The 144,179-nt window shown below is 34.9% G+C and overlaps 2 protein-coding genes and 2 pseudogenes across 3 annotated transcripts; 1 reads left to right on the forward strand and 3 right to left on the reverse strand.

Annotated features, from left to right (window-relative positions):
• Positions 1-7,535: 7,535 nt before the first annotated feature.
• PHF3 (PHD finger protein 3) lies at positions 7,536-76,499 on the reverse strand. The gene is given in 17 exon segments (XM_039853173.1): positions 7,536-10,517; positions 10,735-10,930; positions 13,020-13,109; positions 15,072-15,219; positions 15,727-15,922; positions 18,706-18,841; positions 19,422-19,553; positions 21,213-21,329; positions 22,500-22,656; positions 22,737-22,884; positions 25,994-26,177; positions 28,453-28,762; positions 34,554-34,947; positions 34,950-36,341; positions 40,363-40,524; positions 67,770-68,038; positions 76,367-76,499. Coding segments are annotated over 16 exon segments (6,183 nt in total). The 5' UTR covers positions 68,014-68,038; positions 76,367-76,499; the 3' UTR covers positions 7,536-8,340.
• On the reverse strand, positions 25,709-25,831 carry LOC120595241 (uncharacterized; annotated as a pseudogene).
• On the forward strand, positions 33,085-33,203 carry LOC120595285 (uncharacterized; annotated as a pseudogene).
• A 50,870-nt stretch (positions 76,500-127,369) lies between the features above and the next one.
• On the reverse strand, positions 127,370-136,622 carry PTP4A1 (protein tyrosine phosphatase 4A1). 2 transcript variants are annotated; one of them, XM_039852859.1, is made up of 6 exons: positions 135,918-136,622; positions 132,042-132,588; positions 130,875-130,967; positions 130,442-130,572; positions 129,401-129,475; positions 127,370-128,790 (listed from the first exon to the last, which is right to left on the reverse strand). In XM_039852859.1, exons 2-6 carry the CDS (start codon positions 132,144-132,146, stop codon positions 128,673-128,675), a joined length of 522 nt encoding a protein of 173 aa, XP_039708793.1. In that variant the 5' UTR covers positions 132,147-132,588; positions 135,918-136,622; the 3' UTR covers positions 127,370-128,672. The 2 variants fall into 2 exon arrangements, with proteins under 2 accessions (XP_039708793.1, XP_039708794.1); XM_039852860.1 differs by having other exon boundaries at positions 132,042-132,585; positions 135,918-136,057.
• Positions 136,623-144,179: the final 7,557 nt, after the last annotated feature.

Genomic DNA, 144,179 nt, shown 5'->3' on the forward strand with positions numbered 1-144,179 from the left:
GATGGGATAAATGTAACAGAAAAAGCCAACAACGTTAAAATGAGCTTCCTGGACACAAATACTGACTTCTATATTGGAGGAGTGTCATCCTTAAATCTTGTAAATCCCATGGCAATTGCAAATGAACCTGTAGGTTTTCAAGGCTGTGTCCGAGAAGTTATAATTAATAATCATGAATTACAATTAACTGAACTAGGAGCAAAAGGTGGCTCAAATGTAGGTGACTGTGATGGGACAGCCTGTGGGTACAATGTGTGCAGAAATGGGGGTGAATGTATAGTAAATGGCACAACTTTTACTTGCAGATGTTTGCCACACTGGATTGGAAATACATGTGACCAGTCCATGTACTGTTTGAATAACCGTTGTCTCCATCAATCTCTATGTATACCTGACCAATCATTCTCTTACACTTGTTTGTGTACTTTGGGTTGGGTGGGAAGGTATTGTGAGAACAAAATTTCATTTTCAACTGCAAAATTTATGGGTAATTCGTATATTAAATACATTGATCCAAATTACAGAATAAGAAATCTTCAGTTCACTACCATATCCTTAAATTTCAGTACTACTGAAAGAGAAGGCTTACTTGTATGGATAGGAAAAGCTCAAAATGAAGATGATGATTTTCTGGCTATTGGTCTCCATAATCAGACCTTGAAAATAGCAGTTAACTTAGGAGAAAGCATCTCTGTAAGTATGATTTATAGCAATGGCACATTCTGTTGTAATAAATGGTACCACATAATTATAATTCAAAATCAGACTCTTATTAAGGCCTACCTAGATGACAGTCTAATTCTCTCTGAGGATATTGATCCATGCAAAAAATTTGTTGCTCTAAACTATTATGGTATTAGTTATCTAGGAGGCTTTGAATATGGTCGAAAGATAAATATTGTTACTCAAGAGATTTTTAAAAGAAATTTTGTTGGTAAAATTAAGGATGTATTTTTCCAGGACTCAAACAAAGTTGAGTTAATTAAATCAGAAGGGTACAATGTTTATAATGGAGATGAGCAAAATTAGGTTACACAAACTAATACCAGAGATTTTAATATACAAAATAGATATGTAACTGTAGTTATTTTGGTAGTTATTCTTTGGCATTGTTTACTGAAAATCAACTGTTGACTATTACCTGAAATAGTCTAAATGTTAACCTATCTTTTTAAATAAGTTTTAAATATAACCAAAGAAAGATTTTGGTCATTTTTCCTACATTTGATTTATCTGTAAATATGCTGATAACTAAGTTTTCATTCCATTAGTTCGTCCATGAATTGTTTTTAAATGAAATTTAGGTGGAAATGTATTAGTGGTACAAAGAAACATAATAAAAGTTACTAACCAAAGGAAAACTTAAAATTTTGTAAGGAAATATAACCATATTCTATTACATGGATCAGCTATGACGATTTACATGATTGCAATGTGAAATTTGAATATGGACTTAAACCCAAAATTATTGTGTGGATGTAGGAAGGCAGAAGATGGGGGAAAGGAGAGTTGGCTGGTGCAAGTTAAGTCCTTACCTTCCACAGCAAGTCATCAAGATATTAGATTTTTTTGTAACCTTTTTTTTTTAAAATAGCATATACACATCACTTACAGTTATGAAGGCAAATATCTTAGGAAATGTCTAAAAGAATTGAAAGTAGTTTCTTTTGGAGAGAAGAGTAGTACAGATACTGTTTTTTGTTGTTGTTTATAAATCTTATAGAATTATTTGACTTTTCAAATCATGTACTTATCAAACTGATAAAATTTAAAAATTAAACTTCATTTATGTTTTTGAAGTCTACAGGTCTCAAAATTCAGCTTAAAACAGGTTCTAAATAATGCCGTTGTAAATTATTGTCCTGATAACATCTGTACCATTAAAAAGTTGAGTGTCCATTTTGCCCAAACACTAATTATTGACATAATTGTGAATATTTTCACCCTCTACCCCCACTCCACCATTGCACATCGAGAGGTAGTTATTGCTGTTGTTACTTAGCATTTTCAGTTTGATATTCATGTCAATTTGCCACCAAGAAAGCAACTGACAACACATGACTGATACAAAGCACTAATAAGTAGAACTAAGAGGGAAAAAAATCTTGGCAATAAGCAGCACGCAAAGTTTAAAAGGAAAGACATATAATTATCTATTAAATGGAGAAAAGACTACAAAAAGACTGGTGCAGAGTTAACTTCTCAATGCTATTAATAAGCAAAATCTACCTGTGCAGATACCACTCTATACAAAGAAACTAGGTAAACAATTCATCATTTGAAAAACTTTACAGATTTTTTCGCCTTATTTTTGCCACTCCATTGCAATCAAAAAACTGTAGACATTCTTGGAAGGCAGAGAACCAAAGAACTTTGGCGCCATTCGATAGGACACAAATTGCTCCCAGACGTCCTATTCCTATTAACATTAGAAAGCATTACAAAATAGTCACGGGGATGTGAAGTACAGCATAAGGAATATAGTCAATAATGTCATCATACTAGGTATGGTGTCAGATAGGTACTAGATTTGTTGGTGTGATCTCTGTAAATTATATAAATGTCTAATCATTTATATAATGTACTTCTGAAACTAATATATCATATGCTATCTGTAATCGAAAAATTAAAAATTAAAAAGTGCGAGCAAAATGTAAAGTAGAATTACAGAATGTCTGTTCCTTGATTCGAGGTTTTTTTTCTTGTTTGACAGAAACCACAACTCCAGTATTTCTTGAAAAGTTTGACCTAAATTATTTTGGTCTATACCATTTCATTTAGCTTTGGGGATATAGAGATCATAAGGGTAACTGCTTTAAAAATTTCCTTTTGGTAGCTAATAATGAAATCTAACTTTTAAAGATACACCTTTCACAGATAAAGGCAAGAAAGCTGTTCTGTGGAAAGTTACAAAAACTTCAAGGAAACTGCCTGAACCACGCCATCACATTAGGCCACACATTCTCTCGTAACATAGTGTGCCTTTCTTTAAAACAGTGCTTCCCAAAGTGTAGTCCAAGGATCTTGACAGGAGATCCAGAGTATTTCCTTCCCCAACAACAAATCCATGTGAAGCCAGATTTTCTTTATATATTTCAAACAAATGATAAAATTGCAAAACATCGAATGCAGAGACATAAAAAAATCCAGCTGTCTTAAGTCAAACACTGGAGATGTGCAAAAAAATAAAAACAATGACACTCTTCTTACTGAACAGATTTAGGAGTTATTTTTCATAAAAAGTTATATTAACATGATGGGACTGTCAAGTAAATTAAATATTTAAATTTCTAATATGCTAAATGAGATATAATCCATTAAAAAAAAAAAGCTCTGTAGAGTTCTCTATTTTTATGTAAAGGGTCATGAAACTAAAATCTTTGAGAATTGTTTTAAAGTGGCTTCTCACAGCTGCAAATTTGCAGAGATTACTTGTCTTCCACACTACACTGCGAGCTCCAAGAGTTAGAGGTTAATGGTATTGCCCACCATTGAATTCCAAGAACCCTGCAGAATAGGCACAAAATACTGAAAACTGCTACCTAGAGATTTTCCGATAAGTGAAAATGACTTGAAGTTTTTTTAATCTTAAAACTCCAAATTTCGTGCATTCATTTCTGCTATCCTAGTGATAATGGTGTTGAAAATGTCCTATGTGATATGCTTTTCCAGCACAAAATAACAATTTATAAAGACCTTTTAGGTACTTTTACTATGAATGTCATGTTTCTGAAAGTGTTGAATGTGAACATGAAAACTTTTTAATTTTTAAAATTGTCAAAATATCTAAGCTGGGAGATGGCAGTATTTACCTTTTAAAGAATAAGTTCCTGGGGGGTGGGGGAAGTATTTGAAGATATTGGGAGTTACGAGGATTCATTGTACATGTGCTGGGGTTTCCTCCAATAACTTTGTTCTGCAGCTTTAAGATGAACAGTGGACTCATGTTTTCAAAACATTTCTAGCTATGGACCTAGTATTTTTCAACTCATCCATTTACATACCCTCTTGCTCCATACATGAATTACCGAAATTCTTTATGAAACCGGAATCGAAGAATTAGGATGTTTGGCACCTTTTTAAAAGAAGTAACCACTTTTGTTCATGATTTGCTTTGGGAGACAAAAGTTGAGATGATTTTGTATGTTGCCCTTCAGAGTCATTAGTCAATGGTGAGCTGACCAGCATTTTAGAGGTATCTGAGGAGCTGGTAAATAGTTCAACTGGTATACTCAAACGTTAAAATTATTTGTTTTCATCAGACCTGGTTCATTAGCAAGCTCCTATAATGCATTTAAACTTGATTCATATCCTTTAAAAAAACTACTATATTAAATATTAAGGGCACCTGAGTATAAATTTACCAATTAACAAGTACTTTTATAGGTCAACACATACAAATACGTTAATATCCAAGGTTACTTTCCACTCTATTTTCTTCTCTATTGAAATTTTTCTTAACTTTTGAATATTTACTATAGCCTTAGGTGTTTAACTCCAAAAACGTAAGATTAGTTCACCCACGGCTAAGCTACAATTAGGGAGTCAAGAGCTGTAGCGTAGAATGCCCCCACCCTAGATTGCTCACATCCTAAACCCTGGAACCTGTAAATACATCAGGTTACATGGCAGTGGAAATTAAGGTCACAGATGGTATTCAGGTGCTAATCAGTTGCCCTTAAAATAAGGAGATTATTTTGGATTATCTGGGTGGGCCCAAGTAATCACAAGGGCCCTTAAATATGGAAGAGGGAGGCAGAAGGCAGGGTCAGAGATGGCAGCATGAGATTCAGCCTTGAAGGGAATCGAAGTTCTGCCACCCTGAAGCTGCCTTTTGGGATACTGATTTCAAGCTGGTTATTAAGAAACAAGACTCAGAACCTACCTTTGACCCCTCTGACCCTCCCTTCCTTTCCTGCCCGAGATTCAGGCAGAAAAACCTGCTTCGGGATGGAAATTTTAGGACGTGTGTCTTAGCCTGAATAGCCCAATTTTAATTAAGCAAGGTAAACAACACGGCTTCAGAAAGGGGCCTGTTAGCTGGATATCCCATGTCTCATAGCTGCCTAGCAAAAATTTGCCTGTCATTTGTGTTTCACTCTTTCTCACTACCTGTAAATAGCTCATTCTCACTTCTGAAGTCTAAGATCCCATTTCCCTCCACCCCCACCTGTTTTTCCCTGTCCAAAATGCCTTATATACCTATGTTGCCAATCTTTGGAATTTTCATGTTTTTCATGTTTATGTGAATTCTCCATGTGCATGTATTAAAAATTTGATTTTATCCTGTTCTTCTGTTAATAGCCCAACTAGAACTTTGAAGGTGGGAGAAAAGGTATTATTTCTTTTTAGCCCTCACAGACCCGTGCTGTTGATTTTGAAGATGAAGAAAGGGTCCATGAGGCAAGGAAAGTGTGTGGCCTCTACAAGCTGAAAAAGGCAAGGAAAAATCCTCCCCTGAAGCCTCCAGAAAAAGGAATGCACCCTTCTGACAGGCTGATCTCAACCCACGGAGATCCGTATCAGACTTCTACAGAGCGTAAGGTAGTAAGTTTGTGCGGTTTTAAGCCACTAAATTTATAATTTGTCACAGCAACAATAGAAAATAAAACTGAATACGAATTTGAAATGAACACAAACTTTGCAAGTCTGTACACAGGTCTTTGGCTGTTTCATCCTGCTTGCTTTGAGGACCTGGGCTGCTATGTAAAAGGGTTTCAGACAGGTTGGTGGAATGGAGAGAAAGAGGGCTGTGAAAGGTATATACAATAATCAAGCTTTTGTCTCCCTCTTCTGTTCTCAATTCTCAGAGCACAACTGCCACACATATTGACTTTGAAAAAAAACAGAATTGAGCTAGGATTCCAGCTGACAAAAGCAGTTTAACCTGGGGTAAGTTTTCAACTTTCCTAAAAACCAGTTTCCTCAGCTCTAAGATAAGTCTTCACTTTTCAAGCAGACCAAAGCTTATATAAAGTGCTCTACATGACACAAGGTTTGCAATACAGAGGGCTGGTGAAGGCTTTCTCACAACGGCAAGGATTAAAAGGGGTGAACTAAAGGTACTGAGACACCTTGGTATGTTTTATTTAAAACAGGTATGTATAAACTGTATTAAGATGGTTCTAAATTTTAAAAAACATCAATTTTTTAAAGAGCAAGTTTTCCTTAAAACAGGAAAAACAAAGAGGAACTTCATGTAACTCACTAGTTTGTACGAGGCTGGCTGGAGGAAAGATTTAAGACTGAGAATGGCTTTGGGTCTACTACTCACTGAAAATTTTTCTCATTTTCCTTTCTTTCCTCCCAAGTTAAAACCTCGAACAATAAATATGCTCATACTTTCCCTCGCCACAATATTTCAGTCAACCAAGAATTAAGAGACCTGGTTCTAATACTTTGTAGCCTGTAATCCCAGGAGATAGTCATCACTATTAGAGGTCTATATGGGATATATCAAGATCCAATGAGATATGAAGAATTTTAAAGTAAGCATCACAAAAATATGTGTAAGAAACTATTGGCTAAGAGGCAATCAAAACCTGACTTTCAGGTGTTCTCCAACTGGTTAACCCAAGCAGATAAAATCAGTGAAAGTAGATTTACTGACAACATATGTATTTGAAATCAAAATGCTAATTTTGGCATTTTTGGGGGGAGGGAGTGGGGAGAAAAATTTACAACTGTATCTTTATAATGGTGCATCAGATAGTGACTGACCTTAAGCTTTGTTTGTAGACTGACTTGTTTTCTAATAAGTTAGTTTCCAAAAGAAAAGATCAAAATTAAATTTTATTTAAACACAAGTCCTCTAAGAACTTTTATGATGATAAACTTCAGAGGAAAATGGCAAAGAAGGTGCTAGTTGTTGAAATTAGAGAAAATGTTTGGGTAATCTCCACTCCTTTCTTCAGTGAGTACAGCAAACTGATTCTATTTCAAAACCTATTTTTAATTCTAATCTTCAGGCTTTTTAGGAAATTTAATTTTGTAAGGCCATTTATATTTTTCTGCAACATAGATAAATAAAAATATGGGGGTTTTTTTTGGTCTCTAGTGTATCATTTTGGTAGCTACTGCTTTAAATTATAGCAATCAATACAATATGTAGTTTAAGAAGTAAATAAATTTAGATTTGGATTAACAATCAATCGCCTCCATGTGCTTTCTATTTCAAGCAAAACTAGCATATGAAACTGCAGTTACCCCTCCCCCCCAAAAAAATTAGGGATAATTACACATTTTACAAGAAGATTCACAACACATTTCTCATAAACAAAGTTCTTAACAATGATTAGTCAGTGTACCAAATTTTGATGGTATCAAGTTTTCAGAAACATACCTATAAAGTGGTTGATAGCTGCAGTTTTCTCACTGGCAGTTCTAAATTCTAGTCTCTTCAAAACTACACGATTTACACCTCAATAGCCAATAATCTAAGATGAAGAAATTGTTTTTCCCCTCATCTAATGACTGACATAGATATCTATGTCTGTATGTTCTTGGCTGAGTAAAAGAACAATGTCTGAAGGTAATTAAAGCTTTTAAGAAATTCTTTTACTACTGAATTTCAAATCACACACACAAAATAGGTGAGAAATTCTTTTATCATATTTAGAATCAAAATATCCCTTAAAATATTTACATTTTACAGTAAAAAGGATAGCAAAACACAAGATCATGTACAAGCTTAAGTATTCAAGTTTCTGAAAGAAACCAAAAAAAAAAAAAAAAAAAAAAAAGGAAAATAATGGCCTACCACAAAGCTATAGTGTATATGGTAATAAATGCCTTCAATGAGTGCAGATTAAAGCAGTAAATGTCCTCCTTGGGCTTCCGATTCTTGGTCAAAAACTGCTCAACTAACTGATTAATATAATCTGATTATGAAGTTGCTTGCCTTTTTGTTGCTTCTCTACAGTTTCTTTAAAAACAGTGCAATTTAAAACAAACTTACAGAGCACACATTACTCTCAAATTAGTCATATAAAGAACATTCACTAGAGGCAGTAAATATATTCCATAGTTAACCATATTTACCAATTAAGGAATAAAACTAAAATTTCTAAGCCTTTATTGCATATTAATAAAACAAATCTTTGAATATACAGCAATGTAAAACTTTTAAAAATATCAAATTCCTATAGCTAGAGACAGTTGGTATGAAGGGATGATGAGCACTGGTACAGAGCACTCTGCACCAACACACAGGATTTATTGTTCTGCAAACCACCAATATTAAAAATTTAAAAGATGGCACAATCTTAGCAGGCAATCAAAGTTTTTAAGATACAATATTTAACAGTTACTTAAATGTAATCCTGAAGCAGCCTGCAAATTTTACCTTTTGCTTTTAGCTCTGTCAGTGTGGTCCCTATCTTTGTGGTACCTGTCTCTGTCCTTTTCTCCTTCTCTATGTTTACTTTTCTCTCGCTCTTTGTCTTTTTCATGGTCTTCACTTTTAGGTTTATCTGGTTTCTTGTCTACATTCCTACTATCTCTGCTTGCTTTTCCATCTGCTCCTCGATCACTGTGTGATAACCGTGCCCTCTCTTTATCTTTGTGCCCTTCCTCCCTGCTTTTTCTGTCTCTGTCCTTCTCTTGGGTTCTGTCTCTGCGTCTATGCCTTTCAGATTCTTGTTCCCATTCCTTTTCATGTCGCTCTCTTTTCAAGTGGTGCGAATCACTATAAAATCTCTGGCGATCTCCTTTGCCCCTATTAAACTGCCTATCCAGTTGCTGTTGGTCTTGCCTACCCCAAGGGTCACTATGACGCCTTTCTGGTCTTCGAATGTCTTTAACCTGGTAAAAATTTTGTGGGCCTATATACCTTGCTGTTTGTGAAAGGGGACCCATCATACGTTGAGGTTGGCCTGTCAAATGAACAACAGGTGGCCAGGGAACCATGGGATTTTGAGGAAAGCCAAAGCCTGGAGGGGGAAGTAATGGAGGTGGCAAATGTGGTGGAAATCCAAACATGCTTTGTGAGGGGAAGTTAGGAGGCCCTGGAAATGGAAATCCAGGGGGGTTAGACTTGAGATGCTGAAGGTTGGATTGCTGTGGCCTCATTGGTGTAAAGTTTGTACTCGTTCTGGGGCTGGTGCTTCTGGAAGTAAAGCTGATGCTTTTAGAAGAAAATTCTGATTGATTTGTGTTTCCGACTTCAAAATGAGATGATGTTGCTGCTGCTCCTCTTCGAAATGGGTGCACAGTTTCAATATTTTGCATTAAAATATCCTCCTGTAAAGGTTTTACTTGTTCTGTTTGAGAAGTATGTATGTTTTCTACTGATGCTGAGTTTTGTGCAACCCCTGAATTATCACTCTGCTGAACACATGAGTTTTTCTCTGCAGAAGGCAACTTTTCCTCTACATTGATTTGTTCTGTTAGGTGCTCCTTGTGTGACAGACCAGGCAGGCTGAGTTTTTCTCCATTCCGGCAACTATCTCCATCTTTGCTTTCTGGAGCAGTTATCTGCTGACTTCGTCCTGCTGCTTGCCTAGGATCCCTTTTCAAGTTGATAAACTGTGGGGACCTTGCCGAACTAGCAACCAGATTTTCATTACAACTCACACTGCCATCTACATTTCCTTTTCCTACATTAGACCTGCACGGAGAACTAGTATTTGAAGTCTGATTATCTTGCAAATTATTCTCTTGATCTTGCGGCAGCTGTCTTTTTAATGTTCTCTCTTTATTCTCCACAGTTTCCTCTTGTTTTGACTGAATTGATAAATTCGTTAAGAATACTTCTGTAGAAACATCTGGTGGTTTACCTCTGAGACTAAGACTCGGCAAAGGTCCGGGAGAAATGGAAGAGGACCCCGTTACTGAAGTTTCTTCTACTAGTACCGAGTTACCTGTAGATTCTGAAAGATTATCTATCTTAACCTTTACCTCCTTGGCTTCACCATCAGTTACTTCCACTTTATCTATTATCTCAGCTTTGGAATTGGCTTGCTCATTTATAAATGGAATTTCTTTAAGGGTATTTTGTTCTACCATTGACTGAGACTGTTCATATACTTGACCAGTAGTACCCAAAAGGCTCTGAAGTATATCATCCACAGGAAGAGGTTTATTTGCTAATTCCAGAGTAGAAGGCTGATTTTCCCAACCAATCAATACCCCAGGAAGGAATCTTAAAGGTTTTGGTGGCTCCTGTTTGGCGACTTCCACTAAAGGTTCCAGTACTGTTGGAAGGTCTTCCTGAAGAGTCTGCTGAGGCTTATTTCTCTGCTTGTGTAACACAGTTGTAAAAGAATTAAAAAAGTCATTTTCTTCCTCTGCTGCTTCCTCTGTGGAAACGTCTATTTTAGTTTTTTTATCAGGTGGCAATGCCATTGGTACACTTTCAGGAGTCTCAACAGTATGACTAGTACTAACACTAGCACTAGCACTAGCACTGGCACTAGTACTAGCACTAGCACTAGCACTAGCACTAGCGCTGTGTTGTCGCTTCAGTTTTTGACGAATAATTAAGCCCAACAACAGATTAGGTCTGTGTAGTTCAAGCCCTGTATAAAATCAAAAACATCAATTAAGTTACTTTCAGTTATTATAACCAAGGGTAAGTTTCTGCATCTAATTTATTATAGGCTATTAAATGGGTGCCTTTCCCTGTCAAGTCAGCTCCAGAGGCCTGGATCCCAAGAAAGAAAGCAGAGTCAATTTTTTGACTCTGGTCCCACCTCCCACTTTTATTCACACACTGTTATTAAAATATATACCTACCGGGTCCATCAAAAGGCACAAGAGGGTGTGGAATTTTATCTGTGGCACCCAAAGGAATAAGGTACATATCTTTAACCTGCTTCATGTTGTTAGCAGCTACTCCATAGCGCTTTCTACTACTGAAGTATGCAAACAGCAAAGTATAAGAAATTTGATCTTCTTCAGTTACAGGTGTGAAGCGAACCACACAAATTTCCTATTCAAGAAAATAAATGGTTGTTTAAAATAATAACCTAAACAACAATTCGGTTTTGAACATCATTTCTCAACTAGTAATAATCTACTGAATTTTATAATGATGGTTACAAAATAACAAGATTTACCAACTTAAATGTAGATAAGAATTCTAAAAGTAAACAACTCTTAGGAAAAGATCTTTGCTCACCTACTGATGGATTTATCTGAAAGTATCCCATAAGAAATTGAGTCTCAAGGTAATTAATGTGTTCCAGGTGACACACTTCTCAGTGGCAGAGAAGATATTTAAACTCAAAAGTCTTTTGATATCTATCTATATTATATCCTTATTTCTAATGTTATTATCTCCACACAGGGCTGCCTGTGTTCTCAGTGTACTGCAAATTAATAGCTTCTACCATTACCACCCTACAATGTACACATATACACAAACAAACACATCCACCAATAAATCAATCTATAAGAATTGATTTTAGGAATAAACGGGCTGGGTGAAAAGACCTCAAAAACACATAGGCCATATATTTTGTAAAATCATTTGGTTTACTCAGGAACTAATCTGCTTGCCTTTAGGTTCTTGGCTTTGTTTCAGATAACAGAGAGAGTCCCAATTTGATATTAATTTGGTAATGTAAAAAAAAAATAAATGCTTTTTCATGAAGGTACATAGTCAAAATATGGAGAGCCAGCATCTGTTGCAAAGTTTAAACTGATGCAAGATCCTACAGGAAACACGTGAATGAGTTGAACTACGGCTCTACCTCTTATAAAAAAATCTGTCATCTTAACTGTCCTATTTTAGAGGTAACAACTATTATAATGTTTCAGTCAGTTCAACATGGAGGAATAAAATAAAGTGTTGAGCAGTAATACATGGATAGATCAAGACTGATTCCCAAAATATCCAAGAGTAAAACTTCTAATACTTCCCCATGACTTTTGCTATCATGAGAAAGTGACAGAAAATAAATACAGCAAATTTTGTATAGTGCTTCAAAGTTTATATGTATTCTAACACTATCAGTTTAAATTCTAAAATCTATTTTGGAAAAAAATATTCTTTTCAGTTTAAGATTATGTATTTTGGATTACTTCTAATCTTACTAGTGACTTCTAATAATCTTAAAGAGATAAAAAATAAATCATTCAAGATTTATTTTTTAAATGTCTCTAATATGCTAGGTATTATCATCCTTGGAGGGGAAAACGATTTCTTCTAACGATTAATTTTTCCTGTGTAGTAGTGTTCTATTAGTTAAGAAATGACAGAAAGTAGAGAGAGAGAGAAATATTATTGTGATAGAGGCTATTAATTATCTCCCAGTAGCTACTCTCCTTCTTTCCTCCTATTACAAAGAGAAGCCCTTAAAACTTTTAGCTGGGCACATGGCCATCCAATAGATTACATTTCCTGAGATTATACTTCCCAGCCTTCTTAGAGGCTATGTAAGGCTATGAGACTAAACTCTTACCAATGGAAGTTAGAAGAAGTGAAATGATAACTGCAATTTCTAGGTCTTGCTTTAAAAACAATTGTACAGACATTCTTTATATTTTCCCTTTTGGTGTTAAGTTAGCTTTGACCATGTCTGACTGGCAAAGACACTTAGAACCAGCAAAATAACAAGACAGAAGAAGGCTGGTCCCTGAATGATCTTGTAGAACCAGAGCCACCGAACCACCCTGAATGAATGACCTACCTAACAAAAAAACAAACCATATTTTTTGAGACATTATATTTTAGGACTTCTTTGTTGCAGTGGCTTAGCCTATGCCCTAACTAAAACAAATGTCTATAATCAAAGCAAGGCAAAATTCCAGGATGAATCTCAATATTTACTCTAAAATATTTCTTCCAAAACACTGACTGAAGTCACTGAGAAAGCACACCAGAAAGTGGAGGGGGACCCAGAAATGCTGGGCTGTTTTGAGCCTTAGCAAATGGCTTTAGCTCAGTTTTGTTAGGCATATTATTTAGATTTAGAATTTGTACTGGCTCCCTCCCAGGAGACTTTGCATAAGAACTCTTATTGGTTTACTTTTCAAATATTCTCTCAGCCTTGTATAATGAAAAAAGTTTTCCTTACCTTTGTTCCTGATGCTTTAATTTTTTCCACATAATCCCAAACTGTCTGAGGTGATATCCTGCCACCTACTTGAATACTATCTGGTAGATCCTGTGGTAAAAAATGGTGGTCAATGTATACAGAATACATTTATTATAATATTCATAATTCATACAAATTTAGCTCTATGACTAATTTAAAATGGTAATAAAAAATAAGTAAATAAAAAGATTATGAAATGTATGAGAAAACATAAGAATGCAGAGAGACAGTAATTAGGCTTTACCTCAAATGTCAATTCCAAATGACTGAGATGAAAGCCCAAAATAAAGAAACAATCTGAGGTCATGTCAGTTCTCAGCAAGAAAGGCAGGCACAGGAAAGAAAAGTAGTGGCAAGCATACCACACTGACAATCCAGCAAGAATACAACAGCTTCAAGAATATCAGGGGAGATTGTCTTTCCCCTCCCACCACCCACCTTTTTTTTTTGTTCCGGTGTTAGTGGGCAGGGATATTCCTTAATCATTAACAGCTGATTTCAGAAGTTAAGTTTGATAACAGGGTATATTTTTGCACAGAAAAGGAAAACATTGTAATAACATAAGTTTCATTTTTTTTTTAACAGACACAATTTTCCTGAAAACAGATGATTACATATGAAATCAATTAAGAACTGTGCCATTAGGAATATTTCAAACTTTAATCAGTATACTTCCATTTTTTCATGAAGACTTAGAAAAATTACAAAAAATATAATTAATTGATATTAAATTCAGTTAAGTTTATTTAAATTATTAACTGCTTTAAATATTTTATTTGGGGTTATCTCAAGCAAACTAAAATACATAGAAAGTGGAAGTGGAGTTCTGGAAAACGATCACATAGAAATTGACTCAGAAAGGGGAATAATAATTATGTTTAAAATCAAAAGGGTTCCAAAGTTCAGGACTTAATTCTTCATTTTAAAAAAGAGTTATCTTCACCATGGACTGATGAAAGAGTGAACTTCTAAACAGATTTGTTCAAAAAGAAGAGTATCACCCATTTATAAAATTGACATTTCTAAAAAATTATTTGCCAAGAAAAACTATAAGTAATAATTAAGTTGTTTATTAATCAAAAACACAACTGCTAAACAAATCGATGAACATTAGATAAGCAACATTACACTGAGTTAAACTAATTTCAGCCTAATTCAAATGAATTCTTATGGTAATCTTAAAAAAAAAAACAATCATATATATGATTTAGGCTTTCTGAAATATTAAAAAAAAAATTTAATTTTTGCCTTTATGGACTGAGAATGGAAAAGGTTAATGTTATAGATATGGACATAATTAATAGCAAAATATCTCAACAAAAATACAGTACATTGAGTATGGACTTATTTTTCTTCTGTATAAACACAAAAATACAAACTTTCTCAAAAATAGTTCAAATAATGTAATGTCATACTTATTTATCATAATACTATTAATACTATAGCTGCTTATTTTCCATAAATATTGCATAATTAGTTCCTTCCCATTCCCTCAGATATAAAACCAACCAAGGGTACCAGTGCAGCAACTATGGTCATTGGTCTCATGCGACTGTCAACTAGGTATGAAGTTTCAACTACAGTCTAGATTTTGTTCACAGAAATAGGCAGGGAAGAAATATAATCATGAACCTGGGGAAGCATAAGTAGTAGGGAAATTAGAAGGCCTGTTAATAATGAAAAATCTTCTTGAAGGCAATAGTATGTATTTAAAGAAAAACTTAGATATCCATGCAGACTCTCATTAATTTTAATTCTCTGATATAGTGAAATAATAAGTACATCTTGGAAAGAGTAGGACAAGTGGATTTAACACTTTCAGAGCACAGTTCTAAAACTCCATTTGGGAACTCATAATTCCATTAATTGACTGGTTTAAGGATCACTGTCAATAAATACTTTTATTATGAATGAAAATAAAATATTTTTATTATTTAATATTTTTATTATTTTATTATGTTGTTGCCTTGTCTACTGCTTTCAGAAACACACATGTCGATCTAGACACAAGGGCAGAAAAGTTAACAGTACCTCTGTCAAGTATTCAGGGGAACCAGACACTGGGTAGGCTTTGGTAACAAATTTTGCCACAGAAGGCATGTTGATAAAACCTTTCCAGATGAAGTTCAATCGAGCCAGGAATGTAGACTCAACTTCAACAGTTCCAGGCATCTCTGGACTAAAAAATGACATTAAAAAGGTTTCAGCCTAAAGATATAATCATAAATAAATGCACTGTCTACTTAGTCACCAATTATTTCTATTTTAGCACATCGAGAAAGCTAAATAAAGGCTACTGATTCAAGAGTTTACAGTTTCACTTTATAAAATTATACTCATATCTCTACAGTCATATTTTACGAAGTCATCCTTCTTGGTTGGCTTAGGTGAACTAATGTCCAGAAGTGCAAACAATTTTTCTTCAATGGCCTTTCTCTTGCCTCCTAAGACTAACATAAATTCAGGGAGTCTTAAAATCAAGTCCCCACACATTCAAATCTCTACACTAACTTTCACAGTCTTGTTATTTTATCTCAATTAGTTTAGAGTATAAGAAGGTACAATTACTTTGTCAAAAGAAAGGTTCCTAAGAAACACATCGCTTTTCATTTTTGAAGACCTCCAAGTATAAGCTGGCAAATATCTGTAGTGATTACTGGAGAAATTATGACTAAGAGAAAATTACCGTGGAGCAGGAGAGAATGTTGACTTCGGAGATTCTTGTTTCTCCTCCTCAAAGAATTCAGAAGCCAAAATATTTGAGGTTGAAGACAATGCATCTGCTATACTTTCTGCCTCATTGTCTGAATGTTTTCGAGATACTCCAACAACAACTTTCACTTTTTTTGGAGAAAGATCATCTACAGGTGGTGCCATTCGACCTAAAGCCAGAAGACACCAAAATAGACTATTTTTGAGGGTGGTTCCATAAAGTAGTGGTTAACACGTCTGCTTTACATGCAGAAGGTCCTGGGTTCGAGCCCCAGCAGAGCCATGGCCCATACCCTTGGGCATGCCAGGCCCTGGGTGTGCGCCATGAGCGCACGGGAGGAGACACCCCGCCTTTAGAAATCCAGTTTTTAAGGGGAGAGGGCAGTATCTGTAGGTCAGGGGTAGAAGTGTGTGTGTGCGTGGGGGCAGGGGGGGGGTTGGTTAAAAAAATAATAACAAAAATTTAAAAATTAACTATTTTTGTGAACTGAAATTTCTATAACTTAGTTTACCTTCATTTCTAAAGTTATTCCATTTCCCTCATTGAATTGTCGTATAACCATACACTTCCTGAGGTAATTTTTAACCATCATCATTTCTGAGTTACATTACACCTTTCATTGATGTGAAAAATTAGAAAAAGAGGATGCTAAGCAACTCAGACAAGCTGAAATGGAAACATTATAACCAGAACCTAAAATAGGTTTCTTGACTCCCTAGAAATTTTTTTAACTAAATTACACCAAATTCCAACAGTCTTGATAAATAACTTGAAGAAATGAATAAAACAAATCTGTATCCTATTTTGTGTTACATAACAGCAGCAGTTGATGACATATATGCATAGTGCAGCGCTACTTAGTTACTAAACATGAAAAATATTAGTAAAGTTTAGAAAATGACATTGGCTTTCGTCTACAGCAACAAGAAGGATAAAAATCGCTCAAACATTCTGAAAACAGGTCAGGTCTAGGAATATTTAAGCAATGTTTTTGTGCGCTACTATTAAATTTACTGAAATATTCCCATGGAGATTATTAAAATTAATAGAAATAACTATGAGTATTTTTTATTAAGATTTTTCCCATATATAACAACTAAATGGGTATACTTAAAAATGCTATTACTCCATGGATAGGTTTCTTTAGAGTTAACAATGTCTAAAAACACTCTGCCCTTTTAGTCTTTGCCATTGTACAGAATGCAAAATGTGTGAATATACTTAATTTTGAGAAGATATAATTATTTTTATTACAGAAAAATTACTTATAATACATTTCATCTAGTCTCTCATACAATGATAGAGAGCAGCCTATCAACTAACCTAAAGAATTTTTCATGTTACTGAACAAGGTATGTATCATTCTTTCAGCATACTACAAGAAAAAAATTAAAAGTGAAAGCCACATCTCTAGAGTCTTAAAAACTCTTGATCCTCTATCTTTACCAATAAACTGAATATAAATTTAAACTTCCTAAACACGTCCCCATTTCTTAGGCCCTAATCTAGTCAATCTCCAACATCTGTCAATATTATCTAACTGGATTTTCTCAAAGCTCCTACTGATTTCCATCTCCAATGCTACCACAATTAAAATATCATCATCTCCCACTTGGACTAGTGTAAAAGCTTCCTCTTAGCCAGCCTCCCTCTTTTCTCTACTGGCTTCTTCCACTGTAATCTCTACTCAAAGTCAGAGATATCCTCATAAAATTCCAATGTTATCATGTTCTCCTGCTAAAAATGCTTTAGTCACTCACTATCCATTGCTTTTAGATAAAAGACCAAAATCCTTAATGTGGCCTATGAAAGTAGCTTTTTAGCATTTTTGAACATGATCTCTAAAGTAATATATCATGATCCATTACTTGTATTACTTAGAAGAGTGTGTGTGCATCTGCATATACACTTATGTATACGTGTGTATATATATGCATGTATGTGAGAACTTTCTGTTATGAATAACTGGAACTAAAGTTTCAAAAAACCGTACTTATCTTTCTAAGTACAGTTCACCATATTTACTATTCTGTTTTTGTTTGTTCTTGAAATAAACAAAATTAGCTAGTCACTAAATAGATTTCACTACTAGTAGTATTAAGTTACAACCTGAAGTCTAAAAGGCAATAGCTATAAGATACTATGAAATCTGATTTCTAAATACCTCTTCAAACAAAGCATGTGCGTCTTTCCTCCCTGAATTCAGTTCAAACACATGCCATTCCCAGTATCTAGACTAGTCTCTCTCTCTGCAGGCACACTATTCAACCTTCAAATCTCAGCTTAAATGTCAATTCCTCAGCCAAACCTTCCCTAACACCCCCACCCCACCCCCTCAGTCTAGGCTAGGTCTTCCTGCTACCCAAAGACATTTATAACAACTATACTTTTGTAACTAAAATCATCACCTGCCTTTCTTTCTCATTAACCATATAGTTTCTCTTAAAGCCTAGATAACATCTGACTTTTTTCACCACTATATTCCCTGCACCAGAAAAGTACATGGGGCAAGGAATAAGAACTTTATAAACATTTAGTGAATGAATGACTGAAGATAAGAATACTAGAAAAAAGGTAATTTGATTTGTTTCGTTATATATAATAATAATATAATGTTATTTCACCCCTTCACTTAGTAAATGACAGTACCATCACCACTGCCTACAATTTCTGATGTCTATCTAATGATTAAATTTTAGTCATCTGACTCTGAGTTGGTAAGTTCAGATCTTATAAAACACAATTAATTCTAGATAGGAAATACACCATAGTATCAAACTGTACACCAATCCTGAAGAACATTCACACAAAAAATGTGCTAGTCATCAAAGGGAGTGGGTGGTTGCTTCACTATCAATACTGGGAAAACAAAAACCTACTTAAATTATGAATACAAGTAGCCCCCTCTCCAAATGAAAGCAACATTTTAGGAAGAAAAAAATTTCCATTTACCTATGCAAATTTTGCAGTTAAGATCAAAAAGATGCTGTCTGTGCTGACTAGTAGTATCTTTGGACATGGAGTCAATCTCTTCTTTTTGTTTCTCAGATCCTTCTATCTTCTCCAATGACTTATTAGCTGTAGGTTCCTAACAAAAGTGAGAGTAAAAATTAGTTTGAGCAGATAAAATTTGGCCTCAATTATTAAAATCAAGTTATATTTCATACTGATATTTTCCCAAAATGAAACTGTTCCATTCATAGGTTGTTTTTCACCATTTCTTTAAAAAATAAATGTAGGTAATAATTGACTTAAAATAAAGCAAAACTTAATCTTCATTCTTCATGGCATCTAACAAGATTTCATATTATTTTCTCACTGATATTTGAAAATAAGAAGCTGCACAAACTCTCAAACTACAGTCCACCTACAAAGCACCTACAGATTTCAAGGCCTACTAAGAAATTCGCTAAGTCATAGAGACCCCAGGAATCTACATTTCAACAAGTGCTTAACAGATGCCTGTGGACCACATAGTCTGCATACTAGATAGAGAAATAATACTTTAAACACTCTCAAAAAACCATTAAACAAATAAAATAGGCTACTTTAAAATATATACATTTTTTAAAATTCTCCTTTCTACTTTAAGAACATTAGGCAAATAAACCTTTTCTGAATCTTCATGCGCTGAGCACTATAAAACATGACATTTTTATTATCTTTACCTGAATCTCCATGGCAGCTTCCTGTTCTTTCATTGGAGCATCACTTTCAATTTCTATTTCACCTTTATGAGTTATTTTTGTGATTGGCCGTCTTTCTACTTCTCTCTGCTCTTTCTCAATCATCTCTATGGTCTAATAGGAAATATTTTAAAGGAATACTTCACAATTAAAAAATATATTGCCAAATGTACAGTTTTACATAATGATAAGAGCTTATCTAAAAATAGAAAGCATCATCATAGATGATTTTTAATCTTTAGGTGGTCTCTCAAACAACTATACTGAGTACTTACATATACCAGAGATGATTTGGAGTGCTGGGGTTATAAGAATTGGACCCCATGTTTCAGCTTTGAGAAGTTCACATGTACATTAACTAGAGGCAACTGAAGTATGATATAATTTGCTAAATGATGAAACATGATATTTAAAATCTGCTTTCCAATTTAGTATTTTAGCAGCTGTCACAGGGACCTGAAAACTAACTTCCATTTAGATTCCTAACTTGATGTTCTAACATTCCATACAACCGCATAAAGTTTACTTACTCAAAACATCAAAAATTATCAGGTAGTCCACTATCAGCTGTCTCCTGACTGAGTATACTTTATCGCAATGATAATTCACAATTGAACAACCTCAGCAACAGAACATAGTAATTAAGCAAGTGTAGCAAGAACTAGTAAAAGGTAGCTGAGAGTGGAATGGGTTAAGGAAGGTAAAGATGGGTCTGGTCATTTATCTCATCTTAAGTGGAAACCATCCTTTAAAGAAAGAAATGGCCTAAAGAAAAAACAAGCTAGTCTCCAATGCAGATGATACCCGCAGCCAGTTTCAAAGCAGAAGAGAGGGATACTGAGGGGAAAAATAAAAGAGGACATGATACTATTTTCAAAATCAAAGAACAGGAGAAATCACTCAGGGTGAAATTGAAGAAATATGTGAAGCGGTATAATACATCAAATCAATGCCTCAGATGCTTTAAACTAGATTTGCGGCTTAATACCTAAGATGCAAGTAAATATTATGGAGGAAAAAATCAGGTAAATCACATCGTTAATATAAACTCTAACCAGTGTTTTCTACAATAAAAGCCTAATATTCTGAGGCCACTGTAATAAAAACAGTGGATGATGTGGCTAATCTCACTGTCACAATAACTCTAAGTCACAGATTCACTTAATCTTTAAAGGTATTCCAAGTTACAACTCCCAAATGAAAACTCCTGGCATCGGTGACTTTCAAAATTGTTTAGTTTTAAAAATGCGATCTGATACACACATTATATATGTTATAAAACACTCCAGTTAGGTCTGGAACAGTGATACTTAATTAAATGCACACTATTTCTGTGAATATAAACATTCAGACATGACAATTCAGGCCAGGTTTCATCAATAAATTTATTATAGAAAAAAACCTATTTTTCAGAGTTTTTGGCATTGAAATTCTGATTAATAAGAGATTATAAAGCTGCAAAATTCTCATTCTGACTTAATCTGGCTCTACAAATTATCGATATTCATAATACCTTCAAATTGGGCTCCTGAAAAATATAGATGTGATTAAGGAAAGATGTGATTTTCTCATCCTTCTGATTTACAAATTATATAACAAACCACAAAGTATTTATATAACCTGATAATTTGAGAAAATGACAAAAAAGCAGCAGAGATCAAGAAAAACGAAAGACAGAATTTAAGAACCAGGTTAATGAAGGATAAGTAACTAGAAGGCTGAAAAAAATATAGGCTTTGATATAGTCAAACACATATTCATAGCCAATCTTACATGTCTGTTTTCTCTTCGTCTCCAAGCAGCTAACTCTTTAGAAGCTAGTTCTTCTGGACTCATCCTTATAAGATGATCAGGAGTTACTTCTCCTTTCAGTACCTTTTTAAACAATATCTGGAAGTATTTAAAAATGGGAAGGAAAAGGGAAAAAAATCATTTTAAAAAGAAAGAGAAGTTACTGTACAGAAACCTGTAATAAATAAAGATGCAATTTTGAAATTTGATTTAGATGTTTTATGATTTACATATTGCCTACTACCAAGAGAATAAAATGACAGCCTTGTAGCCTAGGAACCTATCATATAAGGCAGAAAAATATACACTTCATATAAAAATCAAAACATAAAGAAGCATGTACAATGGGATCATTACAATGCCTATGCAAAAGTTGTATGAAGTCTTCCCAAGGACAAACTCTGTCATAATAGCCAACCAATAGTATAGCAAGGTACTGCATAAAAGAACTTTACTAAACATGATGTCTTTTATATTTTAAAAAGTTCATATGTTTACAATCTAACAGGCTTGGAGGGAACTCCAAAGCAAAGAACCAACTACAAGAAAGAAATCTAAAGGAAATATTTACTAATTGAAATAAAGTGTCCAGATAATATAATTCAAGAAGTAACCTAACCCCTGGACCATAGTGGCATATTGTACAACGTAGAATTCTCTTAAGTAGCTGTTAGTATACTTCAAGAAAATACCTATAATCACATATTATAGCAAATATCATTATACAAATTGACAAACTGCTATCACTTATGTGAAAACTTTGTAGAAGTTAAGCAAATATGCAAGTAGTTTGCATCTATACACACAGCTTTTAGATTCCAAGTCCCAAATAAGAAATCCTAGGAAAAGATTAAGGGTTCAATTAATGTTTACTCCATTGCTAATTTATGTAATTTACTTTCTTAAAGAGTATAGCTTTATTTTCAGATTTAAATCAGAAGTATTACTACAGGGTTATCAATTTTAGTTTAACAGCTTTTGAAAAATACATGAGTTTTTTTTTTTTTTAATAAACTGGATTAAACTAGGGACAAGAAAATTCACATAAATTAAAGATAGTATTTTACATTTTAATAGATTCATTATATAACCCTAGTCACTATCATGCAGAATTCATAACTCAGTTTGGTAACAAAAGACTTTATTAAAATTACATGATCTTACTCCAAGAAATAAATTACAGATCTACTGTATTACAATCTTAAATCCCTATATATTCAGGAAAGTTGGAAGCATTAATTTCTATGAACATGAACAAAACATACTTACATTGTTTTTAGGATCTTTCAGATTGAACATCAAACTTCTATATTTGTTCTTATATTTAGCATCTGTGTCCCGAAAAAAAGAGAAAAGCTCTTTTTCAATTTTTGTGGCAACTTTTGCGGCCTTTTCCTCTGGTACCTTCAGATTTGAGTCTGTAAGTCTTAAAAGTAGAATAATTCAATTATTTTTCAACTACATGAAACTTATTATTCGATTTTTTACAACAAGAATGTGTGTTACCTTTTCATAAGAATATCTTTGAGAGAATGTCTGACACTTTGTCTGATCTGGTCTGCAGAGGGCTTACAAGCAGAAGCAGCAGGAAGATGCACATTAGATACTCCTTTTTCAATTTTCTTCTTTTTTATCTCTTGCTTCTCATGAGCACCTGATTTAAATAAACATCAAAACACATTAAATTGTTCCTAAGAACATATTTTTCTTAATGCATAATGTAAGTTTATAAACAAAATTGATTAAACACCACTATTTCTAAATATTCCATATTGAAATATTCCTGACATTCTAAATCTATACAGTGATGGATGTTAACTAGACTTACTGTGGTGATCATTTCACAATATATATAAACATCAAGTCATTATGTTGTAGACCTGATACTAATATAATGTTATATGTCAATTATACCTCAATTAAAAAAAAATTCTAAGTTAAATAAATTTTAATTAGAAATTGAGTGATTAAAAAGTGGCCCTAAAGCTATAAAATATATATATACTTTTTCCATTTTAGACAAGTTTTCAGAGCTAGTTACGTTTCACATATATACATTAATTAAGTTTTTAAAAACTAGGTAATTTGATCTGAATTTATTTAATGAACAGACAATTTAATGATCTTACTAGTACCACAAAAATGATGATGAATCTCCTCTGGTTTTAAAACAACTGTGCTTGACACTGGTAAATTGAATGTTAAGCTTTCAAATGATTTTTCATTCAATCACTACTTCATGCACATCTCTAAAATCTAATGTGAAACATTCCTCTACTCTGACCTCCTATTATACCAGTTTATTTATTCTAGAATCTTTCAAACAATTCTTAAATCTATCATTTTTACCATTCATGCCCTCACTTTCCCACATAACGCAATTCTGATTGGATAGTCCAACAAAATTACCTTGCATACTTATTCTCTCTCTTTTAAATTATCTGCAATGGCAAAACCACAACCCTGGTGAAAGCCAACTTTTATCCTTCCTCCAAATGGCCTACAAACAGCTGAAGGTAACTGAAGAAAAACAAGCACTGTGCTGACAGATCTAATTTTAAATTTATAACCACAAATCTCAAGTAGATAACTCAATCTGCTGCCCTAATCCTATTAAATTTTTATAGTAAATTTACTCTCTCACTTTCCAAAACCTCTATTTTTATACATTTTCTCCTCTCAAACCAACAATACCGCCTTCCCCAACTTCAATCTCATTTGATTTTCTCACTTCATATTTTTACTCTAAGAAAACAGAAAATGTCAGTTATCACATCATCCCATAATCAAATCTACTAACCCTACGTGCATCTGTCCTCCTCCTACCACATACAATCTTCCTTTTCTAAGACCAAACCCCTCTATGTGGATCCCACTCCTCTTGTCTCCTTCAGGGATTTTGAATCTCAACTATCATATAATCTTTCCTATATCACCAGATTTTCTCTCTCCACTGGGTCATTCCCATTAGCCTTACAAACATGCTCTAATTCCTTTTAAAAAGTCCTTGATCCCACATCCATCTCTAGCTACCATATCATTTTTGTTCCCTTTAACAGCAAAATTCCTTGAAAAAGTCATCTGTAATCAGTATGTTGTTTCTCACTTTCCATTCTTCCATAAGCCAATAAAATTGGCCTTTGTCCCCACTGCTCTACCAAAATCATTCTAACCAAGGTCACTAATTATCTCTATTTCCCTAAATCACATATTTAGTAATCTGTGTTCATCTTATTAGATGTCCAGACGAGACAGCATTTTGTGAAACAGCGGATCATTCCCTGCTTCTTAAAACTTCATCTGGTTTCCAAGCCACTACTATGGTCTCTTACCTCACACAGGCCATCTCTATCTTCTTCCTAATATCTAAACGCTGATGCACCTTAAGGGCTCTGCTTCTGACTCTTCATTATTAAACTCTCTCTGTAGCTGCTAAGTTCATGATTTTAAATAACTTCGTACTAATAAATCCCAAATTTAAATACCACCCCCCAAAATCTTCTCTAAGCTTGACTCATCAGCCAAAAGTTTATTCAAAAATCTCCACCTGGATGTCTAACAGGCATCTCAAAGTTAAAATGCCCAAAACATCATTTTTCAGTATCCCTCCCCAAATTTACTTCTATCTTTCTAATCTCGGCAAACAACACCAACACTTATCTAATCTACTAAGACTCTTTCCTTCAACTATCTACATCTAATTCATCACCAAGTTGTGCCAACTCTAGCATAAAATACATCTGAATCTGACTACTTTTCACTACCTCCACTGTATCTCTGTTCCAAGCTACCGTTCTTTTTCTTAGATACTGCTATAGACTCCTAAATGATCTACCCTCCCTCTCTCCGAACCTAAAGTTCAATCCCCACAGAAAAAAAAAAAAACAGAGCAATCCATCATTTCCTTTATAAAATCTTCTAAAGCTTTCCCATTATATTCAGAATATAAACTCTCGGCCTCAAAGTTGCAATATAATTTTCTCTAAATTTATCTTCTACCACCATTTGATCTCTCATGTAATACCTTCCACTCACTTCACAGTAGTTTTCTTGTTCCTCAAATGTCAAGTTTATTTCTACCTCAAAGCCTTTTGGCTGTGCCACCTACCTAGTCCTTCCTCCAAACAATTTCACAATCCCTTCAAATCCCACTTCGCAAGTTACCTCCTCTATTCTAAAACAAACTCCCACCACTCTCAACTGTGACTCTTTATCCCATCACTCTACTTGTTCTTCACAGTGCCTAAATTCTGTAAAACAGCATGCCAATTTCTTATTTGTCTACTTATTGTCTTCTCCCATTAGTTTTTAAGTGCCACGAGGGCAGGAGCCTTATCTTATTAAGTTCATTAGTACTTCCCCAGAATTTAGAGCAATAGATTTTTGTTTGTTTGTTTGTTTTGCGAGGCAACCTTTGGTTGATCTCACATATTGCAAGGACCTTGTCATCTTACAATCCCTTATTTTTTATTTTTTTACTCCTACAGCACCTGATCTTCCTAGGTGGTCTCCCATCCAAGTACCCACCAGGCCCAACCCTGCTTAGCTTCCGAGATGTCTCAGACGAGATCAGGCTTGTTGAGGGTGGCACGGCTGTAGACTAGAACAACAGTTTTTAATTAAAAGTAAGGTCAATCACCTAAACCATTTTTATTGCCATTAAAATGTTAAAAAATTTTAATTTCCCTTAATATACTAATTGATAGTATATGAAATAAAATAAAAATACAATCGTATATAATATTTTCTATTAATCTCACTACCTGGTTTTGAAGCTTTGTCCCCTGTGCATGTAACAGTTGTAGACTCTTTTGGTATTTTTTCACTTTTTTCTTCTGAGGATCTCCGAGGTAAAACTGGTTGTCCCATCTTTCGAAGAGGAGCTAGCTGCCATTTTTTTACTTCACTATCTCTACAGTCTGATGAGTTTTTGCCTTCGCCAGATTCCTAGGGGAAAAAAAGTACTTAATTCATTAGAATGAAAACTATTAAACTATTTTTAAATATAAAGTAAACTTCAAGAGTATATAAATTTAAAAAATTAAACTTAATTAGTACTACAACTTATTGTAATATCAAACATATTCTATTCTGTAGTCAGTAACTGTTTAGAGGGTTTTTCACAGATTCAAAAAAATAATTAGCAAAAAGGAAATTCACCTTTTCATTCAAAATCCATTTATTAAGCATCTATTTTCTGCAGAATACATAATAGCCTATTTAGTTCTCCTATAGAGGAGAACTAAAAAATTGAGATAATGGTCTCAATAACAATACTAGAAACAAATAAGATATAATAAGAGTTCTCTTAGTTGACTGTGGCTTTGAAAAAAGAGAAGTTGTGGAGAAACAAGTATCTATATTTTTCACTTTATTCTAAAACAAATGAAGTTATAATCACCTATAATAAATATATCAGTTAACTTCTCAGTATACCTATATGGGCAATTTTAACTCTCATAATATAGAACGAACCATAAGGATGCTTGCTACTCTTGTCCTAACATAATCGACAAAGGACTTCTAGTGAAACCAGAATTCTGTCACATCACACTAGTATTTGAAAGACAGGGAGAACACTGTATCTATATACATATAATCACAGGTTTTAAGGAAGAGTATATACAAAAACTGATTTTCTCTAGACTAGGAATCTTCTAATTATTTACTTATTTATTTATTCCTACCTCTCCAACCAGATTTACTTGAGAGCAAGAACATTTCAAATCAGTGTTATCTACCCGTATAAAAGTCTGGTACCATCCTAGGCACACAAAAGGAACTCAGTAATTGGTTCAACACAAAATCTAGGGATAACAAGTGATATTTAAAAAGCAGATTCGATTCCATAAACTAAAATCAGGTATGTCCAGATAAGATTCAGCAGTTTAACATCAAAAAGAAAAGGAAGCAATAACCACTTGGACAGCACATGCATTTACAAAACCATTTACAAAATCCAAATAACCTCGGTTATTTTTTGGATAGAGACTAGATAGAGGGTTTTCCCAATATTAATGTTTTTATGCCTTTTTAGACCAGTAGGGACAACTTAGCTAAATGACAAAACAATGAGCTATATTTCCAAAAGGCCAAGAAATTATACCCAAGAAGTGATGATTAATAGTTGACAAACAGAAGTTTTGCAAAAGTGTGCTATAAACTTCTCAATGAAGCTTTCAGTTCATCATTAATTACTCTGGTGCTAATTAAATCAACAGACAAAGCAACAGCATGTTAGAAGGATATTATCTGATTCTCAAAAAGTCTTGGCAGACAGGAAAAGTGGATGCCACAAGGATTTGGCGAACTGAAACTTAATCCAGATTTGTCATGTAAGAAGCATCTGAAAAAAAATGAGTTTGTAAATAATAGGGATTTTGGAGAAAACATGCTTATGGCTCTTAAATTTGAATGGTTGGACTAAAAGATTTCCAAGTTCCCTCAAACTCTGCAATTCATATTATTATCTTTTGGATTATCACAGTCAACTATCCATGCACATTTGCTGCCACTGTGTTTCTTCTCTAGCACTATCTTAAGAATAACAAATCAATGATTAGAAAAAACAAAGGTAATAAAAAGGTAAACAGTGAAAATAAAAATTTAATCATATAAAGTGCTGTGTCCTTTATGCACTTCTCCTATGACTAAATATCCTGAAATTTCTATTTAGAAAATACTTTTAGAAGGTAGTTAAAAATATGAAGGAAAATTGACAACTTTTAGAGAGTCCACATTTTAAGAGAAAAATTATGAGGTAAGGGTTCCAAGCAAACACTGGGACAAAGGTCAAAAGAATTAAGATTACTTTCCCTCAGAGAAAAAGTAACTCTTCCACTTGAAAATAAAAATGCCAAATGTGGTTTAAAGACCAGTAGATATTTATGATCTGAAAACTTTTTTAAAAAATTAATCAACAAGCACAATTTACACTTACTTAACACTAGAAGATCATATACACGTCCTACCTCAGAAATCCAAGTATCACATTAGGGAGAGAAATAGCACAAAAGATGCTAAGAAATAAGATCTCAATGTTCTGAAGATGTCACTACCTGATTTCACCAAAACTGCCAAAAAACTTTTAATAAAAATCCATTTTTATAGTTAAATAAGTTTGATATTATACACTAGAACAAATCCTAAGAAGAAACTTCAAATTCTCATGGTCTATACAAATTCCTTAAATAACAAAAGAATGCATTCTTGAGCTGCTCACCCGTTTTAAAATTTTGACCTTGTGCTTCACTGTGTCATCTATGTATTTGGTTTTGTCATTTGTTGGTGTGTGCTTTGATAATCCAAGCTTTTCATACTCCATTGTTTTATCTTCACTCAGGCCTTCAACTTTAGCTTGGTTTTCCAAAATATCTGAATCCACTATTTCAGTCTTTTTATCTTCTTCAGCACAACATTTCACACACACGTATTCTTTGTCCTCCTCTCCCATTTGCTGTGCTTGAGAAAGACTTAACCCAACACAATCACCATGAAACCAGTCATCGCATCTCCCACAGCCAACCATAAACCTGGAAAATAAATAAACAAAAACTTTTATTTGATGCATTTTCTTAAACCAATGTCAAAAGACCAAATTAAAATTTTAATATTTGACTTTTCGATATTTTGCATGTTTTCCATCCTTACTCATTCTATCAATTCAACATGGAGCAAGTTTTCAAAGAAAAGAATATTCTATGAAAATGGAACTTTTAATAAGTCAACTATTTTCCCTCTATGAGAAAATACTGGGGAAAAAAACCATTAGGATGAAAATAATGGGCAACTGAACTTTGTCAGTATACTCCATAAAATAACAAAGTGCAGAATAACAAAGTATAGAATAACAATATTTCTCCACCAAGAAGAGTGGAAAGATTTGTGATAGATTGATCGCAGATAATCATTTGCGATTTTTACATTTACCACAGACCTGAGCATAAAATTGGAAAAAAAATCATTTATCCAATGAATCATTTTAAGTGACAAAGAAAAACAGCAACAAAAATACAACTAAAAAACTATCATAATGGAGTCTCTCAAATTGTTTATTAACCATCTTAACTATATAACTATTCTTTGAGCTCAAAATATTCTGGTTCACGGTGTCACATTGATTTGGCTAGAAAATCTTTTTATATAGTCTTGACTATGGACTTCCTTACTACTGATCATGTGCTTTAAATAAACCTTTTTCACAAATAAAGATCACTGTCTTAACATGAAAATATTAATATTCACGATGATTTAAAATTTCCAATCTCCTTATAAAAGTTTTCCCTTTACTGCATTTTATCTAAAATAACTTCACTAACCAATGAAAAAGTCCAGAGACATGAGATTTACGACTCTAAAAAGCTTGTTTTTCTAACCTAGAAAGAAAATCTGGAATTACTTTGGAATAAAATGGCAAATCGAATGTACAAACAGCAGTTAGATAGTGAAATTTTTTACATACTTTCAATCCATTGTTAGGAAAACTACAAAGCTCACTTAATCATGTTTAACGTTTTCCTATCTTCTTCAGGTTAGTAATTCACTATATGTTTAGAAGATAGATGGATTTAGGTATATTCTTTAATGACTTAAAGGCTTTGTCCTTTTTGATAATAGTGGCACCATAATTGGTGTCAAAACACTTTTAAAAACCTGTGATCCAACAGGAAGATGTTAAAGGCAATAGGGTGATATAGCCAACCAGCCCTAAATACACCAGAGGTTCTTTTTTAATGTTGGAACTATAAAGATCAGAACAGTTTCAATCTTTACAGGGTATCTTACATCAAGCCAAATGCCTTACTCCTTAACGGCAGCACTGTTTTTCCTCACGTGCCTTTCTATTGTGCACCAAGATATTGCTGTGCATTAAGGAACCTTGATTTCTTCATCTGTTTCACCATTCTTTACCCTAACTGGTAATTCCTGTGCTAGCTTTACCAGATAAGTCATTATTTCCCCCAACAATTCATTTGGTTTAGGGAAAAGGCAAAAAAAAAAAAAAAAAAAAAAATCATGCTGTATGTAAAAAACAGACCAACCAGAATGTTTTGGAGTCATAAGCCTAGTAAGAAAACCTTCAAACCATGTGGTATGTTTGCAAAACAGAAATGCTTTCTCTAGCTTTGGGGGTATTTTAGATGGGTCCATGTCTCAATGATATAGATCTTCCAGCTAACAGAAAATTAAGTTTCAAGTTGCAAAGTTGTAAGAACTGCTATTTCTTGAAGGCAACTAACTTGTCTTTGAAATATTGAAGGAAAGCAGTGATTCCCCTTTATTTCCACTATTAGAGCTATGATTTCTTTAAAGCAAGTCTCGAATACTTTCAATAAAACATTACTTAAAAACCTACACCATGATCATGGCCACGTTTTGCTGCAAATCCAAATCTAAATAGCAATTTATAAAGCATATGTTAAAGTTTCAAATTTTATTTAGCGAAGAACAGCTTTATAATCATGAAATTTATTATTTCACCATGCCTTTCAAGTTTATTTTGGAAATGTCTCTTCAACTTAAGAGGCTCTGAAAAGCAAATCTTTAGTGCCATCTATAAATGTATCTTTATAGTTTAGATCTTACTTAAAAAAATAATGCAGTTAAATAAAATTCTGAGTAATCAAGAAAAAAACTTACACTGAAAAAATTATTCACATTTCCAGGGGGAAACCTAAATAACTTGAAAACTGAATACCCCAAAATGTAAATATATATCACTTTTAGATTTAAAACTCAGAAGTATTATGAACTTTACGAACCATATTTTTTAAGATGACTTATTACAAGAGATTATACATTTCCTTTTCATGTTATTCCTCATGGCTTACGAGGGAGGACAGTATGGGTCACACAACTAGAATTACTTTCCCATTTTCTGCTATCCTTGAATTTCTGATTACCAACAGGCAAAATCACTTCAGAAAAAGACTACGATCTGTATATTAAATCTTTCATTAAGAAAAAAACAAATCAATATTGGATGTTTAGCTCTGGAACAAGTAGACGGTCAGCATAAATCAGTTAAATGTGAGAGTTTGAAAATAGCTGTTTTATGTTCATACACAAAATTTTTAAAAAGAACTAGATCTACTCTAAGATAAAAACATTTAAAATTCTAATCTTTCTGGCATAAGCTAAAATATATTCTTAGAAAATTTTCAAGTTTCTTCAAAATAAACCAGAGGCAACATTGTAAACTCCTATTCTTAGCAAATTCATGTCATTAGTTCACTAACAATGCAACTGTTACAAGATGGGCCTTCAGTTCTGATGAGCATTTCCTTTCGGTGACAAATCTAAACCACATTACTGTGAATGTGTATATACTACTTTCTAGGAAAGGATTCAATTCCACATAAATATTAAATAAGTGTTTTTGTCACTGACAACCTAATCTGCGGGGGGCGGGGAATGGTTATCTATCAAACACTTAAAAGTCCTGAGGAAAACCAGAAATCATTTATTCTAGCAGAAAACTTCCTTCTCAGAAAAAGTTGAGTATAAAGCTATGAACCCATTCTGCTAAGATTTTTTAAAATTTCATCCAATATACTAATCTTCCATGACTGAGCAAGAAAGTGTAATATAAAATGTAAATCTGTCTTCTGGAGAACTAGAAACTACAAGGTAGAAAAATATGAAAAGACTAAAACTTCCTTCCAAAATACCAACTGGCTTATGTTTAAAAGTAGTTCAAAGACAACATTAAAAAGAAAAATGTTAAATAGTTTGGTTTTTTAAATAAGATGTATACTTTTCTTGTAAGGCTAAATCAGGAAAATAAAAAAAAAAAACCCAGCATGATGTATAAAATTGTTATAAAATCGATACAAGTCAATACCTACTGTCTGTAGGATACAGTTGTTTATGGTCAAATATTACATTTGGCCATGCCAGGAACAAATCTATATTAAAAAATATAATCTCCAACTGGAGACATATATAAGAAGCTAACTTCAGTTGTAATCCATGTAAAATACTGGTTAAAAGTCTTTACAGAAGCAAAGCTGTCAGTGCTAGAAAATGTCAGATTAACAAACAGCTTTCAATGTGGTGTGTATGATAAAAAAGATGAGTGAAAATTATTTCCAGATGTCCTTCCTAATAAATTCATATTATTATCCATGAATTAAAATAATAAAATTACATGCTGCATGACAGGTGCATTTTTTTGAGTAACCTGTGTTTACGAGCAGAATGTGTCAAAGTAATAAAGGCTAGTTAATATGTAAAGAAAAAAACGATCAATTATTTAGGGTTTTTTATTCACAAAATTGAAGTAATGTGTAATGGTACTTCCAAAATTGACTATTTTCCAATATTATTATATATTATTCATGTCAATTACATAAAATGCACTTAAAACCCCTACACATCTAATATTCTAAGTCATTTTCCAGACTGGAACAAAGACTCTAGGTTTTATAGAGTAGATCCAAAAGGTAGCATTAGGTTAAAAAGAAAAACAAACAAAAAAAAATACATCATATTAGGAAAATAACTGTTGATGTTGAAGTGACAATCATCATTAAAAAGTATGGGCAAACTCCTGAGGACCAGGCCATCATAACATAAGTTTATTCTACATATGAGCTACATTTTTAACATACTTAACATGGCTTTCAACTTTAGGCCAAAGTCTCCTTTTAGAAACTCATCCACTTTAACGCTCCTATTCCATTACTCTGACCATATGTAATGATTTTTAAATGAAATTCTGGTCGAGAGAAAGGACTGGCTTTAAAAAGCACATAAATGTACTGTCCCCTCCCTAATTATTTTAGACCTGAAAATTTAGCAAGCCCACTTCAGAATATTTGAATAAAGTGTTTAAAATAAAAAACCATAAAGAGTCTACAGCCATGCTACCTTGAACAAGCCCCATCCCATCTGATCTCAGAAGCTAAGCAGGGTCGGGCCTGGTTAGTACTTGGATGGGAGACCACCTAGGAAGACCAGGTGCTGTAGGCATAAAAAATTTAAAAATAAGGGACTGTAAGCTGACAAGGTCCTTGAAATCTGTGAGGTCAACCAAAGGTTGCCTCACCTAAAAAAAATTAAAAAATAAAAAAAATAAGCCATAAAGAACACATAAGTGATGGCAAATGTAGCACTATATTCAAATAAGTCTCAATTTTTAAAACCTAGACTATGTTGTTGTTAAGTAACCATTGATGCTAAAAATAAGCTACAGGCCAAATCACAAATGAGGAAATCCTTTGATATAAACTTATTTTTTTATCAAAAAGCCCCAATATCTCCCACCCACTCCCCAAACACTACTGCCCAAAAGCAAAATAATGTATTATAAAACACTTTACTAAACTGTCCCTCCCTAAAGAGTTTCATTTTTATGTAATCTGAAAGTGCTGAGAAAAGTCATTTTAACATTTACTTTCATGAGTAAGGACAAGAGTACAAAGTGCAAGTTATAATGTTCTTTTATCATATCAATGTTGATAGAAGTTCCAGCAGCAATCTGAACACTTGAACAGGATAATCTTGCAGCTGCAAACTCCACTTCATGTTTCCTTTCTTAAAAAGCTAGCAAATAAAATACAGGGCAGGAAGCAGTGTCATAAAAGTAGGAAATATTGAATCCTAAGGAAAGAATGTCAAAGGACAGTGCTAAAATCACTTCTTAAAAGATCAGAATTCACAAGAAAGAAATCCTTCAAAACGCTGAACATTCAAAAATAAATACATGTTTTTATGCCATTCCATGTTACATACAAAATTCACCCAGGTAATTTAACAGTTACGTTAGCTATCAAATTTCCTTCCAAGGTCAAGTTTGATAGTTACGAAGTCGTGGTATTGTTAGAGTGTGTGCCATTTTACCAAAAAAAAAAAAAAGTCTTCAAAAGAAAAATAAAATTTGCATTATGACCTTCACACTTTATTACTAGGTTCTTCTCAAGCCAAATAAAATATGTAACTTACAGACCCAAGACTGAGTAACAATTTTCTGATTAGCAGAAAGTTTTTTTCCCCAGATGTCATCACTAAATTATATTCTCTAACTGGTTACAATGACAAAACATTTCCATATATATACTAGCTGTTGGTCAGGCTATGTTTTTAGAAATATTCTAGGATGAAGTATTTGTAATTCAGTGGCTCCATGTTTCTATCATTTATCCAGGATTGATGTTTTATTTTTGTAAAAGTCTTTGTATGTTAAATAATTCTTTTATAGAAATTCTTTCTATAAAAAAAGTTCTCACATTAATCTCACCCTAAAAAAAGCAATTTCTCTTCAATGTACACATCACACATACACACACACACACACAAACACACACACACACACACACACACCTGTTGCCATGTGGTTTTTTGCAAAACCCACACTGCTTGCTGGGAGTCCACATATATTTGCTTTCAAATGAAGAGCTATGATCTGAGCCTTCTCTTTTTATGGTAGCTATGTTATCTGGAATGAACAATGGTGGCTCATCCAAAGAAAAACTTTTGCTGCTTCTTCTTTGGCGAGGTTGTAGGTTCTTCTCAGGTTTTTTTAGTTTCAGTTTATCCTCCTCCTTAAAATGTTCTATACCACCAGCATGTTCAAGTACTTCCTTTACATGACTATTGGTTTTCACTGCTAGAGCCAGCTGCTGGGGTTTATGGCACTGTTTCTGGCAGGCATGTAATAAATGTCCAGTTTGTGTAGGAGGATGATGTTCTTTAGAGCAACCAGGATGACCATGAAGTCTTCACTCAAAGAATGAGTTACAGGTTTAGAAATTTGTACTAAATTTTGATCTTGTTTTTTTTTAGATATAGAATGAGCTTGATTTTTCAAAGATTTAACCCCAGAATTGAAACTCTGAATCTTTAAATCCTTATCAACTTGTTTTTTTCTCACTTTGACTGGCCTATGAAAATTTTGCTGAGATTCTGGTTCATCTGCATTTCGTTTCACACTTTTGACATTAACTTTAGCTTTGTTATGCATTAATTCATGCTTTGTTGCAACAATTTTTTTCAGAGTATCTGTGGTCATATTTTGCTTAGAATGAATTACAAGTTTTGTGTGTTTGGATTTTATGTTTTTTGACTCTAAGCAAGAAACACTACTTGAAGGGCTGTTTCTGTCATCTTGAAGGTTTGCTGTTTCATGAGAATCCATTTTAATACTTTCAACAATATTCAACTGTTCTGAATTTTGGTCAGGTGCATTGCAAATAGCATTTTCTAAAATATTACTTTCTGGTTCAAAAGCACTTGTATCAACCACCTCTAAGTTTGAATTATCAAATTCAGTGTTCTCCAACTGCTTATGATTAGACTCTATGTCTTTACAATAACTCAATGATTCTACTTCATTTCTATGAAGGGAGTTCTTAGCTTTATCAGAAGTTTCCATGGTATTCTTCAATTCCAAATTACATTCATTTACTTCATCCACAGAACTGGATAAACCTACAAGGTTTTTTTCAGTCTTATTTGGATTTGTATAAGCAGCATCACCAGAGAGAGCAGCAGAAGATGCAGGTTCCTCAACAATTTGGTCACCTTCATGGGATAATTTTACTGTTTCCTTTGATTCTTCTTCAACTTTTCCTTTTGCCCTCTTTTCTTCAACAACAGTCTCATCCATTTTATCTGAAGTAGAATCATTCTGTTCAGGTTCTTCTTTATCTGAAAACTTAAATAATGGGCTACTAACAGTCTTGATTTTACATTCCATCATAGCTTCAGTTTTCTTTTCTTCAATACTATCACAAGTCTCTGAAAGGAGTGGACAATTTAATTCATGAGATGGCACATTTGCCTTTCCTTGATTATTACACTTCTGCTTAGAATCTAATCCAGTTTCCTCCTCCATTTCAAGACAAGATGGCACTGAAGAATGACTTAAAGACACAGATACTTCTGGTACCGCTTCAATTTGTCCAATATGTCGGCTGCTTCTTCTGCTCTCTTTATGGTACTCAGATTTCGGTGATGTACAAGCTTCTTCTTTACTCTGACCCCTTTCTGGTTGTTTCACCCCTGCTTTAGGAGCAGATACAGTCTTCACAGATGCTTTTTTTGTGCTATTTAAAGGTGCTGTATTTGAACGCTTGGCAATAGTGCTTTGTCGCAAACTTCTTACTTGTTCTATCACAAGGGAAAAAAATAAATAAAAATAACTTAGCTATTTTGCCATGTGTTTTTATTTTAATACAACTTAGAATATACCACTTTTTTATTCTGAGCTACAAAATTCATTTGATCATTTCAATGAAAATGTACTGAAGTTACTCATGATGGTAATTATATATATGTTTGTTTACCACCGTTCTATAAATGCTGGCAGAGGAAAAAAAAAACCTCTATGAAATTTAGACTATCACACCTTACTACAAGACAGAAATGTTTCGTCAAGTCTCTTTTCTATAAGTAAGCTAGGAGTAAAATGAGTTAAAGGAATTTACATTAATACCCATCTTAAAAACAAAAAATAAGTCTACATTAATACCCATCTTAAAGCAAGACTATCATAGAGTTTTAAACATTAAATATTTTTAAATATATAAAACCAAATAAATTCAGGTGCCAATGAAATGTGAACTAAACCACCTATTACAAACTGCATCTATGAGTTTCAAAGCATAGGCTCAAAAGAACTCTAATTCCTTTCTGAATATGCTTAGCTTATATCATAATTTTTGTATTTGAGTAATTCAAAATATGAAGTATGCACTGGAGTATTAGACGTAGGTCAACAAAAAGAAAAATTATAATTAAAAAAGTTTAAACTAAGAAACTGTATCACAAGAGAAAAATGAAAAAATATGAAAATAATTTACAAAAGCTTCCCAACTTTTAACAATATTTCTAACAAAGAATCTTAATTTGAGCTTTTCTTCCTTTCCCTATCCAGATGCATTTTCCAGGGGATGGAGAAACATAAAATAAAAAGAAACTAGAAAGAAATCTAAACAATTCACTAAGTAGAAAAACAATCCACAAACTTAAATACAAAATAAAAAGCTATTTCCAAACCTGTACATATCTGTATAAAAACTAAACAATATCATTTTTTTAAGTCTCCTTTTTAATGCAAACCCTTACTATGCACCAATATTTACAACATTTCCCTAATTTGTCATACATCACTAAACTGTGAGACTCTAAGGTATCATATGTCCCATTTGTCTGTAACAGTCCTAGGTGATTCACACTTTCACTCTCAAGTGTTCCAGTTTGGACAAAAAATCATATGGCCATCCTAATTTTTAGAGACTCTTCCTAAATCCCCCAGCACCTGGCACATTATTTAATCATTAGGTTAAGTATTCAACAACTTTTAAAAATTACTTAGTAGATTATGAACTGTTTATCACATGTTCAGCTATATAAAATTTTAATGGCTTATTATCAATATTTAGATGATTTTAAAGCTCTGAAGACAGCTTGTAGTAATTTACAGCTCTACTTTATTCATCTGTCCTGATATAAATGAACTTTTAACACCCATTACCTAAGTGATCGCTAAAAATGACAAATGAATAGCATATTCAACTGTGAAGGTATTCAGATAAAAAAATTAGTTTGCAATAGTAACTGATTTATTGAGCAAAGGAAAAGTCACTTTTTCTCCTCTAATTATCAAATGCCTTAGTTGGAAGCCTGGCTATATAGGCCACAAATTATTTCTCTACGATGGTCATTTTATTTTTTTCATTTCTCAAAATCACAAGTATAGGCCAAATAACTGATTAAAAATATAAACTGAGAAAAAAACAATAAACTAAATATATGCATCTAAGTCAATCCACTTCTCAAAATCCCATTAAAGCAATAGAAAAGTAATGTATCTAAAAAGGAAAGAAAAAACAGGAGAAAACTGTGATAATTGTGGAAGCCTAATAGATGATTAAGAAGTAACTAATATAGGAGATCCCAAAAAAAGACAAATACTAAACTGACAAAGCTGACAAGAACCAGTACACTAACACCTCAAAAGGCTTAGGAACTGGTAACCCCAGATGATTCTAAAGTAGGGATAAAAGCAGGTGGTTAACCTGAGGATGGGCTGAAAGCTATTTAAGAAGCAGTTAGATCCTTACCTCCCTCTCCCCAACTCCATCTGTGGGGCAACTTCCCTTCCCTGGTCCTAATCCAAGACTGAAAGCTTATTCTCTAGAGAGTATAAAACAGAGTTTCTAGACTAAGGAATATCAGTTATAGATCAGAATGGAAGTAAAATACACTAAAATTTGTGAGATGAAGCAAATGTGTATATAGTAAAAACAGATATATCCTAGTTAACTTCTCTCACGGGCTCCCATAATATGCTAGCAATCTAATGAGCCGAAGGGGGAATAATCTAAATTCTAACAACAGAGATTCCCCCCAAAAAACAACACAGCCAGATCACCATAGAGTGATGATGCTCAGGGTTAACAAAACCCAATCTACACATTGAAACGTTCCTTAGAGTTTTAGTTCCTACTCCTTAACATGAGCAGACAATCAAGGATCAGACATTTTGGGAGTCTCTTAATACAAAAAAGTCAAAAAAAAAAAAAATTACATCACAGAAAAAAAAGAAACTATATGAAAGACAACAAAAAACTTTTTAAAACACTGTAAGTACCTTACAAAACACAACAAAAGTATGTGAACAAGACTAGAATGCTACAAAAAGGGATGTTCCCAAAACAAAAAAGATGATTTAGAAATTAGAAATGCAAAACTTGATGAAAAAGTTGGAGGATAAACATGAGAAAATTTCAACAAATAGAGGAAAAAGAGTTGGAAAGTAGGCAAGATAAAAAAAAAAAGGCTAGTCCATGCTATCAAACACTTGAATAGGAGTTCCAGAAACCAAGAGCTGAGAAAAAAGGGAATTACCAATGAAAGAATTCAAGAAATTTCCTCAACAACAGTTTTCAGACTAAAAGGACCTACTGAAATATGCAGATCAATACCTAAAACACACCTACACCAAGATACATTATCAGAAATGTCAAAACACTAGAGCTGAAGAGAGGAAGAGATTCCACAACCTTCCACAAGAAAGTAGCTAACATAAGGGGCCCGGGGTGGGGGAGTGAACCTCTCAACAACACTAAAGTTGGAAAACCATAGAACAACACTTTCAAATATCTGAAGGAAAATGATTTCTAACCCTGAATTCTATGTTCAACTGGACGTGATCCCAATTTGAGAGCAGATTAAATACATCTGCAAACACACAAGATTTAAAAATATATATCGTTGTGTTCCATTTTCTCATGAAACTACTAGAAGAGGTATGTCCCCAAAATGAAGGAGTTAAACCAAAATATTGAACATAAGAATTGCAACACAGAACAGAATCCTCAGAATGGTAAAAGGATAAATAACAGCTATGCCATTAGGCTTAGAGGGCTAACACACTAGTCCAACAGGAGCAGACATAAGGCTCCAAGATATTTCTTCAATAAAGTGAAAATGACAGAATACCTGATATGCACAAAAATCTTTAAGAAAGATTAAGACAACTGGCAAAGGAGTTGGGCTATAATTACTGATATGTATGCAGAAAACTGTGTACAAATAAATGTATAAAACTATAGGCAAATGAACAAAACCTTATTAAATTAGAAAGATAAAAAGTTGTAGAAAAAAATAGATGATTTATTAAATAAATCATCTCTGATAGGATATAGAATCACAGTAACATTAAAAAATTACTAATGCTCTGACAAAATTATATAGTAGATAGATGACAAAATGTACTTTTGTGTGATAGGGACAAAAGGAGAAAAGAATACCAAATTTTCATCAACCAGAGAGGGAAGTCAATAAATACTTACATCAGAAAATCAAGAAGTAGCAATATACGTGTCACTTAGACACATGGAAATAAGTATCAAAAAAATTAATAAAACCAGCTAAAGGAGTTAATAGTTTCCTCTGGGGAAACCAAAAATAAGTAGTGGGGTGGCAAGTACTCGAAACTTATAGAACTAGTCAACTCTTTTAATTATGTGAATGTATAATTTCAATAAAAATTTTTAAAAATTATACCAACAAATTCACATAATCTCAAAATTGATTTTATCAAAATGCTCAGCAAGTTGACAATTTATCACATCTGTCCCTACCTAAACCTTTGATGTTTCTAGGTAATCTTTGGAAGGATTACCTTGTGCCATTAAACGAGGTGATTTTCTTGGTGATCTCACTGAATTGTCTTCTACTTTGTCCCTCAAATTTCTGTTAGGTAAAATCAGTTCTTCTTCATCAATCGTATCATTGCCACTTTCTTTAACAACTCCTTCGTCCATAATATCGTCAAGACCAACAACTAGAAAAAAACAAAAACAATAAAAAAAATTACTTCTAAAAATATTGGGGACATTAAATACTTAACCGCAGTACAGAAAACACTGTGAGACAGTTTAATGGACTACTATGTAGTCCTGAAAATCTAGGTCTATTCCTAATATATGATATTGCAACTAATAAACTCCCAATTCAGTTTTACAAACTTCTACCTTATGAGGTAACTAGTCAAAGAGAAGATCAGCTATAATCTTTCTTGATTTAACCGCCAATATCGCTCTCACTGTACCTTTATAAACATCATAAGCAACTATACCTGAGTACTCAATTATCCCAATTTTGGTTAAAGTAGTATGAGATTTTAATACCTTGAAAAGCCTGTAATATACGTTCATGCTAAAACCAAAAATTCTAGTTCTAACTGGAATTCTATTACTTAAAGACTTTATGCTACATGTGTGAAAGTATCGTAGATATACTTTTTAAATAATTTTTTTATTTTTCAACTGCATTTAGCATACGATATTAGTTTCAGATATACTTCTGAGTGGTAGTAAACACACACATGGTTGGGAGAAGGCGGGGGAGGTAGTCAGGGAGAGGGGGAGAGGGAGAGAAATGGAAAACACCATGTAACTTCCCCCTCCCCCAAATGTTAGAGAAAATGGTTAGGTTTAATATAGCTATATAATTACGTTCTCCTAGTCAAAAGAGAGGTTCATTTAATGAGATGGGAAGATATGCAAAAGGAATGGGAAATACTGAAGAAAATATAACACTGAAACACTCTACATTTTCATATAATTTATTTCTTTATATAACAAATGTACCTTAACGGACATACAGCAAATCTAAACGTGCAGTTGTATAAAATCTTATTAACAAAATGTGTTTAGATCAGAAGACCTGAATTCAAATCCCTGCTAAAATACTTAAATAAAACTTGATCAAGTCACTTAACCTATCAATTTCTTTATCTCTAAAATGAGAATAACAATACCTGTCCTACCTACCTCACAGGGCTGTTGTGAGGATCAAGTAAGATGATGTATGAGAACTCACTTTGTAAACTTTAGAGCACTATACAAATGTTAGTTATTATCTTCATCCTAGGGGTTAGAAGGAACCTCAAGAAGTTATCTAGTCCTCATCTTTGTATCCAAGTAGAACTTCATTTAAAAGAGCTCAACAAGATAGTGGTCTATCCTAAAATTTAAAGAGAACAAAATTCCTTATAAATACACTTTCAAATGATACAATCTTTTTGAAGAACAATTTGACAACAAACAGAATCACAAAACTGCTAATACACTTTGACTACAAAATTATAAAAAATAGAAGACAGAATGAATTATGAAAAAAAAAATACTGGCTAGAACACATACTATAATCCTTGTAACGAACAAATGAAATGCATGTGTATGTACATTTAGACACACAGAAAAAAAGATCAGCAGAAAAACAGATGAAAATTAAAACAGTCTATAAAAGTATACTTTTTTTTACTATTTTCTCATTTCCTGCCATATGCATGCATTACTCTCAAAAACAGAGTATCACTATGCTATGCACTAAAAGCTTAGAGAAGAATACATTTTGATGGGAAAATTCATCAGGACTCATTTAAGATATAATTAGGGAAAAAACAGGTGGCGAGTTGTTCAGTTAAAAAGCTATTGCACCATGATGGAATACTTATGTTGCCACACATTCACATACATTCTCAAAGAATTTTTAACATTATATTAATAGTTCCACCATGTTTACTTAAAGCAAAATTTAAAACTACTTTTCATCGCAATTTTATAGAAAAGCATATATACAATATATGCATTACAAATATTAACAGATAGAAATGAACAGAGTAGGGACAAAAGCACCATAGCCTTCAGTCACTATCTCCGGTGGCAAGGTGGATAAGGAATTTGGGGCTTTTTTTATTATTGTTATATTGTCTGTGTTTTCCACATTTTTTACAATGAGCATGTATTTTGTATTATAATTAAGAGAGAAAGGAACAATTCAAAAGAGGAAAATAGTCCAGGAGAAAAGTGATTAAAGCCTGATTAATAACAGAGTTTGTTGGCAGGGAGTGAAAAGATATGTTATGAATTTTAGAGCTATAGGATTTAGTAAGCCAGATCCAAAGATCAATTGTTAGGTATTATCTTACTCCATTTTCTATCAGCTTCTGACATAGCTGATACTTCTCCCCTTCTTGAATCCCTTTCTCCTCACTTAGCTCCTGGACATCACATCCTCCTCGCTAGCCACTTCTCAATATCCTTTGATAGACTTCTTCGTGTACATGTCTACATGCTGGAGACATTAAAGTTTCAGTATTCCCATTTGTCTTCTTTATCTCTACTAACTCCTCCCTAAGTGATCTCATCCACTCCCATCTATACTTGGATAACTCCCAAAGTTATTTCCAGCCCCAACTCATAGCTGATCTCCAGAAAAATATAATATGACATCTCCACTAGGTTGTATAACAGGTATCTCGAGCTTAACATACTGAAAATAAATACTGATTCCACCAATTTTCCCTCCCCTCAATAAAACTGCCCTTCCAGGGGTATTCCCAGTTATGGAAAATCCATTCACTCACCCACCCAGTTGTTCAAGCCTAAAACTAAACTATCCTTGGCTCCTCTCTCCTCATATTCTACACCCAACAAATATCCTGCCAGCTCTATCTACAAAATATACCATTCATCTGACCATTTACAACCTCCACAGCTAATGTTCTACTTCAAATCGCCATCATCTCTCATCAAGACTATAATAGTCTCCTAGTGTCCTAGGTTCCTCTAGTGCCATCACCCCCCACCCGCGCCCCACAAATAGTTTATTCTCCCAGTCATCACTGTGATCCTTCTATTAAGTCATCATGTTACCATTCTTCTGTTTAAGACCCTCCAAACCCTTACCAATATCCCAAAGGGTCCTAAGAAGATCCTCCTCAAACAACTTCTCTGACATATCTCCTCTCTATGACTCAATCAGTACCAATCACACTGGCCTTTCCTGCATACAGGAAAGCATAAGGCTATTTCAGAGTCTTTGTACTTGATATTCCCTCTAACTGGAGCATTTTTCTCCCAGATATGCATATGGTTAACTTTCCTGTTTCATTCGTTTCACTCAAACATCACCTTCTCAGAAAAACCTTTCCTAATGATTTTATCCAAAATAGCACACACTCTCATCATTGCCCACTAATCCTTAGCATACGTACTTTATCCCCTAAGACAGCAGTCCCCAACCTTTATGGCACCAGGAACTGGTGCTCCTATGAGAATCTAATGCCTGATGATCTGAGGTAGAACTAAGGCGGTGATGCTAACACTGGGGAGCAGGGGCACAGGTGAAGTCAGCTCACTCTGCCCACCGCCTCCACTCACCTCCTGCTGTGTGCAGCCCGGTTCCTAACAAGCCATAGACCAGTACCAGTCTGCCACCTGGGGGTTAGAGACCTATGCTTTAAGACATGTTTTGTCATACAATCAAATATTTGTTCATTAACTGTCTTCTCCACTAGAATGTAAGCTCTACAAGTCAGGGACTTTATCTCTTATTTGCTGTTGAAACTTCGAAACCTAGAAAAACCACCTGGTATATAGAAAGACACTCCAGAAATATCTGAATGAAACATTTAAGGGAATGAAAGCACCAGGAAAATGGAAACGTTTATGAGAAAAAAATGTCTCCATTAACCAAAATATAAATTGGAAATTTAGGAATAAGGTCATGACTGCACTTTTTTGGATATATTTGGATATACTGACGTTTCTTTTGAAACATCAAGATAATGTAACATGACAAAAGAAGAGTAAGGAGAATTTCAAGGAATTAGGATCAGGAAAGTTAACTGCTACAGAAAGAAAAAAGGGAGAAAAATACACTAATTGACACAGAAGCAGAGGGTCAAACAACAAGAGGTTAAAAAAGCAAATAAATGAAGAATGGCAACTAGTCTCTTTAGTTTTAAAAAGTGTAATTGCAAAAGACAGAAAAGATCAGTTAAAGGGATAAAAGATGGTTTTTCTATATAGGTGACAGAAATGGGGAAAAAGGTGAAATAGGCAGAATCACCCTCACAAATAGTGAGATGAGGGAATAGGAATGGAGAGAAAATGGGGCAAAAGAGGGAAATGGAGAGAGGGAAGGAGAAGAGGAGGAGAAAATCGATAGAGATCTGAGCATGTTTGTGTGTACTGGGAAATAAGTTATAAAGTAAGTGATGCCTTGAGGGCCCATCATTAGGCAAAATAAATCAACAACCTACAACTGGAATAATACTTAAGACTGCATTTGAAAAGTTTCTCAGAGGTGTTTCCAAGAATACAGCCTTTTGTGTACTCCTACTTCTCCAGGCAAACTATTTCCTTCATCTCAAAAAAGGCCATCTCTACATTAAACCAAGCTCTAGACTGTCTCCAACATTTCCAGGGCTCTCATGCTGACCAAGGCCTGCTCTCCCGCCAACAACTAAAGGACATAATTAACTTCTCAGTGCCTCAAATTCTTTTATAAAATGGAGATACAAGTGGTCACAGGTTTGCTGATGATCAATTAATTTGTATAAAGGCGGTTGGAACAGTATCTGGTACTTAAAAAGCCTCATATTAACAGTTAACTTTTGTTTCAGAGTCTCCCTGCCTGTTCTCAGGGACCTCCCACACCTCCCCCTTCAAGGATTATAAGGCAAACTAAGATTCAGTATCTGATCCAACTTTTATAAAAAGTGGCCAGTCTTATTCAAAACACCCACTAAAATGGGAACTTTGGGTTACGGGAAAAATAAAAGGCAATGTCTTGAATTGTTTAGGAGGTAAGTGTATAGCCAGTTGGGCCATGCAGGAAAAAAACATGTTTCTTTTACTCCCTCCCACATTCCAGAATTAGGTATTATTCTCATTTGGAAGTTTGGGCATAAAATCTATAATCATACTCAGAAATCTTCTTGAGCCTGAATTTAAATCACTTTAAAATTTCTCCAGTCCCCATTCCCAAACGGCCCTAATTAAATGTGCTGAGCTCTGATGCCAGTCAAGTCTACATGAAGTCCTCCTAACACTGACTGATACTACTTTATTTCAGACTATTTCATTCCAATCTATCCTTTTGGCAAAAGGGATAAATGAGATAAAAAGAAAATAAAACTAAACCATTTCAAGTTAAATTTCCTAAATTTCTCAACAACTGAGATTCATTTAAATCACTTTAATACACAAAAAGGAGAACCACCGTACAGTACGGAATTCTTCACATTTGACATCCCTTAATTTATGCTGGCAGTACAAAGGCCAAACTCAACTCAACTACTTCTAAGATAGTTATTTCCTCTATTATAAAAGTTGGCATTAAGTATCAGATTTGAGAAAAAAAGCTAAACATGGTATCTTTGCAGAGTCAATAAAGGTTAGATATCTATTTTATAGGGCTTGTGTTTTGAAATTGACAAAGAAAATACATGAATGCATCTTCTTAAGAGAGATCCACAGCTTTCTCCCATAACACTGCAGAAGACCACCCAGCCTCTGCTTCCTCCCTTCGAGTTCTTTCCTTCATGGATGAGTCATAAGTTATTCCAAGAGGAGTCTGTGACATGATATACACCATCAAGTTATATGTTACGATTAATCACTTGGGGGTAAATTTTAGATATAAGCATGTTCGTAATCTGAAAAATATAAATAATACCACTATACACATATTTTTTCTTCAATGCCTTCTTTACAGTAAACTTTAAAACATAGGTTTACTGAGTCAAAGAAAGTAAATATATATATTTTACATATATTTAAAATGTACTTTACCATTTTATATATGATGATTTTCCATAAAGAACTTCATATTAAGTCTCGATTAAGAACTCACTGGCACCAGCTTCAGATTTTTAAAGAAACATGGTTACTAAAAAAGCTTGAACATTTCAGATGTGTATACTGTACTGCCTTCTTGTATTTGTTTAGCTTTGTCTACTCTCCTATTCATCTTAATGTGTTTTTCTCTCAGTAATTTACATGAATTTTTTGTCATATCTGTTACCTATTTAATGCAAGTATTTTCCCTTGTTTACCTTATTTTAGTATTTTCTGTTGTCAACCAAAATTAATTTTTCTTCAGAATGCTGTCTTAAATTACTCCAACACTATTAAATTATCCAATCTTTCTGCTGTAATCTGTATTTAACACATTCTAAAGTCATATTTAAATGTGCACAAATATTTCAACTTTTGCCAAACTCAACTTTATACTTTGGAAAAAACTGGCCACTATTTCACGGAAAGGGATTTTTCTACCAAACGAGTCTAAAAGAAAAACAATGGTTTAAAACGAAGTAAAAGTTTCTTTACTGCAGATTTTCAGTCTTCAATATGCTAAAGGGCATTATATGAGAGAAAGAACTGCATGTGGTACAGTGTGACTGTTTCTCAAGCTCTATATCCTCTCTTCCCCACAGCCCCACACCCCAAAAACAAATACACCAAAATGATATTACTTCTGAGTAGCTCTGTCCCTTTCTTATTTGCATTTTCTAATGTCTCACCTTAAAAATATTTTGTTTAAAAAAATGTGTAATGTATGTATTGAATGCCTAGAAAAAGCAGCTAAAAAGATATACACTAAACAAAGTTTTTCTATGCAGAGGGTAGTAGTATTCTTGGTGTCACGTTTTTTAAATTTTTCTTTTTTTATCAGGTATACATGCATATGGTTTTAGCCATCTCTAGTTCCATAAAGTTTGTTAAGAAAGACATTAATGACAAGCACCCACTTCTCCACTTCCCCATTGAATCTCAATTACTTCACTGGGAAAATGTAGATTTTACACCCTTCATTGAAAGGTTACTATGAAAATTGAAGAAATTAATGTAGCTTCTAACACAGTGCTTAATATGCAGACAATAATATCTTAAATAAACAGTGGCCATCATCAGTATGTCTTGGCAGATCTTTTCAAATACCTTTCTATAGTCCTAAATGTCCTTCATCTGACCCTGTTCAACTGTCTAAATAATTGCTCTTATTGCCAAGATTATTCTATCAAGCTAATATAAAAGTGAAAAGATTTCCTAAAAATTTAACATTTTAATTCTATCCTAAAATACTATAAATCATTTACCTTTACTGAGCACCTACTATGTGTCACATGTAGGCCTCGATTATTCTAGATACAAATGATACACAATTCTTATAACAAATAACCCAGTTTCTTCAACAAGTAAATATCAAGGTAGGGAAAATTAATATAGACTGAAATACAAACTAGCATTAATTTACACATCAACCAGTTAAATATATTGACCTTATTTAAATTCTGCTTCAAACTGTGAAAAAATAATAATGTTAAAGAAACTGAAAGCTGACTACATATCTGAAATTATTCTTTAAGTGTTTTAGGCAGGATATTAATGTAGTTTTTTTTTTAATAAAGAATTCTTTAATTTAGGGATACATGCTAGTAACTGAAAGGTTCTGCAACTTTAAGCAAAACCACAAGTAACAAAACCAGTTTACCAACAGGCTAATTGATATAAACAAGAGTTAGGTTCCTATGGCATCTCATCAATGTTATAACAAAATGACATTATATTAAATGACATTATTCGAGGACATACTATATATGATTTCTGGGCTATGCTTCAAAATAATCTTGGGCAGAAAATGAGAGGAGGGAAAATGAGTGGAGTATAAATGAAACAAGACTAATTATTAACTGTTTAAGCTAAGTAACAGGTACATAGAGGTTCATTTACTATTCTCACTACTTTGATGTTTTCCATAAAATACATTTTTTTTAAAAAAGTTTCCATGAACCTTTAGTTTAATGAAGGTGAGACAAATAATATAGTGTTAGATAAATCATATGAATAAATTAAAAGAGTAATAGGGAGACCAGAGAGGTGAACAAAGGATAGTTTGTAATTTGAACTAAAATGGTCAGAAAAAGCCAGGGGTAATTGTCCTGGTTGTTCATTACACAATGGCTGCTGGCCCAGTAGAAAAGTAAAGACTGAAATCAAGACCTCTGTCTGCTCTTCAAGCTGTGCACAGGAGAAAGGGTGCCTTTCCTATTTCCTAAAAGGTACTGTATAGGTTAGGAGAAGCCTGGCGATGACATTGCTGAGGTGACTTTTCAGCAAAAGCCTCAACAAGTTAAGGGAACAGCTTTCTAGTTAGAAGGCACATCAAGTATCTAGACCTCAAAGCAGGAGCATGCTTAGGCTATTAAAAGGAATAGAATGGGGGCAGGTCTGTGAGGCTAGATTAGGGAAAGAGACAGGGAGAACAGCAGGTAAAATTAGAGAGGTATCCAGGCAAACTGTGGATGATCTTGTAGGCCAGAAGGACATTAGCTTTTTTCCTTTATGCGAAATGGAAAGTTCCCAGAGCACCATGAAAATAAGAGGATGGGACCTAACTTTTTAAAGGATCACTCTAGGTGCTCTTTTGAGAATACACTGTAAGAAACCCCAAGGGCAGAAACAGGGAAGCCCCTTACAGGCTAATGCAATGATCCAGGTGAGAGATGGTAATGGCCAAGACCACACTGGCAGTGAAGAAAGTGAGAAGTGCAAATGGCTAGATTCTTGGTGTATTCTGAAAATAAAGCCAACAGGATATGCTGACCAATTAAATATGAAATGTGAAGCAAAGAATGACTGTAAAGTTTTTTGCTAAGCAATTCAAAGGGAGTTGTCATTTATAGAGATGGAGAAGATTACAGGAAGCGAGCTGGGGAAGTAGGTACCAAGAGTTCAATTTTCAACATTAAGCTTAAGATCCCAAATAAACATCAAAGAAGTAAAAAGAGGAGTCTGGAGTTTAGGCAAGAAGACTAAGGACACACACACACACACACACACACACACACACACTCTGTCTCTCTGTCTCTCTGTCTCTGTCTCTCTCTTGGGTGTTAAATTATAGTTTCTTAAGTTACAAATTGGATAATATCACCACAAAAGTGAGTAGATAGAGATTTCTAAAATGATGCCTAAAATCTGAACCTTGAGATACTCCAGTGATTAGCAGTCAGGAAGATAAAGAGGAACAGCAAAAGAAAACTGAGAGGAAGAAGACAGGAAGGTAAGAGAATAACAAAGAGAGCTGTAAAGCAAAGATCAACTGAATAAACAAAACATCTCAAAGGCAGAAATCAACTGAGTTAAATGACACTAATAGGTAGAATAAAAGAGAAATGGTCTTTGGATCTGGTAGCCATGATAGTAATGGGTAAGGGAGAAATCTGAATTTGAAGGAGAGATTTTGTGATAGAGAGCACAGAAAATTCTTTCCAGATTTTTTTTTTTTTTTTTGAGTGGGGGGGTTGTTTTTGTTTTTGGTAAATGGAGCAGAACAGGGCAATATAAATATACTAATGAATAAATATAAAAGATGATGTGGACACACTGAAATTAAATTGTAAGGACAATAGAGTATACACTTTCTTCTTTTCATTTCTACCAAGCAAAGATAAAACAAAAGGTAGAGCTGGATATCCTCATCATGTTAACTACAAACCATACCTATGAAAAACAGAGAATAGAAACTTCAGTTCAAAACATGAAAACCTAATTTCATAAATCTAAATATGTATCTAAACATAAGATTATCAAGGCTATAAATGTACTAAATGTTTTTTTTTAACTATCAGACAACGAAGGTTATGAAATTAAGGAAAATACTGAAATATACATGCCAATTTTTCCCCCTCTTTAGTTACTCCCCCCCCACTCCACTTCCACCCCTGACCTATGATGTTGCCATTTCCCCTTAAGAACTGGATCTCTGAAGGCAGGGCATCTCCTCCCACACGCTCACAGCGTGCACCTGGGGCCTGGCGCACCTGGGGTATGGTCCGTGGCTCCACCTGGAGCGCAAACCCAGGACCTTCTGTGTGTAAAGCAGACGTGCTAACCACTACACTATGGAGCCACCGCTACATACCAAATTTTTAATTGGATTAGCTTGTTTCTAAAAACAAGCACAGAGAAAAGGCACCTGTACACAAACTGGCCAGTTCTGGAAAACCTACAGTGACCAGGTCAACACTTGCTAATACAAACTTGTGTGTTTGGGGAGTATCTGGGAGTACTTAGTTGCTTAAGGATTTGCTTCTTGTTTAACTTTTATTTTTATTTCTTAGGTTTTTCTTTCTTGTGGGCCAGCACATAGGGAAATCATTGTCCCGCAATTCATTTCCACAGTCCACTAAATTACAGACTCACTTGGGTGAAAAACTAAATATGAATGTAATCAAGTAAACACAACCCAAGGAGATACTAGAACTATTTAGTAACAGTGGACTACTTTAATTTGACAAAAAGGATTGACTAATTGCCAAATAATATATACTTTTCATTTGCTAAAATGTTCTTCACTTCCCAATATATTCAAAAGGCTGGCCATTACATATCTCTAAGGATGCTGATACTCTTAAAAGTCAGCTATACAGAGAGGCCTCCTGCCCTAACCAGCCCAATTCAAATAAAACATGGCCTCCACCATCAATCAAACAACCAAACATCCTCTTTCGCCTTCCACTTTACTTGGAAGGTCCGTGAGGACAGGTAATTTTGTCTCAACCACCACTATATTCTCCAGCACTGGAGACACGCTAACACATAATGGGAATGCGATAAATATTTGTTAAATGAACAAGCAGTACCAACCATTTTTATGCCAAAGCAAATCATTATATCTTATAATTGTGGAACCATGCTATAAGTGGCCGATACCTGTAGTGCTATTAATAAGATTATTACCATAAAAAGAAATCAGTTGGAAAAAAATGCGATTCAGCCCTCTTATAATATAGATCTTAACCAGTATTTATTGTGTTTTGCATTTCAAAGACTCAAATCCCAACTAGGCACTTTGTTTTATAACACTTTGTTTTTACTCAAATACAAGAGAAAACCAGAAACAACGAAAAGTTAGAGGCTTAACAAAACGTTTAGAGAATTACATATTTATCAGTACGTAAGACTCAAATACTTAACATCCCTAATCCATAGCAGCCCAAGAAAAACTTTAATGGTATATGCAACAAACATTAAATAGAATGTAAACTCCATGAGGACAGGAATTTGTCATTTTGCTTTCTAATATACCTTTAATTCTTAGAACAGCAGCTGAAAACATACAGTGTCCAGCCTTTAGCACAACTTGAATGAAAAATGCACAAATATATACAAACATTTCATGGTTTCCAAGTTTCTATCTCAGATTAGAACCTATACATTAAATGAGACTCTAAGCAGGAAGTTACCCGTAGCAAGCAAAAGAATCAGAATAAAATCCCTCTACTTCCATCACAGTACTGTTTATTGACTCCTTGCAGAATTCAAAGAATGCTAATAGTTTATAAAGCAGAAGTTAGAAGGACACATCCCAACATGGAGCAATCAAACAACAAAAAGCTATTCAGAAAGACAGCATTTTTCTGGGTATGTACATTGCCACCAAAGACTCTTTAGGAATATAACTAACAAAGTCTGTATCTAAAATAAACTTTGATCAAGTATATTAAATAGAGCTTAAAGACATAATCTCCTATTTACAACTGTATCAAAAAGAATAAAATAACTAGGAATAAATTTACCAAGGAAGCGAAAGATCTGTACACTCTAAGACTATGATGAAAAAGTTGAAGACACAAAAAAGGAGAAAGATCTTTCATGGTCATGGGTTGGAAGAATATTGTTAAAATGTCCATACTACCTAAAATAAAACATACTCTATGCAATCCCTATAAAAATTTAATGGCATTTATCAAAGAAATAAAAAAAAAAAATCCTAAAATTTATATGGAACCACAAAAGACTCCAAAAGTAGCAAAGTAATATTAAGAAAGAACAAAGCTGGAGGGCATCACATTTCCTGATTTCAAGCTGTATTAGAAAGCTATAGTAATCAAAACAGTATGGTACTGGCATAAAAACAGACACAGATTGACAGATAAGAACAGAGTGCCCAGAAATAAACTCATGCATACATGGTCAATTAATTTATGACAAAGGAACCAAGAATATACAATGGGGAAAGGAAAGTTTCTTCAATAAACAATGCTGGGGAAACTAGACAGCCACATGCAAAAGAATGAAACTGGACATCTACCTTATCTTACAACATACACAAAAATCAACTAAAAATGAATTAAAGACTTGAACATAAAACATGAAACTATAAAAACTCTAGAAGAAAATACAGAATAGCTACTTGACATCGCTCTTTGGCAATAATTTTTTGACTCTGACATCAAAAGTAAAGGTAACAAAAGCAAAAGTAAAAAAACAAGTGGAGCTACATCAAACCAAAAAGCTTCTTCTATACAGCATAGGAAACCATCAACGAAATAAAAAGGCAATTTATAGAATGGGAAAAAATATGTGCAAATCATATATGCGATAAGCAGTTAATAAAATATATAAAGAACTCATACAATTCAATAGCAAAAAATATACGAAATATTTAAAACCTAATACAATTTTAAAAAATTAAATTAAAAAAATGGGCAGATGAACAGAATAGAAATTTTTCCAAAGACATACAAATAACCAAAAGGAACATGAAAAGATTCTCATCACTAATCATCAGGGAAATGCAAATCAAAACCACAATGAGATATCAACTCACACCTGTTAGAATGGCTATCACACAAAAAAAGAGATAACAAGTGTTAGTGAGGATGTGGAGAAAAGGGAACCTTTGTGCACTGTTGGCGGAAATGTAAATTGGTGCAATCACTACAGAAAACAGTACAGAAGTTTCTCAAAATATTAAAAATGGAACTGCTATATGATCTAGCAATCCACAACTGAGTATATACCCAAAGTAAATGAAAAAAAGGATATTGAAGAGATATCTGCACTCCCATGTTCACTGCAGCATTATTCACAACAGCCAAGATATGGAAACAACTCAAGTGTCTATCAACAGATGAAGGGATAAAGAAGACCTGGTATATATATACAGAATGAAATATTATTCAGACATGAGAAAGAAGGAAATCCTGCCATTTGGAATAACAAAGGTGGACCTTGAGGGCATTATGGTAAGTAGGTAAGACAGAGAGAGAAAGACAAATACTGCACGATATTATTTATATGTAGAATCAAAAAAAAAAAAGTCAAACTTATAGAAATAAAGGATTAAAAAAGTCATTACCAGGGATGGGGGCATGGGAGAAATAGAGGTTGAAGGTGGTAAAAGCATACTAACCTTAAACTATATGATAAATAAGGTCTGAGAATCTAACGGAACATGGTGACTACTTGTTAATACCACTGTGCTATATAACTGAGATGGCTAGGAGAATAAAACTTCAATGTTTTCACACACAAAAATAAAATGTGTGAGGTGATTGATATATTAACTAAATGGGGGAATCCTTCCACAATGCACATGTATATCAAATCACCACAATGTACACTTTAAATATCTTACAATTTTATATGTCAATTATTCCTCAATAAAGCTGAAAATGTTTAAAAAGATAGAACCTTGATTTTAAAAAAGTGGCAACCCTGAAATAATTTTAGAACACATTAAGAGAATTATTAGAACTTGGAACACAAGAAGAGAATTCTAATAAACATAAATATACCCAATAAACTTAAATATATCTAAATAAGGGTCTTTTCAAACTGCAAAGGGGTATAAGAGGCTTCAGAAATATAACTAAATACTAGTTTCTTGATTACAACTTGAACAAAGCAAATAAAAATGATATTGTGGGGACATATGGCAAATTTGAATATGGACAGGATATTAGATTTTTGAAAACTTTATTTTGTAAGTGTGATTATAGTTGTTATTATGCTGAAATCATTTGGAGGGATGCATGATGAAGTTCAATTAGATGGAAAGATTAGATGAATGAACTGGTAAACTATAAATAGATGCAGCAAATACAGCAAAACATTAATAGTTGAATCTTGGTGATGGGTAAATGTGTGTATACTATACTGTTCTTTCTGTTTCACTATGTTTTAAATTTTCAAAATACAAAGTTAAATCTTTAGGAAAAAATTAACACTGAAGATAAAATATGTCCTTAATCAGGTATCTAAACAAAATATATCTGATTTACGGTCCACTTTGTTATAAAATATTTAAAGTGACAAGAAAAAGTAAGCAAAAGAAAAATATTGTTAAGAAACTAGTAAGATGAAGTACAAGATGACCTTAGTACTCAGAATGAGTTAGAAATATTTACATGTTATTAGGCATTCCGATTTCATGAAGCTTTAAAGTCAAAGTTTGTAAGGTTTAGCAAAACTCTTCAGGAGAAAACTATGGTCAGTATACATGTAAAAAGGACTATCTCTAAATAAAATACTTTACCATTTCAGTAGACATCTTTATAGCAGCTTTTATTAGCCCTGAAGTATACATTAAGCAGGGAGTCTCTCCTAAAGAGTACATTTGAAATCAGTGTCCAGGAAGAAAATATTATTATGTATATTAACTGTTACCAAAAAACAAAAATGAAATTAAACTTTACCAATATTAAATCAGACTGACACTAGTATCCTTGTTGGATACTCTCTTTAAACTGTCAGTCACAATATATCTAGACAGAGAGATCCAGAAAGAAGAGTGAGAATTCCATAAAGCGGAGCTGACACCCTTAATGTATTTGTTTGCCTTCAACAGTTTGCATTTTTACAGATGTCTGTCATCATAGTTCTTTTTTATATTAAAAAAAGACTTACGAACATACTGTTTATAGTAACTTTAATGAAATGGTAAACAACTATTAAAATCTTTATACCACACAGAGGTTCTCCATTAATTCACAGAATAAACCTTAAGAATTGTTATACTTAAGGGTGAGTTATACATTTTTTAATAAAATGAGACAAATGTTTTACAAACAAGACAATGCCTTTTCTATTATAAGCAGCTGTGATATGTCATATTGAAAACTAAGCACCCTTAATCTGTCTGAATAAAGGCGACATTTTAATAATAAAATTGCTTTTCTAAAAGAAACAGGCAAAGGAAGTTGATATTTAACAATGCTTCCATCATTCTGTGATTTATGACTAAAAATGAAATGTGCCACTTATCTATAAAAATTCTTACTGGACACTTTAAAATTTTTCCAAATAAAACCTTCAGTGTTTGAGCTCAAATGGTAAATATTTTAAAATTTAAGAACTCCCTATTGGCTTAAAAGAACAAAAGACACACTGAAGATTACAGAAAAGTTCCAATTTAGCTGCAAATAAAAATCTTTGTATACTTGACAGGAACAAAAAACTAGGATTGTGACTTGATACTAGAGTGAATTTCTTCCATTTAAATATATGTATCTTTCTTGAGTTATCTTTTTCATCCATGACAGCTATTAAAATCAAGTATCAAAATAAACCCAACTTAGAACCAGATGTATACATTGTATCAGAATGACAAGATAAAATTTTCAAAAACGAGTATATTTAATCATACTGTACTCCGAAACAGTTCTTGTACAATTGATGTTAATAATTTTTATAATGTAAATATCACTTATGTTATCGATAGCTCATCTTTTTAAAATATCTATTGCATGTGTTATACAACCAACATAATGTTTTAGCATAGTAAGACAAGTATTTTAAAAAAATACAAGAATTGATGAGTACTCAAAAATGTCTTACTGATAAACATGAACAGTCAAAAAAGTTTGGATATCATTATCTTCATGAAATGAAGCCTCAGATACACAAGCAGCAATTATGACACACACCCCTTCAGGGTGAAACAATACAAGAATCTAATCCTCCTCTAAAATTTCTGATATGAGATGATCATCATCTATGAATAGAGACCTGAATTTGTGAACTTAGATCCAAGCAAGTTCCACTAGTTAGGGGTAAAAAATAGATATGCAGTGTAGAAAAGTCTTTGACAAGTGAAACAGGATCAGATCTGAAAACAAGCGCAGTATTCAAACCTCACAGGATGATCTGTGAGCTAGGGACAGCTTACCAATAAAACTTCTGATCTTAGTCTCCTCACAGAGTGAACAAAAGCCATGCCTGAGATGACTAGCTATTGCCCAATATTCGTTCAGTGATCCTTCTTCATTCATTAGAATTCCTGTTTTTTAGCTGGACATACCGTCACCTAAAAATAAAGACTATACTTTTCAATCTACCTTACTGCCAGATGTGGTCACAAGTTATGGCCAATGGAATGTAAGATAAAATGGTACATGCGACTTTGAAGATATGATCGTAAAGGAAGGGGGTGTACCTCTCCCTCTTCCCCCCTTTCCTCTTTTACTGACTAGAATCCAACTTGATAGCTGAAGGAGCCACCTCAAACTATGAGGTAGGTGAACCTGGAAACAGGGATCATACAAGTTAGTTCAAGTAGAGGAGCTCAGGTCACTGACACTGTGGAACTCCATACCAGCTATCTGTTACCTCTTTCTGAGCTAATACATGACAAATTTCTTTACATCACTGTTATTTAGAGTTTTCTGTCACTTCCAGCTTAACCTAATCCTAAACCAAAATGTTAAAATTTTTGATCAAGATGACCCAGGGAGTTACAAATCTATGACAGACTAGGAAAAGAACAGAGAGCCTGGAATAAGGAAGGCATTTCTGAGGTCAGCCAGGAGGATGAGGATGCCTAGATCTATGATTTGAAGAAATCCAAGCAACTAGCTTTCCTAATTCTCAAATAACAGGGATCAGCCACGGCCAAGGAATAACGAAATTCAACTCTGGCTAAAAGGTACACCTGTCTGTAGGATAGGGAGGGTAGGCCAGGGACAGGGCCCTAAACAAGCTAATCTCCCTTTTGGGCCACTAAATCAAATAGTCTTATCTTAGAGATCCCACAAGAAAAATCAGATACAGCGCTCTATCTTTTATCGGAATTCATTTTTAATCAACATCCTCAAAACATAGCAAAGTAAACTGCTTAGAGATTTATTATTCATTTTTTTTCATGATAGAAAAAAGGTAAGTAAAATTATGGCGTTAATTAGACAAGGGAATAGAAGATCAAAACGAAGGTCAAGAAAGTTTTTGGTCAAGGATCCTTCATTTTCTTTATACCAAAATTGTTTTTAAATTTTAAAGCAGAATAATTCCCTATTTTAAAGATTAAAAAACCACCTATTCAAAAACATAAACCATCTCATGTTAATAAGTTAAATATCAGCTTTTATACATTTAATAATATTCTGATTATGAAAATAAGTACATTTGATCAAGTTAGTATCACATTAATGAATTAATCAAATTAAGAACCCTAGTCTTTCAAACTGCAAAATCATAGAATGTTAGTCTTTTTGCCCAAAGAATACTACCCATTATCCACACAGAGTGCCATAAAACTTTTTTTATTCCACTAAGTTAAAATGTACTAACATTCAACAACTGCAAGGTCATCTGCATTAGAAAACATCTTTTAATAATGCAAATAGTTCTGGAAATGTTAAAGAGCTATCAATCACCTTTAAATTAGGTGATTCTAATGATAAGCTTACTTGCTTAAATGCTGAGCAGAGATCACAGGTAATGTATAAAAACAAATTCTGATTATAGATAAAGTAAGCAGTTAATTCTAGAGGGGGAAAAAAATTTTTTTTCAGATAAAGAATGAAGCTGAAAGAAATTCAGCTGGGAAGAAAGGAAGAGGTAGAAAGGTGAGAGAATTCAGAAAATAAAATATGAGCTGGTCAACAACAAGCATATTACATACTTCGAAAGGTTCCAGGATATGGTGTTTAAAAACACTTTTCTTTCATGCTTCTGCACAAAACCAGGACTCAGAGGTCAGACTCATTCTATTATTCTAAATCAACAAAGTTATGGGTTTAAAAGACAGATGAAAGCTAATTTGGAAATACGACCGTTCCTAACCTTCTTAATGAGAAAAGTAAATTCAAATTAATACATCTTCGAAATGTATTCATGTCTGTTACGATCCTTTTAACTATACTTTAAAACAATTTAAGGTATCTTTAATATCTGATTCTTGTATTCTTTTCAAAATACTGTGCCAGCTCTATTGTATGGAGTTTAAATTTTTAAATAGCAAAAAATATTTCCTCTGATGAGTTATAAAATTATCAGATTATACTTAGCTCTAGGAAAATACCTTGCATTTCTGACACAAAACACAGATTATCTTTCTATTTTTTTGTAATTAAGTACACCACCACCAATAACCACAAATAGAAGAAATCTTAGACTAGTTCTTCAAAGTTGCACTCTTACAATGAGATTTGTCAAATATGCTGTTTCTCTTATTTAAGAAAATTAAAAACTATTAAAATAACTACAATGTAATCAAGTGATTATCAAACATCATTTTAAATAAAAAATATATAAATATACATTATTCTCTCTTAAACTATAGCAGGCCTTTGTCCACACAACATAAGGGGACATGATTCACACTGTATTCTCAAACTGGTACCTACTAGAGTTGTGCAACCCAACTAGTAAAATGCTCTCATCTTAATCTTAAGATTCTGTTTAAAGGTAAGTAGCTTTACCAGGAAAAGAAGAATTAGATCAATTATGTTATAAAAATGTCGTCATTTTGGATATTCCTCTGCGTTAGTAAATTTCTAGTTAACTTTCCATGACAATTTACCTCTTGTGTTATGTAAGTATATATTTGGTAACTAATTTAGCATTCAAAATGCACTTACAGACATAATAAAAAGTCTATGATAAAAAGATCAAAATTAGGGGAAAACTGTGCTTCATGAAAGACGACAAAGGACAATACCAACAGCAGTAGCTCCATTTTAGAAATCTTTTCAGAACATTCTCTAACTAAGACAAATAGTTATGGAAGGGAGAAAAATACAAAGAATAGAAGTACAAAGTCCAGACCTAAAGCGTTCCAAAGGAATCCAGGTAGTGATCATGGGAAAAGTGGAAGAGAACAGCAAGAACAATCATTTGGAATTAAAAGGGATAATCTATGGATTTTACTCAACAAGTTGCCACTTTAAATATGGCCTTTAAAACAGAAATTATCTAGGCCAAAATGATTTCCATTTATGTCTAAAATTATGAGGCTTCTCCTGGTCCACTTATGCATTATAGAGGATCCCAAAATCATCTTTTGAGGAAAATCTTGGCTCTGTCTTCCTCTGCCCAGGATGGGCAGAACACCCTCCTATTCAAACAAATGTCCCATCATAGCCTTTAAATTTATATACACAGCCCTGGTTATTTATGAAGCTTATGTCTATGCACTTAACTGGCCAAAAAAAACGGGGGTATAACTGCACTTTCCCAAGTTTTCAGACAGTATTATATAATTCACCTCCATATCAATAAATTTAAAAGTTCAGTGTGAGAAATGCTGTCCAAGGCAAGTTGTTTAAAAGATAATCTAAAATCTAACCTGCAATTGTGCCAGACCTTTATATTAATCCCTTTAGTACTATGTATACTGGGATACATATTGAGGGATATTATAAGAAAAAGCCCTATGTGGATGGACAGCACGTTCTTAAGGATTTTATTACACATCACGATAAAACTGTGGATGAAATTTCTAGTTTTAATGTCAAAAATAGTTTTCCTTTTCTTGGGCACTGCATTTATTTTTACTTCAGGGACACTAATTTTTCGCTGCAGAAATGTTTTCCTCTTCCACAATGACTACTAGAAATCTAAGAGCCAAAGTTGTGCCTCACCTGCAGCAAGTAATTTACTATCTTAAATTCTAGTCCTACCACCTGCCCCTACTTTTTTCCTGTCTTTTCCCCAACCCCTCCACCCCCCCTCCACTCCCAGTTAAAATGTACTGAACAAGTACTATGTGCTGGACTAGGTCCTATATGAACAACATATAGAGAATAATTCCTGCCTTCACAGAATTAAATTATTTCGTTTAAACGATTTTTTACCTTAATAATTAAAGTGCTTAGGTAAGTGCCCATGAATCACGTCTAAGCTTTAACACAGTTAATGTCGAGAACTGTGAAGGGTCTAGGATTTTACCCTACTTGCAAACCAACTAGCTGTTACTAATTCATGGTCTTGACAGAAGACATGAGACTACTGGTTCAGAGACAACGAATTCTGTCATTATGGCAGAGCAAGCAGCATGATCATGTTATATCAGTTCCCTTTGCCTCCCTGCCCCCAAGTTCCACAGGGGCAATGAAGGGGGGATCTAGATAGATGCCTGTACATGCAGTAGATTGAGATATAAGAGAAGAACATTGTGGAGGAAAAATTTGTTGCTTTTATAAGTGAACAGTAAAAGCAAGCATGCTTTCTCTGGGGTAAGAGGTAGACGTGAAGGAGCAAATGTTACCTCATTTATTCTTCAAATTCACATACTACAAACACAATCCTAACGAATGGCCCAGTTAAAGAGTAGCCAGGACCTTGCATTCTTGGCATACCCATCAAAGTTCAGGGACACACAAGGCCCATGGCAGGCTATCTCTCCCAAATGTCTATGTTGTTAAATAATGAACTAGTCTTATTAAGTTTCCTCAGAAAAATCAGAAGAAAATTATTTCTATACTAAATTTTAAGCTCCATAAGAAGAGACCAAGTTTTGATTTCCTCAATATTGTGTATCTACTGTCTAGCACAATACCTGATACAAAACAAATATTCAGTAAGTAAATATAGCCAAAAAAAAAAAATTTTTTTAAACAAAATTTCTTTAGATTATTTTTAAGTCTCAATTTCTTCAACTGTAAAATTAGTGGGAAAATTCGATTTTTTTCCTTGTATCTAATTGAATACCATCCTGAATCAATACTTGACCTGATAAAGAAGGCTTTACATAAATTATAGCTCACTTCTACCTGTTGGAACTTAGTAAAGGCACATCCTTAGAGCATCTTTCTAGTATCATGATTAACTAAATCACTACTCAATGTCTATCTCTCCCTAAAATCCCTTGGTTTTTAACACAGACATGAGCCAGTTTGGGGATTCATAAATGTTTGCTACAAATGCACACATTCTTTGGAAGGAATACAGAACTTAAAAAAAAATTTTTTTTAATTTTTTTTAAAAAGTCTTTATCCTAATTTTGCTGATTATGAAGCCAAATAAAATTTGGAGCACAGTTTAGAGCCTTGATATTAACAGCACATGTACTTGAAGGTAGAATGACTGAGAATCTATTCCAGTCTGTGTACTATGACTTAACTTAGTGAACTTGAAAATTACTTAACCACTCTCAAAAATGTTTATTCCATTGTAAAATGGTACTGATAATAGTTACATACAGCTCCTAGGTTTTTGTGAAAAGTAAATGAGGTAATGTGGGCAAAGTACTTTTGTACACTACTTGGTACAATATCATCTACACATACTAGCTATTTTATCAACTTCATTTATAATCTCTGTGAGAGAAAAAAACCTGGGGGCCTATAAGCTGCCTCTGCCCTGCAATCTCCCCATAAAACCACTTTCTCAAAAATTCTGAGATTAAAACTAGTTTCATGACAATATAAATAAACTAACAACAATAATTCAAAGAATAATTTACCATGTTCTAAAGTTTGTTACCTTGCTCTGATGCTTAATATTATGTGTCAACTTAGTTATGCTACAGTACCCAGATATTTGGCGAAATGCCAATCTAAATGTTACTATGAAGGCATTTTTTAGATGAGATTCCCATTTAAACCAGTAGACTTTGAGTGAAGAGATTATCATCCATAATGTGGGTGGGCCTCATCAAATCAGTTGAGGGCCTTAGAGAAAAAAATGGAAGTCCCCCAGCTAAGAGGGAATCCTGTCTCCAGATTGCCTTCAGACTCAAGTGGCAATATTAATTCTTCTCTGGGTCTCCATTCTACCAGCCTACCTTGCAGATTTGGGGTTTACCAGCCTCCACAATCATACATATCAATTTGTTAAAATAAACCCATTTCAATCTCAATCTCTCTCTCTGGATTTTCTGAATTTAGAAAGTGATATTTTAGTGTTTACATTACAGGGCTTGTTTTATCTGAGAGTTCAATTCTGTTTTTTGGTATTAAGGATGACTTATAGTAATGATTAATGAGAAAAACTGACATAATCAATTAAAAATGTCTAATGTGAACAACAGCCTACAACATAGAGAAAGCATAAAAAAATAAAATGACAGGAAACAGTGAATTAGGAGCAATAAAAGCTGCTTACATAAATGTAGTTATCACTGTGCTTTCAAATTTGTTTTAAAGAAGCCATGAAATATAAACCTAGCCTGCAAATAGGATGTAGGATTAAAGTAAACACAGTCTAATTTTTAATAAAGAATAAATAACTGAACAGACCATAAAAGGTCATCTCGTAGAAACAACCGCAGGCGTACCTCAGAGATATTGCAGGTTCAGTTCCAGACCATAATAAAGCAAATATTGAAATAAAGCAAGTCATAATATTTTTCCTGGTGGAGGGTCTTGCCTTCAGTTTGTAAAAACGCAATACCTGTGAAGTGCAAAACGAAGTATGCCTCTATCTGATACTTAAATCCCCAATAAAACATCCCAGTCAAGGGGGTCATGTCCAGCAAAAGAGTAAATCTCATATTCCCAGGGAACCTATTATTCTATTTTTAGGGAACCCCAAGTTCCTTTTAGCCAATCAAACTTTGCCACCCTTTAACTGCTATATTTGAATTTAGCTCTTTCCTGTTATCCATAAAAAAGTCAAATTGCTTGCCAAAGTAACAAGCTTTAAGCATCTATGCCTCCTATTATGTCCAACTCTTTCCACGTTCCAGCATTCTCTCTTTACCACTAGGTTATATCTCTAATTCTACGAGGTGTTTGCCTCTTTTCCGTTTGCTCTCTTCTAAACATACCCCACTTTCACCAAACCCCTTAAAGTATAATTCAAAATGATTATTTAATATCAATCATCACTCTTACAGAAATGAAGTTTTAGTCTTAAAGACTGTGTATGTTCTTAAAAGGCTAATCAATTACTTTTCTCTAATGTTCAATTAAGAGTATATATACTGTCTTAATATTTTCATCTCATTTACATGAATACATGTATTAAATGTGTATTTTCTTGTTCAAATGCAATTCTCAGAAATAAGAACAAAGGCACAAGAGGTTCAATGAAGCACAGCAGTAAAAATAAAAAAATCAACTAATACTACTACTCAGAATAAAAACAGTGAAGGCCCCAGTGCAAATAAGGAATGAATTTATTTGTCCAGTTGGTGCCACATGTGATTGACTTACACAAAGTCTGCTACCCTCACAAATAAAGTACAAATAACAACAATAATTAATAACTGAAAACTGAATTTTATTGAACCAGAGGTCCACTATGCTTAGTTCAATGTACTATCTAATTGGAAATGTTGTCAAAGAGAAGTAGAAAGCCATAAAAACTTGTAAATACTTTTTAAACAAATCTCAGTGATGTACTAGGACACTAATCATTTCCCCAGAATAAGTACAATATAATTTTTCCAATATTACACAGATGAAATCAGCCCCTAATGATAAAGCCCCAAACTACAGAGCTATGATTAAAAGTTAAAAATTTTATGCCAATAAAGGAACCAAATCACACTACTGCTGAGAATTTTGTAGTATTACAATACTTTGCTCAGAAGGAAAGCAGCACAAACTAAACAAGCTAAACATCACTGCTTGATGTCACATGTTATCAATGTCATTCAGGACAAAAAAAGCAACTATTACATATACATTCTAACAGAAATTTTCCTTTACAGTTGAAAAAACAAGTACACAATATGAGTCAACATTTAGCAAATATGCAAAAAAAGGATAAGAATTCAATGACTTTTAGATGTATTAAATCCCCAAAAACCATTCTACAGTAGAGTTTTTTTTTTAATTCAGTGAATGATCATTGTATAAGCCATGATGTAGCCTGGGAAGGACATCCTAGTTTAACTGAAGAATGCAGTACACCTACGAGTACTTCTGAATGAACTGCTGCTTTGAATACCCTTATTATCGTGTGTCTGTCTTCCTGGTCTTAAAGAATAAATCAAATTAAAGCCACTGATCATTTTTCAACATACCATTAAAGAAATGGGTCATTAATGCATTTCACATTTATGAATCATAGCTATCTGTGTAAAAGGGGAACACATCTGTTTGAAAATGAGAGAAATATTTCTTCGTGATACTATAATGCCAGTTTTTCAAACATCATTTCAATGACTATGAATACACTTCTCAAGTAGTATATACAAAATATATTTGCTATCTTGAACTTATCAACAGCCTACAACATAGAGAAAGCATAATTATTTTTAAGGATAATAGAATTTTTTAAGAACACCAATAATCAGTTTGATCATCAAAATCAAACATTTGGAGAGGGGAGGGGAGGAAAAAAATACCAAATATTTCCTCCATACTTAATGATTTTTGTCACTTACTGGAGTTAAAAAAAAATATTACTGGACAAATCTAAAAACCATATGCAAACACTATAATTGTATAAAGAAATACTTTACAGAGTCAATAGCATTCAAACAGAGGATCAGAAATCTACTATTTATCTCTCAAAATAAAATAATTAGCATGCTAACTTTTGTGCATCTTACAGAGCACTCACTAAAAGTAATCCTTTTTTTTTTTTTGCCTATTGTCATAAACTTTAAAGCTACTTCTATGATTTCTGGAGACAGTTAAAATACAATGCAAGCCACTCAACTATGTCAACAAAAAATTGATCTTTAACAACTACAGCAAACCAACCTGTTTCAGCATTATATAACAAGACATCAGTTTTGTATGCTAATTTCAGCACTGTCAAAACCAATGTTAAAAAATAACCATAATCTATAGCTTTCATTGGCCTGAAGGAGGAAAACTGATAGGGTCATTTTTCTAAGCTTCAGTCAAGGCAGTTAGTAAAAACATAGAGCCAAGTACAAACATCTGGGTAAGAAATATGTCATTTTTATTTTATAGCAAAATGCTGAAGTAGTTTCTGACTATCTGAAAGTTATAAAAAGTTGTCCACAAAGGGTTTTCAGCAAATAGTTTACAACAGAAATTCTGCTTTGCAACTCTTACATCAAAAATTATTCCAAAACAAAATTTAAAAGAAAAACTTTTTAATGTTTTCCATTTTGCTACATGGACCTTTTATTGAACCAAATATCCCAAAGGGCAAAAGAAACTTTGAAGCAATCAAGATTAATCCCCTGCCTGATGGCACAATGAAATCTAAACAATCCTAGATAGGAGAGCTTTACTGTTTTGTTTCTCTCACATATTCCCTTACATACCTTTAAAACACATACTACACATATATTAATACAAACAGTTTTGCTTCAGAACCAAGATAAACAATTGTAGCAGACGAATTTAAAAGAAAAAATAGAAAATTCTACTTAAATTCTTAAATAAAAGTTAAAGTTTACAAAATAATAGAATCATAAACAAGTATTAACCATACCTCAAAAAAAGTTTAAGTATTTCAATAAAGATGTTTAAAGACTTTTATTAGCAAAGGAAATGTTCACCAAAACTGAAGACATTTTTCACTTAAATAAAAACTTTTTCGTATCAACAGAACTCAATTAAAAAAAAAAAAAGGGCAGGGTGGGGAGGAGAATACTGCAAGTGAGAATTACCGGTATTACACCAAAGGGCTGGAATTTTACAAATAAACAAGTCTAAAAGGATGCTATATTTGTCCATTCCAGGCCCAGTATAACATCCTTGAGGATAACTATATTCCCAGTAACAAGCACTTAAGTACTGAGTAAATGGTTTTCCTGAATTTGGACTGTGAAATTTTGTGCATACAACCAAACACTGTCAAAAGTGCTTGACAATTATTAAATATACTGTACTGACACAGGAACCAAAGTAAAAAACTTAAACAATGCATACATGAAACAAAATTTTTAAAGCTTTAAAACATTTAGAATACAACAAAAACAATGTAAACCTACGTGATAACACAACACAATGTATATAATTCAGAGATACACCATTAGCAAGCAATTCAAAAGACTCAGTTAAGTCATTGGTAATATTAAACGATTCCTAGTAGCCAGTATTGAGGTCTACAGGCAGAGTAACCTGACAAATTTAGGGATGAATAGCAAGCCACCTAATCCAAACCTTAAGTGTTATTATATTAAAATATTAAATAGAAAATGTTAAAAGAAAACAAAAAATATACTGAAAAACTGTACTGCAGAAGTATAGAGTCATTGAAAAACAGACCAACACCACCTAAATCTGTGAACTACTCTAGGGACTGTGAGAGAAAGCCTAACTTCTCCATATGAAGCTGATTTTCCTTTATCTAATTTTAGCTTAGAATCAATTAATTGCTACAAAGTTTGTTGTAATATTTTCTTCACATTATAAAAGAAAATCTAGATATTTTTTCCATATATTAATATATCCCTGAAATAATTTCTTATTAAGAATTAGTTTAGCCCTACAGAAAGTTACTTTCCTCGATCTTTCATTGACTTCAACTACAGATCCTAGAGCAATGCTACGAGAAATATAATGCAAGCCACATATGTAATTTTAAATTCTCAAGTAGGCACTTTTTAAAAAAAAAAGTAAAAAGAGGTGAAATTAATTTGATATATGTTTTATTTAACCAAAAATATCACCTCAACATGTAATCAACATTAAAAAAATTTCGATGCACTATTTTACTTTGTTTTTTATAGATTGAGCCCTTAAAATCTAATATGTATTTTACAACACATCTCAATTAGGATCAGATTTATTTCAAGTGATTAATAGTTACATGTGGCTAGTAGTTACTATGTTGGACAGCACAAGTCTAAAGTTCTTCCCTTGGTCAGTTACATATAAAAATACCAAAAGATCTGAAATGGAAGCACGCAATATGCTAAATCTGAAGGGCTGCAAGAGGCACCAAGAAAGGTCAATTCAGCTGTTCCCCTTGATTCTAGCAGGTCTAGGGTGCCATCATGTCCGAATTTGCTAAGCAATCGCTACTTGCTACGGAGAGTCCCAATTTATACCTGTTGCCATAATGAAATTATTAACAGCACCCCTTGTAATTCTCAAAAAGTGTCCCACTTAGGATGATATGTGGTTGCCCTCTCTATATCCATAATATCCTTGAAGATAATTCCACACTCCTCAGAAGAAAATTTATTTTAAATTCTAATTCTAAAGCCTAGAATAGCTCTAAATTCAAAGGAAAGAATCCTAAATTCACTACCCTCGTCAAAAAAAAAGAAAAAAAAGATGCTGCTAAAAATTCTTTTTATTTTAAATAGCAGACTAAAAAAAAAAAAAAAAGTAAGAATTACCTGTTGAACAAGGCATCTGGAAATTGGGATCATTGCTATCCAAAACAGGCAAACAGAACTGGTTACTTGCAGATCCTAGCATAGGATCCTTATCGCTGAGCATGTTCTTCAGCGAGTCCTCTAAGACATTTTGACTTGTACTAAAATCCTCACAGACTTCATTCTCCAGGTTGGATCCTAGAAATAGGGCATCATCTAAGTGTTCAGTAGGAATTAAATGATTAAATGTATCAACTATATCCATGAAGACTTCTGTGTGTCTTTCAGCCCTATAGAAAGACAAAAAAAATACCATAAGAAATAAAGCTACCAATTGATAATCACCTAAAACCAAATTATTTTAATAGTTCTGAGTCTAAGAACATACTTAGGTATTTCTGATTGTTTAAAAAAAATCCTCATTGTTTTCGAATATACATTTGGACATGTAGAACGAACCTTTACTAAATGATGTTTCTTCATCATGCATGTAGAATATCATTTTACCAGAAATCCTATTAAATGTTTACTCAATTCACTATTTTCGGGGAGGGGGGGGAACTATGTATATACAGTCCATTAATTTGACACATTTCAAAGATATACAAGGCTTAAACCATAAACACCCATGTTTTTAACCATCATCTCTTCATAAATTAAGAATCAGATACTGCTTTTACAGTAAGTCCATATAAAAGACCTAAAGTCAAATCATTTATTGTCTCATACTTATTAAAACTGTAAAATAGCTTTGTTTTATTTACAAAGCCTTTAAATAAAGATAATAAAGTTTTTTGTGTGGTGGGGGAAAAATGGAAAGAAACTATTAACTAAAACCTAATATATCTACTCAAAAAATCACACACACACATACACACACACACAGGCATAGATTTGCACATACACACATGGGGGGGTGCTTTTAAGATAAAATGAGATAAATGACAAAAAACAATGTATCAGAGATTTAAATTTATTTTAGTAATTTATGTGGGCAATACAGATATCAAGCTAGTCTCATATTTGCACTGTACCTACATACTACATATCTCTTACCAAGGCCATCTTGTACTCTAGAGGAGCCTCAATTATAAAAAGTTGAATTATTTTCAATATTAGTTTCAGAGAAAACTGAAGCAAAGTATTTTGGGGGAAGTCAACAAAAACAAATCTAATAATATTCAGTTAGCTAAAAAATTCCACTAATTAAGCAAAATTCCAAGGTTTATTATATTAGCCTCAAATCTACCAAAATTTCCTCCAATTGTCCTTGAATTCTCTCCTCTATAAAAATGAAGAAAGAGGAAATTTAAAGACACTCTACAATTTACTAAGCATATATTATATGCTGTTAAACATTTTATCTACAATTCATTTATTCTCAATAGTGGACTCTATTATTACAATTGTTTTAAGAACAAAATGCATTTAAATAATTTAAATGTCTTTCCCAAAGTCACAAAACAGAGCCAAGATTCAAACACAGGTTTCAAGGATCCACAGCCCATGGCCATAACTCAGAACCTTTATACACTGAACTATGGAGCTAAAAATTGACTAGATTTTAAAAAAGCACATCAGATAAAAGGCTTCCATGGTCAAATGTCGAGAAAGACTGATATAACAAAGTTACATTTCTTTGATAATACCTTTAATTTATTCAACAAACATTAAGCAACTATGACTGTGTGAAGAAATACCTTTAATAGACCAATGAGACTGGGAATCTTCCAAGACGGAATAGAGTATAAAGCAACTCAAACCTATGAGTGCAAAGAAGACATTTTCTACGGGACGCATTGCAAGACTAGTATTTTGTGAAACTGTTATAAATTAGTAAGACTGATTTTTCATAAGCAGTTCCAACTGGCTCTGGGGGTAATTCCAAAAGAATACCAAAATGATAGTATACAGCCAATCCACAAGACTATCATAAAAGTAACATTTAAAGGAGGCATAAAGTAATTTATTTTAAAAAATCAGTTTCAGATATCAAGTGCTCAGTATCAAAAATAAAAACTCTCCATGCTAAATTGAAAAACAAACGTTAGCCAACTGTAGAGATACTAACTTAACATGAACAAACTAATCAATATGATCTCCTGGATTGGATGATCACAGAATAGAAAAAAGACAGTAGTCGGAAAACTGGTGAAATCAGAATAAAGTCTGAAATTTAGTTAATAGTAATGTACCAATGTTAATCTTTAGTTCTGATAAAGGCACTAGCATTACATCTGAATAAATAATCAGCGAAAGTGGATAAAGGATATATAGGAACTCTGTACTATGTAACTTTTCTATAAATCTAAAACTATTCCAAAATAAAGTATTTTTTTAAAAATGAACCCTAATATAAAATACAATGATCTGAGATAACTAGTAATGAAAACAGAAAAAGCTAATCAGATTTAATTAAGAAGAAAAATTGAGTTGATTCAGAATCTCTGCTCGATTTAAACAAATTCCTATTTCTTACATTGAAATTTTGCTTAAATGCTTCCTTACACTTGAAGTTATAAATTTAAAAAGCAAAACAAAAATTTATCTAGGGTGTATTTTAACTGGCTAATGACATGTATCTCTCCAATTAAATCAATACTAATAAACTAGGAGTACATATATGCTAAAATTGGAAATTATTTCTGGGTTCACAAGTCTCATTTCATACTTACAAACAATAGAATGTATCCAGCTAAGTCAGAAAATCAGATAATCTGCTTAATTCAAAATTACTCATTTATTCATATATTTATTAAGCATCTACCATAAAGTATTATCATTGGGACCAGTGAAACAAACCAGTCTCAAACTCGAGGAACTCGCAATCCAAAACAGAGTACAGACATGTCAACAAATAGAACATGTAAACATCACAATAAAATAAGAAAGTGTCATACTGAAGGGCTGCAGATAGTATCACAGAGGAAGGTGAAAATCATGAGGCCAAGAAAGGCTAAACAGTTGATGGAGTAAGCTGGATCCTAAAAGTCTGCAGGGAACAGCATGTGCTAATTATTAATGGCAAAGTTTGATCCTAATGGACCATTTAGATATACTCAGAGTACAATTAAAAGCAGGTATTAGTACTAACATTCTGAATAAAATTTAATCTGAGTCTGAAGATAATTCCCACTTTAAAATGTTTGTTTCATCCGAACCCTCAGAAAATTATACTGCAGCCAAATTTAGTTTACACTGATAAAACTAGCATACAGTTTCATGTAGGCAAAAATGCAAAAAAAAAAGATTTAGAAAGCACCAACAATGAAAAAATTACACTTCTATAAAGATCTCTTTTAAATTAAGAGTACATTTAAATTGAGCAGCTCAACTTTTCAAAACATCTTCAAAATAAAACTGTATTTTATAATATTATTTCCTTCAAAATAGTACATTTAAGCCTAAAACTAAATCACTAAAGCTGTTAAAGGCCCTATTAGGTTATCCTATGATTAAACTGTCTCATATAGTCTATATTCTTGTGGGGGGGCGGGGATTTGGGGGAGTGGACAAATATGTATTAGGAGATTATAAAATTAAGAAAAACTAAACAGTGATAATGATGGGGAGATGAGGAGGGCATTCTGTGCATGATGGAAAATGAAAGCCTTGCTAATAGGGCAACATGTAAGCTGTAACTTGAAATGAAGTGATCCATGTATAAATGAGGAAGAGCAACCCAGGCAAAGATCTAAATGCAAAAGCCCTGGGAATGGAACAACAATTTGGTGGCTTCCAGCTCCTACATCATAGTTTAAAATTTAGCCATCAATTAATCAGGCATGCTTACAAGGAACAAATTTATAACAGGTAGTAGTAATAGTAGTAGAAGTAGTAGTCGTAGTTGTAGTAGTAGTAGTAGTGGTGGTAATGGTGGTGGCGGCGGCGGCGGCTGCGGCGGTGGTGGTGGTGGTGGTAGTAAAAGTACCACCACTACCAATGATGATAAAACGTAAAACTTAATGTTCTCTAATTTCATGCCGCTCACTATTCTACACGCTTTATAACAGTAGTTTTCAGTCAGAAGTGATTATGCCCCTCCAGAACGCATTTGGCCATGTATGGAGACATTTTTCATCATCACAATTAGAGGGCATGCTACTGACATCTAGTAAATATACCTCAATGCACTAAGGAAGCTCCATAACAAAGAATTATCCAGACAAAAAATAGTGCTGAAATTAAGAAACTCTGCTCTATATTTATTAATGTAATCCTTGCAACAATGCTATAGCCCCAATAATATGAAAAAATGAAATTAGGATCAGAGATTGAATTACTTGATATAGTAAGTGGTGAAGATGAAATGTGAACACAGAAATTTCATTCAAGAGTCAGTGCACTTACCACTACCCTATATTATCTCTTTATAAAGTTAAATTCAATGAATGTTTATTACATGCCAGGCACTGTGCTAAACTTAAATGCTTAATGTCATTTAATCTTCACAACCACACAATTAAGCAGGTACTACTGTCAATTTATGAGAATGTGGCCGAAGCTTAGCAACCCAGTATTACTAAATAAATAAGTGACAGAGCTCGGACTCGAATCCACTCTGACGAAAAGGTCAAGTTCTTAACCATGATATGACAATATTTAAGATGAATAATAGGTTATCCTTCCAAGATAGAGTCAAGGAAAATCACTAAATAGTAAAGCCATGTAGTTATGACACAAGTCTACAAAGCAATGCAACCTAATTACCTGCTCTACACACCCATTTTAAATTCTGGTCCAGTTTCATTGTTTAGAACCTACTGACAAGACTTCATAAGAAAAAGCAAAAATCATAACTTCTTTTCTGAATTTATCAAGTAAAAAGAACATATATAAGAATCCAAGGTGTTGGTATTACTAAGACCAAAGCAGACCTAAGAACCTAGAAAAAGAACTGTAAAGTACAAGTTGAAAATGGCAAAAGCAGAATTATACTAGCCAACAACAGTAAGAAAAAGTTAACTTCAAAGTTTATAACTATATCCTATTGCCATTATGAGAAGCATTAGCAGTTTAGACCAACCACAGAAATAGTGGAAGTAGCTCATCATTAAAACTATGGCCTAGGTAGTAAGTAACAGCCCAAGCTAACATGTATTTAGCATGTACTATATGCCAGGCCCTATAGTAAGTGTATTGTGTGCATTATCTCATTAGTTCCTCACAACAACCCTGTGAGGTAGGTGCAATTATTATTTCTACTTTACAAATGAGCAAACCAACTCCCAGACTATTATTTAATGTGCCTAAGGTCATATACCCAGTATACCCAAATCAGAACCCAGGCACTGATTACTGAGTGTACTTTTATACTACTATACTTTCTTTATGCACTCTACTTGCATAACACATATTAATTTTTATATTCTTAATATACCATTAATCTTTTAAAAACACTGGAAACAAAGTGGCATACCCTTCTTTCAAAATAAATTAGGAAATACCCACTTAGCCACTCCCTACACATAAAAAATGGCCATCCTCAATGTATGTAAACATCATTTTAGAAATTATCAGCTACAAACTTTTCATGTGGCCAGCTCACACAAATTATAAATGAATTAAAACTATTAAATTTAGCCTTTCTGTACAATCTACTATGCCATTTAAAACTAAAGTTAGAATGTGCCAAGAGATTAAAACTTCTGGATAATATTTTGAAGTTTTTACTTAACTATTTCTCTTCATTCCCTCTTCATTGTACAAATGATCATAAAAATTTAAATCCCTGACCATTAAATGATCTAAATTAAATACATAATGCATGGCAGTAACTGTCCAGTCTACACATTCAGCAATTTCTCACCAATGCCTTTTGCAGCTCTTGAAATATCCTCCACTTTTAAGTCTAATACAATGATTTAACATCCCAGTCTTTGAATCTTGTTTCTCTTCCTAGATTATGTTCCTGGGTCTCAAATATTTTGAATGAAATCAATACTCTCAATATTTTTCCCTCTGTAATCAAAGGGCAACAATTAAAGAATTTTTTTTTTACTATTATCAAAAATGGAACAGTATCATAAATGTGTAACAATTTGCCAAGCCGTTTTTGTAGTTAAAAAAGATATCTTCACTTTTGAAAAGATACTCCAGGATTCTGAGGGTGCTCCAAGAAGAAATGAGAGAAACAGTGCCCAAAGAAAGAAATCCAGCAGCCACATGTCAGATAGAATTCTTGAAATGCAGATGAATGAAAATATTAAGAAATCAGCACTCCAGGAACCTTGAACTCCCTGACACTGTATAGTGAAGTAGTTATGAGTTATCCCCAAACCTAAGATGCCAATAAATAAAACTCTATCTCATATAAATAAATAGAAAAGATCTTATCTCCAGACAAATATTATGTAAAAAGAATTTGAGAAATCTTGCTAAAGAAAAAAAAAAGTGCATATTTAAGAAAGCAAAATGTACCAAAAACACAAACACTATATTATCACGTCAAGGAAGATAACCATTATCTATATTTAGTCCTCCCCCTATCCCCCAACAAAACTCTGCATAATTTACATTCACCAGCTTTTTCCTTTTCTTTTTTAAATTTTTTTAATGGTGACTGGTTAATGAAATCCAGTAGTTTTTCAAGTATAATCCATCCTACTTAAAAATCTGAACTCTTAAAGATAATTTTGCATTAATCCATATTGTCACTTGTTGCCTTCCAACTTTAATAGTTTTATTAATAAGCTATTACATAAGTCAAGGATTAGCTACCTTTCCTGATTCCAATACTAAATACAAATTAAATTTTAGTAATGATTCTAAATGAGTAACATAAAAACAATTTCCTTTCAATTTTTCTATCTTAAAATTTGCATTTGACCAAAGCTATTTTTCACCTACATTTACACAGACCATTTCTCTTAGATTTGACGTCTCTGAATACGCAACAGGTGAGTGATATCACAGAATCAGCGAGATAAAGTTACCCGAGGTCTATCTCAACGGCAATGGAAGGCATAACTCATTCAGCGTGATAGGTAATGAAGTTCACTATCCTCCCAAAGGATGCAAAAGTAGTACAAGAAATTACATTCTCATGCTCTTCAATAATTGGACCTATAAAGCATGCAAAGAATGGGAAAACTGGTCCCATCACTAACTCATTTGTTACTCTTTTGACAAATCACCAACTGGTCCCATCACTAACTCATTTGTTACTCTTTTGACAAATCACCAGAACAGCTATCAGATAAAGCTTAAAATCTAAGGTTGGAATTCCGCACACTTAAAAAGCGGCCCCCTTCAGCTGAACAGAAGTCTTTCTGTTGCAAAGGAATCGACTGAACTGTGTGTGGCTTAATCAGAGCAAGGATAGCACAGTCTCCCTTAAATTCTGTTACTATCAAGGGGAAATGGAGTACTTAAAAACAGTAACAGTGATGATTATGATGACTGTGGTGGAGGGAAAAAATGCATTATCATAACATATGGCCAGTAAACAGAACAAATGGGGAGAAAAAATAATAAAGAAAAGATCTACGTGGCAATGAATGTTTCAAATTACTATTTTAAGTAATTATCGTTACACACCTTTTGTGCTCTGGAATGAAACTATAAATTCAAAAATAAAAGAATGATGTAAAGATTTCCCAGTTCTTTGGCTTATATCTCTTTCTTACCACAAAAACCCACCTACAAACATTTTTCACAATCAAAAAAATCAAAAGAATCAAACATTTTCACAATCAAAGAATCAAAAAATGGTAAATGAATGAGTGAGGCGTAGTAGTTTTGGAAGACCTCGAACAATCAGTTTGGAAAATGAAGACAAGTTCGATCTCCAAATAGTAACTAAACAGAACAATGTACTACTTAAGTACTCTCTTAGTTTACTGTATCTTTCCTTTTAGCTTAAAATAAGGTGGTAAAGTTCTCTAGGCAAAGCTAGATTACCTATGTTTCATTTTAAATTATTTCTTTACGTAATGGAAGATTAGGTCCAGGTAGATATTAAAGCGTTGTTGCCACTTATATTAATGACTATCTATGATCGAATTCTGAGAATCGTTCCTGAATAGCACCCAAAATCACACACTCAAATTACCTCGAATCACAAGTCTCTAGGAAATGGCATTTAAAAACCACAGAATGGGAAAGGGCCATTGGAACTGCCAATACATTGCTTTGGGGGAAGAATGGACACTGGACTGTGCGCGGTACCAACATTCATTCTCTCCCTTTCTCCCTCCTCCCCGCCCCCTCTCTGTGTCAGGTGATCGGTTATTTAGCACCATTAACACGCACGTATCGACAAGTGGTTCAGTAAATTACACGTATTATCAGAAGGCCAGATTCTAGCCTCCTTTCAAACTAAGCAAAAGGCGTCGACAGTTTGGGTCCCGAGCACAAAAGCGCGCGGTAGGAGAAGGATGGATGGAGCACCAACTCCCCCTCTCCAAAAGCGGGAACCAGACTCAACCTCTCAGTGACGGCCAGTCCCGGCTTCCAGGACCCAAGGCCCCAAAGCTCGATGCCAAAGCTCCCTGGGAGGCAAGACGCCCGAAGGGCCGGGCCGGGGGCCTGCGGGCCGGGCCCTCCAGGAAGCGCCCGCCATGCCTCCCAGCCTGCGCGCCCGCGCGGCGGCGGCGGCGGCGGTGGGGCACACTCACCCCCGAGGGCCCGGGAGCAGGACGGGGAGGCCGCGGTCCTGACCCTCCGGCTGGCGACCTCGCCGCCGTGGCTCCCTCCCCAGCCCACAGTCCAAACGGTCCCGGGCGGCAGAGGCGCGGCCCGGACAGGCCGGGGACGTTGCGCAAGAGACTAGAAAGGAGATTTCGCCGCCGCGCGGGAGAACGGCGCGGAGTGTCCGCCACGGGAGGGGCGGGGAGGCCCGCCGAGGCGCCGTGTGTGTGGAAAGGGATGGGGGAGGGGAAAATTGCCCGTCTCCCTGGCCGCGGCCAGAGCCGCAACTCACCCAGCTCCGCCAGACGAGCGCTACCACTGGCAGCAAGAGGAAGATGGTGGCCGCTGCTGCCGCCGCCGCCGCCGCCGCCGCGGAGGAGGAGGAGGAGGAGGAGGAGGAGGAGGGGGCCCGGTGGGTACCGCGGAGAGGGGGTACGCGCAGGACGTCGGCGTCGCTGCCACAGCCTCTTTTCCTCACGGGGCCGAACGGCTGCTGCTGACTACACTGTCCTGGTTTCTGCGCCGCCCTTCTTTTCCTCGTTGCAGCCGCCGCCGCCCAAGGCCCGAGGGTCGCTCGCCTCGTGGGGACCGTGCGGCGGCGCGAGACCCTACAGCCATCGGCGTGCGGCGGCGGCGCGGGGGTAGAAGCGGGCCTGCGTCACGTGACCCCACTGTTTACCGTTCCGGGGCCGCGGCCTGCGCCGCCGTCGCGCCTGCGCATTGTGTCCTCCCCACCATTCCCCACCATTCCCCCCCCCCACACCCAACCCCCGCGCCGCGCCTCCGTGGGCCTCGGGGCAGCCTCGCTTCAGCGCTCTTCCGCACCATTCCCAATCTTCTGAGAACGCGGCACCGCCCGCAGGTTTCTCCTTTCACTTTACTGGGAGCCCAAAGGGGAAAGGCAAATAGATGGTCGCTTTTCTCTGTTATAATAAGCACTAAGTCTTCATAGTTAAGGTAAAATCGATGGTCATATCTGCTCCTCCAGATACTTTTCATCAATTGAGTGTGTGCTCAAGAATGGTAGAGGAGGGTGGAATAGTTAAGACCCTTGCCCAAGAAACTCTGCTGGCTCCGCACTGGAGCTTCATCATTAACCACCTACACTCTCTTGCCCCTGAAATAGCTGGTCTACTTCAGGACTCAAGAGCCTCCAAGAAACATTCCAGGCCTAAGCAATTCTCAAAAGTGTGGCCAGAGGATCCCCTGAGGGGTCCCCAAGACTTTTCAGAAGATCTTCAATTATTTTGCAGTTATGTATTTATAAGGCCAAATTTTCTTCATCTTCAACCAAACCAATATATAGCAACCGATCAAATGCAGAAGCAGACATGAGAATTAAGCCATCTTCCATTAATACAGACATTGAAGAAATTTGCAAAAATTTAAAACGACGTCACTTCATTAAATTTTGTTGGGAAAATGTATTTTTCATAATAAATATTTGTGATAAAATGAATTTTGTTATAAATTTTTTTGTTATTCTTAGGTTTAATTTCTAACAGGTTAAATATAACTAATCCATATAAACAAAAGCTCTTGGAAGTCCCTCGGTAATTTTTAAGAGTATATAATGGTCCTGAGACTAAAGAGTTGAAAAACTGCTGGTCTAGGTTATGAGCTTCCAACAGCAGCTTGGACTGACTCTTATCTCAGCTCTTAATAAGCACTGTGATGTAATAGTCGTTAGTCATCACCCTGACCAAAATGAGCTTCTCAAGGACAGGAATTATGTCTGCTATCTGCAAGAACCATGACAGTACCCACTAAAGAATGATAACCAGCACCTGCTGTGCTCTTCTAAAACCTTCATTTGTTGATTTAAGCCACAGGCCAACCACAGGCCACATTTTAAGATTTGTGCAGGGTAGAGTAATAGCTCACAGGCATGTTGTGAAGATCTCTTCTGTACTCTTTCCAGTATTCTGGTATTTCAAGCACTCCCAATACCAAATGCTCTTCCACCAAGGAGTTTTAGACTGTCCTAATTCTACTGGAACCCTAGAATTCCATTGCCAACCTTGACTCATCAATCCCTCAAAACTTTGTTTTACAATCTTTTTTTTTATGTTTTTTAAAAAAGGGAAATAGACATGAGTAATTGTAAATGTTTTTCACTTGGAATGTCTGAGATAAATTGCAAAAATAAATCTAATTTTATCTTTACTCTTCTGGACCTCAATGTGAAATTGGAAAAGGGCATTAAGGAAGAATAGTATTATTATAAACAAAATCCAACCCCAAAGGAATTCAGTAGAATAGAGCTAGAATGGAAAACTGTTAGATGGAAAATACCCTTAGACAAGCTGGGGAAAAAATTACCTTGTTAGAGAAATTTTAGTAAATTTGTGAAAAATAAAAAATGTAGGTTTAAAAATGTAGGAACCATAAGCCTGTCATATTTACAAAACAAAGATTTCTAATCCTGAAAAAGCCAACGAGCTTGCCGCAAATCATGTTTGGATTCTATTATTTTGAACCAGCCAAGCACCCAAATTCACATTTGTCCATTAACAATCTTCGCTTTTTGCTTCCAGATGTAAACACAAGCTGTCTTTTACCCAATCCTTAGGTTACTAAAAGAACCAGCAATATAACACTGAGAATGGTTCTAACTGCATGTAGGACACTTTTAGTTAAAAGACTTTTGGGAAAATTAGATTGTATTGGTAACACTGAAAATTCCAAATTAACTCAGAAAAAATAAATTTGGTAGAAAACAAGACAACTAATAGTGCTGAAACTAACATATTCATAATTGCCTAAAAAATTATGAAAGAATAAAAACTGACAAAATTTGGATCTTGCAAACTTACCCAGGAAAAATGAGGCTGGAGTAGAGTAAGCCATATAAGACAGCTCGCAATGATGCAGGACAGGGCAAATTACGCTGGGTAGGGGGAACTCAAGCCCTGCACCAAGAGTTCTATGCTGAGTGCAAGAAAGAATTCAAATGCACGCCAGGGTTAGAGTCAAAGGAAATTTTATTAGGGAAGGGTAAAAGCAAAGACAAGAAAAAAAATTCACGTCAGGGAATCCAGTTTATATATCATTCTTAGTTTCTGTGAATAACAGCTTAAAGACTTCGTTTACCCATTTTCCTTTGATATGGGCATACTATGAGAAAGGATAAGCGTATGTAGTGTGAAAAGGTACAAATATATAGCGTGAAAGGCCTGCTGGCAATTCCCAGCCTTTGATCCATAGGTACTCCATGATTTTAGCCATAGGAAATGAATGATTTTATTTTGTGTAGGGCACCACTTAAAGACTCTGTTTTCCATTCATGTTGTAGAGAAGTGGTTTGTTAAAAATCCCAGCAGAAATCTTCCTTTGTTCTATAGGTTGCCTCATGGTCTGGCTGCAGGGTTGATCAGCATATTGCAGTCTCCGAATATAGCTTGATTTAACATTTGGTTCTCTTGCCTCCTCCCTACATTAACAATGCAGATACAAAAGTTAATTTCAATATGAAAAATGTGTGCCATCACTGAAATATTGGTCCTGACAGTATCAATTGTCAAAAAATGGGGGGCGGGGAATGAAAGTTAACTTCAGCGAACAGAAAAATCAATAAAAATAATAATTTTTAATGGGTTTTTCTCCAGAAAATATTTTCTGTACACACAGATACACTTTCATGTGAGTTTAGGATGGATGTAAATGTTTTTTTATTCTTAAACATGCGATCAAAACACTGGGGTCAAAATATTTTGAACTTATTTTACTAAGATCATCATGGAACTTTGAGGCTTAATTCAGAAAACTTTGTTCCTCATGTCAGCTTGCTTCCTTCCCACACATTTCTTTACCTGCTTTCTCCCAAAAGATGGCTCCCAGCCACTCAAGCTTTCAGAGGAAAACAATGGGTGAAAAGGAAATGCATGCCCCATCCCAGGGTGAATAATTTGCACTGCATACCAGAGTTCAGGGGAGCCTACAGAGGCTGAGACAAACAAGGCCAAATAATCAAATAAAACTTGTTCATCCACCAAGACTGTACAAGGCATGAAATCACCTTTGCAGAGTTCAACAATTCTGAGGTACAGGGAAGGAGCAAAGTGAGACCTGAGGCACCATTTTTCGAACCAATTCTATAATTACCTATCCACATGACCTACCTCCCTTAACCCTTTTGCGTTACTCTCCCTGCCAACCCACAACTATTTATACCTTTATTTATCCTTTGTATTAAAGACCCCAATAGGTTTCAGAAATAAAGGTATTGTTCCTGGCCTTAAGAAACTCAGAATAGTGAGAAAGATAAGCCATTGGACAATTACAAGGCAAATGCTTTGACAGCAATTGGTACACAGAACATGTATATCATATATATACATGTATATACAAGGCAAATGCTTTGACAGCAATTGGTAAATGCTTTGACAGCAATTGGTACACAGAACATGTATATCATGCTTTTACCTGACCTGAAGTGGGAAGAGGGCATTTCTGACGGAGGGGATGCCTTCAAGAGCAAGAAAATACCAGAGAACCAGGTGTGTTTCAGGAACTACAAATGATTCATAACCTGGTTCAATATATTGCATCTATTAAAAATATATTTTTTTTAACAAAGAAAGTGTTTATAATAATCTTCCTCATTGACAATGTTTCTGTGGTTCCCTAAATCTTTCTAAGATTCCCTAAAATAAAAAGAATAAAATCCGAATTTCTTAATATGGCCATCAAGACCTTTTAGGATTGGTCCTTGCTCAACTCTTCAGCCTCTTATCTCCCTATTCCCTGATTTTGTAATTTATGATACAGCAACATCTAACTTCTTACTGTGTCCTACACCTATCCATATTGTCTCTTAACCTAAAGTCTTTGTTCATCTGTTACTCCTGACCAATGTCTTCCTCCCAACTGACCCTAAACACCACCACAATCCTTCCCATCACTTTATCTGGATTGTTCCTGCATCCTTTAAAGATGCAGGTCAATGATAACTGTCCAAATCCATCACACCTCATGGTGCAACATTAGAAGCATCCCCACTCAAGCTCAGGATGAGCTAGCCCACTACTATGACCGCCATTATCCTATATTAGCCAATACGTACAAGCGAGGTAAGAAATAATACATATAGAAGCAGAAATATAATGACTATTATTTGCATATGAGACGTGCCTACCAAAGAAAATCAACTAAACAACTACTAGCATTAAGAAGTTGCCTGCGTATGAGGTCATTTTTTTTTAATTAATTAAAAAAAAAAAACAAAAAACCTTTCCTATAAACAGCAAATGCCAATTACAATACAGTTGGAATAATAAGTTCCAAAAAACATATAGACTACATAAACTATCTATTACTCTATCCTTCTAGGTTTTGTCTGACTGGTCGAATCATCAAATCTCTCATGGGACAGATTATTGAGAGAAAATAACTCAATTTAATTACATACACATGTATAGGAACCCCACATATATGAGAGAGTAAGAGACCTTACATACATGAGAGATTCAGAGATAGGAAGTTAAAATGAGGTGTATATGGCATTCTGAGCTCACAGTGAGGTAAAGCACCTTGGGGCTTCAGAGGGGGAAAAAAGTCATTCACAGGATGATAAGAGTAGGTGTTGAAGAATAGATGTTCGGTAAATTATAAATTTGCCCTGCCCTATAGATAGATCATAAACAATTATTTCTGCTGATAACTTTTATTATGGGCAAGGCCCCAAATTTAAATTTTTTAAGGAAGAGGTGAAAGATTCTTATAAGCCCACAGGGTCTCATTGCTTTTAGCTCGAAATAATTCACATGCCAAAGTGGCACATTTTGGGAAGGCTTGTTCTGAACCCCTTCACTAACAAGAAAAAAAAAGTGCATTTTTCATGTATACAGGAAAAGAAAAACTGTACTTAAAAGGAATCTTGAAACAGAATAGCCAAAACAAACTTGAAAAAGAAAAAGAAAATTAGAAGGCACACACTTCTGAATTTTAAAACTTACTATAAAGCGACTGTAATCAATATAGTGCGATACTGACATAAAGATAGACAATTTAATTAGTGGAACAGAATTGAGGATCCAGAAATAAACCCATGTGTCATGGTCAACTGATTTTGAACAAAGATCTCAGTATTATTCACTGGGAAAAAAAATTGTCTTTTCAACAAATGGTACTTGAACAACTGGATAGAAACACATGCAAAAGAATGAAATTGGACCCTTACCTCAAACTATATATAAAAATTAACTCAAAATGGATCAAAGACTTAATTGTGAGAGCTAAAATTATAAAACCCTTAGAAGAAACTTTGACAAATCCTCATGACCTCAGATTCGGCAAAGGATTCCTAGATCTAACACCAAAAGGAAAAAAATTGATAAATTAGATATCATCAAAATTAAAAACATTTGTGCTTCAAAGGGCACTATCCAGAAAGTGAAAAGACAACTCAGAGAATGGGAGAAAATATTTGCAATCATATATTTGATGAGGGACTTGTATCCAGAATATATAAAGAATCCATACAACTCAACAATAAAAGATAAATAATTTTAAATGGGCAAAGAATACACACACACACACACACACACACACACACACACAAATATGCAGTAAACACCTGAAAAGATGCTCAACATTAATCATTAAGGAAATTAAAATTAAAACCACAGTAGATTTTACTTCACACTCAGTAAGATGTCTATAATCAAAAATTATTGGTGAGGATTTGGAAAATCACAACACTCATAGACTGTTGGTGCAAATATAAAAAGAAAAAGTCTGGCTGTTGCTCAAACTGTTAAACATCAAATTATCATATGACCCAGTAGTTTTATTCCTAGGTATATACTAAGAGATATGAAATCATATGTCCATGCAAAACCTTGTACTTGAATGTTCGTAGCAGCATTTTTCATAATAGCAAAAGGTAGAAGCAAAGTAAATGTACATCAAGTGATGAATAAATAAGCAAAAGAATTTCCAGATATATTCAAGACTCAAGAAGAAAACAAGTGTTTAATAAATGTATCAAAATATCATCAACTTCATGTCAAATATCATTTGGCAGATAGGTAAAATCTAAAAAATGTCACCTGGTATCGATGAGGGCATGGATAAACTGTCGTATACTGAATACAGAATGCAACTTTATAATTTTCTAGTGAGATATTTGGCAAGTGTATCAAAAGCCTTTAAATATACACACTTTTGGATGCAGAATTTCCACTTTTAGGACTGTATTTAAAGAAATAATAAGAAAGAAAGCTAAAGGTTTTATGTGCAAGGACACTTATAATACCATAAAATTGAAAACAACCTACAGGTCCTATAATTGCATTAGTATAAACCTTACAGACTTGTTCTACTTGCACACGTATTCTGTCTACATCATATATTTTTAAACTTTTAATCCTATGATGCTGGAATTCAACTTTCAGAAATTTAAGAAAATAAAAGGTTGACATCAAAATTTAAACTAAACTACAGGACAACCATTGTTTGGAGTCATCTGAATTCTAGCTGAAAAGAAGTTCTACAAAGAGGACAAACATAAGAGGCCACCTTGAGATTGGTAGGAGCGGAGATGCCAAACAGGCTAGTCCCATACCCACATGTGGAGGTTGAGAACTAGGAGGGATATCTCTGCTACAGAGATTCCTCCAGAGGAGCGAGGGGTCTTGGCCCCACATCAGGCTCCCTAGCTCAGGGGCCCAGTACCAAGAAGAGAAGTTCTCTCAACTTCTGGCTGTGAAAGCCAGTGGAGACGGTGGCTAAGTGAAATGCAAGGTGGCTGGAGTTGCAGATATTTCTCTTAAGGGGCTGTGCACAAATTTGGTCTCTGAGGGACTCACTTGCTATAAGCTCCAGTACTGGGGCAGCAGCTTGAAAAGGCACCAAGGTCATTAGGGGAGGAATTGAATTGTCTGGCTTCAGGGGAAGGCCTGGGGGGTACAGCTTCTTCAAACAAAAGTACTGCAGAGTCCATGGTTTCTTTGTTGAGTGAAAGCTCAATATTCAGACACAGGGGGCCACCATATCTGAGTCTCCATCAACCTCAATAACACTGGTCTGGTGACTAGTCCCCTGCTCTGGTGACTCCCTGAGACCCCATCCCACCCAACTTATGGGCCCACCTGAGCCCCTTCCAATAGCTTTTCCATACATGTAGCTTGCCTTGACTTATGCTGTGGACTTTCCTAAAACCTCTCAAAGATTCACAAAACTCAAACAAGCACCATTTGGCCTCAGCATGCCCCATACCTCTTGCAAAGCAGCCCCAAGCCCTGCACCGCTGGCAGCTAACCTTGGCTTGTGGCTTGGCTTCTTGAGGCATTCTCAAGCCCAGCACAGGTAGTGGTCATCTGCGGATTGCTTGGTGACTCTTGACAGGTGGCCCCAGGCAGGGCACAGGCTGTGGATGAATTTTGACTGCGGCAGGGTCCCTCACAGGATACCTGGTGGCTGGCTTTCAAAAGAGCCAGAGTACCACCCGAGGCTGCATCCAAAGATGACACTCACAGGGTAGGCTGAGCAGGCATCAAAGCCTGTCACTGGCCAGTCCTCACAACCAATCAGCCTGAGGGTTAATCCCTCCCATCGATGTGCAAACAGAACCAAGGCTCAACAACAACAGGAACACACTCAAATCATGCAAGGAACACACCTGGAGCATCCAGATCAGGTGACCAGGGAGACTGTGCCATTAGACCCACAGAACACCTACTAGATAGGACCACTCTACTGAGATACATAGCAGCTCTACCTAATACATAGAAACAAACACAGAGAGGAAGCCAAATTGGGGAAACAAAGAAACATGTCCTAAATGAAAGAACAGAACAAAGCTCCAGAAAAAGAACTAAACAAAATGAAGACAAGCAATCTACCAGGTGCAGACTTCAAAACACTGGTTATATACATGTTCAATGAACTTAAGGGAAGAGGAGGTAAAATCAGTGAGAACTTTAATGAAGAGATAGAAAACATAAAAATGAAAATATAATATTTTTTATAAAAAAGAACCAGTCAGAAATGAAGAATACAATAACTGAAATTAGGAATACATTATAACCATAGATTAGACAAAGCAGAGGATTGAATCAGTGATTTAGAAGATAAAGTAGCAGAAAACATTCAATCAGAACAGCAACAACAACAACAACAAAAATCCAAAAAGATGAGGATAATTTAAGAAGCCTCTGGGACGATATCAAGTGTATCAACATTCACATCATAGGATACCAGAAAGAGAAGAGAGAGAGCAAGGTGTTGAAGACCTACTTGAAGAAATAATGAAAAACATCCCAACCTTCCCTCTAAAATCAGGAGCAAGGCAAGGCTGTCCATTATAGCCATTGTTATTCAATAAAACATTGGAGGTCCTAGCAAATGCAATCAGATAAGATAAAGATATAAAAGGCACCCTGACGGGAAATGAAGAAGTCAAACTGTCACTATTTGTGGATGACATGATTCTCTACATAGAAAATCCTAAAGACTCTACAAGAATTCTACTAGAAACAATAAGCAAATACAGTAAAGTCTCTGGATACAAAATCAATATTAAAAAATCCATAGCATTCCTATGCTCTAATAATGAAGCATCAGAAAAAGAAGTGGAAAAAAAATAACTCCTTTGCAATTGCAACAAAAAGAATAAAATACCTAGGAATAAATTTAACAAAACAAGCGAAGGACCTATATAATGAAAACTATAAGACCCTATTAAAAGAAATCAAAGGAGATACAAAGAAATGGAAAGATATTCCATGTTCTTAGATTGGAAGAATCAACATAGTTAAAATGACCTTATTACCTAAAGCAATATACAGATTTAATACAATCCTCATCAAAATCTCATTGGCATTTTTTAAAGAAATAGAACAAAAAGTCATCAGATTTGTATGGAAACACAAAAGACCCCGAATTTCCAAAGCCATCCTGAGAAAAAAGAACGAGGCTGGAGGCATCACTCTGCTCGACTTCAAATTGTACTACAAAGCGACAGTAATCAAAATGGTATAGTAATGGCAGCAAAACAGACACATGGACCACTGGAACAGAATCAAGAGTCCAGAAGTAAACCCATACTTATGTGGGCAAATAATTTTCAATAAAAAAGCCAAAAACATAGTGGAGAAAGGAATGCCTCTTAATAAATAGTGCTGGGAAAACTGGAAAGCCACCTGCAAAAGAATGAAACTAGACTGTTGTCTATCACCGCACACCAAAATTAACTGAATATAAGACCTGAAACAATAAAATGCATAGAAGAAAACATAGGAACTAAACTCAAGAACTGTGGACTTAAAGAGGATTTTATGAATTTGACCTCAAAAGCAAGAGAAGTAAAAGCTAAAACAAATGAATGGGACTACATCAAACTAAAAAGCTTCTGCTCAGCAAAAGAAACCGTCAACAAAGTAAAGAGATAACCATCCGAATGGGAAAATATATTTGCAAGCAACACCTCCGATAAGGGCCTAATATCCAAAATATACAAAGAATTCATACAACTCAATAACAACAACAAAAAAACAAATGATCCAATCAAAAAATGGGCAGAGGACCTGAACAGACACTTCTCCCCAGAGGACATACAAATGGCCAACAAATATATGAAAAGATGATCAATGTCGCTAGCTATTAGGGAAATGCAAATCAAAACCACAATGAGATACCATCTCACACCTGTTAGAATAGCTATGATCAACAGGACAAGTAATTACAAATGTTAGAGAGGATGCAGAGAAAAAAGAACCCTTATACGTTGCTGGTGGGACTGCAAATTGGTACAGCCACTATGGAAAACAGTATGGAGGTTCCTCAAACTACTAAGAATTGATCTACCATATGATCCAGCAATCCCACTACTGGGTATTTACCCCAAAGACTTGAAAACTCATATCTGAAAAAATATTTGCTCACTGATGTTCATAGCAGCACTATTCACAGTGGCCAGGACATGGAAGCAACTGAAGTGTCCTATGATAGATGATTGGCTAAAGAAGCTGTGGCACATATATACAATGGAATATTACTCAGCCATAAGAAGAGATGAAATACTGCCATTTGCAACAGCATGGATAGACCTCAAGATAATCATGCTAAGCGAAATAAGCAAGACAGAAAAAGTTGAAAATCACATGATATCACTTACATGTGTGATATAAACCTAAAAGCAACAAATGAGCAAGACAAACAAACAGAGACTAATGGACATGGACTATAGACTAGTGGTTACCAGAGGACTATAGACTAGTGGTTACTAGTGGGATGGGAGAGGAGGAGGGAGGTAGACAGAGTAAAGGGGGTCAAATATAGGGGAGTAGGGAGAGGGTAAAGTGGATTAAGGGGATCAAATATATGGTAGCTGGAAGGAAACTGTACTTTGGGTCATAAGCACACAATAGAATAGACAGATGTCAAATGATAATGTACAACTGAAAATTATATAGTTGTATTAACCAATGGTACCCCAATAAACTTAATTAAAAAAAATTTTTAAAAGAAAATAAAAGTAAATACTCAAGAACACACACAAAAAGAACAAACCAAACAAACAAACGAACAAAATTAAAAAGTCTCTAACCTGGTGAAGGAAATAGACACACAAGTCCTCCAGGAAGTGCACAGTCTCAAACAGGATGAACCCAAAGAGGCCCACACCAAGATACTTTATAATTAAAATGTCAAAGGTTAAAGACAAAGAGAGCTCCCAAACAGTTGTCGGCTGATTTCTCAATAGAAACTTTGCAGACCAGAAGGGATTGGCAGGAAATATTCCAAATGATAAAAAGTAAGGAACTGCAACTAAGACTACTCTACCCAGCAAAGCTATCATTTAGAATCGCAGGACAGATAAAGAGCTTCCCAGACCAAAAAAAAAAAAAAAAGCTAAAGGAGTTCACCATCATCAAGTTAGTATTACAGGAAATGTTGGAGGACATCTTTAAGAAGCAGGAGAAAACAGCAAAAAACAGATCAAAGATACAATAAAATGGCAATAACTATATACCTATCAACAATTACTTTAAATGTAAATTGATTAAATGCTCCAATCAAATGATAGGGTGGCTGAATGGATAAGAAGACCCTTACATATGCTGCCTAATAGAACTTATTAGGCTGTTGTCTTTCCCTTTAGAATTTGAGCTCTTGGAGGACCAGGATGTCATTTCATTTCTGTGTCCTTAGCAAGTAAGCACATTGTCTGGCTTATTTGGTTAATGTTGCTCCACATAGCACCAACTTTTTTACAATGTTATTTGGTTCTGAAACATTTTTATTTAAAACTATGTATATTTAAAGGAGCCCATTACAGTAGTCATTGATATATTTTGTATTTATGTATGTTCTGAGTGCTACTGAACCCTCTAAGACACTGAAAGGTAACTCTGGGTAGACTGAGCTGTAAACTTTCAGTCCATGTGCATTAGCACAAATCATGCTGAATACCCTCTAGTGCATTGTAAGTTTTGCTGCTCTTTTCATAATTATGTTCTGCAAAAGGTGTGCTTTGCTTTGCTGGGATTTTTCTTCTGTAATTCATTTTAGGTTATTGAGAACAGTTTTTCACTCATTGTTTCTAACAAAGATATGCAATTCATAGTGATGGTTTTGCAACACAAGAAACTAAGGAATACTATAAAGCTTGATTTTAAAAAACAAGCTGATTTGTAGCTAACCTCCATGGAAACAGAAGAAAAAACAGTAGGTAATGACCACTAAAGAGATATGGAAGCAGAGATAACGCTATATAGCAGCTGTTTTGATAAGTGTTGTTATTAAGGAAAGCATAGAAATAGAGCAACAGCAGGAGGTAACAGAAGTCTGCTTAAAGAGAACGTGTGTGTTTATGAGTGTTTAGTTTGTTAGTTCGAGTGCTAACAATAAACTTTGGAGGCTTATTATACCTTACATAGGTATAAGGATACTCTCACCATTTCAGCAAGAGGGAAAAGCAGGTAAAACTAGAGTTAAAACCATTCATTTCTTGTGAGATAATGAGGAAGTTCTTTCTTAATGACTGGGAGTAAGCAAATAAGGTATATGGGAATATTTGAGGAGAGAGAAGAAGAAGTGAAGTTGACGTCTATAAGAGTGGAAAAGCAAGCTCACCAAGGAAAATGGAGGCAACATTTGGGTAGTGTTGGGTGCCTCTTTATGGTTTGTGTTGATGAAATGAAGTCAGTTAGCCTGGTTGCTTGATTTCCCCCAGCAACAGTCCACTGATCAGTCAGAGGTATTGAGAATGTGGATAGTTGAATTCAAGTAGAGTTGAGATTTTGCCAGACAAGTGCAGTGGAAGAAAAGAGAAGCAATAAGTTGAAGATAATTTTCAGAGAACAATAATAGTGATGGAACTTGGAGTATAAACTGAGTAACACAAGAGGTAAAGACAATAAAGAGATGATAGATAATGAGAAGGTGGTGGGGTTAAATTGTTTGGCATCTGAACGAAGTAGAAAAATTTTAAAACTGTGGAGAGTAAAGCAAGTATGGTGGGAGGCCTGGCTGGTGACTAGATTGTAGGATTTCTGAAATCAAGACTATTGGAGGTAATATAATACCAGGTGATGGCAAGTTCTCAGATATGACTATGGGAGTGACTGAGGTGAAGTGGAGATGAGTGTCAAGGATCTGAGAGATCTGTTGTTAAATGGGAAAATTGACATCACTTGAGCATGATGGTAGACCAAGAATGCAGAAGAAGGCTGAGCTAGAAGCTAAAATCATCATGGTTGGAGTGGAGGGACTAGGAAGAGGTAGAGGATGACAGTGAGGAGGGGTACAGAGTGGTGAATTTGAAGAGCAAGAATTTCAAAGGAGCAGTTTAAAAATTTTTTCTTTTAGGAGGAAGAGAGATAAGTGGTCTAGAATTAGCTGCAAAGGAGAAATGTAAAGCCTAGGTAAGACGGGTGTGAAAAATATCTAGTCTCTACTTGAGAGCACTGCAGAGCAAATAAGGTCCTCTAGGGAACAACCAGATTTCAGTTAAGTCAAGGAGATGAATGTCATCTGCTGAGAGGCAGTTAAATATAACTTGTGACTGGTTAAATACTCATCTCCCAGCTTCAAGAGTAGCTATTTGTATTCTGAGCACATAGAGAAACAGATTAAGATAAAAGCAAGTTCTACACTGTCTTCACTTAGTCCCAGGCACAATGGGAAGGCAAAAGGGTAGATCTCTAGCCCAAAGGCGTGGGAAGAGTTTCAGGTCTCCCTCTCCCCAAAGGCAGAAGATAACCAAATGGGTGGCTGGTATCCTTGAAACTTACAGTTTCCCATGATGCACTCAGTCTGTGTCACCCAGTCCAGAGTTGGGGAAGCAACTTCAACAGGAAGCTCAGCAAGTTACAGCAATAGCAGAACCAGGTCCATTAGGCAAGTCTGTCTTGGAAAGAAGAGTTAAGGGACTTCTTTTTTATGGCTTTTCTCAAAAGTGATGGATCCCTAGCATTCCTGGGCTAGGTTGCCTACTCATAATTCTTTCAAAGTATATCACTCGAAGCTAGTAACTTGTTTATAATTTGTGTTTGAGTCAAACTATTGCTGAAGAAAAAAGTTATAAATTCTCATGTTCAGCTTAATATCTACGGAGAGAACCTTAAGAAAATGTAGCATTTTCTAGGAGGGCCCAGGCCCTTGGAGAAAAGTTCTCTCATGTAGTCCTATCAATAGAAGTATGTAGGCAACTTTGCTGATTACAAACTGGAAATCAGAGCACAAAATGGAAAGGCTAGATGGGAGGACCAGGGAAGAGGATTTCATCAGGCTGGAGGAAAGACTGGGAAGTAAGGGGACGAGACTGTGGTTATTTACTAATAACCAAGGAAGTCATGGAAGGAGAGTACTCTAGGGGAAGAAAAAGCTAATTCTAAGATTCTATGGTAGTAACAAATATGGGATGTTCTAGAAAAATAAAAGCTGAATTATAGAGTGTGAGACAGAAGGCTGAGAGATTGGCAAGAATCTGGTAAAGTAAAGCAAGAAATTTAGAATCTGTTGCAAACAAAATTGGAAGACATGGGGGCATTTTTTAAGAAAGGAGTGACATGATCTGTTTTTGTTTTTGTTTTTCTGGTAACAGCTTTGTTGAGACATAATTCACATATTATAAAATTCACTCATTTGAATTGTACGCATTTGAATGATTTTTAGTACATTCACAAAGTTGCACCCCACCACCACAATCAATATTAGAAAATTTTCATCATTCCAAAAAGAAATCTAACCTTTTAGCCATTACCACCCAACCCTCATCCTTCCACCAACCCTAAGCAACCAGTTATTACTTTTCACTATAGTTATTACTTGTCTCTATAGATTTGCCTATTCTGAACATTTTATATAAATGGAATCATAAAACTATCTAATTTTTTAGTTTCAGTTCAAACATCACTTGGAACATATTCCTTAATTCCCTACACCATAGAGCCCCCATTATACTTTCCTGGGTACTCCTCAACTTTTTCCTAACTCTGCTCACTTGTAATTATTTAATTAAGCATGTATAAATTAATTGTTTAATGTTCCTCCTCTCTCCTAGATTGCATACTTCAAAAGAGCAAAGACTATATACTGCTTAAACCTTTTCTCACACTGAGCACAACGTTTGGCTCATACTAGAAATTCAATAAATATTCCTTGGCTTGATGACCTAAATCTTCCAAGAATGGATTCGCATGAGGACTTTAATCTCTAAGGAAAGATTTTTGTTGTGTCTCATCATCATCCCTTAATCTGTCCTTACCACCGATTCCCCAATAACCCCACTCCAACACCACCCAGGCCAAGGGTCAAAGGGAGTGGAGACTGAACAGTATAGAATATTGGTTCATGACCCAGGTCCAGTGTAATGTTGTCTCAATGCTTCTGCAGGCAGAAGCCAAAGGAGTGTTGTATTCAACGGAAGGAGTCCATGAAATGTGAAGAAGCAATGCACCACTCCTTTAGTATTCAGAAGATCAAGTGTAATGTAGAAGGGGGAGGAAGTATTTCTTCCATTTATGCGATAGAACATAGACAGCCTTGGCACCTACCAGACCTCAGGGAATGTGGTGCTTCGTTGGTACCTTAAGGGTTCACAGTTTTGATAGCTGTGAGAGACATGACCTTCATCCTAGCCGTAACCATTGACGCAATGCAACCCCATCCCCAAACACAGTAGTGGCGATTTAGTAGGCAATGAACATCTGGAAAGCTTGGACAAAATAATAGAAGATTCTGAGCTACTGCAAAGCACAGCAATCTTCATATTAAGACAAATATATATAAACTGAAATCTTAGCCTGAAATCTTAAACTGAAATCTTCATATTCTTTATGGAATCACTAGACTCTTGTCTCCCCACCTCCACCCCAATGAAGGAGGTAGGAAGAATGTTTGGTTCAAATATATTATCACTAACTAGAGGATGAGGAGATCAAATTCCGGTACATTAAAGATGGACTGGAGCACTCCAGCTCCAGATAGAAGGAGGTGGGGGTAGAAGGAGGTAGGGATCTCTTTCACATTACAATAAAATGAAATAAGTATTTAGTCCTGAAGAGATTAGCATTTTAGGCAAATGACAAAAGGGTGAATGGTAAAGTTAATATTCAGCAAAAAACTGACACCAAACCAAGTGGAACTTAAAAGAATAAACTTCTAGAAAACGATAATCCAAAACTTAATAAATTTTAGTAATTACAAGTTTATTATAAAAAGTATTAGTAGTTCAATTTTAACAGTTTGATCTTACAGTGTAGGAAAAATCATTGTTTAACACAAAGCAACTATGTTGCCCTTATGGTCATTATATGTGCTTTTGTAATACTAAATATCAAATTGGAGTTTTTGGGATTTATTTTCAATTGAGGCCCTTATAGGAGCTACATATTTTATGGCTAGTTCTGTCAGCATGGGTACTGCTGATGGTGATGTCGCTACTAAAGGGATTAAGCTTTCCCTCTCGTGTAGTAGTAATTGACTAAAGATTTATTTTTACTTCTGGACTTGAAGATAAGGTTGATGCTTTTGATATATATATATATGAATGACAGTCCTATAATATAAAGCTTTGTGTACTACCTCAAAAAGATGCTTCTAATAGTTCTCATCACAAGGAGAAATTTATTTTTTTTCTTTCCTTTTTTATTTATATGATGTGATGGATGTTCACTAAACCTATTGTGGTAGTTATTTCATAATATATATAAAGCAAACCATCACACCTTAAACTTAGATAGTGATGTATGTCAATTATATCTTAATAAAAATAGAAAAAAAAGATGTTTCTGATTATTTCTGGAAGTGGTCTTAAAATTGTTGTTCTCTTCACTGTGAAGATACAAGGCAAATCTAGAATGTGGGAATTTTGATAAATCAAATTATCCAATTTCTTCACTAAGTTAACAACATTAAGAAAAGGAACTAAAATTAAGGGAGAGATATTATTGAGAAAAGAAACTTAAAAGACACATGAAACAAATATAATGCTTGGATTTTATCTGGATTCTGATTTGAAGAAACTAATAAACAATTGAACAAACTAATAACTAAACCATAAAAAGACTTTCAAGGCAATTGGGGGAAATTGAACACAGACTGGGTATTAAAGCATTTAAAAAACTTTGTTAAGATGAAAATGGTATTTTTAAAGAATCCTTATTCTTTAGATATACATGTGAAGATTCATGTGGGTGAAACCATATGATATCTAAAATTTTCTTTTAAAGACTCCAGAAAATATAAATACAACTTAAAATTAATGAATGGAAATTAGATAAAAGAAGAATGACAAAATGCTGGTAATAGTAGATGCTAGCTGACAGGAAAGATGGTACGAGTGTATCATACTGTTCTCTCTTATGAATATTTGAAAAGTTTCACAATAAAAAGTGAATTTAAAAATTTTGCTTTTACATTTATACATTTATTTTAATATATTTTCATAAATTGCTTCCTTTACACGAACATTTTTGTCTTTAAGCTTTAGATCTAAAAATGTGGCAATGGAACATGGATTTGGCTTTAAGGAAATAGAATCATTGCTGCATTTCTATCTCTTTCTCAGTATTTACTACATGCATACTGATTCCAGAATCTTTCTTGGAGTTAACTGATGGGAGGATCTTTATGCCAGGTATTATGTGAGAAATGATGCCTTCTCCAGACATATCAGTTTACTTCTACAGTAGCAAATGAAGTTTTACAGGCAACCACTGGTTGTTAGTAAATCCTGTTATGCTAGTATTATAATCTGCAAAGTATAGTAAAAAGGCTTTCTTTTACTCCAGCAGGCTTCCGTGCTATTACATATAACAGCAAATATTCCATCTTGCTTGAACCATTTGTTAAAAAGCAACTGTAAAATCTGAGTTGACAAAATTAATACTCTTTTTAATTCTTTCTCATTGAAGTAAAAATTTCCAAAAGGAAAAGGAATATTTTTTCTTCAAAGACTTTATAATATAAATGAAATTAAATAGTTAAAAATAAAATATAATTCTTGAAGATTCTTTCGTTTGATGATATAAATTTTAGTACATCAAATGGTTCTACAAAAATTTGCAGAGATTATAATTATGTTGATTATAAAATTTAATTTCTATTATTATTTAAATTTTTATAAACATCTGTTGGAGCAAATGGATGTAACATTCTTCTTAAAGCAATCTAGCAAATATTTTCTTTTAATATTGTATTAAGTTGATGTGGCTGGCCATCCTGCCCCAGTCCCTCTTGCACTGCATGCCTCGGGAACTTCAGCAGCTATATGGTGTGTAGTTCCACAGATAAGAATCCCAAGAAAAAAGTCAGATGACATCCAGGGATTTCTGCTCACCTGGAGAAAGGATGGAAACACTTCAACAAGTGTGCAGCAAACAGCTTTCTCCTTGTAACCTGAGTGAAGAGGACCTGTTACTTCAGCAAACAGAACCCACACTTCAGCAAACTGCTGCTGAATCTCTCACAACGCATGGACAACAGTGGCTCAAGCCAAAGGAATAGGCTCAGGCATGGAAGGAAGTTGGACTGCATAAGACAGCATGGCTGAAGTCTGAGACTTTACAGAGAGTCATTCAGGAGCTGCTTGTGGACCTCTATGTGAAGAAATAAGATACAAATTTAACTTCTGAGGACAAAACTTTCATGAGACCCTTGAATGGCAGCTACTCGTGACTGAACTGACATAGCTTTCAGGTCTGACTAAACCCAAGAGGGGAGATTAGTACAAATAGCAGCTGGTCTGGAGGCTCACAGATAAAAATGAAGTAAACAAAACAATGATCTAGCTATTGTAGTAATCAAAAGGATTATTAAGCAGCATCTTAGACAACAGAAATCGGGGGGCATCTGACTCAGGTGGCTTCCTGGTATATTAGGGAGCCATGCCTCAGTAGTAAGATAATGGGCTTGCCTCTGATTTACCAGATGATAGAGAAAATAGTGGGCAGCCTCTCCTGGGCACCATGAGTTGGGACTGCTGTCTGAGTAAGTTCTTCCAGGAAAAGTGGTGCTGAGTCCAGGTCCCCCTTTATCCCTAAGTGAACCAACACCCTTTAGCCAAAAGAAATTCTGAAATGTTAGATTTGGCTGAATTCGACAATTGCTACCTCTGGATCACAAGCTTCTGAAATCTTCTATTTCCTAATATATTAAGAGCACATATCTCTCCATTTCCAATCCTGGCTTTACCAGTTACGCAAATCACATTATGCTGTGTAAACAAAGGGAAGCTGCTTACTGTCCCTGTGTGTTGGTTTTCTCCTCTGAAAAAATGGAGATAATAAGAACACTCATCTCCTAGAAACATTGTGAAGATTAAATAATGTAAGGCTTTTAGAACATCGCTTAGTGTTATGGACTGAATTGTGTCCCCTACAAAATTCATTTGTGACAGCCCTAACTTCCAATGTGACTGCACTTGAAGATAAGGTCTTTAAAGAGATGATTAAGGTTAAATGAGTTGATAAAGATAGGGCCCTAATCCAGTATGACTGATGTACTTATAAGAAGAGAAAGAGACACAGGGATGCACATGCATAAAAAAAAAAAAGGCCACATAAGAACAAAGAGAGAAGGCAGAGACATCTGCAAGCCAAGCTTAGAAGCCTAAGGAGAAACCAACCTAGCTGGCACCTTGATCTTGGACTTTTATGCTCCAGAACTGTGAGAAAAGAAATTTCTGTTTTTAAGCCACCCAATCTGTGGTATTTTGTTATGGCAGCACTAGCAGACTAAAATATTTGATATATAGTAAATGTTCAGATTCTGTCAGCTCTCGTTATTACCTATTACTTTCCAAGTCCTTGAGGAGCCGAACACCTCTCTTGTTAAGTTCTTAAGATTAAAAAGTTGTTCCATCTTCCCCCACTTACTTACTTGCAGGTATTATTTTTTTATAGTTTCCTATTTTGAAGATATAGTCAGTCCTGTCTTTCATTTCTTTAAATGGAGAATGTTTTTAATAAGGCTGTCTCAATATATAAAGTCTCTGATGATCTGATTCTTGCTTATGGAGAATAGTTTGGGGTGTGCCTGATTGTCTATGGTCGTCAGGCATTGTGTTTGCAAATAAAATACTTTGCAGTTACTTTCCTCCAGGAAAATTAGCATTTCTGTCTGGGTATAAATTCCAGACCATAGAAAACCAAGTTCATATTTAAAAATTTTTTTGGACGTTCCAGGAGATTGGACTGAGCTGTAATTTTCATGAGTTCTTTCTTAGTTTGAAAGTACAGCCCCTGTTTATTGCAGCGATGATTCTTAGAGGCCTCTACCTTCCTAACCCTTGTTCAAGACCTGGGTGGATTTATCTCCTTTGTAATCTATAAAGATGTCAAATTCTACTCTCACCCTTGACCTTGAGAAAATGTGGTTGGCCAGAAGCAGTTTCCCTGTTAGAATAACTCTCTCAATTATTGCTTTTTCCTTCAAATCTGGCCTAAAAGTTTCTTAATGTCTCAATGTTTATTTATACTCTTAAGAACACGTGGAAACCAGACTGGAAGGGGTAAGAGAAAGGCAAAATCATCTAAGGGAAAAGTGGGAGAGGGAGTTTGGTTTTGAGTTTAGTCAGAGAGTTAATCAGCTCCATCCAGTTTTCCTTCAGTGGAGCTGTGATTAGAGGGTAGGCTTTGGGGCCCTTTATGTCTCACACATACGAAATAAGAAAAATGACCCTCTGGCAATAGGAAACTCTACAGCCCAAGAAAACAATCTCATGTTAACACTGATACATGATATGCACTCAGTACATATTTATAAAACAAATAAAGCTAATAGCTTGAGTACACTTATTTAATACTCCTTGCTCCCCAAATTTTCATTGAAATGACAGTAAAAAATGCAAATAGGAAACAACCTACAGCAGTAATGTTGATTCGTTAACCAGAGTTTTCAATGAATTTCTGGAAGACGGAAAGTGGACGGCAAATAACATAAAGCAGAAAGCAGAAGCTTGAAATATGAGGAAGAGAAAGCTATAGTGAGATAAGATTTTCACTTTCCAGAGCAACCTAGAGAGGCTATAGCTGTAGAATTGGAATGTTCTAACAGGGTAGTTAGTAAGTTTACTTCTTGAACAGCTATTCAGTTGGTCTTTCTGACTTCTTCTCCTTACAGGAGCAGAGCAACTAGAAGTCCTGAATTTACTTACAAGTAGGGCTAAGAATAGAGGCTCTTTCTAAGGTAATTTTTAAAACTTCCTAGGGGCCTAAGGCTTCTGCTATTAGAGTTAGATCTCAGAGCAGTTCCCTTATCTTCATTCTAAATTTTTGATGGATCTCCAAACTGTCCTCTTGCTCTCTACCTGAAAACCTTAACCCCTCACTCATCTACATATACGTTGCTACTAGTCAGAGGAGAGGCCTATTGGAGAAAAAACACATAGCAGTAGAAACTCATGTCAGTATCTACACTAATTAACCTAGTCTTTTATTTTGTAAATGTAAATAAACAAATAATATCTCCAGAAATATGAAGAAAAGTAATAATCAGAATGTAAAAGGCCAAGATAAACAAACAAATAATTTTTTTAAATGGTGAAACAGAGCCAATTTGGGATAGAGAACTTATAATGCTAGTAAAACTGATAAGTATTCTCTGAAAAGTTCAAGGTGATATTTTATCCATAAAACTGTTAAGACGCTGTGCTTTTAGAAACTACGGAAAACAAACCATCAGAAGTCACAAATAGCTTTGCAAACAAAAACAAAGATTGTTAAAAAATCAATAGGACTACAAGGCCCTCTCAGAACAAAGAGGAGAAAAGAGATGGGAAAATGGTATTTAGATGTTCATTTCAGGAACTCCAACATTTGACTTATATGTATTTCAGAAAGAGAGAATTGAAGAAATAGAAGAAAGAAAATTATAAAAGAAAATAAATTTGGGAGTACTAAAAACAAAGTTTTTTAATGGAAAATACCTATAAATAATTATGTAAATGATATAAAAAATAAAATTTTACATACATTTATCTCCTCATTATATTTTAAATTACCAAGCATAAAGATAAAATTCTAAAAGCTTCCATAAAGAAAATCCACATTCACTTACAGAGTAATGAGAACCGGCATCTGTCTTCTACTTTCTTTCTTTCTTTTTTTTTTTTCCAAATGAGTTGGTTTAATTCCAGATGGTATAGAACCTGGGATAAAACAAAGACTAAAGAACACACTTTGGCAGGATTCTGGAATGGGTTTACTCTCATTTCACAGCTAAGGTAGAAATGGTTGGGTGAGAAGAACTAAAGAGAACATGAACCACTGCATGATGATGATGATGATGATTTTTTTTTAACAAAAATTTGCAACAAGTTTGAAGAAAACACTTCATTCTAGCTATAGGTGACAATAGATATTATGGCAGGGAATCCAGATGTTAAGACAGGAGTGGAATTAAGGATTACTATTGCCCCAGGCACAAGGAACAGCTCACTTTTTGCTAGATTTCATAATTCTACCTCTGACCAGGGCGCCCTATCCCAGGGCCTTCGCTTTTAGCTTCTTGGGGTTTCTTCTCCTATTTTTGCTTCTGCTTTAATGCCTTATCTTCCTCATCCATCTCCTTGACCTGCTTCTTGGGCCACTTCAGGGACTTCTTGTCACTGTCGTGGCTGGGCATGGTGCCTATCTGACATCTGTCTTCTAATTAGCAGTAGCATATACAAGAAAATAATGAAAAAGTATGTTTATAAATTTCTGAGGAAAATAATTTTGAACTCAGTATTTTATTCCCAGTTAAATTATCAGACAATTGTGAGGGCAAAAAATACATTTTTAGACATTCAAGAATTCAGAAAGTTTACCTCCCGATCATCTTTTTTGAGGATGTTATTTGAATATGTAGTTCGGTAAAACAAGAATAAAGTGAAAAATGAGGAAAGTATGAAAAAAATAAAGCTAAGCTGGAGGTAAATCAGACCAAAGATTGTCCAAATGGAAGCAGGTAACCAGAGGAATTCTGGAATAGGATGGCAACAGATAGTAACATGTACAGAGTAGATAATTATCAGCATATAGTAAAAGGTTATGTTTCTTTTATTGGTAAGGCAAAAAAAAAAGAAAAGCAATTAGAAATACCAGCGAAAAGTAAAAGGTTTATAAGAAACAATGGTTTAAATATAGCAAACCAAAATATGGGAAGATTTGAATAGTTGATTGAATGTGAGAAGAGAAAATATTTTATTGATGTTGGGAACACTATTTTTTTGATTGGCACATGGTAATGATGTTGGACTTAAATGAACTATAATCATATCATCTACTTCATTATATAATGAACATATTTATATTGTCAAAATAACATAAATGCTACCTTTTTGGAGAGGTTTGATTTTCAAGATTCTACGCAAAACACAGAAACCTTAATTTTGATTACAAAACAGAATTAATTATTATATCAAATTAATACAATAAATTAAATTAATTATTTAATTCCTATAAATTGGGAAGCGGAAGATTGAAGGATAGGTGGAGGAAAATGCTATAGCGTAGGGAGCCAATATATATTTTCTTAACTGATGAAATGAGAAATTAATATTTAAGAATATAATATTAATTTATAAATGTAACCATTTGAAAAAACACCACCACAACAATACTAGTCATTACTTATATAAATATATAACATTATTTATATAATCTAAGTACTTCATAGGATCATTTACTATTTAACTCACTTTCTTCTAAACTTTCCACTCAGTCACATTAATAAAAGGTCTCAATTGAAAAGATAGCTTCCTCTCAATTTTAGGTATTAATATGTTCATAATTAATAAGGCAGATTGCAGATAACATCTCCCAAAATAAAGACAGTGGTCTTGGCTCACTCTGGTTGAAAGTGCCTCATCCACCTTATGTCTACATAGTAGTTCATTTTATGTTCATAAAAGATAACATTTAAAAAACATGTTACAAAGCTATTAAAATGTGTCATCATATCATGACCCTTATAAAAGCAGTGTAGAGAAGAAAGGACTCATGGCCTAAGAAAGTAAAGATGCTGGAAGCATTATAGTGAGAGTTATATAGTAAAAATACTTGACTTAAAGATGCTAAATGAAAAAAAATAAAATAAAAAGATGTCAAATGAAAGAGGAACCAAAAGCAAAGCCATCACAGAAAGAGAAGAGAATATTTCTTTATTCATACTCTTATTCAACCAATACTTATTGAATATCTATATGTTCTTACTATATATCAGGCTTTAAGTGCTGAGTTTATCAAAAATTGAAAATGCAACTTACTAGATAGCTTTACAGTCTAGCAGAGAATATAAGGGATGCATATATAAAAACCTTTTTGTATATGACAGAAATTGATATGAATAATCATGCGATAAAAATCTGGTATGGTAAGAAAAGCAAGGGAGAAATGTTCCAAGGAGACAATAAAGACAGCAATTTAGCAATTATATTAGTGTTGTGTGCTCCATTACAATCAGGAAGCTAACACTAGGCCCATCACTGAGGTCGAGAAATATGGATCAGGAGATAAGGAAATACTGTGATGTTGCTAGTGAAACAATTATATGAAAAAGTAACCATGTATTCTTGGTAAGAGACCCCCACTTCCCACCAATACTTTTCTGGGACAGGACCATTACTCACAACTCTGCTGGGGATATTGATCACCCCAAGCCAAGATAATACAAAAAGAACAAGATGGAGAAAAAATAAAAACTTTAGCAAAATCACACACTAGATTCAATATTAAAAAGAAAGATTTGTTGGTAATTTTGACCTTGAGACTGAACCAGGTGGTTAATTTTCCCTCTTCTCCACTGTTTGTAGGATCTGATAGCCTACAGTGCTCTCCCAAACCTCTCACACAATTTCTTTTCTCATTCTCTAGCTTAGTTAGGTAGGTAGATAGATTCAGAAGGACTCAGAGTCAGAGAGTGAGAGAAAGAAAGTGGGATGATGGAGATGGAGAGGGAAGATGTGGGAAGGTATGAAAAAGTTTATTGGGATCTTAAGGGAGAAGAGGACAGGAGAGAAAAACCAAGATAAAACAATCTTGATGCCCATCCACGACAGACTCAGGATGATCCGACTGATAAGAACTCTTCTCCATGTGAGTGTTGGTCATGTATCTTTAAATTTTCTTTCCAGTAATGGTTCAGTGTTCTCTACCTTCCAAATGTGGTTAAAACTTTCATATTTTGTGGGGTAATTAGTTACAATACAATATTTCAGAGGATTTTGGAAATTGTAACTGTGGACTTCAAGTGAGGAGGGCAGCTTCTTTTCTGACTGCATGGACAGTTTAATGTACACCCTTCTGTCCTTTGGGTAGCAAACAGTCTTGAGCACATCTTTCATATTTTGCACATGATAGGAAGGCAGAATTGAAATTGTTCAGAACAAGTTAAAAAATTGTTGCCTAAAGAATACATTCAAGTTGAATCAAGGTGCTCTTACCATATATAAAGTTGGCCTTGAAAGGATAAAGAGAGATGATGTGAAAGCCAAAAAAGCATATCTAGATAAGGCAGCTCCACAGAGTTAAATTTATTAGTAGAATAACTGTACGGGTTTTGAGATCTAACATAGCACATTCAGTCAATTATTCATTGTATTTACTCTTCTCTCTAAATTACAACTTGAATAGTTGAAAGTAGTTAAAAATAATAAACAAATTTAATAATTTTGGATATGCTTGCTTTTGTATCATCAACTCTGGCCTTTTACCTGTTTGACACTCAAGTCCTCTTTTATGTCTATTAATATCTCTTACATTTCCTAGTAGGGACTCAGGCTATCTCATGACTTTATAAGATATAGTAATAATCACAATACATGGTTTTACCTTATTAACAAGTTATCGTCCTATTAATATTTATTCTAATTTAAAAAATTACAAAAAAAACAATTTAACAAAGATATTAATTATATTGTTTGTGGGCATAGTTTTCATTTATTCATTAATTTATTCATTAAACACTAATAGTAGCAGGCATTATACTAAATTCTAGGAGCTGTCATATTTACTAATTTTTTCCCAAAAACTCAAAGCACTTCTCAATCTATATTCAATAGCAATCTCACCTGTGATGTAGGAAGGAGTTGAGAGAGACAATTCTCCATGGGCCTGGGCATCCCTGTACATTCTTGCTAGATATGCCATAAATGCGAGGCTCTTTTACTGCTCCTTACCTGGGACATTTCTCAGGGCTATGTTTGCAATGAGCAACCCTGAGGGATGAGGTAATGTCTCCCCCAGACAAAGAGTAGGCTTGCTTACTGCTTATTAAAAGTGGTGAATTACTGAAGCTCAGTATTTCCCAGCCTCTATGTAAACTCACCGCATGCATACCATCAATTTGAACCGCATGTTGCTTACTGAGCTGTGACTAATAAAGTCCTTTGTCTCTGACCCATCAGTTTTGTGTATCTGGCCAGTATCCACAAAACAGTACATACCAACTTGTTTGTTTGTAAAACGGGTAAAATTGAATTCCAGACTCTGACTTTGGTAGGTAACACAAGGATCATGATCTCTATTTTGCCAATCAATTTCCAGGTCCTCAAGTCGCAGACACCATTGACTATTCAGTTATGGACATTGCTTAAAGAAAAGACCATAAAGCTGTAGTGATTTATTCACTGAGTTCTATGTCTCAGATACTGAAATAAGCGCAATCAGTTACTATTATCTCTATTTTACAGAAGAGAAAAACTAAGACTCACAGAAGTTAATCACCTTTCAGATCAAACAGCTTGCTAGTGAGTGAGCAAGTTTCCAGATTCAAGTCTTCATGACTCTAAAATCCAGGTACACGTTACATGTTTAGAAGAGAACATATGGAAAAGATATTGCAAATTAACTGCATCAATGCTATTTGAGATTTGAAAAGTTATAATTACAGAAATTATTTTTCAATGTCAGTTTGAGATAATTAATTACACCAAAAGAGTGAACAGTTAAAGAATCTTCTATTAAAAGCAAAACAAAATTAAACAAAACAAAAAAAACCCTTGGCTTTGTTGTTTTAAAAAAATATTCACTACACTCAAATCTAGTACCTCTTTTAGTGGACATGAAAAGATTTTAGAAAGTGTGCATATAATTGGAAAACATTGAGTGGAACTTAAATGTTCAAAAGCATTTTATTTTAGAAATTGAGAACATAGCTGAGCCTTATCAAAGTGCTCTCTCCCAGCTCACCTGGAAAAAAGAGTCCAAAATTTTGGCATCAGAAATTAAGAGGGTCGTCTGAAACTTTTTCTGGATGTTGTGCTCCATATCTATGGTTATCATGGCAGTGGAAGACACACGCGTCACTTTTTATTGTGAAGGTTTAGCTATCTAACTCTCACAGGAAACAATGAGTTCCACAGGGATAGAGTCAGGTCTTACTCATTTTGCTAATATTATTACTCTGTGCTACACCAGGTTTCTTTTGATTTTGGTCTTTCCTTTTTCCCCATCTTCTTCCTGCTTTCTTTTTTATAAGAATGTGATAAAGTGTTCCCCAAATGCTAAAAAATACAATGGGAAGAATTCTGGCATTAACAACAAGCCTTCATTTTGTATTCATTACATCAGTGTTTTCATTTTCTGTGATACCGATAAAATCTTAAGTATCAAGCTGTAAAACAAAAATTTTATCAATTAGTGTTAGATGACTAAGAAATACTATAATATAGTATAACAGCTAATAGTTGCTCAAATTCAAACAAGGGGAATTCTTAACTAATTCCCCTTACTTTTATCACTCTAGAATTTCAATTTAGTGATGGCATGGGGAAATATTTACAATTTTTTATTTTTATTTTTTAATTAATCAATCAATTAATTAATTATTTTAATTGAAGAAATGATTTAAATTTTTTCCCTATCTTCCTCTTCTCTCCCTCTTAATATTTACAATTTTTAAAAGTAATGAACTACATATGTAGTAAGACAAAACATTTACTAAGTGAAAGTCACTTTATACTTCATGTGCTTAACACCAATATTTTGGGTAGATAACTTTTTTGAATTCAAAATGAATAAGCATTCTTATTAGCTTTAGAAACTCATATCTGAAAATAGTATATCAGGAAAGTAAAAATCTTCAAAAAACATTTTCAAAAAAATACTAAGACAGCAAACTCAAGTTCATGTGTGGTTTTTTTGTTTGTTTATATCTGAAAACAAATAAACAAGCAAATATCTGAAATACCCTGCTGATTGCAATGTGAGAGTATAATATATATTCTTCTTAAGTAAATTGTATATATCTATATATACAGTATATACAGACACACTTAAACGCATGTATAGGAAACATTTTAACCTCAGAAAATGCTTCGCTTTGGTCTCTATTAAAAGCATGCAGTTACTAATGAGAAATTTTTTTCTATTTTCAAATTACATGGCAGCTTTCCAATAATTCCTTATTAGTAAAAACATGGGCAAATACCAGCTTTATTTAGGGGCAGATTTATTTCTTTGTTATATGCACAGTCATGCCACTTAATGATATTTCAGTCAACAATTAACTGCATCTACAATGGTGGTCCCATAAGATTATAATGGAACTTAAAAAGTTCTATTGCCTAATAATGTCATAGCCCATGTAATGTCATAGCACAATGCATTACTCATGTGTTTGTGGTGATGCTGGTGTAAACAAACCTTCTGCACTGCCAGTCATATAACAGTGTAGCATATACAATTATGTACAGTACATAGATAGTACTTGTAATGATAGTAAAAAATTGCATTACATAAACTTATTGTATTATACTTTTTACCATTATTTTAGAGTGTATTCTATTTGCTAATTAAAAACAAAAAATTTTCTGTAAAACAGTTTGCCCTGTTATACCAGCAGCAGCCTTAATGAATCTCCTGTTTACCGTGTCTCTCAACACATCATTTTCTCTTGTGCTTGACTTTAAAAATTCATTTATACCATATTTTGACTGTACCTTTTCTATATTTAGATACACAAATACCATTGTGTTATAATTGCTTACAGAGTTCAGTAAAGTAACATGCTATACAGGTTATTAGCCTATCAGTAATAAGTTATATTATATAGCCTAGGTATGTAGTAGGCTATACCATTATGTAGTACACTCTCTGATGTTTGCATGACAATGAAATCGCCTAATGACACATTTCTCAGAACGGCTCCCCCTCATTAAGTGGTGCTTGACTGTAGTTGTTATTGATCGCTTTCTATGTTAGCTTTTTTTTTTCAATAATAGTTGACATTCAATATTATTTTATATTAGTTTCAGGTATACAGCATAGTAGTTAGACATTTATATACTTTACAAAGTGATTCCTCTGATTAGTCTAGTACCCATCTGACTATGTTAGCTTCTTAAGAAACCAGAGAGTATTTTAAAGAATATTGTGGGTAATACTAAAATCTAATGAACAAGAAGAGGCAAAAAACACTCTATAAACACTTTTTATAGAAAAAAAGACATTTAGAACTCATAATGTGCTTTAGAGTAATTAACTACTGCTTATAATGTTTGTTATAACATTATAACAAACCAAATGTCAGGTTTTAAATGATTAAATGTATAAATAAACTGTTGTGCTAACTGCTGTCATGAGTTCAACAGTCTAAGTGCTTTCGGACTATCTTGGTACAAAAGAAATCATTTCTAGGGTTGGGGGTCACATTTTCTCCTTATGTTGCCTATATTTTACGTGATTAAGATAAATCAAGTTGAAAGTAATAAAGTTTTAGTGTATTCCTATTACAACTTCATAGCTTTTTCATATAAACTACTACAGTATTAAAGTTAACATATTAGGTCAGGAAGACTTAGTACATTATGGCTATTAATATTTAAAAAAATCTAATGTATTTAATTTACGCTCATTATTTAGATTTGTTTTAATGTTGTTGGGATAACTTTGTGGGTACTGGCCTCAGAATTACATACAATCTGCTTTACTTCACTTATCCTTTCCTTAGTGACTTTTTGAATTATTTTCATCACAAATTTTCTTGACATAATAACAGCAAATTGAAGTAAGAATTTTTCCAATGGTATTATTCTACAAGACCATAAAAAATAAGTAAGTACTTTTTAAACAATTGCAAATTCTTGGTATCACATTTAGGCACCACAGATAATAACTCACTTAAAAGAAGAGTGGTTGGGAAATTCACTTTTAACTTGACCCAATATAGAAAATGTTGAGCTCATTTTCAGATATTCCCAGAAAAAGATGAAATCACAAGTTTCTAATAATTTTTCTAACCTTTATGGATGAAGACAACTGCTTTTATTACGTAAACGCTACTCAAGAGTACATAACAGACACAAAAGGACCAAGCAGAGATCTCTTCATACCTTTCAAGACAGATTTTCCAGGGCTGAGTCTAAGATTTAGGCACAGGAAAGAAAAGATGCCAAAAACTTGGCACTTATTCCTGCAACTAAAGAGACTGCACTATCGTTCCTGCTTCTTATGCTATTAGCTCCCAAGTCAGAGTCAGGAAGGGGGCATCTCAAGGTGGAGCCCATGGCCCTATTGAAATGGGGGTTTGGGAGGAAAGTATCAGGCCTCTTTAATCCTTCTAGAGGGCTCTAATTTCCACCAAGACCCCTAAAGTAGGAAATTTCTCAAACTTAGAAAGTGGGTTAAGATTCTAATATGCTAACAGAAAATAACATATGTCCCCAATATAAGTTGTGTACAGATGTTCTAATGGTACATGTGCCACACAAGTAATTAGCACACACAGTCTGTTTTTGAGGCAGCAAGATAAAGCTTTTTCTAAGCTCACTACCATCAGAGAAAAGATATCTACCTTGTTCTAGGGAACTTAATATTTGAGATAAGAGCATCTCTCAGTGAGACTCCTTGTAATTCTGACGTACCACTAGAAAAAATTTTCAAATTAATTCAATGCACATTTATGTGAGTCTACTCTGTGTGAGGCTCTGAATCTCACTAAATACAAAAAAGATGAATAAAACAGATACTTCTTTCAAGAAACTTGTCATTGCAAAACTATCATTTAGAATTGAAGGTGAGATTAAGAGCTTCCCAGACAAGAAAAAGCTAAAGGAATTTATAAACACCAAATCAGTATTACGAGAAATGTTAGAGGGACTTATTTAAGAAAAAGAGAAAAAATGATAAAAAATATGAATAATAAAATGGCAATGACTACATTTTCAATGTAGTTTTTTAAATGGCGATATTTCTCAATAATTACTTTTTATGCAAATGGATTAAGTGCTCCAACCAAAAGATAGAGTAGCTGAATGGATGAGAAAAGAAGACCCTTACATATACTTCCTGCAAGAGACTCACTTCAGATTGAAAGACACAAACAGACTGAAAGTAAAGGGATAGAAAAAGATATTTCATAATAATGGGAACAAACAAACAGCTGGTGTAGCAATATTTATACAAGACAAATTGACTTTAAAACAAAAGCTATAACAAGGTACAAAAAAGAACCCAATAATCTCACTTCTGGGTATTTATGCAAAGAAACTCAAAACACTACTTCCAAGGGACATACATCCATATATTTATTGCAACATTATTTACAATAGCCAAGATATGGAGGCAACCTGGATGTCCCTCAACAGATGAATAGATAGGTGGTACATATATACAATGAAAATTACTCAGCCATAAAAGGAATGACATTTTGCCATCTGCAACACGGATGGACCTTGAGGAGGAGACAGAAACAGTGTGGTTGGCTGAGTGGAGTGAGTCAGACAAAGAAAGACAAATGCCATATGATTTCACTTGTAAGTGGAATATAAAGAACAAAATAAAAGAACAAATAAAACAGAAATAAATTCATAGATACTGAGAACATTTCGATGTTGTCAGATGGGAGGGTTTGGGAGTGGGTAGGTGAAAATGGGTAAGAGATTAAGAAGTACAAATCAGTAGTTACAAAACAGTCATGAAGATGTAAAGTAGAGCATTAGGAATATAGTCAATAATGTCATAATAAATATATATGGTGTCAGATGTGTGCTAGACTTATCAGTGTGATCACTTCGTAAGCTATATAAATGTCACTATGTTTTACACTGGTAATTATAATACTGTATGCCAACTATAATTGAAAAAGTAAAAAATTATTAAAAAAAGAAACATCATCTGTAGAATTTCCCACATTTCTAATATAAAAAATATCTAGTAATTATTGAGCTATGAGATTCTTATAAGAAAAAAGAAGTCTCTGATAGAATCTGCTCAAGCCATGGTTTAATTTTGGAAACAAGGTTAGTTTAGAAAAAGAGAGAGAGTGTGATTATGAATAAACTTCCACCAAGGCATTAACCAATTTAATTTCCTCTCAGACATGGTCAGAAAGGAAATATCTTTCCTTCATAAGCAAGAAGTCATGATATGGTGTAATATTGAAAGAGAATGAAAGCCACAAAGCACAACTTTCCAGAGTACCACTAGAAACAGAGATCTTTTAGCAGATGTTATAAATTCTTGGCATCAGGCCATACTTTGGCTTGGCGCTTTCTTTGGAAGAAATTTTCAGAGACTTCAGTTTATGAAACATTTGGGACAGAGCAGGGATTGACAAGAGGAGTTGTGAGAATTTGGTAGGTGCTGGCACAAAAAATTCAGGTGATTCTGAAAAATGGAATACTTGCTGTTCTGGGTAACATTGCTTGGTGTTTGGTGGTAATGTATTTGTGTGAAATGACTGGCTTGTTTAGGGAGACAGAAACAGTGTGGTTGGAAAGCCTTGGCTTTTAACAGTCATGGAGAAAGATGTTAATTTCTCAAAAGTGATACAATACATGTTGCTACCAAAGGTGAATTTTTCTTGATAGGAAACCAGCCAACAAACCAGGAATACCAACTGCTAATGGTAATAGGTCTAAGAAGAGTTACTGGGGCCTGAGACTTTTTGAAATTCATTGCTCTGTCAGAATCTAGGTTCAGTCAGTGGCTTGGTCTCAATTCCAGGTAGATTTAGAGGTTAGGAAAATACTGTAAACTAAACATAGAAGAAATGTCAGGTATTGTTTTGAGTGGCACTATGGCAACATATCGTAATTATCTGTTTACTTCTTTCTCTTCTCTACTAGACTAGAAATTATTCGAGGGCGGAAACTCTTGTCTTTGTATTTGCCTAGCACAGTATCTGGGACAGAATAAATATTTTTCCAATGAGTGAACAAATTAAACAGCTAAGAATCAGAGGTAAATCTAAAGCTGGAATGTTAGCCTGTTAGAAGAGAGGACTGATTGGGCCTAAGTGATAATTGTAGCTACCACTTTGGAGCTCTTTGAATTTTCCAGCCAATGTAAAGCACTTTATATATATCATATAATCCTAAAAAGAACCTTTTCTGGGAAGTACTATTGTAAGTACTATTATAACTCTTATGGTACAGATAAGAAAACTAAGTAAGAGAAAAACTAAAATACAAAACAAAACAGAACATTGTCCAAAGTCCCACAACTACTAAGAGTTGGACATCATAGTTTAAGGATTTTTTTCCCCTTAAATAATATGTTTTAGTTTTTCAAGCAGCTTTAGGTCTACAGAAAATTGAGCAGCAAGTACGGAGAGTTCCCTTATACTTCCTCACTCACTGGATTATAGTTTCCCTTATTATTAACTTGCTACATTAGTGTGGTATGTTTGTTATCATTGATGAACCAATGTTGATACATTATTATTAACTGAAGTTCATAATTTACATTAGGGTTCATGTTTTGTGTTGTACAGTTCTATGGGCATTGTTTGTTTTTAACCCCATGTCACAATAAATAGATACTCTAGAATCATTAGAAAGTTGTTCAGACCAATATCAAGATCTTATATGACAATCCTTCCAAATCAATTTATGAAGTTATTGCAATTTTTATTGTACTCCCAAAAGGGTTTTCATGGAACTTGAAAAACCCATTCAGGGCCAAGAAGAGTCAGGTCAATTTTGAAAAGGAAGGATTATTAAGTCAATGATAAATCTATAATAATGAAAACATGCCCTTGTTATAATCAAATAAATAATCAAATAGACCAATTAAAAGAATCTAGAAACAGATCCATGCATATATGGATTTTGACTTATCACAAATGTGGTATTACAAACCAGTGAGGGAAGGGTAGACTATTCAATAAATGATGCTGGAAAAAGTGACTCTCCATATGGGGGTAAACAAAAAACTTTTGCTACCCCGCAAAAAAAAATTCAGATGGACTATGTAATAAATGTGGAAAATGAAATTATAAAATGTTCAGAAGTAAACATAGTGAAATATCTTCATTACATCTGGGCAAGGAAAAATATCTTAAATAAGGCATAAATAGCACAATCCATAAAAGAAGACTGATAAACTGGATTACAACAGAATTTGAGACTTTGTATGACAAAAGGTATGAACAAAGTGAAAAGACATAAACAAAATAGAGGAATTTTACAATTCATATAGCCAAAATAGGTATAATAGGTAAGTAGAATTTATAAAGAAGTCCTAGTAGATCAATAAGAAAAAGCTGGGGGATAAATGGAGCAACTGATTTAAACAAGGAAAATATTGGATGGCAAAAGCAATGTATAAAGGTGTTAATCTTATTATTAATCAAATAAATGCAAATTAGAAACACAACGCTAGGCCATTATATACCCATTATCTTGAGAAAATAGAAAAGTTTGACAATATCATGTGTCAGTAAAGGTGTAAAGAAATAGAAATTCTTGTACGCTCCTGGAGAAAATATAAATTACTTCCACTACTTTGGAAAATGAAGGAGGCAGATATTGCTAAGTCTGTCAAATCCATTCTCATCTTCTTCCTGGGTACACAGCCAGATTACCTTCCCCAACTTCTCCTGCAGTTAGATATGGTCATGTAACTGAGTGTTACCAATGGAATGGGATTAAAAGTGATGTGCTTCTTCATATAGCGTTTCCCTTTCTGGCCGACTGGGATGGCAATGCACGGGAAACTTGGAAACCACATGTTAAAAATGGCAGAATGCCTGATAGCATGGTTACCTGAATAGCTGTGAGGAGCAGAGTTCCCCTGGCCTAACTCACTCTGCAGGTTACCTAGTATTCATTTAGGTAACTATAAAGGTCTGAGCACATGCTGTCTTAGGCTTTTAGGTGAATGAGAAGTAAACTGTTATTAAATTGAAGCATGATATTTTAAGGTCTATTTGTTACTGTAGCCTAGTCTACTCCAGAGATGCATTTGACAGTATATAATATCTACATACTCTAGTTGCCAGCAATTCTGTTTTTAGGTGTATCTATTCCTTAGAGAAAATCACAGTTATGTCAATAGGGATATCTTTTCAAGGATGTTCATTGCAGCACTGATAGTAACAGAGGAAAAAAATGGGAAAAGGTTAAGTACTCTCATAGGGGAATGAATAAATTATGGTTTGTTCCATAAATTACGGAATACTATAGAGTAGTAATAATTAATTCTTTAGACATACATTGATTAACATGGATAAAGTAAGTAAAAAATATTGCAAAATAATTATAATACGATAACATCTACATAAAAATTTAAAGATCAGCATATGAAGAGCTTTTACATATCATCCTCATTTGTAGTGAAACTATAACAATGGAGATTTAATGAAAACCACTAACTTCAGTACAGTAATTTTGGGGCTGCCATAAATAATTTTGTTCTGCATTGCACGATTCTCTGGGGCTCTACTCATATAAACTATGATGTTTACACAGTCTACATTCTTATGTGGCAGACCTAGAAAGGGAAGGTAGAAATGTGGAGATGATTTTTAAATTACACATACTGCCTTGTATCTGTAATTTATTTTGAGAGAGAGAGAGTGAGAGAGAGAGAGAGGATGAGAAGGAGAGGGGAGGAGGGAGGGCATATGGTCAGATGTCAACTTTTGTTCTATCTTGTGATTCATCAGTAGATAGATGCCTTTTTATTTTCATACTTTTTGATATGTATGCAGTCTTTTATCAAACTAAAAAAGTAACTAAAGAAAGCTGTGAGAGCTATTCTCTTTATTATTTCACTATAAAGTATTTTTGGAAATGTAAGAATATTTGGAAGCCAATGAAAAAAATAATAAAATTTCTAATAAAAATCGAGTATATTCAGTGATAATTTTATGCTCGTTAATTGCAAAATTCTGTGCATGCAGAACAGTTCATCTATAGTATATGTGAAATAAAATGGGACTATCACATACATAGGCTACAAAATGACTGCTATGGTTTGTAGAGATCTCTACTCTATCAAAATACAACACATTATTTCCAGCTGTTTTCAAATAGGGATAGAGAGGGGATTAGTGGGAGTTTATAGACACTTTTCTATGGGCATGGATAATGCTGGTGAAATGTGGTGTTTGAGACAAAACACAGTGTGTTTTTCATCTGTCTTATTACTTGCCCATCAATATTTATAAGAGTGAAGATAAAATCTGGTTCAAAAAGTATTGAAGTCGATCTAGAAACACAAAAAATGAAGTACACATTAAGGGGTAGATACAGCATGGCATATTATATTTTCCAAAGATGGCTAGATCTCTCATTCCACCTGCTCTTCTTACAATATGACTTTTTCTCTCCTTCCATTGAGAGATGGAAGTCTAGGCTATGACTCTTCTCCTCCAACCTGGGGACGCCCCGTGCCTGCCCAGACCAAGGGATATTGTGTAACTTCCAAGGATAGGTCATGAATATGCCAGATATTTTCATCTTGGTCCCTTGGAATGTTCATGCTCAGGGATGCCACCATATGTAAGCAACCAAATGTTCTGAGGCTGCCATGCTGTGAGGAAGCCTAAACTAATCCACGCGGAGGGACATGGAGAAACCCTGAGCCCACTTGGAGAAACACCTGGCCAACCTCCAGCTGATCTAGCCCTTCACTGTTCTAGCCGCTCTCTGACTGCAATTGCATTAGAGAACGAGAATCACTAGCCAAGCCCTTCCTGATGCACAGAAACCATGAAAGATAAGAACATGGTTGTTGCTTTAAGCCACTAAGTTTTTGGGGTGACTTTTTACACCATGATAAATAAATGGAACATGTAGAAGAGAGGGTAGGACCAGTTGTGAGCCTCTGAATTCTCAGAATTTATTAGTACCAATTGAAAGTTTTCACTTCTTTCTACTTGCACAGTCCCTTGGCCTGGTCCCTAGCAATGCTTTGTTCATCAAGAAGGAGCACTCAGTATTTGTAAATGAATAGTCTGAAGCAGCTGAGCACTCTCAGCCCACCTTTAAAATACTGCATTTAGAGAAAATGAACCAATATTTCACACTCTTACATTCTAGTCATGGTTCTTCCTACAAACAGGAAATACACCTATTTTGTAAAGTGGTCCAGAAAATTCATCCCCCAGGAGTTTTATTTTGTTGGGGTTAAAAAATCAATACTCTTCCTCTCACCTTCTAAGGTTTTCTAGCTGGGCTAATAATCAAATGAACAGAGATTAACAGAAGAAAATCAAATTTTGATACATGTGCATGGGGAATACACTTAAGCATAAAAATTCTAAAGACAGTGAAGCAACACTGGGTATATATGACATTTTGGACAAAGGAGAAAAGGGGAGAAATGGGGTCTTGGAATTCAGAAGTGAGAATGGGCCATTTATAGGTAGTTGAGGAAGAGTAAACACATATGGCAGGCAATGCAAAAACAGTGGGAAACAGAGCCTATCTAGCTAAGAGGCCCCTGACTGAAGCCCTTCTATTTAACATACTTAATTCAAATTAGGATAAGGGGAATATCCTAAGATTTTCTTCCTGAAGCAGCTTTTTCCCTCTTAATCTTCTGGGCAGGAAAGGTTCTTTCCAATTCTTTTGTTTCTTAATAACCAGTTTTAAATCAGTATCCCAAAAGGAAGCTTCAGGGTTGCAAAACTTTGGTTCCCTTCAGCTTCAAAGTTTAACTAACTTAATTTTATTGAGTCACGGTGTTTTTTTTTGTTGTTGTTGTTGTTGTTGTTTTCCTGGAATAAATATTAATGCACTGTCTTCAAAATGCTATTCTATTTATATGAATTTTTTAGCCCCTGTATTAGTGAAGAACAAATGTGTTTAGTTTTGAGGTATGGCATGTCTTATGGTCCTGGGAATCCTTTCTATGTATTATTATTTCTCATCCTTCACATCGTGAAATAATGACCCTCAGATGAAGGATTTCCATGAAAGATTAAAAGTTAGCTTTAAAATGACCTACTCTAACATTGAAAAAAAAAAACTAAAACATTAGTTGATTAACTAAGATGTATAGGTGACCCTTGAACAACACAGGTTTGAACTGTGTGGGTCCACTTAGACACAGATTTTTTTTCAATAAATAATGTATTTTCTCTTCTTTATGATTTTCTTAATATTTTTTCTCTAGTTTACTTTATTATAAGGATACATTACATAATACATGTAATATACAAAATATATGTTAATCGTTTATATAATCAGTAAAGCTTCTGGTCAGCAGTAGGCTGTTAGTAGTTATTTTGGGGGAGTGAAAAGTTAAATGTAGATTTTCGACTGAGAGGGGTGGTTAGTGCCTCTAACATGCATGTTGTTCGACTGTAATCAGTAACTGGGTAAATTTCCAAAGAGTATCTGTCTAACAGGATTAATTTGACTTGTTTGTAAATCAAAAAATTATAGTTTAGGGAACTAATTTAGGCAAAATAGGGAATTTGTTGGCTCATATAAACAAACCTTATTAAATTCAGTGTGCAACTACTATCAGAGGTATCTGGAACCAGGGACTCAAATGTCATTAGAGTCTCATGACCTTTTACTCTCATTCTCTTTTTCTTTCCTTTTCCTGTTTCTTGATGTGTTTCTCTTTGGTGCCCATACTACTCCCAAGACTGACTTTCTCATTAGGACATTAAGGCTGGGAAAATATCTGCTAGTAGCTATTGAGCTCACATCCTCACCTGAGAGGAATGGATTTCAGATACCTCCAATTACAAAAACCGTTTTTCTCTCATTATGTCAAACCTGATTCTTCCTTTTGAAAGAAATATTTTTTCTTGTATTTACTGCCATACTACTTTGTCAATTCTTCTTCTAAAGCACTTTCCCATTCCGTCTGCTATTGCCTCTTTAGGGAGCTTATTTCCCTAATTAGACTACAGATTCTATGAAGGTGGTGATTGTGATTTGGTCTTATTTGTTGTTATTTGTTGTTACGATAACCTACAGCATTAATAGTAGTAAGATGCTTAAGAATATCTTTAATGAATGTTTATTTTAAAACAATATTCACTGTTTGATCCATTCATCTAGGAGATAAAACACTGTACACATAGTTTTGTGAAGCAACAGTTTTTTTCAACAGCATAGGGAAAGGTACATGCAATCTAGTAGGTATCTCACTGCAAAGAGAGTAAGGTGGAATAATTATTGACCACTGTGTGAAGGATTAGTATTGGAAAGGAGAGATGTGGGTAATTAATAGGGCAAAAACAGCAAGAGTCTACGGTGAGTGATACAAAGAGGTTCAGCCAGGCAGGCTTTTGGTAGCATAGCAGAAGCTCAGCAGTCAGAGACTCGGGGACATGAACCCAGACCTTTGAAGGGGACTGACAAAAGCAAATGTCTGAAAAGAGAGTGAGGGTGCCAGAGAGATGGCCAAGAATGATTCAAACTGGGCCTCTGGCATAAAGTGGTAAGACATTCATAGTAGCAGAGAAGTGTTGAAGGGGATTTGCTCTTAATTCATAGAAATTAGAGTTGGCAATGCTTAAATATAGTGATTGGTGGTCCTGGGAAGTGGGGGAAAGACTGAGTTTGAAGCTGTGGATCTAGGGACTGTGTAGAGAAAATGGAAACCAACTTGAGCCTCACAAATAGATTGTAGAGGCAATATCCAGAAGCAGGATTGAGAATCAAATGGGGAAACAGATGGCACCTCCAATTCACCTGTGTTATACCTTCAGAATTTCACCCTTTACAACGAATACGGAAATGTCATGTGTGGTGAAATGAAAGAGGAACAAATAATATTTTTATTTCGATGTACTTTTATTCTTCAGGGTAATTTTTTCTCCAAATCCCAAACTCCATCTTAAAAAAATTATATCTTCACTATATTGACAGATTCTGAACAAAAAATATTAGACTAAATGCTCTCTCTTACTACTTTTTCTTTTCTTTTCTTTTTTTCTTTCTTCTTCTTCTTCTTCTTTTTTTTATCCTGATTCAGAGTCTAATGCAGTGCCTTGCAGAGTCTAGTAAAATGTGGAGCATAATATTTATTTTAATGATTAAAGCTGAATTTTAATTAAGTTCTATCAGTTACTTTGTAAACCGAAAGAAAAGTATTTCATGTGTTCTGAGATGTGGTTCTTTTCTGTAAAATAAGACCGATGATAAATATCAGGTTCGTATTGAAGATTAAATAAGATAGTGTATTAATAATATGCAATATAGAGCCTATCTTACATTCGACAAATGAATGTCAGGTACAAATACATTGTCTATAGAATTAAATTTTTCATTTGTTCTTGCTCCATCTAATTTTTGGAGACAATAAATTTAAACACCTATTTTGTTGATTAACATATTTCATTTATTAAATTTATGGTAACTTTGAAACTGCAACAATATTTTCATTTCAAGCACATGAAAAAAAAGTGATCATAGAAGTTCAGCTTTGGGTACTGGTAGACTAGACCGTTCTGGTTCATCCCTCCCACTAGAAACAATTTTAAAATCTGAGGTTAAGGTGAACATAAAAATTGTTAGTTTTAAGGCATTAGAGAGCAACTAAAGAAGCGAGAATTTGTGGATCAAGACCCAGGAGAGGAGGGAAGCCAAAAGAGGGGAGCCCATCATTTGAGACTGCTTTCTTCCTTAAGGAAATTGTCAATTTCAGAAGCAGAAGCTGAGAAACTGAAAAGTTTTGTTTTAAAATTATTTTGACTGGGTAATATATGTGTAAGGTACAACATTTTCAGTGGATGCAGCGGGAAGAATAGTGAGCTTCTTTCTCATTTCTGTTCTCCAGATACTATTTTCCTTTCCAGGAGGCAACCAATGTTAACCGCCTTTTGGTGTGTCCTTGTTTATATGAAAATGAGACTATTCTCAGTGCAAAGTGAGATGTGCTTGATATATTTCCATAGAGAGGCATGGCAGATCCACCAGAGCCTGTTTGAAGCCAGCTCACCACTCAAATAAAGCTATTGATTAGTTTTGTTCCTTTCAACATTCTTAAATATTTGTTAATATTGACAAAAAACTGATTCTTAAGTATTGTATGTCAACCTCCAATCCACTTATTTATTTCTATTTACTAGTCAGTGTTTCAAAAATTTTGTCAAATATTTTCTGTAAGATTTGTAGTTTTCTTCACTCTCCAGTTTTCTTCTGAGTTTTTCAAACTAGATAAATTCGTGAAAGCCTGATAGACACGGCATATGGATCTTACAAAAATACTCAGTGGAGATATGTTGACATGTTGACATAATGAGGACTTCTTAAAACCTCCAGTAGAATATTTGTATACGTTAGTTAGAGTAGGGTCAATTTAACTTTTTTTCAGTGTTAGTTGCCTCTGGGAACCTGAATTAACTATAATTTATTCCAATGATGATTAAATTCTGTTCGAGTTACCCTCACATTGTTTTAATTAATATCCTTGGCTTAATTTTTGCTGTTTTTTGTTCCTTTTTAATCTTTTTCTATTTTATCATCTAGCTTTAAAATAGAAGCCTCCTGTTTTTATTTCACTCTATTTTTCCTACCTATTGTTTTTCTTTTTTATTTTTAATATCCATCTCCTTCTTAAAATTTTAATTTATCCCATTTGAAAAATTCTTCTTAGCCTTTTGAATTTTTGTCTTTACTCCATTATTGTTTATAATCTGTGCCTATTATTGATATATCTGTATAAGAAAGATGTACCAGAATTTAGTTAAAGAGACACAGAGCTACTAGTTTAAGGAAATTGATTTTCATTTATAGTAATAGGGAAAGGCAAGGTTTTGAGGGATAGTCAACTAGTATCACTCCAAATTAATCTTTATTACTAATTTTTAACAACCAAATTTAGATTTTCTAGAAGGATCACACCTTGTTCATTTATCCCATTTCTTGACTAAGGCTGGGAACTACATTTCCCAGAACCCTTTTTTCCATATGGTTCCGGGTTAGAATTGGACAAAAGAATATGCATGAGATTTGGAAAGTACTTGAAATTGAAGCCATTTTGCTCAGAAGGTCATTGCTGTAAGACTGAGTGACAGGAGAGGCAGAGATGCCTGGTAAGTCCTCTGTTCTTCCTCATCTCCATTCTGTATCTTGCCTCTCCTGCCACCTGCTGGTCCTGACAAACAATAGCAGCTCCCCACCCACTACGGGACAGTGGACCCAGAAATGATAGCAACTATTTCCCCAAGGAGACAATTTGAATAAACCTCTTCCTGAGTACTTGCACTCCCACTTTGGCAAGAAGTTGAGCTTAGTTTCTTGGATTTCTCTTCCAGCTCCAATTTGTCCACTACATCAGTGTTTCAAGTAGAATATTTAGTGCCTGTTTCTCTGATCCTCTGACTCCTTCACCAGACTAATATTCTTATAATAAATCCATTATTCTCATTATGATTACAGTGGTTCTGTTTTCCTACTGATATACTTGGAATTTTTTGATCTTTCCACTTTGCTTTCTTTAGTGCTTCAGCATTGTCTTTCCTCATAGCTGCTAAATGGCCACCACAACCAAGCATTATGCCTTCATATGAAATTGCCCAAATACGAAGCAGGAGTGTTGGCACTAAAAAAAATCTTTCTCTTTACATTTTTCTCCTGTTTCAAGAAGGAAATTTTTTTTACCGGAAGCCCCTAGAAGAACTCTTCTTAAGTCTCATCAGTCAGAACAGGGTCACGTACCTTGCTCTGAACACTGACAAAGGGGCTGGATTGCCATGATTAGTTTAGACCTGAGGTCCTGCTTCCTGGCTGCATATCAGAATAGCCTGAGAAGCTTTTAAAACATATTTTCATCTGCACCCAACTTGCAGAGATTCTGATTTAATGGCTCTGGGGTGGTGCCCTGGCATCGATATTTATAAAATTTCCTCACAGGGATTTAATGTTCAGTCATGGTTGAGAATCATGGGTTGGTTCAAACAAGGTTCATTCTCTGGAGCTGTTGTACAAAAACAACAGCAAAGAACTGGGGTGCTTTACAAGGAAGAAGGTAGAAATGGCTGTGGGATAGTAAATCAGGAGTGTCAGGATATTTTTTATCTGTCTGGATCATCTCATCTAAGGGCGATCTGTACAATAGATAGAAATGTGATTAAAATCCCCACCTACTTTACACCGTATAACAATAAGCACTACCATTTTCTGTATGTTATTTGATTCATATGTTCCATTTTGATTAACTCTTGGAATGGCAATAGGACAGCTATTCTCCCATTCTTTAGTTATTTAAGATAAAGCCATCTTCAATGTGCTACCAAACCATGCTGCATAGGGTTCAAGAAATAACTATTCCTTGATGGGACACATAATCTTAAGTGATATCCAAAAATTTCACCTAGTCTTGTCAAGGATTTGATGAAAGATGTTCTAGTTAAATAAACCACAGAATGCTAAAGGAGTTCTGAGGTTGAATTAACCCAGTCCAGCTGTATCTTTGAAAAATGTGCTTTTGTTAAGAGCTGCAGAAAGAAAGGAAAAAAAAAAAACAACCAATTTTGAACGTAAGGAATTGTGTATTCCAATATGCAGATTACTAGAAGCAAAAGAAACCTACCACAGTCCTTAATTTTAGGATCAAATCTAGCCGTTAATAATACTAGTCACTGGGAGGTACACTCCAGAGATCTACCGGCTTATATACCTTGGCACTCATTAGCCTCATAGTGTTTACTAGACCAGTTTTCCAAAGATTGACAAGCATAGTTCACCTTTTAAAAAGGAAATCATGCTTAATCAATGTCCAAAAATTGGAGAAGCTGCAGGCTATACTTTACTTGAGCAGCAAGTTTGTTGTTATCTTACAGAAAGAATATTGGTTTATGTATTTTTAAGTAGTCAGTATATTCACGATTCAAAATTTTACCTATCTTATCTCTGATAGTCCGGCACTGTCACCTGACTGCTAACACTCCAAGACTTCATTATTCTCCTGGACCATCCATGATGGTCTAGTGGTTAGGATTCAGCACTCTCATTATTCCCCTGGAGTTGAGTGACCCAATTTTTTTGTGATATCCTGCAATATTATTTCTTATATGTAGAAGACATCCACTACCGGGCTCATCATGGATATCTCTGTCATCTTCCCCAATCTATTTCCTAATGCCTTGGTAGATGGCCAATCCTCTGGGTCACTGAAGACCCTCTGGTTCAAGTTGCACATAATAGACCCATGTCAACATTCCGATTTCCTTAAGCACTCAAACATCTTTCTCTGAAAAGGTTGTCCCAGGAACAGCAGCAGCAGCACCTGAGAACTTGTTAGATATTCAAATTCTCAAGCTCCACTCCAGACCTACTAAATCAGGTATTCTGGGGGTAGGGTTTAGCAATCTGTGTTTTAACAAGCCCTCCAGTGATTCCAATGCAGGCTGAAGTTTGAGAATCAAAGTCTTAATGAATAAAGATAGGGTAGAATAATCATTTGACTACTGTAATCTCAATATGTCTTAAAATATGTCCTATTATTGTTTACTTTCAAAAATTAAAATGTTATAACTCAGAAAAAGGAATTACACATGTTTTGGGCATAACCTAAAACACAAGAAAACCATGGAAAGAGGTAAAAGACATACGATGTTGAAAGTGCTAGAAAATTATGTTACTTTCTATTGGGTTTGGAAATTTATTTTTGTGTATTTCAAATAGGATAATAACTTCACCACCCTGTGAAGTTCTGATTTCAAAGGAATAGGATACTATTTAGTTTTGTAAATTAGATCTGTTAATCATTCCTGTGCCTTCCACATCATGGGGGAAATAATTAGGTCCTTCAGGTGATTGCAAAGCAGTGAGTGAAGCAAGCTGCTTCTCTTTAATGTTCCAAAGCTAAAAAGTACGGAGAAGCAAGCTGTATCTAAAGTGAGAGTAGTGAGGACTTCAACAAAGTAAGTCACCAAGAATTTTTTTCTCTTGTGATGAATTTGTAAGCAATATTTGTAACCAATATATCACAGATGCTTGGAGTTGATGACATCATATATTGTCAACAAATGAAAAGTTGCTAGTACTAGTTTTGCCTGTATCGTATAGTCATCAAAGGTGAAATTTCCAAAGAAAGAAAATAACAATGTCAGAGAGGTGGTCTTAATTGTTTGTACTGTCAGGGTTGTTAGAACTGTCATAATAGCTTTTTTTTTTCATACACCAGGAAGTAGAATTAGTGGACAGAAGTATTTTCCAAGGAGAAATTGTTGATAATTTTAGATCCTCCACAAAGAATTTGATTTGTATGTGCAAAAGTCAAGCAACTCAATGCCCAGTCTTATACTTGGAAGTTCATCTTGTCAATTTTTACTGTTTGGGGTGCACTTCTATGATGGGATTGAGTATTTAGATGCACCAATGAGCCCTATCAAAGCTGTATTCATTTTCATGTACAGCATATGTATCAGACATAAGTGCAACTATCATTTAATGTCTAAATACTTGCTTTCTTTGAATGTGTTTTTTAATGGCATTCAGCTGATAGCTACCCATGAAAATTATTTGAAAATACTTTTGCAACAGAGGCATTTTAATATACTTCTTTTGCAGTCCAGAACTTTTAGGGAGAGGTTGTTTTTGTTTAGAAACACTAGTTTTGATTATGTTGTACCCAGCAGTTCAAGTTTAAGTTTTGATTGGCTAATCTAAATTCCATGAAGGCAGGGGCCAAGTGTGTCCTCATCACTTTGTCTTCAGTGCCAAATACATGGCATGTAATGTTCACTCAATGAACACCTATGGAATTAATGCACATTTCCTGATTCTAGTCAATCGAAACATTCAATAGCTCTCGCATGACTAGAGTTTTGTCTCTCCTTTTGCCCCATCCCTGCCAACAAACCAGACACTCTCTATTTTCTACAAAGAAAAAGTCCTTTTTCCTAGAATGTGTATGTACTCAATTGACAAAAAGCATCTAATAACCAAATTTGGCATCTGCTTCAATAAATTCTAACAAGCATGGTAACACATCAAGTGTATAAAATACATAGTAAAGACAGAGGAAACTGTCTTACAGGGTTATTTTCTTAGTATGCTGTCTGATTTCCTCATGACTGAATTCAGAGTAGGGAAATACTCTCACAGAGATTTCTTTAAATCACTGTTCCTTGCAAAGGAAACATGTATTTATATATGTTGAAACAGAGAGCAAGCCTAGTTACAGGTATTATCATGTTACAGGATTTGCATTTGAGAATTAGAGAAACCAGCTGATGAGTTGTTTCCCTCAGGCTGGATTCTTGGTTGACAGGAAATGGGAATTATTGATGAAGTTCTGTGGGATCACCTTACTAACAGTATTGGTAGACTTCTAGTGTGAGCAGGTTTTTAGAGAACACAGACAACTGAATGAAATAATTAGTGAGCCACACTTATTCAGGTCCCATTAGATCAAATGGGAGCTGAACTTTTGCTTATTCCTTCAGACTAGGGACTCTTTTTAGCTATATAGTCATTGAGTTCCTATGTAAATTGAGTTCTAGGGAAGCAAAAGTATAGTATTTTAATTAATGAACATCCAATTATAAAATTAGTTTTTAAGTATTTATCCCCAATTTACACTAGTAGTGTATATTACATCCAAACCCATTTATGTCATTTTCTCACCAATGTAGACAATAAAACGATGTAAACAAATGCAACTGAAATTTGTTTCAGGGTTGTATGAAGTCACTGAGTGTGAATAATGATGGAGAACTTTTCAAATCACAACAAAAGTATTACAACATAGGTATTTGAGAGCTAAATCAATTAAAAAGAGAAAAAAGGAACATTTATATGGATGCCATAGGAGATGCTGCAAGACAAAATTACCTGAATAATAACTGGTTAATAAAGGTCTTTGGAAAAATTAAATCCCTGGAATATTTTTGAAAAAAAGACCAACTCTGTGATCATAGTGCATAAGTCAAAATTGAAATGGACATTATGTTATTTTACCGTTTTGTTGGAGATACTCCGTTGCCTCGCAAATCAACACTTAAGTTGAAATTGAACGAATGAGCTGCTTCATATTAGTGTAGGTACTTCCATTGTCACTTTTTTAAAAAAAATTGTTTGTGTGCATGTTTGGATCACTTTACAAATGGTCCAAGTTTTCCCCAAATGTGTTCTGCAAAATACTATAGCCCTAGTCATCTGTGAAAAAAAAGGGATCCACAGTTGTACAGCCTATTTTCTTTTTCTCACTCTCTATTCTCTCTTCTGCTGTCCCCAAACTGCTGATCTGTGTAGACTTCAGGTTCCTTTGCCCTCTGCCTTCCTCTTGGGTTTGACTAAAAGGAGGGTTGGCTGAGATGGAAAGAGGAGACCAGTAAGATATTAAGAAGATGGGATATGAGGCTAGGTATTTATTCCTGGGTCTCTTACCTTTTTCCTGCTGGATTGCCACTAGTTCACTGTCTTCTAAGGTCACAGCTTCTGTGAGGCGGTTCTTGCCATTTCACAGTTCTCTTTGTTCAACTGCTCCCCCTCTCTTATATCTTCAGATCTGGAGATGGTAACAGTACTACATCCTCCCTTGTTGGTTTCTATTGAATGTTTCCCAATTATCCACTGTGAGTGTACCATGTTTCCTTTGGGGATGCTGATTTATATAATGGTTACTTTCTTGGAAAGATTAAAAATTCACATTAACATATTAAAGGCACTAAATAACATAGCAATAAATAATGTTTAAGTTTAGCCTAGTGTTTGCCAAACTATTTATGGTACCATTTTTTTCTAGTAAGATATCTAAGAATATCCCTCAAACACATTAGATAATATTCTTTGCCTTAAAATAAAGCCAAATTTAATGGGTTATAGTCTTTATGACTACAGGTAATCATAATAAATATATCAAATATGCTTAAGTTCCTATCATTCTCTAATAAGCACACTTTAGTGCCTAAACTTCATACATCTCTTTTGGTTGATATTTTTCCATTGGATGTTGCTGTGGATATACCCTTTAAAAACAAACCTTTATTTTTAAATAAAGATTTCAATTTATAAACTGATGTGGTAATTTTTAATGTTACATATTCTCAGGTTATCAGCATATTGTAGGGCTGCATTTTTTGTGCTGGGTGGTTGTGACCCATTTTGTCCTACGAGTTGAACACAAGTATTATTTTAGTCAAGAACTTATTGTGAGACACTCCAAAGCCCTTTTAGCTTTTTGTCACAACTAGCACTTTCTAGAGATTAGATGCTCTGTTAGCATGGATCCTTGTGAAGGATATGAAGCTTAAGCGAGAAATCTAATACTTCCAGGGTGGTTTTTTGTGGACTAGCGTAGCCTATCTTTACGTCAAACATGTATTTTTTTTTTTCCTGCAGGAATAGAAAAGGGTTTTCAATCTAAAGAAGGGATTTATGATATCACACAGCATATAAATTTTATAAAAATTACAATACTACCATTAATAAATGGTAGCTATCATGATAGCTGTATTAATCAACTGATTTGCCTACATTAGATTATAGAATTACTGTTAATTCTTCCATTCATAACTTAATGCATAAAACTGGCTTAATTCATTGAAGGCAAATTCCTATTTTCCTTTGCTTTCCTTCCAAGATTCTGCTTAGGCTAGTTACCCAAAATATAATGGCAGAAACATTGTGTCAAGCACTTTTAAATCAGTCTTTAATTTTCAATTCAGGTTTAAGGAGGCATATATATATACACACACACACACACACACACGTTTATTCAAAGAATCAAGGAATGTATAAACATGTACAGCAAACATTTTATGTATTTTTCTCAAAACTGTACTTTAAGAGAAATTGTCTATTTGTAAAGGTTACTTCTGCTTCCACTTCCCTTTGAAATTACACTGCCTGAAACTTTTCTTAATTATGGAATAGACTAGGGTACTATTCATTGGTGACCCCATCTTTCATATTCACTGCCATATTCGTAAGTGCCTAGCAAACAGTAGGTATTTGTCAGATGAATAGAACGGCGTTTTAAAACAACCCAGAGATTGAAATTCTGAAGTTAAATTGGGAGACTACAATTTTTGAAGTGCTTTGGCTGGAAAAAAATGTGACCAGACATGATTGCATGCCTGGGTTGGGATGCTTCTAGACAAGCTATGTAAAGTTGCGGGATTAAAAAAAAAAAAACCATCGTCCTAGGGAAACGGGGCATTAGGAGGAATAAAAAATGTAGTTGCAGAATGCTGCAAAATGGCCAATGGCACATTTGTTGCTTGTCTTCAACCAGAAGATTACATGTTTTCTTGATAAGCTTACATGTCAGCAACGTCATGGCTCCTATAGACAAGCTTTGTCAACCAGTCACTATTTGCATCGCTGTTGAAGGAAATTGTTATCTAAAACCAAGTAATGAAATTTTTGAACACCACCTATAACTCCCTGTGTACAAGACCTCAACTCTTATTTCTACTTTATTAGATATAAGGAATCTCTCAGGATATATTATGGTATTCCTATTAGCCATATTTACAAGATAGAAAATATTTAGATAGAAAGCAAATCTCATCATTTTGTACACTGTACGGATGAGGTTTATAAATTGATTTTTAGCACCAGATATACAATCCAACACTGCAAACAGTTTAAATTCAATTTTTCATTAGTCATGATGGCATCTTCTCTCAATAAACATAAATGCTGTTTTATGGACTATGTGATAATAGAAATTATCATTTAATAACCAATTATCTTCTCAAGATCAGGCTGTATTAACAATAGCCAGGTTTAGTAACTTAGCCCTAATCATGAAAAATCTAAGATCTGAAGAACCAAGGGTTCCCAGAAGTCCCTCTTGTTCCTTACGTCCCAGCTCTAAGTTTCAAGAATGGAGTATATTAAGTGCTAATCTGCCATGAAGAGATGGAAGCAATTCTTTAAAACATAAGGTAGAGTATCATTTCTTATTTTTGCTCAAATCTTGAGTAAAATCAGTTGTGACTGCTATTTAAAATAAAGACTCAAAGACATCTGACTTAAATCCCTTTTAGATTAACATGAGCTATGCAATTTAATGTTTCAGATTACTGAAACATTAAATCATGTGCCAAATACTAATGTCAAATTAAAAAAAGCCCAACCCTATAAAGGTATGTAATCATTAATTTGCAAATGCGAAAAATGAGGCTCAGAAGTTGTGCCAAACCAGTTAATTGGTGGAGCAGAGCTTCAAATCAAGGACGTCTACTACACATATTGGTCAAAATCATCTAAACCTATAAAAAGCAAAGTTTATAATAAAAAGCACTTTTAAACATCAGAATTCTAAAAAACTGTCTATAAAGAGCTTACTTACACTAACTTCATTTAATCCATCATTTGTTAAAAAAGAATGGCACTAAGTGAAACTCATTTCAGTCTTAATGTTTTCTACAAAATAAGTTAACTTTAAGCAAAACAATTATCATTGATGATAAATGCATTTCATTATTTATTTAGATGTTTAAGCTCTCGCACTAGATTTTTACAAGCTGGTGAACACTGACAAATTATTTCTCCCACAGAACTATAACCACACATTCCCAGACAGTATAAATATATGGTTGAACTAACATTAATACACATCACCATTTTATCAATTACATAATAAAACAAATTATCAAGTATCCAAATATTAAGTTACACAGCTCAAAAGGCATATAAAATATTAGATGTCTGCTCAATTCATTAGCAGAAACCCACTTTTTTTTTTTTTTTTTTTATTTTTTGCAAGAGAGGTTGGGAAGAAAAAAAAATCACACTTCAAACAAAAATAAGTTGTAAACAACTTCGGATTAAGATAAAAAAAATTAAAAGAATTTTGAAATTTATGATTATAAATTGTTTTAGCTACAATAACTAAGCATCTCTACCTTAAAAAATTTTTTACTAAATTAAAGAGCATATTCTACATGTTTTGCACAAGACAAAGGCAACATTTTACTAAAAATACTTAATAGCCCCCTCCCATTCAGTTTTCAGGCCCTCCCTGTAAGTTGCACCCCAAGTGCAAACATTAAAATTAACTGTAAGGCTTTTTTGTCTGGAGACATTAAAGACATGTGCTTCTATACAATGTAAATTTTCAAAATGGAGGCTTTCCATAACAGCACAAAATGAGATTTTTTAGAAAGACATTAAATAATCACTGTAAGACTTGGTATTAAAAAAAAAAGTTGAGCAAACCTGATGCATACATGTATGATGTGGGAGATGTAAACATAAAGTGAGCAGGCAAATAACCATGTAGGTCTACTTTCTGTTTGAAATGACTGAAGGGATATATAAACCAGATAAGGTCCAGAGTGTTCATAGTTCCTGGGATTTCAGTTCTGTATGAAACCAAAAAATACAAGTATTGTGCTGGGTATTTTGGCACCTAATCTTTCTAAATTTCTTATATATTGATAAGATTCTGGCATGGGAATAGATTTAAAGACATAATACTGCATGATTTTAGGAAAAGTCGATTGGTACAAATGAAAAGCACATTTTAAATGCTGAACAACAAGAATCTTTTGCTAAGTGTCAAAAGAGGCTGATCGTAACCCAAACATAAAATAAAGGCTGCAATTCTGTCAAGCTTGTGGCCTGGTAAAACTGCTTTACAATACTCCTATGGAAGCTTCAATAAACTTATTCACCAAGCCAACCTATTAGCTAACATGTATGACAAATTAGGTCCTGTCTCAAGTTCCACTTCCGGGGCCATGGCATCAGGCACCCCAGTTTTATTGAACACAACAGTTGTTTCTATGACCATTGGAGTCTTTGAAGCGCAGCCGCATTTTAGGACGATACTTCTCTAAATACAAAAGTTGCTTGCTGTTAAAAGCTCCACGCCGCTTTCTGGAAGGAAAAAAAAAGGTAGGAGTAATTAAAGCAAAATCCCTCACATTAAGGTTTACTGTGCTTAGGCAATTATCACCTCTCATGGCAATTTTATCTTTTGATTATTATACTATAACTAATACAGAAATATGGACATGCATACATGTGTAAATAGAAAAAGTTATAAAGTTAATTTTTCAAATTTTGAGTGGTTAAAATTAAAATTTATGAATCCAATTATATGAAGTCCAAAAAGAGAAAAAAATAATTTATGGTAACAGAAGTCAGAGAGGTTGCCTCTGGTGGCAGGGAAGATGACTACGAAGGTACTTTCTGGAAAAGTCAAAATATTCTATATATTGTACAAGGTGGTTGTTTTATTTGGCTGTTACTGACAACTCGTCTACCTTTAAAACCTGTGCATTTTATCGAATATTATCTGTACCTAAATAAAGGCAAATAAGCAACATATTCAATCAAAAACAATTCAAAAAATTATTATTGGACTAGAATCTAATGTGAACATCTACACAGAATGCAAAAAATTGGTTGTTGGAAAAAAATGCTTTCATAGTGCTAGTTAACACATTAAATAAAGAATTGGGAAAAAATTTCATTATAAACTTACTGTCTTATGAACTGTACTGCATCTTCATATTTCATTCCACCTTCAATTAATGCTAGGGCAACAAGTACTGGAGCTCTGGTAAGGTAAGAATTTTGATAAATCATTTTTTCAAAATCAAATCCTGGAAAATCCAACAGTCCAAACATTCCCCAATACAGAACTACTATTATTTACTATACTTCCTATGTTAAGTAATATGTGTAGTAAATGTTAGCTTTATGTTAAAAAATTAAATTAATAAAGTATCAGCAAACCCCGATTTTATCTAAAACCAAAAATGAACTATACCCTTAACTATTACAAATTAAACCTAGAAGTTAAAACTTGTATTGGAAGGTGATTTTGAAAATATTTAGGGGAAAAGCAACATCTTGATAAATGCAGATAATTTTTTCCTGAATTCCAAGCAGTAAAATATTTTCCACTTCAAAAAAGGATTTGTTTTTAAACATAAGAATTCATTTCCTTAAGACTTTCTGAAAGTTTGCTTTGTTTTATTATTAATGAGATTGTGATACAGTTGCATGCAAATCACCCCACGGCCATCCATTTTCATTTCACTCTTCACTAGGAGAACAGGACTTTTGGCGTGGAGGTAGAGATTTACAAATTCTAGATGTGCATATTTTGGCACTACTTGGTAATGAGTTCCTACTGAATCAGAATCTCCAGGATAAAGGACCTTGTCAAAAGTACACCATATGCACTTTAAACTACCTTCAAGATAATTCATATTCCTTTTCCTCAATGAGCTTAGACAACAATTCCAACACCATAGATATAGTCTAGCATACACTATTAGCTCTACAAAAAATTGTGCCCATAGAGTTTAGTATAAATCATAGCTACAGCATGTTAGTTTCAGCTGTGCTGGAAATACATCATGTTGTTATAACCACCTACTTTTTAATTTAGTTCAGTAAGTAATATAACAAAGCAAATTGATTCATGAAGTGATAACTGAGTCTTTACTGGAGTCGATATCAAGTTTTCACTGGAATTAAGACCAATATCATTAACTGGATTAAGAAATTCTCTTACCTCCCAAGGCCTGCAACACAATGAACAGCAATGCAACAACCAGGTTCTTCACGAAACTTAATTTTTACAAGACTTAACCAGTCGTCAACAATCTGGTTGGATGGTGGTGCACCATCATCAAAAGGCCAATCCTAAATCAGAAAAATATTTAAACTTTTTTTTTTTAAATCACACTAATAATTCTAAATTTCTAACACTCAAATGTTTTCAAATGCATTTTAACATGTTTAAACATGTTCTATGTTACCCGTCAATGAAATGCAAATAAATGCTGAATCTTTAACAAAGATCTTTTATTACTTCAAAGATCTCAGCTTTGAAATTAAGATATTACATAATTTTTTAACTTAAAAATTAAACTTTCTGAAGTTGATTTATTTGAATAAACTTGTATCACAGTATCATAAACGCACCGGAACTACTAAATACTTACAAGAACATGGATGCCTTCTTTCTCCACAAGAGTAGTGTCATAAGTTGCTTCACATACTCTTACTATTGTGGTAACTCCGTACTTCTTAAGTTCCTGTATAAAACGCAGGTTGAAAAAATACTCAATAAAGTCTTCATACTATTGTCACTATCGTCACCTTTTTTATCATTTTGATCATTTCTCCAACAGGTATTGCAGGTTAACAAAAAATCATGGGATGAATATGCTTAACAGGGAAGTGAAATCTTATTTTAAATGACAATACTAGAATAGCATGAAAGGAAGAGGGAATGTTAAACATTACATGTTTTAATTCTAAGCTTTAAAAAAATTTTCATGGCCTTTCAAATACTGTTTATAGTCATGGTAACACTGGCTAGTGGGAGATGAAGCACTAACAAAAGAGGATTAGAAACAATTCAGAGATAAAGGTAAACAGAACCAAAGGAATAACTCATGACTGTAAGTAATCTGACTTTAAAACCATAGACTTCAAGATTATGCATTACTACTAAAATATAACTCTTCTGGCATTTAAAAAATACATAGATGGTCATCAAAGGTATTTCTAAGATCTGGAAGGCCTATTTCTTATTTCTGAGCATTGGTACACACACACATATAAAATATGTATGCATTCAAATAAATTATTCAGCACTCTATTCCTTCCTTATAGCCAAAAGAAGTTGGTAGTGAGACAGTTTTGGCTATCTAACGACCACCAGAAAGAAGGAAAATTAGTAACTGAAAATTGAATTTTATGTATTAATAGTGGGTCCATGACATAAACTAACTTTGGTTTATGGTATTAGCTATTAGGCTCAACTGATATGTGAACAATCCACATAAATGGCAGCCTTCCTCCTGTAAATTTCATGTGAAGATAAGCAAGAGCCATACCATTATACTGTCCACATATAATTTTAAATTAAGCAAACTTTGAGGCATGGAAACCTAGATATCTTATAAATCCAAACTAGCTCAAGTATATGCCCTTCTTGAAATGTATAAAATAATTTACCTTAAACCTAAAGAAATCACTGATATTTCATTTCTGGAAATTGGAACTGCAGGCATACTACCTCGGAATTTTCCAAAATACTTTGTTAGACAAAAAGCGCACTATTAAACTGCAAGTTTAAGACATTAGAAAGTTTCAAATCTTACCTCTATAAATTTGTTTAAGGTCGCATTGGTTGGATTGTGTGTAATAAGAAATCTCATGTTCTTGTATGTAACTTCCACAGGAGCTGGACGGTTCATTCGAGCCATGTTAATTTAGTTAAAAAACACTCAATAGGGTTATGAAAGAATTTAAAAATTGAATACAGAAATGATGCAAAGAAACTGAGTCTACTTCAATATACTCCACTTGAAATTCTCAGTGCTTTGAGTATGAAGTTGAGAGTAATGGGAAATGAAATGAACCTCCTAACAAGCAGCAGCAATTCTTCAATCCAGTAATACTGAGGCAATAGAAAGGAAGTGCACTGAGGTTTACCCCATCCAGGTCAGAACTCTTGTAAAATGCTCTGCAGATTTCAATTCAACACTTCTGTGTCCAGGTTAACCACTCTTACGGGGGCTTCTTGGTGGAGTAGTAGTGAATTTCTACAGTTCACTTGTCTGCATACAGGTCGTGCTGTGCCTGGCAGTAATCTCCACTGCCCTTCAGAAACTCCATAAATGTGTGACCAAGAACACCACAGAACTGCTGTTTAAAAGAAAAAGAGAGAGAGAGGAAAAAAAGTTGTTTTCCAATTCAAAAGGAACATGTTATGCTACTACAATATTTAGGCACACAACTATTTTTTCAAATTTGGGCTCGAGCCACCTCCACAACTTTTACTTGAACCACAAAATACAAGGATTACAGATTAAACCAGTAAGCATAAAACAAGCATCCACAAATAAATTACTTTAAATTGAAAGTACCGATATAATTAATACAAAGATCCTTCAAAGAATACCACTGTTACATTTGGTCAATACCCCCTATACATATACTTCTATTAAGTATTCCTTTTAATAGTTGGTTGTTTGCTTTCCATTTTCATGAAATTTACTGATTTTTTCCAACTAATAAAATATTATTACATATTATAAACTTTATGAAAACTTTGAAGCTGTTAGTCTTCACTTAACTAATTTACATTCCCTTTTAACAAATTTTCCTCATTTAAGTCTCTAGAAGTTAATCAACTTGTTACATGAAGTATTATAAGGCTGTATATTTATAAATTTAAAAAAGAATTCCCATTTATAATTATAAAAGCTATCCATAATTTCAATAATATTCTTGCATTTTAACAACAAAATTTCCCTCATCCAGCCTAAAATTGAATCTAATTCAGGGTGCAAGAAGAATGGGGTGGGCGGTGGAAATTACCTGGTACTTCTTTTCATAGGTATCAAAATCAAAGTAATCATCCAGTAATCAATAACTATATATCTACCCCAAATTTCCTTAAAGAACTAAATCAATTTTATGTTACTATCAAACATTAAACGAATACAGCCTATTTTCATCTTATGTACATAAAAAGCACTGATGTTAATATTAGTCTTCTTACAAGTAGTTCATAAGAACTTGTATATTTAGGAATACAGGACTAAGAAATATTAATAGCAGTTTAACAAGAGCACCAAGTGCCAGCCACAGTCCCAAACACTTTACATGTACTTTCAAGGATATAAAATTTTATAACAAAAGTTTCCATTAGTTTTCTATGCTTAAATTTAAATATTTAAAAGGCTTAACATTAAATTCAAACATCTGCTCCTATTTTCATTTTACACCTTGAAGTCCCACTTAGCTGGGTCAAAAAATTAGTGACTAAATTATCCATTAAGGACTTCATTCTATTACAGTGAAGAGAGGCTGTAGTAACCCGGAAATAATTTCAATTATAATCTCACCTCGAATCCTAAATATTACTTCCTTAGGAAAAAAAAAGTGTATTCTTGCACCTTTCTGATGACATACTTTGAATTAAAGAAATCACCTGTAAAGCTGTTAAAGGCAACCACTTTATCTCAGTAATCTGATTCCAGGTACTATCTTTTTGCAACTGTAGGCCGATTTATAAGACAGTACTTCACACAACCATTTCCATATTTAACAGCTAAAATTCCTGTTACAGCTAGTGTGACCATATTCTTTCATGTAAGCAAGTTACCAGGAAGCAGAGAAAGCAATACAGAAATAATTCACCTAGTGAACCGGTTATTTTTACTAAGTGGAGTCACACAGCGGCTTGTGTGGGGGGGCGGGGTGGGAAGGGGCGGGCGCGGGGACAGACGACTTCTACCAAAGAAAGTGACCACTACTAATACATTATCTTTCTGTTCTTCCCAAGACACCTCCAGCCCTTCTCAATTTCCTCGCTACAGAAAAAACTATGATAGGCAGTTCAAGAATACTAGGTAATTTCCCTCCTCCCATTAAATAATCACACTAATATACGTGGGGGTGGGGAAGAGCAATTTCTGTGCAAAAACTTAAGTCAGTTTGTCAGACTGCAGAAACAAGGCATTAATCTCTATAACTGTTTTGTAAAATAGTTCGTCCATCTACTATTTTAGGCGATGCATCTAGAATAAAGCTTGTGTAAAATGCTGCTTACTCTTGGGAATTACCTAGCTTTCTGTTTTTCAACTGATTTACTGCCATCGAACAAAATTCATAGAAAAAAAGAGTAACAGGAAGCATTGCCTCAGAATCTGGATCTCAAGCAGTTCGACAGTTCCAATTACAGCACAAATAACAACTTAACACTCTTGGAATGGCAGAGGCTTTCGCAGGGAACAGAGTATAAACCTTAGAATTCTGGCTCTGGTTGGCTACTGTTGCCACAAGCCAACAGGAGGCAACAACACACACATTACACCAAGAACTTCAGGAACAGTTCTAAATAGTCTCCAATTAAAAGGCGCCATCCAGGGCCATTCCAAGATTGGCAGGCAAAGTGCGTGCTGGTGCCGGCCGGGGACTCCTTCGCTTCAGTGCAACAGTAACCTTGGAAGTTTCCAAGGCCATTGCTAGACCGACTTGCCCCAGGAAAAGGACAAGACTCGACTTGTTCCCATTATCCAGAGCCTGAACTGGGGCGTTAAATCCGGAACAGCTAGAATTACCAGGTGGAGACTGAGTGAGCAGGGCGGGGGCAAGGAGTCTGCTCACCTAGCAGAGCTGCTCCAGCCCCCGCGGGGCTGCAGCTCCTGGACAGCCCCTCGAAGGCTGCTGCTCGGCGCACACGGGGCCTGCCCGCGGCGCCCCCTTTCCGCGCCGCAATCACGGGTTCGCACCGCGCCTTCAGTCAGGCGCGGAGACCGAGGCCATTTTGTCAGAGGCGCCAGTCTCGGTCGCGGAGCACGAAGGTGGCTGCGCCAGGCTCGCGTCCCGCGCCGGCCCCCGAGCTCGGAGAGCTCCCGGCGGAAACCGTTACCAGCCCCGCCTACCCCACGCCGGCCCGGGTCCGGTGGCTACCCCGCCGCCGCCGCCGCGCCCTCCCCGTATCCGGCTCCGCAGTGACACGCGCAGCCCTTGCCCCACCCCGGGCCACGTCTCCCGCTCCCCAAGCGGGACGCTCTCTTTCGACCAAACAAAGGGGCCCGGGATGTCGCGGAGCCCTCCGGGCCTGGACCAGGCGCGCCAGGCTGGAGGGCCGAGGGCGGAGGCGACGGTCACAAAGCGGCTTTTGTGCCGCCCCACCCGGCCCGCTGCGGCGGCCGAAACCGCCCTCGCCCGCCGCACTGGCCCGGCCGCACCGCCCGCGCCACCCGGGGCTCGGCGGGGACCAGGAAGCCGGTGCCTCCCGTGGCCAACCGCTACCCCGCAACCCCCAACGTCCGCCTGCCCGCTGCCAGCCGCCGCCGGCCGGTCACAGGGCTGCAGCCCGGTCCCCTCCCGCCCAGGGCACACCGGAACTGCGGGCCAGGACGGTGGAGAGCGGACGCCGGCTCTGAACAAAGGCGACGGCGGGGATGGGGGGGCGGTCGCAGAGCCCCGGCCCGAGAGGCGACGGTGCGACGAGTACTCACAGGAATATGTTTACTCATTGAAGATTGTGGCCTAATCATACAGCCGGTCCCGAGGCGGCGGCGACACAGGCGGCGGCGGTGGCGGCGGCTGCAGGGCAGGGGGTGGCGGTGGTCGTGGCGGGGCGGCGGCGGCTTTGCAGACGGCGGCGGCGGGGGCACCAGACTCTACCATGCAGTGAGCAGCGCCGAAGAGAGCGCGTAGCCGAGCCGGCCCGCAGTCCACAGAGCCAATACGCGCGCCGAGGCGCCTTTGCGTCACAAACCCTCCCTTTTATGGCCGGCGCGACGTGCGAACCCCCGGCCACCAATCGCGGCCGGGGGCCCCAGGCCGAGCGCCGACGAGCGGGGGCGGAAGCCGGCCCCCCTCCCCCCCCGCGGACGTCACCGCGCGGCGGCCGCTGCCGGTGTGAACCGGTTGATGAATGGCGAAGCGCTCCTGGGCGGGGGAGGGAAGGAGCCGAGGAGGGACTCGCGGGTGAACGAAGTCTGAGGTGGGGGAAGAGTGGGAGAGAGAGAGGATTCCGATCTAACGACTGGAAGGAATCGCGGCACAAACCCTGGTTCATATTAAAACCACCGAGGCGTGCAAACGTCACATGGGAGGCTTGAAGTTTGCTTCAAACTTAAAATGCAATGCCTTTAGGACTGGAACCGTGTCTCAGCCCCGACCCTGCTTGCTGCTACATTAAGCCATAATCACAGTCATCTTTGCCAGCGGTTTACCTTGGCACCTGGGCTCCTACGATCTCCGTCATCAAATATTTATGTCGCATGACCGCTGTACCCAGTGACTCAACACTAATGCCACGGCCTTAAGCTCGGACGAGGTGAATACTTGTCCCCGGGGGCACTTTCAAGCGGAAAGAAACGTGTCTTCACAAACTTATCCTATATTAGACAGGGAGAGTTTCTCGTGATGCAAATAAAGCCCTATGCTCGCTATAGTGTTTTTTTGGTCACGTCTCCAATACTACCTACGCTTGCACAGGCAGTTGGCGCAATTGTGGCATTTTGAAATCACATGCTTACATTGTACTAATGCTCTCTTGAAGTCACAGATAATGAAAAGCTGATAAAAGAAAGCGTTTTTAAAATTAAGAATCTTCGGTTTTGTCAAGGCCTGATGTCATTCTGCGTTCAAAGCTAAAGCTTTCCTTTCTTCTGTTCATTGTCCCACTATTTTCATAATTTAGGCCCTGAAGTAGAGCCTTATCACAATTGTTCTGTGCTACACAAGGGCAACTCTGTCATTTATAATCTGAAAACACTCTGCTTTCTGGAAGGAGTAAACAGGGCTTTTACCTGCTTTGAATAACTCAGTTTTCTACAAACACTGAGGCCTTTTGTTTGCTGCTTTTCCTGAGCAGTAGATGGAAGAGGGATTTAGGGATCAAATTGTGTCCTCAGTGTACTACTGTAGTGTCTTAGGATTTATTAGAACTTCTATTTAGAGACTGTGCTTGCATAGTTATTTAACTTTCTTGTAAACATATATGCTGTAAACAAAGTAAGTGCTTTAAAAAAGGAATTGGGTCAGGCTTTTACAGGAACAGAAGTCTACTCATCTTCATTTTAAAGAAATTGCTTGCCAAGGAAACTCTTGACTCCATCTAAATCAAGGAAAACTAAAGAGCTTAAGAAATATATGACGCCTCTTCACAATGAAACCATAAAAAGAGTAAAGCTTTAAAAATCTTAAGTCCTAAAAAATATATAGAAAGATTAAAAAACAACTTGCGGTGAGAGGGGCCTTCCTAAGTAGGTGAGGGAACTCAAGTCACAAAGAAAAAGACAGATTTCATGATATAAAATTTGAAACTTCTATATGGCAAAAGACTCGACAAAGTCAAAATATTAATGTCACATGGAGAAAACATTGGCCATGTATCATGGGCAGAATTAACATCATTGTAAAGAAAATGCTTGACCTTGTTTACAACAATGTAGTTAAAACATACCTATTCGATCAACTACTCTCACTACAAGAACCAACAGCACAGTGATGCTAATTGGAGTATGAAAGTTTTTCATGTAATGACTTCAAAAAATGAATTTGGTGGGACAAGATATAAATTCAGAAAATGGTAAGCAGAGCCAAATCAGTATTAGAAAGTTTTCTTGTAAAACTTGTGATACAAGTTGTAAGTCTTGTGATCCACAGATCCTATAATTACCACAAGCAGTGCTAACATGAAATATCCAGCCACTTATGCTTATCAAGCTCAAAGCTGGGCTCAAATTTACAGCTTCAGAGGGTCTTAGCCTTTCAAATGAGGTACCACTTTCTTCTGCTTTGAAAAGGACATAGTTCAAAAATGAAAAACTACAAAAAGCTTTTGCTGTTGACAGAAAGGACACACTTTAAATGAGAAATACATGTGGTATTGCTGACCAGCTCACTCAATTCAGAGTAGTTATGGACCTGCCACTCTGGTAGCTACCATGTTTATGTGTCCTCACCGTTGGACTGAGAGTGTCTGCTCTACTCAGCCCAATAGTTTTAAGTTGTTGATTCTTAGAGAATAGTAGTCCATCCCAACATTGATCAGGAGACTCCTGTGGTCTAAGGACTCAAAACTCTAGATTTGTGCTTGGAGCATCAGCGCCCATACTCATTAACAGAGGGTCTCTGGGCTGAGCCAACAGACATACAAATAGTGGTTGGTACAGACATCCCGAAGTAAGAAAACATCTCTGCAAGTCAATGCTCCAGAAGAAGTCCTGAGATGGAAGACTTCTCTAAACAAGATGCCCAGCTGTAAGTTACTTTTCTTAGTAAAATGTTATTCTTGAGCTCATATGGTAGGCAGGACTTTTCATCAGCATATTCAAAATGCAAAATCAAACAGTTGAAAGATAAAGACATCAAAAGCATGTGAGGAGTTTGTTTCTGTATTCTTAGAAGATGAAACACTATGGGAGACAACAAATCAGCAAATCCTGATGATGAAGAAAAATCCTTACAAGGACAGCAGATCTAGTAAACATTGAATGATTCCAGTTATACCATATATATCAAAGGAAGGGAGGATTTCATTCCTTTCAATCTTCTCAGATTGATTAGGGCTATGAATAGTCATTTGGGGCTATGAGGAAATTTGATAAAAAAATTTAACATAGCAAGAGTATTACCATTCAGTGCTAGATAGCTCAAGTGTGACAATACCAACCCAGGAAAAAAAAAAAAAAAAAAAACCTCACTAGATTGCAAGGTAAATAATGTGCCAAATATACTTAGTAGAGGCAAATACTAAAATCCAGTGGGTTTCTGGATACTAGTACAGAGGGTGATATTAAGTATATGCTCATATTTAAAAAGTGTCCTAAAAATTCTGGGATACAACCAAGGCTCCTATCAATATTATAAAAGTTTATTATCATTTTATTATTATAGAACAGGTTATTTTATATCCAAAATTAATATCCTTGTGTGATCGTGAAAAAAATGTTTAAAAATGTATACTTAAATTTGTTTAAAACTAAAGTATGCTCTATGTTAAAGAGTGAGTTTTCTTCCCTTAAGACATTAATTTAAAGTTTGTCAACATTTTTAATGTCTATATATTTTTGTATATATTTTTAATTGAAGTACAATTGACATATAATATGTTTCAGGTGTTCAACATGATTCCATATTTGAATATATTGAAAAATAAATTACCACAATAAGTCTAACTAATATCTGTTCCCATACACAGTTATATTTTTTCTCGTGATGAGGATATTAAATTTTTTAAATAAGTTTGATGAATAATAAAAATCAAACGGCAGTGCTACATCATCATTTCTGTAGGAATTTTAGACACAGAAATCTCCAACAAGCAATTAAGCTTGTAATAACACGTCTTTCAAGGATAAAGTCCATAGGCCAATAGCTATGCTTGGGCTATTGTGTTTTGTATGTGTCAAACTTAAAAAAGAATTGTCTAAGAAACAATTCTCTTAATCTGTTATGTTCATTTTCTGTTTCATATGTCTAATTTTAATCTGTTTCATATGTCTAACTTAAATGTAAACCTGAAAATTCCTTAGGTAAGTCTTCAAATAGGATGAAAATGTGTTTTCACATGGAGTACCCTACCACTTAATGTATTTACATCTATGATGATTGAGCGTGCATATTAAGATGTGATTGACAGATTAGTCAAAATAAAATTTCCATTTGCATGCTGGAAGGAACTGTTTCCATAGGACACTGATTAAAGAGCTTATTATGAACCTATAATAGTTCATAGCATTTTCATAGAATGCCATTATTATGACTGATTCACGTACTTGTACCTGGAGGAATCTAATTTGAGAAAACTCTTGTTTTCAGTCAACTCAGAAAAATTTCTTTTGCTGTTCTAAAGTCTGAATAAAAATCATTTGAGGATTAGAAATCAGGAGGGGCATAGTCTCCATGTAACTGTTTAGAACATGTTGAATTGTGCCGCATTATTAAGTGAGGCTCAGGAAAGGAAAATTTAATCTGGCCAGAGAAAGGGAATGGATATAAATAAATTTTAAAGGTTGGTTATGCATGCTATGGCAAAGCTGTCACTTGACAGGTTTAATTTACAGAGTTGGCATTTAGGCTGCAGATAATCCAGACAGACACTGACCTAAGCAGCATTACTGGGGTAAGCCTTACATAAAGAGAAATATTCTTGAATGGTTTCTGGCAAACATAATAACATTTCTTTAACAAAAAGCTAAAGTAGTCATGCTTTTTCCCTACTCTAACATAATTGTTTTTTAACTGGGCATATTCAACAAACATTGCTATTTTTAGTGTAGTATTTCTATAACTCATTTCATCATTGAACGATACTGAATAAGAGAAAATTAGTATAAAAGCATTTCAAAATTTCTTCTATTTAAAAAGTTGTCATATCATGGGTTTCTTGAATCCACAGACATATTGATACACATAGTAGATACTCAACCAATATTTGTTTGGATATGATCGGGTTACTTTCTCATCTAAAATCCTTTTGGGGCATCCTATTTCCAGTTCTCCTAAGTTTTCTTTGCAGGCTCCTTTTCATCTCTCAATCCTTTTAATTATGGTGTTCACTGGGGTTTTGTTCTAGGGCTTCCTGACCCTGCTCTACTCACTACCCTATAGCTGTGTCTGGGTCTTTCCTCCCTCAATACTGTTTTGTTAATTGCATAACATAATCCAGGTGCTCTGCTATTTTATGATTAACATAAACATTGTTTCTGCCTCCAATGAAACTTACATACAGGTAGGTAAAGAGAAAATAACAAGTTACTAAGCAAAGAACATAATTGCAAGTTGTAATATGTGCTATGAAGGAGATAAACGGAATAGCTGGAGTAACTTACTTTAAACAGGAAAGTCAGGAGGGCGCTGTCTCCCAGGAGATTTAGACCTAAATAATGAGAATGAATCACAGAAAGAGGGGAAGCAAGAGAGATATTCTTGGTTGAGGAAATGACAGTACAGATATCCAAGGTGAAGAGTTTGGTGGTGCTCAAGGAGATGAAAGACCTGAGCAAAATACAAGAGAAGAAAGGCAGGAGTCACCTTGGAGATCTGACAGGGACTAGATCATGTATGGCCAGTAGGTCATGGTAAGAATTTGAAGTGCTTTTTTTTTTTTTTTTTTAGGGACAATGAACAACAGCTGCATAACAGAAATACATGTTTTAAGAAATACATGTTTCTGTTGTGAGAACAGAAAGAAGTTGATGACTGGGTACATAGAAGAATAAAATCTAAGATTTGAAGGTTGTCAGTATTTATCCATTGCTGTCTAGGAAAGAGGCATTGAATCTGTCTACCATGATCATATGGGTTGTCGTAGAGATATTTTATCATGGGATGGTATTAATGACATCAACTGACATTTACTGAAAGCTTACTATGTGCTGGGTACTATATTAGGCCTGTATTAATCGTTTTATAAATCTCTCCAGGTTGATTTTATCGCCACTATAAAAACCAATATACAGAACCTCAGAAAGTTCAAAATCACACAAGTGTTATATGATGCAGCTGGGATTCAAATCCCAGTGGCTTGCCTGCAAGAGTCCCTGCCTCCACCACTCAGCTGAGCTGCTTTCCTTGTCTTGAAATATTCCTTAAGGTTACAGTATTCACTGTCTTATGCTCTGATTCTTTGTGCAACAAACTTTTCATTGTTAATTTGGATTCCCACATATTCTAATCCTGGAAAGGAATCATTCCATTATGAATGTACTGGCATTCTGGCTCATATGTCATCCTTCTGAGTTTAGTAAAAGTGAATCATAAAATATGATTATGTAGTAAATTACTAAAAATCTACCCTCTCCTCTCATCCTCATGAATATTTTAAGAGAAATTGTACTTCAGGCCAGTGCTACTCAAGTGCAGACTGTGAAATGGTGCCAACCTACAAACTGTTGTTGGTCTGAGAAGCATGTAAAAACCTTTATAAAAATTTGCTAGAGTAACTTCATGTCTCTTGAATTTAATTTTAAAAATTAGGCTTGTGCTTTTAAGTATTTTTAAAATTTCATTTTCAAGTAATCTTTTTTTTGAGAAACTCTGCTCTAAAGGATAAGAACTATAGAAATTAGTTTGTTATATTATGAAAAACCTCACCAGGATTACCTTCTTTAGTTTTGCATAAATGAGTCCACTCCATGATCTTTTAAATATTCTATATTCCTAGTCTGTCTATCCTGGGTTGCTGTCATCAGGAGAGAAACCATTCATAGCATTTCTTAGCTTTTTTTTTTTTTTTTTTTGATAAGCTTCGAATAAGAACTATGATTGTGGTTTTACAAATATATGAACATGTTTTTGTTGATATATTGGTGTGCTCCTGTCAGGACAAATTAGAGCTTCTGCAACACTCTTCCATAAAGTTGAAAAGAGAACAGAAAATGATTTTGACAGCAAGGAAAAGTATGTCTACAACAAACTTATAGACTTATTTCATTTTTAGTTTTCGAGAAATTCTTTTTCTAATCCAAATTACTTTTTACTGCTGTTTAAGCCTTTTTCCTTTTATTTAGTGTCCATCGTGTAAAGTAAATTACTGTTTTATAAGTAATGATGGAATTGGAACTCTGTCAAATAGCTTTATATACTATCACTTCCCCAAATAACCCCATTTAAATCCTTGCTGTTTACAAGTGTCATCATGATCCTTTCAATGAATTTAAAATGGCTTTTAAAATTTATGTTACACAGTAGTACTTATATTTACAAGATATTTTTCTTCATTAGTATGTTATTTGTAAATATGAATTGATTTTAATGAAATTGTCTTAATTAATTTTCCACAAATGGACATCACGTACATCAGTGACTCATCTCTTCAACGTCTTTTCCACTGAGAAAGGAACAAAGTGAGCAGAATTATTTATCTTCCATATTTCTGTAGAGCCTTACTGCCTTGGATATGTTCTGTCGAAAGCCAATTGCCCTGCTATATTTTTTTAGTACTATGTGTAGCCTTCATGATAAACTTTTAATGAGCATTATCTGACAACTTACTTGACAGATGAGGAAACTCATTTTTATTTCCTTCTTGAAACTCTCTTGTTTTGCCTACTTTCCTGAGGGATCCTGAGATGCCTTGTCTCCCTCTGCCTTCCTGCCCTAAAGGTGTTGGTATCTTTAAAGATATTTCACTCTACACTCTACGATCTCAGAATTATTTAGAGGACTTCTTTGGTTTTAACTTCCAAATATTCAGTGATAACTCTAAAACATGCTTCTAGTAAAGACACCTCTCCTAAGTTCCAGATATGTATTTCCGTGGGATAAACTCCAAGTATCTCATACTCAAAATGGCCAAAGCTGACAATAATCTCCTTTCTACTCCTGTGAGACCTGTTCATCTTAACTGTTGTCCTGATACTGGTGACTTGCCCCTGTTCCCCTCAAGTGCCTCGGCCAGAAAACTGGCGGTCATAACACTCCTCCTTTTTCTTCACCTCTGATTGTCACCAATTTTAGACACCAATGGAGTCTATCTACTAAAATATCTCAGAAATTGTCCCCCTCCATCTACTTTTTACTGTCAGTCTTCCTTCATTTGTTCTCTCCCACTTTTCCTACCTTATTCCTCCTTTCCCTTCCTTAATTCCTTCAATAATATTTAATAAGTTGTACTGAAATAGCTTGATTCAATGACTTCTCCTCTCCATCTGATCTATCCTGTATTTTAAAAAATTCGGTGTCATCATTTTTTTAAAAAATGCAAATCCGACCTTGCAATTCTCCTACTCAAAATCCTTCAATGGCCCTCCATCAACTTT

This window comes from Pteropus medius, unplaced genomic scaffold (assembly GCF_902729225.1).
Source record: "Pteropus medius unplaced genomic scaffold, Ma_sr-lr_union100, whole genome shotgun sequence".
Lineage (NCBI taxonomy): Eukaryota > Metazoa > Chordata > Mammalia > Chiroptera > Pteropodidae > Pteropus > Pteropus medius.

Excerpts from the sequence above, each read along its gene's own strand:
- PTP4A1 (XM_039852859.1), bottom strand. The coding sequence starts at position 132,146 with ATGGCTCGAATGAACCGTCCAGCTCCTGTGGAAGTTACATACAAGAAC. Across the intron at positions 129,476-130,441 it reads TGTGTTGCAGGCCTTGGGAG|AGCTCCAGTACTTGTTGCCC; the intron begins GTAAGAGAATTT and ends TTACCTTACCAG. Across the intron at positions 128,791-129,400 it reads GCAGTACAGTTCATAAGACA|AAAGCGGCGTGGAGCTTTTA; the intron begins GTAAGTTTATAA and ends TTTTCCTTCCAG.